This window comes from Daphnia pulicaria, chromosome 3 (assembly GCF_021234035.1).
Source record: "Daphnia pulicaria isolate SC F1-1A chromosome 3, SC_F0-13Bv2, whole genome shotgun sequence".
NCBI lineage: Eukaryota > Metazoa > Arthropoda > Branchiopoda > Diplostraca > Daphniidae > Daphnia > Daphnia pulicaria.
This window is the reverse complement of record NC_060915.1, coordinates 4,300,778-4,433,336: the sequence shown is the minus strand read 5'-3', so window position 1 is coordinate 4,433,336 and position 132,559 is coordinate 4,300,778. Positions and strand designations below refer to the sequence as shown.

At 36.7% G+C, this 132,559-nt stretch overlaps 8 protein-coding genes, 5 long non-coding RNA genes and 1 pseudogene across 13 annotated transcripts; 7 read left to right on the top strand and 7 right to left on the bottom strand.

The window, feature by feature from the left end:
• The first annotated feature begins 17,647 nt into the window (after positions 1-17,647).
• On the top strand, positions 17,648-20,095 carry LOC124328674. Its single transcript, XM_046787471.1, has 10 exons — positions 17,648-17,799; positions 17,856-17,966; positions 18,040-18,123; positions 18,184-18,600; positions 18,667-18,774; positions 18,841-19,076; positions 19,148-19,329; positions 19,394-19,487; positions 19,550-19,629; positions 20,050-20,095. The coding sequence occupies exons 1-10, from the start codon at positions 17,721-17,723 to the stop codon at positions 20,093-20,095; spliced, it is 1,437 nt and encodes a 478-aa protein (XP_046643427.1). The 5' UTR covers positions 17,648-17,720.
• Positions 20,096-20,474: 379 nt separating this feature from the next.
• Positions 20,475-20,836, top strand: LOC124328373. Its single transcript, XR_006916271.1, has 3 exons — positions 20,475-20,503; positions 20,569-20,682; positions 20,747-20,836. It is a non-coding gene; the product is annotated as an uncharacterized LOC124328373 (long non-coding RNA).
• Positions 20,837-20,843: 7 nt separating this feature from the next.
• LOC124328370 lies at positions 20,844-21,409 on the top strand. The gene is made up of 2 exons (XM_046787129.1): positions 20,844-20,902; positions 20,957-21,409. The coding sequence occupies exons 1-2, from the start codon at positions 20,845-20,847 to the stop codon at positions 21,388-21,390; spliced, it is 492 nt and encodes a 163-aa protein (XP_046643085.1). The 5' UTR covers position 20,844; the 3' UTR covers positions 21,391-21,409.
• A 3,731-nt stretch (positions 21,410-25,140) lies between these two features.
• On the bottom strand, positions 25,141-25,829 carry LOC124328371. The gene is made up of 3 exons (XM_046787130.1): positions 25,569-25,829; positions 25,314-25,494; positions 25,141-25,245 (listed from the first exon to the last, which is right to left on the bottom strand). The coding sequence occupies exons 1-3, from the start codon at positions 25,740-25,742 to the stop codon at positions 25,202-25,204; spliced, it is 399 nt and encodes a 132-aa protein (XP_046643086.1). The 5' UTR covers positions 25,743-25,829; the 3' UTR covers positions 25,141-25,201.
• Positions 25,830-25,933: 104 nt separating this feature from the next.
• Positions 25,934-26,658, bottom strand: LOC124328372. Its single transcript, XR_006916270.1, has 4 exons — positions 26,601-26,658; positions 26,444-26,527; positions 26,291-26,383; positions 25,934-26,213 (listed from the first exon to the last, which is right to left on the bottom strand). It is a non-coding gene; the product is annotated as an uncharacterized LOC124328372 (long non-coding RNA).
• A 256-nt stretch (positions 26,659-26,914) lies between these two features.
• On the bottom strand, positions 26,915-27,668 carry LOC124328375. Its single transcript, XR_006916273.1, has 3 exons — positions 27,620-27,668; positions 27,032-27,119; positions 26,915-26,961 (listed from the first exon to the last, which is right to left on the bottom strand). It is a non-coding gene; the product is annotated as an uncharacterized LOC124328375 (long non-coding RNA).
• A 585-nt stretch (positions 27,669-28,253) lies between these two features.
• On the top strand, positions 28,254-29,599 carry LOC124328673 (piggyBac transposable element-derived protein 3-like). The gene is made up of 2 exons (XM_046787470.1): positions 28,254-28,874; positions 28,979-29,599. The coding sequence occupies exons 1-2, from the start codon at positions 28,254-28,256 to the stop codon at positions 29,597-29,599; spliced, it is 1,242 nt and encodes a 413-aa protein (XP_046643426.1).
• A 9,041-nt stretch (positions 29,600-38,640) lies between these two features.
• Positions 38,641-39,206, top strand: LOC124328374. The gene is made up of 2 exons (XR_006916272.1): positions 38,641-38,706; positions 38,826-39,206. It is a non-coding gene; the product is annotated as an uncharacterized LOC124328374 (long non-coding RNA).
• A 4,408-nt stretch (positions 39,207-43,614) lies between these two features.
• On the top strand, positions 43,615-47,968 carry LOC124328672 (annotated as a pseudogene).
• Positions 47,969-65,168: 17,200 nt separating this feature from the next.
• Positions 65,169-66,895, bottom strand: LOC124328391 (alpha-(1,3)-fucosyltransferase C-like). Its single transcript, XM_046787155.1, has 2 exons — positions 66,566-66,895; positions 65,169-66,487 (listed from the first exon to the last, which is right to left on the bottom strand). Exons 1-2 carry the CDS (start codon positions 66,743-66,745, stop codon positions 65,288-65,290), a joined length of 1,380 nt encoding a protein of 459 aa, XP_046643111.1. The 5' UTR covers positions 66,746-66,895; the 3' UTR covers positions 65,169-65,287.
• Positions 66,896-72,560: 5,665 nt separating this feature from the next.
• Positions 72,561-73,793, bottom strand: LOC124328411. The gene has a single exon (XM_046787176.1). It carries the CDS (start codon positions 73,638-73,640, stop codon positions 72,633-72,635), a length of 1,008 nt encoding a protein of 335 aa, XP_046643132.1. The 5' UTR covers positions 73,641-73,793; the 3' UTR covers positions 72,561-72,632.
• A 12,168-nt stretch (positions 73,794-85,961) lies between these two features.
• Positions 85,962-98,085, bottom strand: LOC124328671 (beta-1,4-galactosyltransferase 4-like). Its single transcript, XM_046787469.1, has 4 exons — positions 97,924-98,085; positions 91,628-91,885; positions 89,762-89,951; positions 85,962-86,328 (listed from the first exon to the last, which is right to left on the bottom strand). The coding sequence occupies exons 2-4, from the start codon at positions 91,875-91,877 to the stop codon at positions 85,962-85,964; spliced, it is 807 nt and encodes a 268-aa protein (XP_046643425.1). The 5' UTR covers positions 91,878-91,885; positions 97,924-98,085.
• A 3,961-nt stretch (positions 98,086-102,046) lies between these two features.
• Positions 102,047-102,350, bottom strand: LOC124329538. Its single transcript, XR_006916808.1, has 3 exons — positions 102,316-102,350; positions 102,160-102,244; positions 102,047-102,076 (listed from the first exon to the last, which is right to left on the bottom strand). It is a non-coding gene; the product is annotated as an uncharacterized LOC124329538 (long non-coding RNA).
• A 6,840-nt stretch (positions 102,351-109,190) lies between these two features.
• Positions 109,191-110,102, top strand: LOC124328315. The gene is made up of 2 exons (XM_046787042.1): positions 109,191-109,646; positions 109,731-110,102. Exons 1-2 carry the CDS (start codon positions 109,297-109,299, stop codon positions 109,951-109,953), a joined length of 573 nt encoding a protein of 190 aa, XP_046642998.1. The 5' UTR covers positions 109,191-109,296; the 3' UTR covers positions 109,954-110,102.
• The last annotated feature ends 22,457 nt before the right edge of the window (positions 110,103-132,559 follow it).

Below are 132,559 nucleotides of genomic sequence, written 5' to 3'. Positions count from 1 at the left end.
CTTTTAAGTCGAGTTTTTTTTACAGACGATTGAATTTTCTACTTTCTTGGTTCCTGACTGTCAGTTAGACTCGAGTTTCTGATTTTTCAAATTAGCTTTTTCGTGTCTCCGTGTTTTCTAAATTTTTCTTTACTTCGAAAATGCGAAGGTAAGATTGTAATGATAGGGAACAGGAAATCGTGCGAATAACTTAAAATGATTCAAACATTTTTGTTTTTCAAAAGTCAACGCAAATTGTACCGGTGCCGCGGTATTACCGCGGTACTTTTACCGCTACCGTTATCGCTAACGCTATTTTTGAAAAAAATCACTGCAGTACCGTCACCGTGGTACTTTTTCAAAGTACCGCTTTCAACTCTGTAGAAAGGCATAAGGTTTAAATTGTTCTGGAAGTTATAGGTCTGGTTTCAGTCGGTGCTATCCGAGACTAGCATGTTCCTTAAAATAGCACTAACATGGGAATTGATAACTTAATCCAACTCCTTAGATTGTTATTGCATAAGAATTACTCAGCAAGATTCACTCGAGCAGTCTTCGGCTGTCATCCACAGGAGTGCGAGGGAGAGGTGATAAAAAATAGCTGCTATGATGCAGTACCTACCGAAAGTCTTTGGAAGCCCGAGAGGACCTTATGCAAAAACGCTGTTTTTACAATCCTCTCAGTACTACAGTTTTTAACCACATGCTTTCAAATTTGGTATGTACATAGCTCAGTGTAGTGAAAACACCTCTGATTTTTTTCAGTTTTTTGTTTTAATTTCCTGAAGTACTTTTTGCCGGTTCTAAAAGTCTTTGAAAAGCCGAGAGGACCTTATGCAAATTAGGACACTTTTGCCTTTTTTTGCAGTTGCACGGCTAGGGCTAGGGAAACGCAACTTTATTTTAAAAATCGATCGATTTTCAATTTTTTTATTGATATTTTCTAGGTTTCATTTGAAGTTAAAACACAAATTTTTATAATTCCCCTTTTTTCCGCTCCCATCCCTTTATTTTCTCTCGCGCCACCGAAAAAAAACAAAGGGACTGAAGGACATGCTCCATTTTCTGCGTTTAGAAAGCACACTTAAACAAACAATTTACAAACATTGTGTTATTGACTGGATGTCCGTTTATTTCACCAACCCCCACCAACGTAGAAAAATTACGTTGTTACAATCTTCCCGAAGGCAAAACCCTTTATCACATTTACGTTTTTAGGCTATTTTTATTTTATTATTAAACTTGCTTAAATTGATATTTCTAAAAATCCTTGCTCCTTGAAGTGCATGAAGTTTAAGTTCTTCAAATTTAAAATTATTTTCATGCTTAATGCTTAACCCTTTCCCGTCGCCGAAAAAATTTTTGCCGAATCCAACTGACCGTTGTTGCACATAATCCAGGTGACGTTGAAACATCACTCAGAAAAAAAAACAGTTCTGCCGGTTTTTAATGTACATTTCCGGTCGTTTTGTTGTTTTGTCGCCACAGGAATGGGCAAATATCACCACCGCTGAAAACGGCCGGGTTACCTATGGTGGAAAAAAGGGTCTCGACAGTTACATACAGCAGCCACTTTGTGAATATTTGTCCCGACGGACGGTTGATCACAAACAAATATATCGCTTGCACGGATTTTGAGTTTTGGAGCCGTAGCCATACCAACTGTTCGAACCTTATCATGGTGGCCAAATTTGCACCAATCACTTTGTTTTCGCACCAATCAATTTTCTTATACAACAGTTTTCACCTTCAGACCGCCGGTTAACCGTCGGCCATTAGGTGATAAGTGCGTGCATAAAAAATTTCATGGTGCCCTCTTGCGGCCATTTCTCCCAGGCACTTAGTGCACTAAACAATAAATCGTTTTAACTCATTGACGACCCGCACGAATGGACTCAAACTCTAACCTTCGATAAAACGAGGGACAATTGATATATAGTGAAAAGGCGATTTAATTCTGTAGGTAGGTCATCAAGAAAACAGCTAAAAGAGCGACCGCTTTTGCTGATTTATTTTCTCTCGTGTTTGCGAACTTGCGCCCGCCACACCCTACTGAAAAGCCGTCAAATTTTTTTGTCCCGACGGTAGATAAAGGGTTAACTGGCCATGAAGGACACCCTCGGTCTCGTTTTTCTGACCCTAATTATCGCCTCGTAAATAAATTGAACTACCCAGTGAGCCAGCCTGATTTGATGGGTCCAATAAGTCCTAGTTCCTCTAAATTTTGGCCTGGGAAAAGCCCATTTGGCTGTGTTCTCTAAATGGCTCATTACCCTTGCCTGCAAGTTCTTTTGTGTTCAAATTCTTCCTTCCTCACCTTTTCCGCTCCAGTGATTTTTTTATCTAGGGGAAACCGGGGTTAAATGACATACGGGATAGCTCGCTCTTTCCTGATTTATTTAATGAAAATAAATTGAGCTAATTTTGAGAAAGCAAAGTCAAGGACTTTTATAATTACCAAGTTTTCTCCTAGTTATTGATTGTTTATTGCCAAAAATGTCGATATGCAGTTCTAAAATTAATTTTTGACTTAAAAATGAACTTTTCCAACGGTAGCAATTTTTATCCCGAGTATTTGATAATTAACTATTGGGCCTATTTGGACTTTTGTATAGATAATGTAATGTAAGATAATGTTGTGTAGATAATGTTGGGTAGACAATGTTAAAAAAGGCACTATGTAAATGGGGTTATCAACCACCAAAAAAAGGTGAATGTACGAAATTTTGACTCTTCGCCAATTTTGGGGGTTTTATGTATCATTCGATTTTTTTTCCTAATTTAGTGCAAATATTTTGGGAAAGTTATCCCGAAATTTCTGGGTATGGCCTGACATTTTGAGGGTGCATATTTGGGACATAGATATTAGTTATTATCGTTATTTGAAAAGCGATTCCGAAAACCGGCAAACACATGACAAGTTAAGTTTTTCTCTAATCTAAGTTTCAGCGGTAGAGTTTTTTTAAGTCTATTACAGTTTAAAGTAACCATTAGTATTTGAAAACTACTTAAATTGGTCAAGTAGATCAATTTTCATTTACACTAATATCACATTTTCCAACCTGAGACATTTTCTAGCGTGCTTACGCTTCATCCCCTTGCTTACAAATTATACCGATTTCTGAAAAGTAAGTAGGGTAACGTATAATGTTATTAGTCAAAACACTATCACTGTATTTGTAATGTAATGCACCTATTTATATGGCATCTTTCCATTATATGCTCAAAGCGCCTTCAGTTTCCAATTCAGATGTGATTGAACACACCACAGTATATTTAACGACATATCCTTGAAAGCAATCAAGAATCCTGTGTTATGCATGCTGTCTCAAGGGCGCTACTAACAGTTTAATGACGGGTTCAGCTAGGATTGATCCAAATGTGGTTGATAGATATTGACAATTATGATAAGTCAATAGATGGATAGGTTAACGAGTCGAACTTGCAAGTCGAAGATTGAAAGGTTTGTTCCCATCTCCAGTAAAGTCTTTAATTCGTATGCTGTTGAACCCCAAACGTTTTGTATTGCGATACGAATAAATTTTGGGGGGTTTCAGACCCTCAGGTCTCATTAGCAGAGCTTTTAGGGCGTTTAACCCTGAATTAGTTGGGACGTTTTTTAACAGTAGAGGGTGACAGCTGATAGACAGAAGTAACCAAAATAGAAAACAGGGTGTGTAGGGTTAATGGCCAAAGAAGAACCGCCGGAGGCGTTTTCCATTAAAGTTTTAGAACTCGGTTGAGAAACTGCGTAAAGGCCTGTAGAACTTGAAGGACAGGGATCCTTCGGGGATAATCTTTGCCTAACTATACTGCAGCATTTTATAACACACCTTTGCTTCCCTTCCCAATCAAGGTATGAGAGACGGGCATCTTTCCCAGGCGTAGCAAGCGCCGTGTTAAAAAAAACACACCCATATCCTAGACGCTTCAAAGCAGGTGCCATCAACAAAGGAGGAAAAATTACGGAAAATTAGCTAGCAAATTTTTGCTTATTGAAAAAAAAAGTTTAGAAATTTCAAAACATGCCATGTTCAAAACAGTAATATTAAAACTGCGATTTTATTGGACTAACGTATTGCATGATTTTTCTTTGCATCTAGTTTTTCCATAAGTAATACATAAATTTAAAATAGATCTCACATAATATGCATTTAATGAAGTACCCAGCAGGCATGCAGCAATACTTTCTACTTCTTTAAAGTTTCATTTTAAAAATTAGTCTAAGAACGGTGGGATATTGTAAATTCAAACGTTTTATGGTTTAGATATTTTTCCAAACACATTTTTCGATAGAGGTAAACAAATGAAAAAAAGGCAAATATATTTTTTTTGTATGGCTCAGCGTGACATTGTATTTAAGAATAATGTACAATAAATGGGGTTTGACATAAAGGAGAAAAAGTACAATTTATTTTAATTTTCTAATGAGGTCTTTTAACTTTATCACTGTTACCGAGATTAATTGCAAATAAACAGCTATTCAATTACCTATACAGCTTTGGATAGCAGTGGTAAAAAAGTTCCGCTCAGCAAAAAATCAAGTGACAGCTCGACTTATAAGTGCCATAGTGGGAGGAGAGCGGTATCCTATTATGCTGCATTTTTTATTGGCGAAAAATGGATTTAGACTAATAAAACTTTTTGATTGGTCTGCTTGTCACTTGTTTTGATGTGGTCTGCAGATAAATGGTTCCAAAAAACCTTTTTTTAATGTTTAAAAACAACAATAATAACTATCCCTAAAAATCTAAAACTTCAGCTAATTTTTTTTCCGTCTTTTTTTGAAAATTATACAACTCTTTAGGTTATTTGATTTTGGGAGACGTTAACAAGGGAGGGGCGTGGTTGAAAAGAGGCAATAAACCTTGGATAAAAAAAGACCGCCGCTATTTTCTTAAAGGGATAAATAGCTTCTTTGGTAAAAATTCTCAGTCTTGAACGGGATACATTCCATACAAAATAATGAATCGAGTAAAAAACATCGCGACAATGAGACGTTTTTGTCTTTGGAGTTTTGAGTTCAAAAATGTTAAATCTATCAATTGCAATATCTGGCCCTTGGCTAGAATTTTAGTGTGAGATATTGAATCTACATTTTTCTTTTTTTCATAGCTTCCGCAAAAAAAAATTTACTTAATATTATCTTGATAAATTCATGTATTGTGGATAAGTCTCTTTTAAAAAAGTTTCGAGTTTACTCAAATAATATGACTAAATTGAAAATTTTTCTTCTTGACCGTTCATCGGTTGTAAATTCATACCTCAATATTGTGTAAAAATCCATTTATTTTAAAAATAATTTAATTTTTCATAGAAAAAGCTTTGGGGAAAGTCAACTGAGATGTGTAAATATACCCCATTATTGATGAGAAACAAAATAAATTGGGAAAACATTGCAGTTTGAACGTAAAAAATAAAAAGAGCAATGGTTTCGTTATTATTAGGTGACTTGAAGAAGAAACGGTAAAACAAATTAACAAAAAAAGGCCCTAACTACTTTTATACTCCTGTTATACTATGGAAAAATAGAATAGAGCTGCAATACAACTATAGTTTTATAAATATTTAAATGAAATAATGTTACTATTTATAGTTACTATTTTTATGGTATTACGAAATTTAATTTAATTGTAAGAATTGTAATAGAGCGGATGACATCTATCATAATATTTGATTTGAATTAAAGACGAACGGACATTATCTATACTAAGAATCGCACAAAAAATTTTATAATTGCTTTCAAGATTCGGAAATCAGACACGTTACATGACGAATGATGTAGCCTATTAGCTGTCAATCGAATTTTCTTTTCGTTATGTTTTCTGTTTAATCCTTGCCTTCATTATCCGCCATTTTCTAAAGAGAATCAAGCTGTTTTATTTGAATGTATAATCTTTTAAAAATGAGGTGTATTTTTTACATGAAATGGGGGTTTTGAGGCTTCAATTATGAATAACGTAGAAAAAATTAAAAAGGAATAGAAAAAAACTAATGTGTTATAAGACTATTAGTATAGATTAAGGCTATTGTACATTTTTTTTAGGGCACATAAACTATAATAAGAAAGAGTAGTGCTGACTGCGACTACTTGTATTCATGGTCAGCACTCTTACTTTGTCTCAAATCGATTGGATTATCACTGCCTGCGACAAAATAAGGAAACTTGTAAGAAAATAATAAATTTATCCAATCTTTAAAGTCGCGTATGTTGAATCAGTTTAAAAATATTTATTAATGCAAGACTACTTAATTTTTTGAATTTAACCATTTCACGCTCAAATTCAAAAAACTAAGTGTTAATACATTAAGAAAATAAATTCACATTCAGTAGGGAACTAAATGCCATCGTTTAACACGGAATTTTTAATAATAGGATACAATGTTTTGATAGGATTTTTTGTGTAAAAAATACCCTATGGATGGGTCAGTGGTGTCCAATCAGTTAAACCGGAAGTAGTAACGTGAATAAATGAGAATATCCGATAATAATTGACACTAAAATAAATGAAAATAAATGAAAATCATGAAAGATTTCAATAATGTGGCTGTATGATGTTTACGGCAATAGTAGTAGAAACTTCAACCACGTTTGTTTTTGAAATGAACTGTTTGCCTTTTGTTGTTGATCTCTTTACGCTGGTTAGAATGGGGCTTTTTATAAGTTGTGAAATAAAAATTGAGATTATATTTTGAAAAGCCCTTGCTACAAAGTAGACTTTACAGCCATCTATAGTAAATATACAACAGCTCTAAATTTCTTATTTGATAATATTTACTTAATATGAACACGCGTTTTCATGGAGCTACTTTTCTTGTAGCACACACTTAAGTAGAACTAAGTGGCATGTTTTCATAGCATAAAGGATAGCGTCCTCAACCTACCACACTACCTACCGGCCAAGTAGGTACACTGTAGGGAAGAGCGGGGCAAGTAACGTAATGGGGCTACCTTTACTTAGCGACAAAACCTCTATATTTTTGTATTTTTACGATCCCCAGCTATGATTTCCTCAAAATCGAAAACCCCCAAAACCATCTCTTTGAGTCGTAGACGGCTTGTTAAAAACCATAACAGGTAATATTTTAAAAGCAATTACTCGCTCGCAAGAGGACGAAAAACGATGGGAGCCAACTTATACGGAGATACCACCACCCCTCGATAAGTGTAGACTGACGTTATGAAGGAGACCCCCTCTAGTTATCCTAAAGGCAAAGAAGAGGAAACATTGTTGTTTTCATAAGCGCTAGGTGACTTATAGGATGAAGCCCGGCATGGCCAAAAAACGAAGAAATTTTGGGAAATTTTGTCCAAAATTTCAATCATTAATATCTCGGCTTCTAAGCAGATTATTTTAAAAGTATTAAAACGGTTTGAAAAGATAGGCTATCCTATCATTTTAAACCAATTAGATTATTTTTAGGTGCAGCAGTTGACGAGAAAATTGCTGCACAAAACTGAAAAAAAGTCAAAATTTTGGCTATCCCCTATCATTTTTTTTCAAATATCTCCCAAACTAAAAAAGCTAGACGATTGCGATATTTACCAATCGACTTAAAGAAAACTTTCGCACAAAACCCCTATATTTTTGTATTTTTAGGACCCCCAGCGATGATTTCCGCAAAATCGAAAACCCCCAAAACGATCTCTTTGAGTCGTAGACGGCTTGTTATTCAGCGCATCTTTGAAAAAAATGACTGGAATAGTTTTAGTAATATGGGAACAAATAGTTTTTAGCACTAAAATGGTGTCGTCTATTTCGTTTTCTATTTTATTTTTTAGACCTCCCTAGCTTACTTGAAATTTAGTAAAAATAAGTTTCTATGAGGAAATTCATTCCTCTTTCAGACAATAGTTTTATTTATTTGTAATGACCAAATTGTTCGTTAAGAACTTAATAATAACAAAGACACCTTTTCTGACTTTTTCTCGGGGCAAATTATGTTACTGGGTTAGAGATAGGAGAAAAAAATATTCATCTCCTGGTGTTTTTTTCCCATAAGAATAACATGGGCCATTCTACCCCGTTTACACGAGCAATTTTCCCCTCGACTTGACCAACCCCTCTTCATTTTCAAAGCGCTTTTGGTTTAAAACAAAGCAATTTGTCATAAAATAAAAATACCCTTTTGATAGCTAATTTTTCTTTCTCTTTTTCTTTAGCTTGGTAGGAATAAAAATTCTTGAGAAATTAGGAAGGTGGTTCAAAAACTAAAAAAGCGTCAACTATGTCGACTCTCCTATACAAACTTTAGTCACTTTTAACATGGTGTATTATGTTTTTAGTTATAATCTTTTAATTAGCAATGTAGTTTATATAATGTTAATATTTTTGGAGGTGGGTTGAATGAATAGGCGCGAACCCTTTATTAACATTTCCCTTCCCCTGGAATATGCATCAACTGTCCCAACTTCGCCGATCGAAAGTTGGGCTGTTTGCCGTACATTTCTTGTGATGCTTCCCAAAAAAAGGTCATGATAAGAAAAAAATTATAAAAAATTAGCAGTTAGATATGCTCCATTCCAATTTTTATTAATAGATGAAAATATAGTTTTTCTACGTTTTAGGTACTACGATTTGCTATTTTTAATGGGTAAGGGTTTAAATAGTACAAAAATTAAGTTGGAGCATACATTTTTCTTGAATGATCAGTATTTCTAGTGGTAACCATAGTAACTACTTGTTCTGAGAGTTGAAAATTATGCGTCTCTGTCTTTTTATTCATTTTAAACCTCATATTAAAAAAAATAGCAAATTAGACGCCATGTTGAAAGCGACTAAAGTTCGTACAATGTACTTACTTGGTCGGTAGGAAGGGAAGATGCTTCAGGGTTTGACAATTTTTTTATTTTCTCTCCCATTTCCGTCCATCAATACCTCGTTGATATCTTTTGGTCTCAAAAGAAAATGTAACAATTCTTTTATCTTTAACATATTTTTTGAAATTCATATTCTGTCTCTATTTATATTATATTCTGTTGCTGACCGACAGAACTTGCCCCAACAATGTCGTCTACACAAAAAAATATTTTAAGCCATTTTAATTTTTGGTTTTACGCCTTAACATAGAGTCGATAGAGGACAATATTCTCTATTTCAACTTTTTTTTAAATACTTGTATTATAATTTCAAAAGAAATAATTTTGAATTTTTTTTTCGACAAATGTTAAAACGGGAAAGTCGAAATTTTTTTTAATATTTTATCTTCAGAACGTCTATTTGTATATTGCTGAAATTTATAATATAATTGCGCATGATGATAATGCACACATGGTAAAAAGATTTAATATCTAATTAAATGCATAAATAGAAAAGAGTAACTTGCCTCTGGGCCTTCTAGCCCACTTTCCCCTACTGTACCTACACTCTCATTATTTGTCCACTATACTTTCCCTCTTTTTTTTTGCTTCGAAAAAGTTGCCAAAGAGAACTATCTACCACTTGGTATTAATGCTCTACTTTTTGGTAGAGATTGGCTACCATTTATTATAAGTTGGAGAAAAGCAAAAAAATATTTAATGCAATTAAAGACCTTTTGTACGTGTACCTACCTAGTTAAATATTAAAAACTTACAGAATGGCTGAATTTATAGTCCTGTTTGTTCAATTCATAATAACTGGATTCATAATAAAGAGAAATTAATGTGAAAATAAGATAGAAGACTTTAATGCATGTAGAGGTTTAAGAAAAGTTATGAAAAGGCTTAAGAAAATAAGCCTTCAATGCAGTTTAACCGTTGTTTTCCTAAGCAAGTTCTTTATTTACTACAGCTTCTGTTGCAGGGCTCTGTGTTCCGTGTGTTTAAAGGTAGAACACTCATCGATACTGTATTTCTATTTTTATCACAGTTTTTAGATATTAGACCGTTTACAAGGGAATTGACTGACAGGGAGTCGGGTGCCACGTCGACCCGTATCGAATGACAAGTCGAGAGAGAATCTCATTGTTTCTTATGCGTGCTGATGCGTTGCCAAACTCCGCCTTTTGGACGAATCGCACACCATCAGTTAATTAATATATAAGAATTTGAACTGACTCATTAAAAATAGATTGTTACATTGTTTCTTGAATTGGCTTACATATTATTGGAAATACAATTTTTTTATAAGCGTATAAATGTATAATAGGCTATATAACAAATCAAATATCTTTAAAATATTGTTTAACTAGCTCATGTGAACACAGTAACAGAAAACTACTTATTTTAAACCAGTTTAAACTACTTATTCGTGAGACAATAACTACTTATCAAATAAGATTACTTAAAAATATTTAATTCCTTGAAAAAAAGCTACTGAAATTTTTTATCCCGTGTTGGAAAAATTTGACACGATTATAGGTTCGAAAAATACCGCAAATTCACGATTGGGTATCAACCCCAATAATCAGGAATCTTTAATAACAAAACCGTTTTAATTTTATTCGAAGAATTCATGTTTTTTTTAAGGAATAATAATTTCTGTGCAACATATTTAATTAAATTTTTTTACTTCATTTTTTTTTGTTCAAATTTTTTTAAATGTTTTATTTAATTGTGTTAAATGTTTTTTCGTACTTAAATAAAAGAATGTGTTGCATCTAGACTGGAAGGGAGAGAATTGAATATGATGTTTGGACAAGAAAAATCTATAAGTCCTTAAACCCACCGTAGAATCAGTACGCTTCTTTTGTTACGTATATTCGATATTTACAATGGCGAATCAGAACCCCATTCGATTGTAATCCAGGTGACCCATGTTTAGATACCAACCGAAGGCTTATCTTTTACTTGGGAAACAGCATACTTAAAGAAAAACTTACTTAAGACAAATCATACTAAAAAAACATACTTGAATTATATCGGATTTAAAAACAAACAGAATTTAAGTACGAAAAAAATTAGGTACAAATTTGCCCGACTTTAAGTATCCGGATTAAGTGCTTTAAAGCTGCTATGTTCTAAATTGAAGTTGGGACGACAACTAGAAATTTTTTCGAGATTGCTAATTTTTTGTTGGGTTATTTTAATTCTTCAGTTACTAATTTGTTTATTATTTTTTTCCTTATTTAAGTACAGGAAAATGAAAATGAAAATATAAATTGGACTTTTTCAATAGTTTAAAACTACTCAATTGCTTTGTATAAGTAGCTAAAAATTACTTCATTGCTGTAATTAACCTAAAGTTTTCGAATACTATGGATGAAAACTTAAAATAATGGACTTTTTTAAACTACTTATTTGAAACAACTTTTATTTATGTGAAATAATTGTTTTTCAAAATAAAAAGAAAAAAAAAGAATAAGTACTCAATTTGAAAAATAAGTATGCAAAAACTTCTGATTTTTACACTACTTATGAATTGCGTGGAGAGAGTTTTTCTACTTGGCGCTTTTTTGGTTTTTATGACCCTGTTCCTTTATTGTTGTTCTACTGGGAGCGTTTTTGGTTTTAATGGCCCCACTTATTTTTTTCTCAAGATTTTTCATTCCTATTTTTCTTTAACATAGTTAATAAAAGACCAGTTATCTATTATACTTAAATTGTGTTCCAACTTATCTGTAATTTAGAAATCAGTACTCTGTAGAGGAGAGAGGGGCAAGTAAGGTATTGGGTATCTTGGCACATTTTAATTTACGATAGTTAAAAATTGAGTAGAAATCTTTAAAAATGACCAGTTTTAGGGGTTAAACTTCTTTATCGTAAAAAAAATTTAAACGTCAAAATGGTTTAGTAATGAGAATAATAAGAACTTTCGCGCCCCAAAATCAGATGCCTTAGTCTGCTATTTTTTTCATTTATAAAACTTTATGAATTATATTCGGATAATGAACATTGGAAATAATAATTGTTAAAAATACAACGAAAAGAAATTTAAAACTACAAAAGAATTATAAAAAATAGATAAACGTGTTTTGAATAAAGAAGAGTGACACAAAACTCACAATCTGTTCTGACACTCTGAACGCATAGAAATTGGGACTTTAAATGAGCTTACACTGCACACTTCTGGACCTGACCAACAAAAATCAAGAGCTTAGGTACAGAGCTAAATAATGAAATCCACTTGCATTAACTTACTGAAAATCAGCAATACAAATTTTGGTTGTGGATTCAAGTGATTTCACTGTTCACACTTCAGGTTCTTCCCAACAACAAAAATTAGTCGCAGCGGTCTTGATAAAATTCTTCGACATTAACTTACTTATTAACAGTTTTCACAAAATCTTAAGAACACTTGTTACTTGTAAGGTGCTGACAGCAAACTTCAGGCAATATGCATAGCAAAAAATTCTGAAACAGCAGAAATTTTTGAAGTCAAGCAAAACGTTTAGAAAAACTTGATGGAACTTACTGAAAATCAGTTTAAAACAAAGCTGATGTCGACATTTGTAATGAATATACGTTTGGTTTCAAGTAAGTTCTCATCGATTCTCATTATATACACTTCAGGATCTGAAAATAAAAAAATCAGAATCTATTAAACAATTGGCCTAATTATGGAAACCATTCAATACAACATTACCTGAACACAATGTTCCACATAATAAAAAATACTATGAACGCGAAGTAGAGCAGATGAAGATGAAAGTAGGCTAAGTGAGTTTTCTAGAGGAATGATAAGACGAGCCAGGTAAGAAGGTGCGGAGTGATTTAAACAGCGATAAGTCAGGGTGGCAATACGAAAAGTGATTCTGTCGTTAACAAAGAGCTAATTAACCCTTTATCTACCGTCGGGACAAAAAAAATTGTCGACTTTTCAGTAGGCAGAGAAGAGAAATTAAAACCAGACAAAGTGCCTCACGCTTAAACTGTTTTCTCAATGATCTACTCACAAAATTGAATCGCCTTTTCAACATATGTCAATCGTCCATCGGTAGATCGAAGGTAAGAGTTTCAAACGATTCGTACGAGCCATTCTTGTGTTTTACGAGGTTTTGATGTAGGGACATTTCTGACACGTCAGGCGGCTCCGATCGAAGTCTACACGAGAGCCTTTCATCGCGAACCGTCGGGACTTTTAAGTCTCCGCCAGATATGTCCCTCCAGGCGGCTGCAAGCCCCTAATTCCCCTGGGAATTAGCGATCTGGGTGCCGCGCGACTTAAGTGTCCGCGATGCCTCAAATACAAATAAAAAAAATGGTTCAAGTGAATTTGAAGCCGGTGGTTGGATAGATATTGAAGGGAAGGCGAAAGAGGCGAAGAGAAAGCGCGAAATTTCTTTAGTAGCTTCGACGCAAAAACTTTGGTATCGAAGGGGAGCTTTGTGGAATGAAACGAAGACAAAGAATTGGGAGTGTCCGGTTCGGCGTTGGTTGTAGTTTCATTTCCTCCATGGCAAAGCTCCTTTCCGCCCGACGCTCCTTATTTATTTTTATACCTATCTGGGTGCCGCGCGACTTAAATGTCCGCGATGCCTCAAATACAAAAAAAAGGGTTCAAGTGAATTTGAAGCCGGTGGTTGGATAGATATCGAAGGGAAGGTGAAAGAGGCGAAAAGGAAAGCGCGAAATTTCTTTAGTAGCTTCGACGCAAAAACTTTGGTATGAACGGGGAGCTTTGGGAAATGGAACGAAGACGCAGAATGGGAAGTTGTCCGGTTCGGCGTTATTTGTAGTTTCATTTCCATCGTAGCTGAGAAACTTTCCGTCCAACGGTTCTTTTGAATTGATTTTGAAGTCTTCGAGGCGCTATTAGTGCCCGTGTAATTAAATTTTACACAAAGCCTCTTGTACTTTCTTATCCGTGCGTTGATTACTGCTGTCTCGTGAGGAAACTCCGAAAGGCGGTGAAAGGCGCTGAATAAAAATCAGCTCCGGTAACTCCTGCATGTGCATGCTTTCCCCCTGCATGATAAAATAAGACCGTCATATAAGGCTTAGGACGTAAGGCAATTCGTTATCCTTTTGGCGAATTCACAAAGACTAATCATGCCTTTTTTTTCGATTCTGTATTTTCAGATTGATTAAAAATGGCGAAAAAAAAACGCAAGATATACAAAGTCGAGAGCCGTGAAAAATTCAGCCAAGAAAGCCAACGCCGCCTCTGTATTAAAAAGGCAGCAATTAAAAGAGGCAAATGAACAAGAAGCTGGGAATAAAGAGCCGTCCATCGATACTGATACCGGACATGAGGCTCAAAATAATGTAGAGGAATCGGTTGCCTCCGAGGAGCCGGTTGAGGAGCCTGGTCAGGAGCTGGCGCCTGAAAGGGAGCCGGTTCTTGATCAGGGGCCGGCTGATGAGGAGAAACCAATTGCCGAAAAAGAAAAAGAGACTGCCAAAGAAGAACCTCCGGTTAAAGCTAAGTCAGCGATCAATTTGCGGAAAGTGTCCGTCAGGTTGGAACGACTGGCTTTTAATCCGGATGGTTCGACGAAGGCAAAAAAAAATAAAGCACACGATGCTGATCTTGAAGGTGGTTCTTCGCCACCTGAAAAGAGGAGAAGAATGACCCAGTCAACCGCCAAGGTAGGGTGCTCTTCTGACGGTCAAGTTACCGACGACGAAGTGACTCGTTACTTCGCTCGAAAAAAAATCGGACTGACCAATGCGAAATTGAGACATCGTGGCCCTCGCAGTTCTAAAGGACATCCATACATGGCCCCTAAAAAGGTCAATTCAGATGCGGTGAAGCTTAGAATGCAACAAAAGACCGATGCTAAATTAATCGCACACCATAAAGCCATCAACAAGCATTGGAAGGGAGTGAGCTATTGGACTGATGTGGAAGAAGATTACCAAGAGAATCATGATGAGAATCAGGAGCCACAGTACCGGCAGTATTCCTACGCGTTAACTCCAGAGGAACCTGTCAACACGGAACTGGTGAGCTAGCTCAAACGCTCGTCCTCAAAATGCGCTCTCAGGTTAGTAGGGAAAAACGAGTGCTGCCGCGGTGGCCAATTTGTCGTTCCAGATTTGTTGATTTCGGCGGCCATTTTGTTTTTTCTTAAATAGGCCCGTATATTTTTACTTTATTTTCTTATTAATTATCAATATTTGAGCTTTTTTATGGTGTTTTTCGTGCTTAGCTTTTAAATTAACCCTATGTTTATCTATTTCCAGTCATTTTGTCTTAATATTGTTACCAGATTTCTTTCTCTCTCTTGCCTAGGAACTGTCAAAATGGTTAATTCGTTATTTTAAGATATATTTATCATATTAAGTAACTCAGTTTATTACAGGTGAGATTTCCTTCAGTAACCTTCTTTTTTTCCCATCAAAATACCCCAATTTGTTTGTAAAATATCAATTATGGGGTATGGCTTGGTCAGTTCGCTAAGTTGTTCCTTGCATTTTACATTCTGTTTATAGGTAGTTTGCAGCCATTCAATTTTATTAACCATTATCTATTATTATTTATCCAGGGACCCTTTTTCTGAAGAAATTACCAGTATTATTGGTTCAGTTGGATTTTCTTCATCGTGAACTATGAAGGCTAGAATGAGAACATGTAAGTTGTTTTTCTTTTATTGGAATAGCTTCCATTGTATTTCAATTAATTTAAATGTGTTCTTTGATAGGTTCCTGTGTTAAGCAACCTCATACAGATTCAGATTCAGTTTTATATTCTTAGTTTAGTTAAAATTTTCCTTCGCTCTGAAGCATAGGGTAAAATGGAGTTTTGTTAATTTGAACTTAAATTTGAATTGTTTTAAGTGGATCTCAATTAATTATTATGTTTTGTTTCATATTTTATTTGTAAACAGTCTAAATTTTGCAAATTCAATTTATTTGAAAATACAATTTAATTTTTTAAATTTGGATACTGTTTAGTACTTTTTGCAGACGCATCTTTCTGTTTACATTTTTCAGTTCGGCTGTCCCCACTGTCGGTAAAAGTCTATTTTACCCGACCAACTTCTTACTTTACTTTACTTATCTAATTCACTCTTCTTTACTTAATCTAGAAAAGTAACTAAGCGGGAATGAGCCCGAGCGTAGCGAGGAAATACAGGGGTTTTGGGTGGGTATAATAAAGTATAATAAAGCATCAAACCATACTTCATTATACTTTACTATACTATAACCAAAAACAACTATATTTTTACGGTATGCTCGGGCTTATTCCCGCTTAGTTACTAATCTAGATTAAGTAAAGCAAAGAGAATTAGATAGGTAAAGTAAAAATACCACTTACTTTATTTACTTAAAGGTAATCCAATTGCCGCTATACAAAACGAACTTAACAGCACAACTCTATGTCCCTTATTAAGGAATCAACATGATTTCTTCGTAAAAGCAAATCCCAAATTCTGCAGTTAAGATGGCGAGTTTTTGGTTTCACGAACAATCTGTGATACACTTCTGAGTCGTTATTAGCTACAAAAAGTCTAGTCAAAATACGCCCGTCTAATCCCTGAGATGTTGCACTACCACCGTCAAAAATCAAACTAATTCAGGTGTCGTCTGCTACGGAAATTCTCAGACGTTGCATGCATCACAATTTGAGCCATACTTATACTTTGAATATTAAAATTTTATTTGATAAGTTTTCCACGCAACACATGATAAACTTAAATATGAAAGTAAATTTTTTATCAATGTGCAGTGTTTGGCAATGAATCGCAGTAAAAATGTTTTTTTTGTGGGGGGGAGACCCCCCCAACCCCCCCTTTTTTTAATTTTTATCCAGATTGTCCCCAAAAGCCCACCATTTCAACTTACGCTTTTTACGCTAAATGATTTGTTAACGAAAACAGCCAACAAACATCGAAATTTTTCAGCCATATTATACTTATTATAACCTAACCTAACCTAACCTGACCTAACCTACTATACTTTACTTTATCTTATAAGTATACATGAAACGTCAAAATCATAATAAAGTAAAGTAAAGTAAAGTATCTTCATCATGATATAATATAGTAAAGTTCCATGACCTTTACATGAATAATAAAGTTTAGTAATATAAAGTAACAACTTGATTGCCACTTACAAGTTGTTATTAATACAGTAAAGTTTATAATGATTTAATGCTACTTTCATCGATCGTGGATTTGAACCACCAACCATTACGTTAGAATTCTAGTGCTATGCCACAGCGCTAATCGACACTTCCTCGATACGCAAAATGTTTTAATAACATTTACAGTTATATCATAATAAAGTGAACTGTAATAATTTGAATAAAGCTGTATTTATATGGCACAATGAACTTCATAATAAAGTAGGATAAAATAATATAACGTTAAAATAAAAAGTAAAGCAAATCTTGATTGACCCTTACTTTAAAATAAAAAAAAATTTAATTTATATATTTCACCTGATCTCGGATTTGAACCACTGAGCCATGAATTTGTATTCTAGTGCTATACCACAGTGCTAATCGACATTGCTTCACTATGAAAATAAATAAAATAAATAATATTTCACTATTATGTATTAATTATGAATTTTTGGCAACAGTGTTTTAATAATATTGACAGGATGCCAGTCTCAGTCTGCTACACGGTAGGGAACAGAGAGGTTGTACGTGAAATTTCTCGTATTTAAGTAAAGTGAAGTAAAGTAAAGTGAAGTGAAGTGAAGTAAAGTGTAAATTAAGTGAGTGTGTAGTAATAATTGAGAATTAAGGAAAAAATTAAGTATAATAAAGTAAAAATAAAGTAGAATTAAGTAAGGTTTTGGTCGGCTAAAATAGACTTTAACCCCACTGTCAACTGTAATATATTGCGTGTTTTATTTTAGTTTGTAATTTAATAGTGTTTTAATTTTTTAATTCTAGAGTAGCTATTGAATTCGTTTAATTGGAAATATGGACCGTAAAGGTTGTGATTTAAGAAGCGAAGAACAAAAGGCTCGAGTTAAGAAGTACAATGACAGTCGAAGAAAAGGTTTGTGTTTTATAGACAAATGAAATATTTCAAATGTTAAATTTGCTTTATTTAAGGAATGAAATCTTTCGGACTATTTGCTAGTGGTGCGGATAACTCAGGAGACGGTTCTAAACAGAAAAGTTCTGAACTTGTTGCTCAAAGTAGGAATAAGCGAAAGAGAGATGGTAAACTTGATTGTTTTATTCTTTGTATATCTTATTCCAAAACTACTTTATTGTTCTACTTTGATTGTTTTAGAAAGTTTTTATCGGTGGCCAGATATCCATGATCAACCAGCTGATTCATGTGATTTTGAACCAGATTTCAACCAAACTGTACCCCGTAAGAGCAGTTTTTAAATGTTTGTAGTATTATCATATTAATTTCTTTTCGTGTCCATAGAATTCCTGCAAAGTGCTCTTGAAAGTTTTTCTCTCTTAGAGCAAAATACTGGACTGTCTAGTGAAATCATGAAATCAGCTAATGACCGTCTTGACAAAATGAAGAAGGATAAAAGAGCAGTGAAAAGAAACAAAGAATGTTTAGATGAAGCTTGGTTAGAAATGGAACAAGAGGTCTTCTCTGCATTTGTTTGTTCAAAAGCCTGTTTGAAAAAAGAATGTGAATCCTGCTTTGAGAAACACGAAATCCTGATTAAGTGTTATCACTGTAAAAAGCATTTATGTGCCCGATGTGATTTAGTTCCTCACTTAAATAGTCCTTTTCATCAAAGAACAGTTTTTTTTATTGATTTCACATCAAAACATCTGTTGTCTCATGAATTTATAGATCCCAAAAGTGGAGTTGTTTTTCAGAAAGGTATTATTTATTCTATGGATTGATGACATTTATTTTTAATAATTATATTATTTAAAACATTATCAGAAATAGCTGTTCCTGTTTTTAGTCGAAATTCCTGCAAAAATTGTAATCAGACTGGAACTGTTTCCTCCCTAGCGGGATCTAAACCATTTATTGTGGTCACTATGGATGGTAATCGCCCAAACACTTGCAATTTACATAAATCTGTGGAGGAATAATTTATAATTTTCATTACAGGAAGATTTGATTTGTACGAATCAGTATTTCAGTGTAAAAGTTGTGATTCAATTTACCCTGCAGAAATTCAAGACTACATTGCGTCTGGTTACTTTCCTGGAAACCCCAAAAGAACGAATTTTTTTATTTCTTCTGATCTCTCAGAGTTTTGGTTTCATCTCATGTATTTAACACCTGGTACCTCCGAACAAAAATTTCTTGAAACATTATCTGCCAAATCACTCAAGGCAGGAAGGGTAAGACTGAATCAAAATCTATGTATTTTTATTGATAATTTTTTGAAATTTTTATCATATTGAAATACTAGAATGGTACAATTAATACTCCGCTTTTTAACAAAGCCGTGAAGGCTTATGAATATATCAGTCACTTAGTTGATACCAAAATTTGTAAAATGGAGAAACGGCGATGCAGATCTTGCACTCCATTTCAATTGTCGTGCCATCCTGATGGCGATCACAAGTTAATCAAAAGAAGACGCCTCAATGAGTATTAATTAAAAGGTTATAGTGTTATCATTATAAAAAATATTTTTAAACGTTTTTCTCTTTAGACGAGTTAAAAGGTCATGGTACGGCGATGCCATAATTATGCGGGATGAAGACTTTGATGTCTTAAACAAAAAAATCAACAGTTATAAACCGCAAGTATGGTACTATAGAATATTTATATTTTTTCTCTATACTGTATTCTATTTACGTGATTTCAGGGGAAAAATACAATAGGAGCTCAAAAATGTGGAAACTCGCAGTTTGAGGCTGCCCGAGAAGTTTCGAAACGATTTAAGGGGTTAGAGGTAACCGGCAACGTAATGACGTCCTGTGGGCATGGCGTAATTCAGTGCTCAATTGACATGCACGAAGGGGAAACCTTCCGTCATACCTTTGCATCTCATGTTAAAGTGCACTCACTGAAAAACCAAAAACAGCATAAGAATTTAAATATTACTGAAACCGAAAAGAACACTGAAGATGAATCTGCAAACACCGTTTTTTTTGGACCAAAATTTTTTGTCAACGACGTCGTGTGTCAATACTGGCCATTCGCGATCAAGATGGGAGAGCTATCAGAGGCCTACTCATATCTTACTTCTGATATGGTCCCTTTCCTCTCTCGGCTACACGGCCAAGCGCATAGCTGGCCATGCCAAGTATTGAAATTTATTAGAAAAAGATAATTTTATATTAATTATTTCGTTTGTCGTTACAGATCCTACATTTTGGTCATTGGAGAGATGGATCAGCTGGAACTTTAGGAGAAGAACAGGAACAAGTATTTTCTACTTTTTCAAGCTATAGTAATTCAACAAAAACAATGGGAGCAGCAAGTATGGAGTGGTTTTTATTGTTTTCATTATTTATATATGACAGTTCGAATTATTAATCAGACAGACGAGATTTTTTAACCGGAGCAATGTTTTATTGGAACGGCAGAAAAGAAAAAGGAATGGCTCGTACTCTCACTAGACGAATGCTGATTGTATAACAACTAGTAATGTTATCGATTTAATATTCGTAAATTAACACTTAACATCTTTAGGCTATATATAGAGTTCAGTTTTATCATGAAAGACTGAACAAATTACTATCAGCGAAAAAAATGAAATTGTCTGAATTACCTGTAATTCAAGCTTTGTTGGAAGAAGAGGCCCGTGTTGCACGAGGTAACTGAAAAGTCTGAAGTATATAACGCTTATTTTCTTCATTTCTAAAACTTCTTTGAATTTAGAGAAAGAGAAGATCGTCAAATTAAAGTGGGATTACCTATCGGAGTTAAAAAGTGAACTGGAACGAATTCACTTCCAACACGTAACTTTGCACGACAGAATTTCGAGTGTGGCAGGTAATAAGGTCCTTAAGGTGAAATGTAAGTAATTGTATACTAATTACCCTTTTTGTTTTTATAGTTTCTTGCAAATGGCGAACTAAACTTAGAAGAAAGCAAACTTTATTAAAAGCGAAAGCTGTTACAGTAATGAACGACATAAACGACCTGGATAACGTTATGGTGACCGAGCAAAATTTCTTGGATGGCGTTTTTCCGTGGGATTCTAACCAAAACGGTAATTTAATTCAAATGCGATAAAAAATAAGTTGCTATAACTTCTTCATTTTAGTTTCGTTCAAGGATAACTTCAAATTAGTTGATTGTTGGATGCTGTACAAACGAAACACAGAACAGATTCTTCAATGCAAACTAGAAATGTCACAATTCATCACAACAATCAGTGAAGATATTTTGTCGATGCAACATGAAATAAGAAACTACAACTCGACGGATGAATTCTCTTTCTCTGTAAGCAACTGCCCAATGAATATTTCTGTATTTCAACAATCTGAAATAGTCATCAAAATGCAAGAAGTGAAACGTCTCGAAATGTTATTGTCAGACTCGCTCGCCTTAAAACAATACTTTTATGAAGAAAATTTAGATGATGATGATTTGGTTTTCGAAGATGATTGTACGGATGATTATATTGCTGATGGTGATGGTATTGACAAAGATGATTTATGTGATGAAATTGAATGTTCTTCCGACGATGAATTTTAAATACTTGAGATGATTCGTGTTTTGATTGAACAATCTTTCACAGTATTATTAATAGTTTGAAAAGACAAATTTAAAGCCTACCTATTCAAAAATTGGTTATAAGATATCTTCTTTCTAATGTGAATTTATAGTACATTTTTTGCGGTCATCAACGAATATACGCAAGAAAAATTTTTGCGGTCATCAACGAATACACGCAAGGAGAAGTAAACGTAGAAGCCATGAAATAATAATGTAGCATATTACCAGGTTTATTGTCAAATTTTAAGTTTTGCGCATTATTTAAAATATTGCTTATTTGCTATAAGAATAAAAGCAAACTTTTTAATGTTGATGAAATGTATTTCTAAGAAAATGTGAATTGCGGAAGATGAATAATGTTAAGATAAATGAAGGAACCATCAAACCATAATGTACGAACAGGTATATTAACAAATTCAAATGTTGTGCGTAAAGCACTATCTCACATTACACTTTTCAAAATTACGGACACATCGTATCGTGTATCAAAATTAAATAACATAACTGAATATCTCTCATTATAGGAAGCTTTCGTTTCGGTAAAATTACAAATGAAATGGGTGCATCTCACAGTGACGGAATCGCACTAGTAAAGGTGGCCATAAATAACAGCTTTTTTTTTTTTGCTCATAAATATATAGTGTTGAAAGTAAAGTGTTTCATAAGTAAAATATATCACTAATAATTTGATTGTTTAGTAACTCGAAACAGTACCCATTAATAACTAGTTCTTTAAGTAAAATGTCTCATAAGAACGAAGTTCTTGTGGTTCTTGTATCATAAGAACTTCGTTGCATTGATAAATTGTCTCACTAGTATTTCTGCTCACAAGTAACATCAGGTTAGGTTAGGTTAGGTTAGGTTAGGTTAGGTTAGGTTAGGTTAGGTTAGGTTAGGTTAGGTTAGGTTTGGTTAGGTTAGGTTAGGTTATAAAATTGGTAATTCCCGAATCACAATCACGGCGAAGCCGTGAACATCATATTATTATCATCCACGGCGAAGCCGTGAACGTCAAGTTATTATCAATCACGGCGAAGCCGTGAACATAATTTTATTATTATCCACGGCGAAGCCGTGAAATTAAATTCGGTATCATCCACGGCGAAGCCGTGAAATTTACATTCGGGATCATCACGGCGAAGCCGTGAATATCATACTGGATCATAGGGGGTGTTACTGTTGATGCCTGTTACTAACGAGACGTTGTCGTTATACTACAAAACACTACTGTATCACTTTCCCTTTTCACACGAAATTTTGAAAAAGAATTATGAAACAATTTACTATTGACCATTTGTTGGTATGAAATAAATAAATTATTTTGAAAATTTTGATTTTCTACCGAACGGTATTATTTGAGATACGTTTTACTAGTGATACACTGTATCCATTTTCAATTTTACTAGTGATACAAATTACTATAGTACGATACTTAAGCGCCTTTTTACTACTGCGATTCCGTCATAGTGCTACGCACCGAATGAAATTATGAAACTCAATTCTCTTTTCCGTTTTATCGTTATTTTCACTTATGCGCTGGAGTAAAAACATAAACTAATGCTACTAAAGCTTTCTTACTTTTACTAATGAAATTTTTTAAGTAAAAATGAACATGAATTTTAACAATTATTGATTCCCGTAAAATATAATCTAGTTGGAATACAACATTCGGTCACAATTGAAAAAAATTGTTTATAGAAAAGGGGACGAGGTTCAAGCGCCAGATACATTTTTTTTTTGTGGAGATCATCGAAACGTTATTATGAAATGAATGCTAGCGCACCATATTTGGAAGAAAGTCTTATACATTATCCATGTATGTAAATTCCTATTATTTTTACAATGTTTTTAGAATCATGCTGAATAGAGGGAGTATTTTCACTATTTTGCGTGGAAGCGTATAGCATAAGCGTCAGCGTTAAAAATCGCCTGGCGTATTACAGGTAGATGCATAGAAAATGGACGGTATTTTACTTCAAATTTGGATTCAGCGTTGAATTTCGAGTATAAGGTGCTAATTTCATAATTTTTTTCTGGAATTTGTCGTTTGCGTCAAAAAATTTTTCGCAAAAAAGGTCGCCTAGATCATGTAAGCGAGTTGCTTCGTTTTGGTTCTACCAAAAAATTGGTCGAAAACGAATAACTCTCGCAGGCTACCTATAAAAATGATGAGATTTACACTACGTACTCAACTTTTTACACTAAATTCAATAATGATCTCTAAAACAGTATATTTTATATGCGTGCACTTTAATTCTTACAAAACAATTTTATCACGATCACGCATATAATTCTATGTAGGCTAACGCTAATAACATAACATTATTGCACTTAAAGTCAACTTTTCACGCGGTATCGGAATATGGATTCAAAACAGTGTATGTGCTGCTCAAATCAAACTTAATCAGTTCTTTGTTTTTTACTTTAAAAAACTTCAATCAGGTTAACTAATTTTGACTAATTTTCAAAATAAATGATACTGTACTTTACATATGCAGTATAATTAGGAAAACAGTAAACATGAATCCATAAATGACACAAAGATTTTATTTCGTTTCAAGATTACAATACATTAATTTAAAAAACACGTTGCGCAATGACGACAATATTCATCCGACACAAATATTCACTTTTTCTGTGTACTTGATGGAGGAGAGCAGCTGTCATCTCTGGGCAGTTGGTTTTTCTTTAAAGGTGCATTAACAGATGTTTTCCTTCCTTTTTCTGGTGTACATAAGTATGAAAGTATGGAACAACTGGTATGTTTAATTTTTTTCTTTACAGGTGCACTTTGAACAGTTTCCGTTTCTTTTTCTGATGTACAATGAGAGAGTATGGCACAGCTGGTAGTAAGAGATTGATTGGTATTTTCCCCATTTTCAGGGTATTTGCGCTTTCTAGCAGCGGCAACAGCAGAAAATGCTTTATTTTTAGATCTAGATTTCTCTAAAGGTAAACCTCCATTAATACCTTCCGAACTTTCTGATTGGCAAGTTGGTTTCTGTTTGATACGACGTGTCTCGCTAGGCGAATCCTTCGTTTTCTCAACTGACTTGAGTAAACTCTTAGCAGGAAATGAAAATTTGGTAGAAATATCACAGTTGATATTTGAGTGCGTATTTGCCTTTAAAGAAGGCACGAGGGAATTCGTAGATCTCACTGGGGAAACAATTTTCGGTTGACTTAGAGAGTCAAGTGCCATTGCTTCATCCTCAGAAAATTCAAATATGTCTAGAGGGTTTTCTAACAAAGATAGTGGGTTATCGTTTGCCAAATTTTCATCGTCAGTTACTATGGAGACAAGGGACATTTCTTCGGAAGTTGTGATTTTAGTAATAGGCGTTTCACAAATTGAATCTTGTCCGTGAATGGGATCTTCATTGATTCGGTCCTTCACTAAACTGACTGAAAGATTGGACGAACAAATTTTCTGTGGGGTGTAAGACTGGGATGATGTGACATTATTTGGTGCTGATGGTAAACATGCAGAGCTTTTCGCAATCAAATTTGGAGGGGGAGAACAAGTAACTGGACCTTGAATTGGATTTGATTTTTTGTTCACCGGCTTTTTGGGTTTCACAGATGCTAACTTCTCATTCTTCTTTTTCCTCCTGTAGAAAGATAATAATATAATGAAAGCAATAGTTTTTCATTGAATAAATTCTTACTGTTCTTCCAGCAATTTCAGCCTTTTCACTGTAGCTGCCTTTTTTACAGCAATTGCAACTTCATTTCTTGCAATTTCTGCTGTATTTTTGTCATTTTCATCAATGACTGAATCCATGGTTTTCTAAGTAACATGTTTCTTTTCAGGTTTTTTCCCAGAATAAGGTCCTACATAAAGAAAAAAAAAATATGTGGTTAAACGAGTTTTAATTTAAGTCTTGAAAGGTTCAATTTACCAATCCATGTTTTAGTAGCTGTATCTAATGTCGAGTAAACTTTTTCTCCCAGCTTTGTGGAATACAAGAACCCATCAGCATGTTCTCCAAAAGATTCTAAAAATCTGGTTGGAATTTTTTTGTTCGGTGCTACATAGCATAAGATGGTTTGAACTTTCGCATGAATGCTGAGTTCTTCAGCCTAAAGAAATTCATAATTTTAATGATCAGAGAACGTAACGGTGTAAAACGCTTGTTATTAAAGTCAAAACTTACCAAATCCCGCATCTTTTTTATTTTCCTTTGGGTTGAAGCTGCAGAAAAAGGGCCTCTGATGGTAGGTATCTGTCTATCAGTAAAGGCACCCAAGCATAAGTGCATGGGTTTTTCATTACTTCCCACATTTGAATCTTCATTACTTTCTGACATATCATCTTCATTTTCATCCATATTTTGTTATAAAAACACTCAATTTAAAGAAAGGAATTTTTTAAAGAACAAATTTGTCCACGAGGAAAGCAAAATTGTGACACTGGCTTTAACTTCGTCTGTACAATAAACAATCGATTATCGATACGATATCAATAAACTACAAATGTTAACCGAAACTAGTATTGTATGTAACATAAAAACTAACGACATTTCAGAAATGGATAATAAACTGTAATATTTTTCTTCAACTTATTTCATTCAATTAAAAGAACTATTTCAAACAACTTTTCCTAAAACAGTTTTGAAGATATTTAACTTACAATTTTGTCACATTTAGTTTAAAATATCAAATTAAAGTATAATAAATTCATAACCAATTCTTTTTTTCCATAAAGCCTTCAAACATTTCAACTTGATTCTTGCCATTGTGAACCAAGCATCGTGTGAAACATGAAACAAATCCACAGCTTGACCACAAGTCTCTGAAAACTGAGAAAAACATTCTGAAAAATATAAAAGTAGACCAAAAATGATTTAGAAGAAGATAGGAAACATATTAGATTTACCATTTCTTTTACGATTCTTACTTTTAGCCACAGAAATTAGTCCAGTCTTTTGTTCTAAGAGAGAAAAACTTTCAGGAGCACTTTGCAGGAATTCTAGGGACACGAAAAGAAATTAATATGATAATACTACAAACATTTAAAAACTGCTCTTACGGGGTACAGTTTGGTTTAAATCTGGTTCAAAATCAAATGAATCAGCTGGTTGATCATGGATATCTGGCCACCGATAACAACTTTCTAAAACAATCAAAGTAGAATAATAAAGTAGTTTTGGAATAAGATACACAAAGAATAAAACAATCAAGGTTACCATCTCTCTCAAAATCTCTCTAAAAAACGCAGCATATTACAGTTGACAGTGGGGACAGCCGAACTGAAAAATGTAAACAAGTATAGAAAGATGCGTCTGCAAAAAGTACTAAACAGTATCCAAATTTAAAAAATTAAATTGTATTTTCAAATAAATTGAATTAGCAAAATTTAGACTGTTTACAAATAAAATATGAAACAAAACATAATAATTAATTGAGATCCACTTAAAACAATTCAAATTTAAGTTCAAATTAACAAAACTCCATTTTACCCTATGCTTCAGAGCGAAGGAAAATTTTAACTAAACTAAGCATATAAAACTGAATCTGAATCTGTATGAGGTTGCTTAACACAGGAACCTATCAAAGAACACATTTAAATTAATTGAAATACAATGGAAGCTATTCCAATAAAAGAAAAACAACTTACATGTTCTCATTCTAGCCTTCATAGTTCACGATGAAGAAAATCCAACTGATAACCAATAATACTGGTAATTTCTTCAGAAAAAGGGTCCCTGGATAAATAATAATAGATAATGGTTAATAAAATTGAATGGCTGCAAACTACCTATAGACAGAATGTAAAATGCAAGGAACAACTTAGCGAACTGACCAAGCCATACCCCATAATTGATATTTTACAAACAAATGGGGGTATTTTGATGGGAAAAAAGCAGATTACTGAAGGAAATCTCACCTGTAATAAACTGAGTTACTTAATATGATAAATATATCTTAAAATAACGAATTAACCATTTTGACAGTTCCTAGGCAAGAGAGAGAAAGAAATCTGGTAACAATATTAAGACAAAATGACTGGAAATAGATAAACATAGGGTTAATTTAAAAGCTAAGCACGAAAAACACCATAAAAAAGCTCAAATATTGATAATTAATAAGAAAATAAAGTAAAAATATACGGGCCTATTTAAGAAAAAACAAAATGGCCGCCGAAATCAACAAATCTGGAACGACAAATTGGCCACCGCGGCAGCACTCGTTTTTCCCTACTAACCTGAGAGCGCATTTTGAGGACGAGCGTTTGAGCTAGCTCACCAGTTCCGTGTTGGAACCTGTGGGCCCCGTATATTCTAAGTTCCGGGTGATACTCCTCTGCACATCTTGTGGTCTATGCTTGGCGGATTCCAAACGTTTGATCTTTTGCTAGAAAAGACAAATAAACGGATCCGAGACTCCTGGAATTACGTTGAAAAGGGCAATCCACCATCTAGGAGATTTGGAGGCAGACCAGAAGGGAGGCAGTCTAGCGAAATGCTTCCTGGAGGTTTAGTCGACAGATATGAACTTGTTGCATTCCTCGGAATACAGATCTTGATGGGTATCATCGTTTGCCGGAGCTGTCGATGTATTGGAAAGCCAGCCGGATACTGGTTACGGTCTTGGAATCGTTCATCAAGCAATGACACGTGAGCGTTTTAAATTCATTTCAAAACACTTGGCTTGCGCTGATCATGGTGAATTAGACAAGGATAAACAGTTGAAGGTGCGAAAGGATCCCATCGTTGAAGATCCGATCGTTGGTGGACGTACTCAATAAGCAATTTAATGAGTGTCGCCGGCCTCCCAGGTGGCAAAGTATAGACGAATCCATGGTGAAATTTAAAGGTCGATCCATGCTTCGGCAAACGATGAAGGGAAAACCCATCAAAAGCGGCTTCAAAATCTGGAGTCGATGCTGTAGTAGAGGCTACACCTATAATTTTGAGATCTATCATGGAGCTCGAATTGGTGAAACGCTCAAGGAATCCAATTTTACGATGGTGGAAGGAGTAGTTCTTGATCTTTGCGAGCCCTTGGCAAAGAACGGACATGTAGTAGCCTTTGATCGCTTCTTCACGAGCATCGCCCTCCTGGACGAACTCGACAAAAGGGGGATCAATGCGGTTGGAACGATTCTTAAAACCAGAGTGGGGCAACCCATTTTTACGGTCAACGAATCGAACCTTCCTCAGGACGAATTTGTGGCCAAGTTTGGCGATGAACCAGGAACGGGAAGAAAGGGTGTTTTCATCTGGAAGGACACTAAGCCGTTTCGGGTCGCTTCCAACTTCAACGGCTCAGAGGCTGTCAGGGTGCAAAGGAGGCAGCGCGATGGTTCGTTCAGAACAAAGTCTTGTCCAAAAGCTATAGGCGATTACATCGATAACATGGGCGGTGTAGACACGGCGAACCAGCTGCGTTCCTACTACGAGAGAGACCGCAAATCAAAAAATTGTGGCACCGCCTCTTTCACTCCCTCATGGAAACATGTATGGTGAATAGCTGGATAACTTACTGCGATTTGGTGGAAAGTTCAGAAATTTTTTTGACAGAGTGCCAAGCTTCAATAATTTTCTGTTCAATTTCTTTCCAGACGATGATAAACAAGAAAGGAAAAACCTTCCTGAAGGACAAAAGATATCTCAGTCTTTTGGAATTCAAGCGAAGCGTGACTACTTCTCTTTTACTTTACGGGCTGAATTCTGAGATAGCCCGCAAAGGAGATGCTCCAGAAGCAAGATTAATGAAAGAGATTCCACTTTCGGCAGAGCCCGGTGCCAAAAGAAGGAAAGATAGACTGAGCGTGCCAGATGAAATACGCTACAGTCAGGTAGGAATCCATCATCCTATTTTCGTTGAGAATAGAGGACGATGCGAATGGTGCCAAGCCACGACCGAGAGAAGACCCAATGGTCATACGAAGGAATCTCGACCATTCTCTCAGTGCAGTATGTGCAAAATTTTTCTTTGTCTGTCCAAGAAAAGAAACTGCTTCTTGGAATTTCACGATGATCGGATACTTGATCCAACAAAGGCTGCTGCTGAAACGGTAATTGCTGTCGATCCTGAAGAAGAGATCGCAGTCCAAACTGTCGAAACGGATCCTTTGGGAATTTATCCTTCATCTGATTCCTCTGAAGATTCTGATTTTGACGTGCTAGACAATGGTGTAAATGATGGTGTCCTTTTAGATGAAGACGAATGGCTTGAATAAACTGTTTTATGTTGTATCAATTTGTTTTTTTACTGAGTTTGGGGATCTGAATGAGCGGTCACCAGCACGGGCAAAAGCCTGGATTGATATCAACTGAAATAGGAACGGTCGAAAGAAATGGATTCGAAGCGGATGTTGGATGTAGCTGTTTGGAATAAGCGAAAATGAACCAGAAGTGTCCGGTTCAGTAGTTTATTCCTTCCGCTCCTTTCCTTCCGCCGTTTCAAATGGATTCATTTTGATTCCGTTTTTGGCCGAGAAAAATGAGAAAGAGAAAAGACGAAGAATTTCCGAAGTGTCAGATCATTTTTGTTTTCATCTTTCGCCTTCGACTCTAAGACGTTTAGTGCGAGCCGTCTGACGGGACAAATTTTTTTTAAGTGGCTGCTGTGTGTAACCGTAGGGACATTTTTTTCCTCCCGGTGGACGGCAGTCGCTTTGAAATTTTCCCGTTTTTCGGTGACTGAAGTGCCGGTCGGGACTTCCCTGACGGGACAAAATACAAAAAAGCAAAAAAAAGTATAGTAAACAAAGGAATTTTTTATTTCTTTTTAATTTAGTGGTTTGAGACGTTCTCAGCAATCTGTACTTTAAATTTCAGTCAAGCACGGCCAAAATAACTTTGGCGTCGAAAAAGGGTTAAGGGAGCGTGTAGGCAGATATATCTGCAGATATATCAGATATATCAGTAATGGCAGATATATCTGCCATTTTTGCCGCGAAGTAAGGCAGAGCTTCCGGAGCTCACCAAAAGGAGCAGCGCAGTCAACATTTCCTTAACTGTCGGATCTAATAAGTTTTTATTTTTCGCGTTCTACAGGGAATTCCCTTTCGAATCAGCGGAAATAGAACGGGAATTGTCCGGTTCTATTTCGTTTTTTCCAGCGTGGTAAAGCTGCTTGCCATCCATTGATAGTCGATTTAATGGAAAGAAAGCCGAAAGAAATGAATTTAAAGCGGTGGTTGGATAGATCGAAGAAGCGAAAAATACGATAATAAAGCGTAAAATTTCTTGGTAAGATCGACGGAAAACTTCTACGGTGAGCTTTTTGGAATGGGTGAAAACGAAGAACTGGATGTGTCCTGTTCGGCGTTAGTAGTTAATTCCTACGTGGCAAACCTCCTTTCCGCCAAGAGTGGCGTTTCACAACAAAAACGAACAAGAAGTAAGACCCGAAAACTAACTAGAGTAGGGTCTTCTTCTGAAACGAAAGATCCCGATGGCGAAGTGACACGGTACTTCGAAGGGAAAAATGTCGGTCTCACGAACGCGACTTTGAGGTGTCGTGGTCCTCGCATGCTCAAAGCGAATCCATTCCGGTTTGCAAAAAGGGTTAATTTGGATTCGACCAAGCTTAACATGCAAAAGAGGGCCGATGCCAAAACGTCGCCCACCATAAAGCCGTAAACCAAAATTTGAAGTAATGCAAAGTCTGGGACGACGTTGGGATTCGTTCGCGGTTTCATGATGGTGTACCGAGTTCTCAGCTCTATGAAAGGGCAATTCAGTTTGCACCCCTAGAAGAACCAGACCTCATGTTGGATCAATTCACTCCAATTTCTAATCCCCTCGGAGTTTTCAAGTCGATGTTTGGAGGTGAGTCCACTTTGAACCTTCTTCGGTAGGCAACGAATGACTATATCGCCGAATTCTGGAATAAAGGGAAAAGGCCACCGTCTAGAAAAGTATATGGCAAGCCTGAAGGCAGGTGCATTGGCCCAGCCTCTCCTGCTGGGGGATTTGTCACAGACCACGAAGTTGTAGCCTTCTTCGGCATCTTTTGATCGGTTATCCCCGTCTGCCCCAGCTTTCGATGTTCTGGGAGCAGCATCCAGATACTGGTCTCGGGCTCGGAATAATTCAACAGGCCATTACTCTCGAGCAATTCAAATTCATCTAAAAACACATAGCTTGCGCTAGTTCATGGGATCACGTTGACCCTAATTCCTACGACCCGGACCAGACGACAGAGCACCGGATCCTATTCGAAGGATCCATCCTCTGGTCGACATACTCAATCGTCGTTTTGACGATTGTAGAAAGCCTCCTAGGAGTCAGAGCATAACGACATCGTGGTTTCGTTTAAGGGCAACTCCGTGCTGAGGCAGACGATGAAAATCAAACCGGTCAAGTTAGGCTTTAAAATTTGGAACCGCTGTTTCTTAAAAGGTTATACCTAACAGTTTGATACCATGTAACTAGACTTGGGGAAGGCAAGGAAGATCACGTTATAACGCATATCCGCCCAAGGCAGATCAAGGTTTCGTAGTGGCCTTTTACCGGTGCTTTACGAGCATTGCCATTTTGGACAAGCTCCAAGAGAACGGCGTTAACGCTATTGGAACGATTCTTCCGAGTCGGGTTAACCAGCCCATAATAACGAAGAACGAGTCGAACCTTCGGCCGGACAAATTCTCAGCCAAGTTCGGTGGTGAGCCCGGATTATGTCGAAAGGGAATATTCGTTTGGAGAGACACCAAGGCGTTTCGGGTAGCTTCCAACTATCACGGATCAAATATTGTCAAGGTCTTGAGGAAGCAGCTTAATGGTTTGTTCTGAACGAAGTCTTGTCCAAAAGCTATTGACGATTATGTCAATAACATGGGCGGTTTTGACACGGTGAACTAGCTGCGTTTCTACTACTAGAGATACCATAAAACCAAAAATTATTGGCACCGTTTCTTATACTCTCTCTCTTGGAGACATATCTGGTCAATAGCTGGATATGCTTCAACGATATGGTGAGTTCGCACATGTGGAAATTAGATTTTTATACATGCTATAATTTCCACTTTTTTCTTGACTTAGGTCGAGGATATATGTCTGGCAATTTTCGAAGTTCCGATGACGCTTCTCGAGTTCAAACGGAACGTCACGATGGGTATTTTGACCCATGCCATCAATGAAAACAAGAACCAAGCTGGTCGAGCCGGGTGAATGATGCCAAGCATTCACCGTTCCGCTAAACCAGTCGAAAAGTGGCGGAAACGTCGCCTGAGCGTGAGGGACGACATCCTTTTCAGCTGAGTGGGCCTAAATCTACCCATCTTCGGGGAGGAGAGAGAGAGGTGCGAGTTGTGCCGGGCAACGAAACAGAACAAATTGCAATCAAGACCTTTTTGAAAATGCAAACAATGTAATGTGTTTTTATGTCTCGGGAAGAAGAGAAATTGCTTTGTCCAGTATCATGATTAGATATACTTTCAAGTTGAGTTTGCTCCACTGGAAGACATGGAAGCTGTCTATTCCGCTTCGGAGGAATCAGACGGCCAAGTGTCCATGAGCCTACCAACAATGTGTGTTCTTCTTCATCCGCTGTTTCCGACGATTCACGCGACGGTTATTATTTTGAAGACCGTTATGATCTATTTGGCGATTGATTGGGTTTGATTCCAAAAATAAATTGATGTTTTGTTTGCATGTCCCTGGTCATTTTTACTCGAGAGCGCAGGTACTTGACGGAATTATGACAGACTAAGGATCTGACCGACATATCTAATTCATTATCCTATTCCTTTTCATAAGAAACCGTCGACTGGAAAACCCTCCGGTCGATGGTAAAGACCTCAACGTCAGGCGGGGTGCCCTTCATTCTTCCAGCTGAATGAGAGTCAAACCCACCTGACAGGACACAAGAGGCACAGCAACGGGCAAAAGTTTCTCGTAAAAAATATAGAAAAAAAAGACTCCAGCTGTCTGTCGGGACCAAAATTTGAACAAGTGGTGGTTGCGTGCAGCTGCCGGGACAAATATTTTGTCCCCCTAGACGGCTCAAGTCGAAAAATTGTACCTGTTTAGAGACCATGTCCACCTTGAAGGACATTCTTGTCGGGACAACGGTGGCCAAAACGCGGTTAGGCGTTAGGCTGGAAAAAATTATAAATTCTGAATTTTAAAATCAATAAATTATATTTCGTTCAAGCATTTAATCGAATCCTCGCATCGGTCTCGTGCCGGCTGATAAAAGTTTATTCCTGGCCAGCGCTAAATTCATATTTTTGGAAACTTGGAAAAACTCTCGCACACTTCCTCTTATCTGAACTCTTTTTTTTTTCTCTTATACTATCCTCCTTTGAATCTGGTTACTGACTACTGCTTTTTGTCCTTTAATTAAAACTCGCTCAGCCAGTTTATCATCCACCAGAAGAATCTAATGAACCAACAAAAAATTATTATTTTTTTAAATTATTTGTTTTGGTGATCTAAAAAATAATGGTTTAAAATACCGACAACCAATTTTTAAAAAAAGAGCTTGGAAAGAGGTGTTAAATAACTCAGAAGATTGTTCTCATTCCTCCTTATTTGGGGGTACAGTGCCAGAAAGGCTTGCCCAGACATTGCTTTCGTCAAAGACGGAATCGTCAGCCAAAGCGATACGTTGCCACTTCAGCTCCGTCTTCTCTTTCTTGGATGAGACTATTTTGGATTAGTGGACGTGGTGCTTGAGCTCCACTTGTGGCAAATTAGGTCTAGTGGAACGCTAGGTTGCTCGTCCATGGCAAAAGAAATAATATTTTCTCTTTCAACTCTGCTAAAGTCTTAAGTTCCAATCAATTTGTATTTAGGCAAGTTTTCAGTTTATGAGTCTCGTTTTTTATGGCTATTGAAAAAAAAACTTCTCCTTCATCTCCATTACTGACAAAAGGATCTAAACGTGATCCGCTGTTGAGTCCCGTCACTAACGTAAAACGTAAGATTAGGAGGAAGCTGTGCCCCATTCCCTTCTGAATCAATGAAAGTGGCAATGAAAGGCTTAATCTTGATCTTTTTTTCTGCCATAATGGTTGACGCAGGGTCGGGTAAAGTTGTCTTCTTGACCCTGCAAATTTTTCTCTTGGTTCCATCAATAATTAATTTCTGCTCATATAAAGCGGCAAGACCTAAGATACATTCCTCGCTTATTTCATTGACTTCAATAAAGTACTGCAGAAAATTATCGCCTAAAACTGAGCTTTCAAAAGTTATCAATCCCCTTTGTTGTCAATTTGGTGCTGTTCACTACATCGTATAAATCGACCGGGGCGTCAGAGTTATAATATTTGATTTCGTTTTTAATCCTATAAATAATAATAATAAGAAACATATATATTTGTAAGGCGCCTTTTTCATTGCAAAGTCAAAGGCGCTCTTAAGCTCACTATTTGTGGATGATTCAGTATCTAGGGAAAAACAATTTTGAACATAAAAGTATTGAGTTGGGCTCGAAAGGAAGAAAGAGTTGAGTGAGAGTGAAGAGATAGGGGAGGGCGTTTCAAATTCTAGGTGCACAACAGGAGAAAGCGCGTTCACCCCATCACTCCTTTCTTGCAGGTGCGACGACAAGCTAGAGCATGTCGGTCTCAGACCTTCGGTTCATGAAGACTGACCAGATCAGCCAGAGAGGAGGGAGCCAGGCCGTGCACAATGCGGTAAGGTAATTTAGCGATTTTGAAATCAATGCGGGAGCGGACTGGTAGCCAGTGAAGTGCTTCAGTTGCGGTTTGATGTGCTCCGTTCCCGACGATCGATTGATGAGTCAAACAGCTACATTTTTTACTGACTGCAGTCTATTGAGTTTCTTTTCAGTGAGGCCAACGAGAAAAGAGTTGCCGTTGTCGAGGAGAGATAGGACAAATGCCTAGATAAGGCGGGCAATGGCGTCATGGTCAAAATAATTGCGGAGAAGAGCGATGCGACGCATGTAAAAAAAACCACGACGGAAGAGGTCACTCACATGTTTATCCATCTTGAGGTTATCATCGAATGTGAACCCAAGATTTCTAACTGGTGCTAATGAGATGATCACCTTCTCCCCTAAGTCAATCATCGATGCCAGAACTTCAGCTTTCTCCGCAGACACACAGTTAGTGAATTAGTTTTCGAAACGTTCAGAAACAACTTGTTCTCTACGGTCCAGGCTTGAATGGCTGAAATGCAGCTCGAAAGAAGACATAAGTTTTCTTGCTGGGAACCACCGTGAAGTACTAGACGACGCAAAAACTGGAAGATTTTGTAGAGTTGGATGTCGTCAGAGAAGAAATGGCAGTTAATACCAAATGCACAGATTAGGTTATTTAGTGAACTTCTGTAGAGTTTGAATACAATTGGGCCAAATACAGAACCTTGGGCAACACGATAGCCCAGATGGACATGGGGAGAAACATAGCCATCTATTAGTACTGCTTGTTGGTGACCAGTGACGTAAGACTCCATCCACTCCAACGCCTTCCCTCTAATCCCGAATCATGACTCAAGGCACCGTATTAGGATGCCATTATCAATCGCATCAAATGCAGCGCCGAAGTCAAGGTCATTGTAGACTTGTAGTAGAGCCGTTTCTGTTGAATGCTGGCCACGATAAGCGGATTGGACAGGGCCGAACAGATTATTCACAGATGAACAAGGCTCTGGAAAGCAGGCCGCTTAAAAAATTGGAAGGAAAATATACATTTTTAACTGGACAGAAATTAGCTTTTTGGTTGGGACAGAGAGGCGGTTTCTTCAGCAAGTGTTTTATAAGACCCAATTTCAGCTTGAATGGGAACATAACAGTAGAGACAGATTTTAAAGGGAGGCGATAGGTATGGCAAGAATATCGATAACACATTTCAGCAAGGCTGTCGGAATAGGGTAAAAAAAGCACGGTTTAACGATATTAATAACATCTATAAAAAAGAAAATCTTCATCAACAAAACCTGGTGACAACAGGTCGTTCAGGTGATTCCCTCCGGTATCACGCATGTCAAGATCTGCTCTCAGATCAGCCGGCATCCTGCTGAAGAAAGTTATGAAGTCCTCCGTAAGCTCCTTGAGCAAATCGTGTTCCTGAGGATACTTCTCTGCCTTTACTAGCAGTCCAAGCCAACAGCCCAAAACAGTGCCTTCTGGTCTGAACCACATTCGCTAATAATGGCAATCAATTTCGTTACCTTGGCCTCGTCACAAAGCTGCACCAGACGATCGCGCCAGTACCGAAGAAGTTGCTTATCGATCTCAAGCCGTTTACTTTTCGCCCTCCTCTCTACCATTCGGTTATTCCTTCTGGTCATTACAATTTCCCCAGTGCGCTAGAAGTTTTCAGGACGAATCGTTATATCTCTATTTCTTAGTGACGCATGTTTGTCGAGCAAGCTGGCTAAGCCGACGTTGTTCTGGTCAATTAGACCATCAACTTCGGCTGCCGGATTGGCGATGAGCGGTAGATAGATAAGGTCCAATCTCAAAGCCTTTATGTCGATCTTCTTGACGGATCTGAAAGATATCTTTTTTTCTCGGTCGTACTTGGCGGTGAACTCGAACGAAAATGTTAATGGCCAAATGGTTACTGAAAAGCACCGCAACAATACATCTAACAAGAAGATTTTCAGCCACGCGAGCCCGTACGAAACTTTTAGCTAGTTCTATACTAGAAATAGCTACGAAGTTAGGGGTATATAGCTAGGAATTTTCAGTTCAAAAATTTTAAATTCCACATTGGGAATTTTAGAGTAGTTTTAGCTTTGATTTTCTAGCTAGATTTCTTAGATTGAAGGAAGCTGGAAATTTTGATTTTTTAATTGATAAAAAGAGAATTTTGCTCGCATTCCCATTGTTAACAGGGTCACCCATCTACTTACTACCATAGAATTCTTTGCTGAACTAATTTACCTATTGTCGCTGGTTGTCCTAATCTGAAATCTGAAATCTTTTGATAGATATTTTCGATATAATTATTTGATGGTACTATAATTGTGTCTATAATTCTTCACATAGACTTCTAATTAAAAAACTAATGAAAAGCATGCATAAATCTAAACCATTTTTAATGTAAACAAATATTTTCAAAATTTCAGCTATTGCCCATACACATATAGCATTATACTATGCTTTTTTTTAGGTTGTACATAAAAAAAATCTGTATGCATTTATTTTGTGTCTAGGACCACCCCACATGTCGCTTTTTTAACCTTTTATTTTTTTATATCACGATTTATTCCGATCACATTAAGCGAAACCCTAGATTAAAAATTTAATACTAGAATTAGCTATAAAAGTTAGGAAATATATTAGGAGGGAAAATTTCTAGCTTATTTTAAGGTTAATTATTTCAAGCAAGATCAGAAAACGCCCTAGCTCAGAAAATAAAAGCTGAAATCTGCTAAAAAAAAGTGAAGTGAAACCCTAGATTAAAACTTCCATACTGGAATTAGCCTACAGTTAGGAAATATATTTAGGGGGGAAAATTCTAGCTGGTTTTAAGGTTTATTTTTTTCAAGCAAGATAAGAAAACTACCTAGCTTGGAAAATAAAAGCTGATATCTGCTAAAAAAAAGGGGAATTATTTTGAGGTGACAAATTTCGAGGTATTTGCAGCATGATAAAAGGTTTGATTTTTTAGCCTAGCACCACGTGAGCTGTTATTAGCGGTTATTAGCTAACAGCTAAAATTATAAGCTAAAAGTTTCGTACGGGAAAGATTACTAGGTCCAGCGTGTGTCCATCAGTGTGTGTTGGGCCCTCTGCATGTTAAATCCATCCAACCGACTCGATTAGTGAACTTAATTCATCGGGAACATTGCTACTCTTTTTGTTATCTAAGTGGATATTAAAATCGCCGACAATTATAGTTTTCGTTGTTGAGGAGGCTAACCGCTGCCGAAGTGAATTAAACTCCTCCAGAAACAGCGAAATGCTATTTAGCGGAGGGTGATAGATGACTAAAAGGTCGATGCAGATAGAGTGGACACATAGTAGAGAACCAACGAACTCAAACGACGAAAAGCTTCTACACTCACTGGCAGCCTCAGTCTCAGCAACACCAATCGTGTTCGTATGAATTATGTTAACTCCTCCTCCATTACATTTTTCTGGATGTAGGACGTTCAGGCCCCGGCGTTCAGGCCCCGGCTTTCAGGCCCTGGGCCTGAACGTCCAGATTGGGCCTGAACGTCCAGAATAATAATAGTAATATAGCGAATGATGGGGGGGGGTGCCGGTGCCCTCTCTATGGCTGGGTGTACCGCTAGAGGCGCTGTGAAATTTAATCGGGGATCTATTCTCTCTATCTAAGGTGCTATCAGCCAAATATTTAAATATAAGCCATAGATTTATATATTAAAAAACTGCTTGTTGATTTAAACTTTTAAAGTTCCCGCTTCAGTATTTACAGCAACTATACACAGTGGTGGTGGTAGCGTACTTGTTTTATGGGGGCAAATCGTTCTTTTAAAATTTATATATGCTGGCATCCCGTTCCGGTTTGCGAGGTTCCCGTAGGAAATATCAATTAAAACTTTAAAAAAGCAAAAGTAAAGTAAACATTAAATTCAAATGAATGACATGAATCTGATTCGGTATGGTGAATCAGGAGATCCCTTCGCGCTTCGTTAATCGTCGCACTCTCTTTTTAGCTTAAGTTACAGCAAAATTTATTGTTATCATAAGCAATATCAAATATGAAATAGTATACTAATTAAAATTAATACTTGCTTATAGCAAGGCTTACTAGCGCCATTGTCCTGATAAATAAATATTTAAAATTTTGGACGTTCAGGCCCAACAGCTGGACGTTCAGGCCCACGTAAAAAGTGGGCCTGAAAGCCGGGGCCTGAACGCCGGGGCCTGAACGTCCATGACCCATTTTTCTTTTGCGTTGTGTAGAAAAAGTACCCTAGCGTGAAAGCCAGTCGAAGTTGATAATCTCAATCCAATGCATCTTTGGTCCAAGTTTTCTTTATAGTCAAAACATCTAGATCAAGAGATTTGAAATGCTGCTGAATCCGAGTGGTTTTGTTTAGAATCGATCTTGCATTCTCATAACCAAAAGGCAGGAATCGTTTCATCTCCCTTTCGTGTTTCACTTGTTTCCCAGCATGATAAGCGCCCCGTGTAGGGCAAGTAGACGAGAGGCCAAGCTCACGAATAACACAAAAATGTCATGCGGTAGACTTAAGCTGACAAATGGGGAGTGGAATACATGGACTTACATGGACACTTCAAAATTTATCGAAATTTCTAATGCCTATGGGGGCGACAGTGCAAGTGTGTAGTAAAAAGTACAAATTTTGAAGTGGAAAACTTTGAGGTATAGGGAAGGGTTCTCTGAGTTGATTTTATTGTAAATCAGTGTGTATATACGTAAAGAGTGAAGAATTCTTCATCTTTTGGCACAAAGAAAAAGATTTTAGCTTGATTTTTAGTATTTTTTGTAAATTTTTGAAAACGCCGTATTTAACACGGCGCATATGGGGGGAAAACGGGTGTACCTAATAAAGTGAACGATACCGTAGCGCCATGGGGGTTAATCCTACAACAATTTTGTGTGCGTAAAAAATGTAGATCGTCATTAGATCTACTCAGGAAAAAAAGAAAAAAAATCTAGCCCAAGCCGTTCGGGTAGTATTTGCACTTTTTCTAAGACACGTAGTACCATAAGAATGCACTGAAAAAAGGGGGGTGTACCTAATAGTTTGGTGGGTACTGTATATATATTTTAATTACTATATATATTTGTACTATATATATTGTATTTTGGTATTTATATTCCATTCTGGGTATTCTGCGTTTCCGGGCAGTCACGTGAAAAATGTTCGATTTGTCTATATTTGAAGCATGCGTAATTGTACATGTGCAAGCATGTGTCAATTAACGTTTTAAAATGTTGAATCCAATCGTCAAATTCTGTTGACCCATTCCGTAAAAAGGGGGTACTTGGGCTAACAGCGATATGGTCTATTCCTGTTGATTATGTAAAAGCTTCTGACTGTTATAGTAACTTTTGTCAATTTTACTGGACAATCATTTGCTAAAATTGATTCTTCTGGTTCAACTATGGTGTCGGAAATGTCTTCTTTTATTGGCCCTGGTGTAGTTATGGATTCATGAGCCACTTCTTCTTTTGTGGCCCCATCATTTCTTAGAAAACGATACATCTTGTAAAAATGGCTCTGATAGGATGTTGCTGGCTTCTTTTAACAAAACCTTTTTCTTCTTCTTTCATTTTCGAAAGGGGTGTTAATGTTTCCTAAAACTTGATAGTTCTCAAATGGTTCGTTTCACTGAAATGATCGGGGGTAACTGGCCTCAATTTATTCTTAGTTTTTTGTTTACTTTAGTTTTTTCCCCACACACTCCGATCACTTGATTTATCGAACCTTTATTTCACCCGTAACATTTACTTCAATAAGTCCGTTATCTAGTGGCGCAGTGGTTTCTTCTCTAATGAGTGTATCTTTATTGACTTAAATATTTTCGTTCTCTTGTGGTCCTGGGGGCTCGCCTCTAATACGTGTACTGGCACTAGTCGGAAATTGTTCTTTGACTTGACGTTTGTGATTTTTTTTTACTGGTTTGCTTGGCCCAGCTCCTTCAACGGATTCCTTGTCACCGTACTCAGAAAAACTCTTGAATTAGCTCTAAACCATTGTTCGTCGTCCTCTAGTCTTTCTAGATTTGGATATAGTCGTAACGGTTGAATAGGCGTTCCATCCAAAGCCTTCCCTTTTGTTTTTGACAAGTCTTCTCTTTGTTCCTCAATCGAACGATTGTCTAATACATCTTCTTTTTCTTCCTCCTCCTCTTCCGGAGTGGTTTGAGAATCGTCCAATTCAATCGCTTTAGTTGGTTGGGACAAATTTGGTGGTCTTTTAAACTACTTTGGTGAGAATTTACTAAAAATTGTGCCCATATTTTTCAAAAAACTTGGTGTTCCTAATTTGTCCTTAGAAGTGTCGATAGTTACTCATTCCTTCCGCCATTAATCTTTACTGATTGCTTAATTAAAATCATTAAGCAGATCATGAAGTCTACTCATAAAAATTTACTGTGAGACGATCGGAGGAACGTTATTATTATGACATTGTAGGCAGAGTCGGCTGAATACAAACAAAACTGCTATGAATTTATGCGACAAAATTTTCAGAGTCGGCTTATTACCATCAAAACTGCTATATTTCACACAAAAATAAACAGTCAGAGTCAGTCGAAGACCAACAGAACGTCTATGCGAAATGTGTGTTTTGCTCATTATTCTCGTTTATTAATTATAAGAGGGTTTGTTTTATATTTTTTTCTTTCTTTTTGGCATAATAAATAAGAAAAGGATTTTTTGATTGACTCGTTCAAATTTTACCGAAAGCCAGAAAATACTCGTGATCAATCCTTAATCGACTGACAAGATTCACGCCGTGTTCCTGGAACGATCGCTAAACCTTCGACAGTCAATTCAAATGACGTAAGAATCGTATCTTATTCATTCGGTAACAACAACACAAGAGTTCTAGGATAAAAATACATAAAGGTCGTTGGCTGTTATTATAAAATCCAATAACTATTGAATAATTATTGTAAACCGCACCTGACATGAGTCAGTTGCAAACATGAAAAATAAAGACACGCAAGTTCGGATAGATCGCTGCCACCAATTTAATAGGTTACGCTGCGTGGGCGCATAACACAACTAGCTTAAGAATTAAATGTAAAAGAAGAAGATAATTACTAATAAATTGTATTTACCACATTTTTACACTGATGAGAGGATGAAGGGACAATAAAAAACACGGCTGGTCAATACAGTTGTTGAAGTCGGAATAAGATGATCGGAAAAAGAATCTTGTCTGAGAACTGTGAGAAATTCTTTGTGACATGCTGTTAGTATTCAAATGTGTACTGTCAACTCTCAACTGCTAAATGCGTTTGTTTTCTACTTTACTAGTTCTTTTTGTTACATTTTTAAATGTTGAAGAATGGCTTTCATTTTAGTAACGTCAGCTTTTTGCCCTGGCTTTTCCGTAAATAAGGGGACATTTTAGAAAGGCAGCTGGGTTCTACCGCGGTCTTACTATTTTGTTAGTACCGTACCGCAGTACAGCGACAGAAACTTTCGCTTTGCGGTACCGGTACTATTTTCTTAAAAGTCGCCATCTAGCGGCCAAGTTTCGAAGCTTTAAGTCGAGTTTTTTACAGACGATTGAATTTTCTACTTTCCTAATTTCTTACTGTCAGTTAGACTCGAATTTCTGATTTTTCTAATTAGCTTTTTCGTGTCAATTGTTTTTTCTAAATTTCACTTCACTTGGAAAATGCAAAGGTAAGATTGTAATGATAGGGTACAGACAAACGTGCTAATAGCTTAAAATGATTCAGGCCTTTTTGGTTTTCAAAAGTAACGCAAATTGTACCGGTACCGGCAAAAGGTAACGGTAAAAGTACCGCGGTATTACCGCGGTTATCGCTACCGCATTTTTTGAAAAAAATTTCCACAGTACCCCCACCGCGGTACGTTTTCAAAGTACCACTTTCAACACTGAAGAAAGGCATAAGGTTTAAATTGTTCTGGAAGTTATGGGTCTAGTTTGTGTCGGTTACTAATGGCCTTGACTCTTTTAAATAGCGAAAGTGACTTTTAGAAAGTCAAACATTTTACTAAAAGTCATGTCGCGTTTTGAAGTGTCCTTTTTAGGCATAGCGACATTGGGACGGATTACCGCAAGAACTTTTCCAAAGCGACACTAGAACACGACACTAGAACGTCCGTATTTCACTAGAACGTCTAAATTTTAGTAACGACACTGGGCCGGGAAATTTCTTAAAATCATAACGACACTAGAACGTCTCATGCGTCACTAGACCGTCCATAATTTAGCGGCGCCACTAGGACGGGAAAGCTGCGATACTAGAACGTCCAGATTTAAGTAACGTGACTAAGACGGGAAAACTACAATCTTTTCTGCGACACTATAACATCCAAATTTTAGGGACGACACTAGGACGGGAAAGCTGCGACACTAGAACGTCCAGATTTAAGTAACGTCCCTAGAACGGGACAAGCTCTGAAACGAAGACATGGAAGACCCGTCAAGATTTCGATCGATCGTGCGTGTTGGGTTTCGTTATCTTTTTTGGTTCTTTGTATTAACTGACGTTTATTTTATTGTGAATGGCATTATCATATTTCTCTTAGTGTTCGGAGGATTTTGTGTTATCAATAATTTTTATTTCTTTTCTTTTGAATTAGAGTTTATAGTTGTCGTGTTTTCTGATTTATCACCAATTGTAATGAGTTATGTTTATGGGTAAGAAGCGTTATATGTTGTTTTTTTGAAGTGACGATTTCATATTGGACGACGAGGGCAGTAACGCCCTTAAGTACACCAGCAACGCCCAGGATCCTTACCTGTCGGCCATGAAAGAAGACGACGCCATCCAAGCCTAGGGACGACACTAGGACGGGAAAGCTGCGACACTAGAACGTCCAGATTTAAGTAACGTCCCTAGAACGGGACAAGTTCTGAAACGAAGACATGGAAGACCCGTCAAGATTTCGATCGATCGTGCGTGTTGGGTTTCGTTATCTTTTTTGGTTCTTTGTATTAACTGACGTTTATTTTATTGTGAATGGCATTATCATATTTGTCTTAGTGTTCGGAGGATTTTGTGTTATCAATAATTTTTATTTCTTTTCTTTTGAATTAGAGTTTACAGTTGTCGTGTTTTCTGATTTATCACCAATTGTAATGAGTTATGTTTATGGGTAAGAAGCGTTATATGTTGTTTTTTTGAAGTGACGATTTCATATTGGACGACGAGGGCAGTAACGCCCTTAAGTACACCAGCAACGCCCAGGATCCTTACCTGTCGGCCATGAAAGAAGACGACGCCATCCAAGCCTTCCGCTCGATTATAAAAGGGACCGAGTCCTATCCGCGAAATTCGGATTTCAAGTCAGTTCATATTCCAAACAGTGTCATATCCATCACACGTCCCAGTCTGTAACATTTCCGGAATTTTGAACGCACCACCACCCAGGAAACTAGTGACGGCCAAAATGATGAATTAGCCTACTCGTCTCAGCCGCCTTTCTGCTTGGCTAAATGGCTCCCAGTGATCTCCGATGACGTCGTCGTTCCCATTCACGATTCAGATTCCATGACGATCTACGCCCAGGCGTTAACGGAATCGCTGGCGGACGGCTACGATCCGCGGAACGGTACCAGCGTCATGGAACGCATCCGCAATCGGCGCTATCGATCGGTTCTTGGTTTCGACGTGAGTCAAATATTTCTATTTCTATATGTAACCATCAGCATTTCTGATACACTGTTTGTTTCTTTTCTCCCCCCGCAAGGTGTTTATCGACTTGAACGGCGATGGGCGATGCTGAAGGTAATAACACGGTTGTTTCCCTGTTGCCTTTCCGGGAAAACCATTTAAAATCGGATGAAGGAACACAGAACAGCTACGTCATGCAGCCTGTTGGGCATTTCCAGCACAACAATAGCAGCATTCGTTCACCCAACGATTCCCTCGTGAGTTTTTCACGTTTTTTTTTCTTTCTTAGAGACTTTGTAGCTATTTTGATTCTGGATTTTTATTTTTAAATGGTTTACCGTTGCTTTCTATATAGGTCTTTCTTTATTTGAACTCGAGTTGACCAATCGATTGGATTGGATCCGGTTGCGGTTTCATGTCTGAAAATGTTTCCGAGTAGCGACGCCCGACTAGCGGAGTTTCATCATTTGCACCTTATCCGGCGTTGTTCTCATTGTAACGATCGGCTTCGCTTCCAGGTGCGGATTCTGATTTCTATCCAATATCACACCCAGTGATTTTATTGATTCCCATAAATATTAATTTGATTGATCTTAACCTTCTTGTTTTTTTCTGTCCCTTCTACAAACGATAGATACTACTGTTACGAATACAAATTGGCGTGCTTGCTCTGGAAGGCGGAAAATCGCGAATTCATCATCCCCAATTCCAAGGATATTATCAACGATTGCCCGCAGTCCTCTTCATTGGCGGCGATGACTCGGATCCTCAAGAAACTAGATGTCATTGGGGATGTGGGGTGTAGTGGACTAGAGCGTCAACACTTTGGAAAAAGGCAATGAGGCTCTGGTTTCGAACCCCAGCTGAACCCGTCATAAAACTGTAAGTAGCGCCCTTGAGGCAGCATGCATAACACAGGATTCTTGATTGCTTTCAAGGATATGACGTTAAATATACTGCGGTGTGTTCAATCACATCTAAATTGGAAACTGAAGGCGCTTTGAGCATATAATGGAAAGGCGCCATATAAATACGTACATTACATTATGTCATATCATTACATCTTTTGGCGAAAGCAGCAGGCGCAACAGCAGCAACGAATCCGATCCGGGATCGTCGTCCTCCGGTGGCGTCAAGGAAGATTCACCATCTGTCGACCTGGACGTGAAACGTTTGTACATCCGAACGGGAAGCTACAAGGGAAACATCGTGGCCTCAAGGCCATCTCGTCGACGAAGAACGTCAATTTCAACAAGAACATCTGCAAGGAATTGAAACAGGTAACTTCCATCCGCCACGAGAATGTCGTCTCCTTCATGGGAGTGTCCGTCGACTACGGGAGCGTGTCCATCCTGACGGCCTATTGCGCCCGCGGGAGCTTGGAGGATGTCCTGAAATCGGATTTCATGTTGGACACTTTCTTCATCGCCTCTCTCGTCACTGACTTGATCAAGGTATGTCCATCGTCGCAGCTCAATTTTTGCTTCTTAAATCTAATGATTGCAAATTACTTGATTTTTCGCAGGGAATTTTCTTTATATTCGCGGGGAATAACCTTCCTGCACGACAGTGCAATCGTTTCGCACGGAAATCTCAAATCGTCCAACTGTTTGGTCGATTCACGCTCGGTTTTGCAAATCACTGATTTCGGTCTGCATGAACTCAAAGGTAAATTATTTTTGGATAATTCATTTGTAATAATTACAAATATATTTTTTTAAATTGCAACCTCCAGTCACGAAGCTCGAACGAAAACGACGTGTGACAATAGACGGCTTTTGTGGAGAGCTCCGGAACTGTTGCGCAACCCAAACTCTTTGCCTAAAGGAACCCAGAAAAGTGACGTCTTCTTATTTGGCATCAGCCTCTACGAAATCTTTGGCCGTCAAGGACCTTGGGGAGATTTGTTGGACACCATGTCGACTAAAGGTATTTAAAAAAAAATGAAATTTTACTTTGACTCCAACATCAGTTTGCTGATCCAAGTTATTCCATATTGGCTGGACAGGAATCATCGAAAGAGTCGCCCATCCGGAATGGTTTTTCTTAAATTCTTCAGGCCGTCCGTTTCGCAGTTGGATTGCAAAGAGTATTCATCATTCGCTGCATGCATGCATGACTGCTAGCAAGGAACGCCAGAATTACATCCCAAGGAAATCGAAGCCGGATTGTAAGTTTCTCTATTATAAAAACCTACAGGAAATTCAAATAATACATTCGTCCGTTTTTTGTTTTTTTTTTTTCTTTTACAGGAAGCCCAACATTTTCGACAGCTTCATGACCATAACGAGAAGTATACGCATTACCTGGAAGGTCTCGTGCAGGAACGGACGGATCAACTTGTCGAGGAGAAGAGGAAGACGGAAGCACTTTTACACCGGGTCTTGTCAAAGTAATTATTTTTTGTTGCGACAAATTTCCGCCATTCTAATTTTAAAAAATCTCTTGCAATTTATCAGATCGGTAGTTGAATTGCTGAAAAGAGGAGAGCCCGTCAAGGCGGAGAGTTTCGATTCGGTGACGATCTACTTCAGCGACATCGCGGGATTCATGTCACTGTCGGCGGCCAGCACTCCTCTCCAGGTCGTCGGTCTCCTCAACGAGCCCTATACACTTTGTTTGACTCCATCCTGGAAAATTACGACGCCTACAAAGGGTAGAAGGTTGGCGACGCTTACATGGTGGCCAGCGGATTGCCCATTCGCAAACTAGACCACCACGCAGCTTGCTGGCCCTGCACCTTCTCTCCGAGATACGCAATTTTCACATCCGGCACAAACCCGGAAAAAAACACTCAAACTGCGCATTGGAATTCATTCAGGTATAAATAATAGCAGTGCTGCTCTCTGTGAAATCAGAGTATACGAATTATAAGTAATACGAAAATATTGATTGTAATTTATCAGGTCCGTGCGTTGCCGGTGTGGTCGGCTTAAAAATGCCCAGGTATTGTCTTTTTGGCGACAGGGTCAACACTGCGCCCAGGATGGAATCAACCGGTCAAGCTCTCAGCATTCACATTTCTAGAGCCACCAAAGAGCTTTTAGATAGGTTAGGCGGTTTCATCACTGAAGAGCGTGGAATGACGTCAATTCGAGTAAGTTGTATTCGACTTCAATTGAATTGCAAATGTGATGAGAATGAATTCAAATTATGTGAATGAATTTAATGTGTGGTGAAATCCAGGGTGTAGTATTACCAATGTTAACTATATCCAAATATATCGCATACATAATAATAAAAAAGCTTCATTTTATTCAGCTCGACCTGCAGGTCGGTTTGTGATTGTTATAATTTTCAGAGTAGCTACGCCATCAAGAATGAACTGCAACAGGACCATCCGTGTGTCATTCGGCTATAATGAAGCAGAAATATCTGCGACAACCAGAGTCCAAGACTCTTCCTTATCAACTGGGCGATTCCCAAACTCTTGTTCCCTCTGACGGCCAAATCTCAGGTAATTGAAAAGATCTTGCGCAAGAGAGTGACTAATATTCCTCGTTCAGTTTATTCTTCTTCAATTGCTTTATTACTAAGTTGTCTTTTGCAGACCAACGCATTTTACATCGACTGGACTGCGTTGCGTATAGGACATTGAAACTCCATATCCAATACGTTATACATGGAGTGTTATCATGGAAGGATTACCATAAGGACTTTTCAAAAGCGTCACTATATAGAATGCGACACTAGAACGCCCACATTTGTATTGTCGACAGAGTCTAGCATGTTCCTTAAAATAGTACCTGCATGGGAATTGATAACTTAATCCAACTCCTTAGATTGTTATTTCATAAGACTTACTCAGCAAGATTCACTCGAGCAGTCTTCGGCTGTCATCCACAGGAGTGCAAGGGAGAGCTGATAAAAAATAGCCGTCAGGCGGCCGAATTAAAAAAGGCAAGTAAAATTCTTCCCGGCTATTTAGAATAGTTTCAAAAATAAATTAAAAATTTTAAAATTGCTATAAAATGGGCACACAAATTATAAAATTACTATATATAATTATTAATTCATGTTTTGAGAGCAATTTTAGTGATAATTCATTCTCACTTCCACAATCTCTTTTGAAAGCATGTGGAAACTGGAATATAAAAACCTAAAAAATATCCTTGAAAGCAAGATAGAAAAGGTATAAAATAATACCGTTTAAACACTATAACTGTATTTGCGAGTATTTTCAACAAATACGTCCACTACCATTAACTTCTTTTGTCTATACTAATAAAGATTAGAAATTTCAAAGTCCATACATACAGTAAACCCAAATCCAAATGTAGTTGATAGATACTGACAATTATGATAAGTCAATAGATGGAGAGGTTAGCGAGTTGATCTTGCAAGTCGAAGTTTGAAAGGTTTGTTCCTATCTCCAGTCCAATCTTTAATTCATGTGCTGTTGAACCCCAAACGTTTTTTATTGCGAAACGGATACATTTTTTGTGGTTTCAGACACCAAGGTCTCATTAGCCGAGCTTTTAGGGCGTTTAACCCCGAAATACTTGGGAAGTTTTATAACAGTAGAGTTTGACAGCCGATAGACAGAAATAACCAAAACTGAAAACAGGGTGTGTAGGGTTAAGGCCAAAGAACAACCACCGGAGGCGTTTTCCATTAAAGTTTAAGAACTCTGTAGAGAAACTGCGTAAGGGTCTGTAGAACCTTAAGTACAGGGATCCTTCGGAAATAATCTTTGCCTTACAATACTGCAGCATTTTATAAAAAACCTTTGATTCCCTTCCCAAACAAGTTATGAGAGACGGGCATCTTTCCCGTGCGTAGCAAACTGTGTTTAAAAAACAGCACCCATATCCTAGACGCTTCAAAGAAGGTGCCAACAACAAAGGAAGAACTAAATTACGGAAAATAAGGTAGCACATTTCGGCTTATTGAAAAACAGTTATATTAAAACTTCGAATTTTTTGAACTAACGATTTGCATGATTTTTCTTGGCATCTAGTTTTTCCATAAGTAATACATAAATTTAAAATAGATCTCACATAATATGCAGTTAATGAAGTACCCAGCAGGCATGCAGCAACACATTCTAATTCTTTAACATTTCATTGTGAAAATTGCTCTAAAAACGGTGGGGTTTGGTAAATTCAAACGTTGTATAGTTTAGATATTTTTCCAAACACATTATTCGATAAAGGTAAATAAATTTAAAAAAGGGCAAATATCTTTTTTTTTGTATGGCTCAACGTGACATTGTATTTAAGAACAATGTACAATAAATGGGGTTTGACATAAAGGAGAAAAAATAGAATTTTTTTTTTACTTTTCTAATGAGGTCTTTTAACTTTATCATGATTACAGAGTTTAATTGCAAATAAACAACTATTTAATAACCTATACAGCTTTGGATAGCAGTGGTAAAAAAGTTCCGCTCAGCAAAAGGTCAAGTGACAGCTCGACTTATGCATGCCATAGTGGGAGGAGAGCGGTAGTCTATTATTCTGCATGTTTTATTGGCGCAAATAGATTTTGACTAATAAAACTTTTTGATTGGTATGCTTTTCACTTGTTGTGATGTGGTCTGCAGCTAATTGGTTCCTCTCATAATACCTTTTTAATGTTTAAAACAACAACATTAACTATCCCTAAAAATCTAAAACTTCAGCTAATTTTTTTTTCCTTCATTTTTTGAAAATTATGCAACTCTTTAGGTTATTTGATTTTGGGAGACGTTAACAAGGGAGGGGCGTGGTTGAAAAGAGGCAATAAACCTTGGATAAAAAAAGGCCGCCAATATTTTCGTAAAGGGATAAATAACTTCTTTGGTAAAAATTCTCAGTCTTGAACGGGATACATTCCATACAAAATAATGAATCGAGTAAAAAACATCGTGACAATGGGACGTTTTTGTCATTTGAGTTTCGAGTGCAAAAAATTTTTATACATTTATTTAAATTTTTAATAATCTATCAATTGCAATATCTGGTCCTTGACTCGAATTTTAGCGTGAGATATTGAAGCTACGTTTTTTTTCATAGCAATCGCCCAAAACATCAACTTAATATTATCTTGTTAATTTCATGTATTGTGGATGAGTCCCTTTTTAAAAAATTTCGAGTTTACTCAAATAATATGACTATATTGAAAAAATTTCTTCTTGACCGTTCATCGGTTGTAAATTTATACCTCAATATTGTGTAAAAATCCATTTTTTTTTAATAATTTAGTTTTTGTTTGAAAAAGTTTTGGGGATAGTCGACTTAGATATTTAAGTATTCCTTATTATTGATGAGAAAACAAAATAAAATGGGAAAACAGTTCAACACAGGAAAAAAAGAGCAATGGTTTCATTATTATTGGGTGACTTGAAGAAGAAACAGAAAAAAAATTAACAAAAAAAATGCCCAGACTACTTTTATACGCGTGTAATACTATTGTAATAATAGAATAGAACTGCAATACAACTATAGTTTTATAAATATTTAAATGAAATTATGCAATTTAATTTAATTGTAAGAATTGTAATAGAGCGGATGACATGAATCATAATATGGGATTTGAATTAAAGACGAACGGACATTATCCATACTAAGAATCTCACAAAAAATTTTACAATTGCTTTCAAGATTCGGAAATCAGACACGTTACATGACGAATGATGTAGCCTATCAGCTGTCAATCGAATTTTCTTTTAATTTTTTTTCTGTAAAATCCCTGCATTCATTATCTGCCATTTTTTAAAGAGCATCAACCTGTTTTAGTTGAATGTATAATCTTTTAAAAATGAAGTGTATTTTTTACATGACTCACATTTTTTTTTACATGACATGAGGGTTTTGAGTCTTGAATTATGAATAACTTAAAAAAATTAAAAAGGAATAGAAAAAATAATGTGTTATAAGACTATTTGTATAGATAAAGGCTATTGTAAAATTTTTATTAAAGGGCACATAAACTATAATAAGAAAGAGTAGTGCTGACCGTGACTACTTGTATTCATGGTCACCACTCTTACTTTGTCTCAAATGGATTGGATATTCACTGCCTGCGACAAAATAAGGAAACTTGTAAGAAAATAATAAATGTATCCCGTCTTTAAAGTCCCGTATGTTGAATCAGTTTAAAAATATTTATTAATGCAAGACTACTTAATTTTTTGAATTTAACCATTTCACGCTCAAATTAAAAAAACTTAGTGTTAATATATTTATAAAATTAATTCACACTTAGTAGGGCATTAAAGTTCCATCGTTTTACACGGAATTTTTAATATTGAAGGATACAATGTTTTGATAGGATTTGTTTGTGTAAAAAAATTCCCTATGGATGGGTCAGTGGTGTCCAATCAGTTTAACCGGAAGTAGTAACGTAAGTAAATGAGAATATCCGATAACAATTGACACTAAACTAAATTAAAATAAATGAAAATCACGGAAGATTTCAATAATGTGGCTGTATGATGTTTACGGCAATAGTAGTAGAAACTTCAGCCACGTTTGTTTTTGAAATGAACTGTTTGCCTTTTGTTGTTGATCTCTTTACGCTGGTTAGAATGGGGCTTTTTATAAGTTGTGAAATAAAAATTGAGATTATATTTTGAAATGCGCTTGCTACAAAGTAGACTTTACAGCCATATATAGTAAATATACAACAGCTCTAAATTTCTTATTTGATACTATTTACTTAATATGAACACGCGTTCTCATGGAGCTACTTTTCTTGTAGCAAACACTTAAGTAGAACTAAGTGGCATGTTTTTATAGCATAAAGTATAGCGTCCTTAACCTACTACACTACCTACCGGCCAAGTAGATATACTGTAGGGGAAAGCGGGGCAAGTAAGGTATTGGGGCTACCTTTACTTACCTTTACTTAGCGACAAAACCTCTATATTTTTGTATTTTTACGAACCCCAGCGATGATTTCCGCAATATCGAAAACCCCAAAACGATCCTTTAAGTCGTAGACGGCTTGTTAAAAACCATAACAGGTAATTTTTAAAAAGCAATAACTCGCTCGCAAGAGGATGAAAAACGGTGGGGGCCAGCTTACACGGAGATACCACCATCCCCCCCCCTCGATAAGTGTAGACTGACGCTATGAAGGAGACCCCCTCTAGATACCCTCAAGGCAAAGAGGGTGAAATGTTGTTTTTGAGAGCGCTAGGTGGCTTATAGGATGAAGCCCGGCATGGCCAAAAAACGAAGATATTTCGGGAAATTTTGTCCAAAATTTCAATCATTAATATCTCGGCTTCTAAGCCGATTATTTAAAAAATATTAAAACAATTTGAAAAGATGGGCTATCCCATCATTTTAAACAAATTAGATTATTTTTAGATGCAGCAGTTGACTAGAAAACTGCTGCACAAAAACCAAAAAAAGTCCAAATTTTGGCTACCCCCTCTCAGTTTTTTTCAAATATCTCCCAAACTAAAAAAGCTAGACGATTGCGACTTTTACCAAACGACTAAGCACAAAAAATCCTACAAAACCCATATATTTTTGTATTTTTAGGACCCCCAGTGATGATTTCCGCAAAATCGAAACCCCCCCAAAAGATCTCTTTGAGTCGTAGACAGCTTGTTAATAAGCGCATCTTTAAAAAAATGACGGGGAATAGTTTTAGTAGTATGGGAACAAATAGTTTTTAGCACTAAAATGGTGCCGTCTATTTCGTTTTCTATTTTCTTTTTTAGACCTCCCTAGCTTACTTGAAATTTAGTAAAAATAAGTTTCTCAAAGGAAATTCATTCCACTTTCACACAACAGTTTTATTTATCTGTAATAACCAAATGGTTAGTTAAATACATAATAATATAAAAGGCACCTTTTCTGACTTTTTCTCGGGGCCAATTATGTTACTGGGTAAGAGATAGGAGGAAAAAATGTTCATCTCCTGGTGTTCTTTTTGCCCATAAGAATAACATGGGCCATTCTACCCGGTTTACACGAGAAATTTTCCCCTCGACTCAACCAACCCCCCTTCATTTTCAAAGCGCTTTTGGTTTAAAACAAAGCAATTTGTCATAAAATAAAAATACCCTTTTGATAGCTAATTTTTCTTTCTCTTTTTCTTTAGGTTGGTAGACTAAAAAATCTTGAGAAATTAAGAAGGTGGTTCAAAACTAAAAAAGCGTCAACTATGCCGACTCTCCTAAACAAACTTCAGTCACTTTTAACATGGTGTATTACGTTTTTAGTTTTTATTTTTTAATTAGCAATGTAGTTGATATAATGAAAATATTTTTGGAGGCGGGTTTAAATGATTGAATGTATATGCGTGAAACCCTATATTAACATTTCTCTTCCCCCTGGAATTGGCATCAACTGTCCCAACTTCGCCGATCGAAAGTTCGGCAGTTTTCCGTACATTTCTTGTGATGCTTCCCAAAAAAAGTCCTGATTAGAAAAAATTATAAAATATTAGAAGTTAGACATGCTCCATTCCAATTTTTATTAAAAGATGAAAATATAGTTTTTCTACGTTTTAGGTACTACGATTTGCTATTTTTTAATGTGTAAGGGTTTAAAAAGAACAAAATTTTAGTTGAAGTATTTATTTTCCCTGAATGATCAGTTTTTCTAGTGATAAGCATAGTAACTACTTGTTCAGTGAAATGAAAATTATGCGTCTCTGTCTTTTTATTCTTTTTAAACCCTCATACTTTAAAAAAATAACAAATCAGACGCCATTTTGAAAGCGACTAAAGTTGCTACACTGTACTTACTTGGTCGGAAGGAAGGGAAGATGCTTCAGGGTTTGACAATTTTTTTTATTTTCTCTTCCATTTCCGTCCATCAATACCTAGTTGATATCTTTTGGTCTTAAAAGAAAATGTAACAATTCTTTTATCTTTAACATATTTTTTGAAATTCATATTCTGTCTCTATTTATATTTTATTCTGTTGCTGACCGACAGAACTTGCCCCAACACTGTCGTCTAAAAAAAAACATATTTTAAGCCATTTTAATTTTTGGTTTTACGCCTTAACATAGAGTCGATAGAGGACAATATTCTCTATTTCAACAGTATTTTTTAATACTTGTATTATAATTTCATAAGAAACAATTTGGAGATTTCTTTTCGAAATATGTTAAATCGGGGAAGTCAAAAAGTTTTTTATATTTTTTATCTTCAGACGTCTATTTGTATATTGCTGAAATTTATAATATAATTGCGCACGATGATAATGCACACATGGTAAAAAGATTTAATTTCTAATTAAATACAGTTCTTAATAAATAGAAAAGAGTAACTTGCCTCTGGGCCTTCTAGCCCACTTTCCCCTACTGTACGTACACTCTCATTATTTGTCCACTATACTTTCCCTCTTTTTTTTTGCTTCGAAAAAGTTGCCAAAGAGAACTATCTACCACTTGGTATTAATGCCCTACTTTTTGGTAGAGATTGGCTACCATTTATTATAAGTTGGAGAAAAGCAAAAAAATATTTAATGCAATTAAAGACATTTTGTACGTGTATCATTTACCCAGTTAAATGTTAAAAACTCACAGAATGGCTGTATTAATAGTCCTGTTTGTTCAATTCATAATAACTTAATTCATAATAAAGAGAAATTAATGCGAAAATTAGAAAGAAGACTTTAATGCATGTAAAGGTGAAGAAAGGTTACGGAAAGGCGGTGGAAAGGTTTAAGAAAATTGGCCTTCAATGCGGTTTAACCGTTGTTTTCCTAAGCAATTCCTTTATTTACTACAGCTTCTGTTCCAGGGCTCTTCATTCCGTGTGTTTGAAGATAGAACACTCGTCGATACTGTATTTCTAGTTTTATCACAGTTTTAAGATAATAGACAGTTTAAAAGGGAATTGACTGACAAGGAGTCGGGTGCCACGTCGGCCCGTATCGAATAGAGTGACAAGTCGAAAGCAATAAGTAGAGGAGTCGGCACTCCATACCGAGACAGGGATGCCATGCTCGGTCCGCTTGGCCGAAAAAAGTCCAAAAAATTGAATGAAAAACACCCGCTTTCTCAAAGTTTTAGAGCTGAACGCCAGATTCCTCTCCATCTGGTGGAATAGCTAATGGCAATATGACGTTAGAGAACAATCGATTTCATAAATACCGATTATATGTGGCAACACAGATGCCAAACTTAAATATGTGTAATCTTAATTAATATTGCCATTGGCTATCCCACCAGATAGCGAGCGATCTGGCGTTTTGTGGATGGAATTCTGTAAAACGTTATTTCGTACTTAAATGAAAAAATTTGTGGCATCTAGACTGGAAGGGAGAGAATTGAATATGATGTTTGGACAAGAAAAATCAATAAGTCCTAAAACTCACCATAGAATCAGAATGCTTCTTTTGTTACGTATATTTGATATTTACAATGGCAAATCGGAACACCATTCGATTGTGATCCAGGTGACCCATGTTTAGATACCAACCGAAGGCTAATGCCTGAGGTATATTTATATACGAAGGTCCTTAACAATTAGGGTTTGGGGTCTAGGGGGTAGGGTAGTAGTAGCTAGTAGTGAAATTCAGAGGGTATAATGTCTATTATGTTTTTGCTTATACGTTTCTTCCCTGAATGACCAATCGTCACCAAGTTTTGTACATAATTCTGTCAAAATTTGATACACCGTGTAGGGAGGTTTTCATTTGTTTTTATTACTTTTAAAAAAATTTAATTTGCGTACTTGTTACCTAGCTGGTTGCCGAATCCTAGGGAGTGAATTCGCTTTTGTTTGCATAACTTTCCAACCGTCAGTGCAGTGAGTGCTCAGCAGTGTAAACAAAAAGAAAAAAAAGATTGGATCTTCCCTAGCAAGACAAATTTTCTGCTATCGGAGTGGAGAGGACAAGGGAAGAAGATATGAAGATTTTCTTATCTGTTCTTATTTGATTATTTTTTATTGTTCTTGTTCGATTTCTTCTTTATTGTTCTTTTTGCTTTGTATTTTTCCATTATTACTTTTTCAATTTTTATGTTTTATTATTACTTCTTTTTGTTTACTGTTTTTTGTCTTGATTTTAATACCTTTTTTGATCAAGTAAATTTTATATTCCTCCTTTTTTTAACAGTTAGTCATCAACCAAGAAGTTGAGGAACATTTAAAAAATGTTAGATTATACTCATTTTGAAGCTCTAAGTCATCTCTCTTTTCTTCCCTTGTCCTCTCCACAGTCATCAAGATTTTTTGGTGGTCGTGAAGAGTTACCACCGGTCTTCCACTTCCGTTTACCTCCGAAAGCTTTTTAAGATTAATTTTTAAAAATTGACAAACTAAGTTATCCTTTCCGAATTGAACAAAATTTGAACCCCAAACCATACGAGTGGCAGCCCGGGGTGTCAACCATAAGCCCACCATTGACACATAAATAGAAGGGAGAGCGTGGGCCGGTTGGTGTGTTCACTAAACAATGTAACGAAAGACGAAGTAAAGCTATGGTAATATCGCTAGCGCCGCTACTATCGGTATCAATTTCAGAACCGGTCGTAAAACACTTAGGTTGTGTGCCTTATTAAAGATTTTTTCAGCGATGGTTTAATCTAACTGCTATAAGAGCACATCCATTTCTTTTTAGTTTATATGTAACTAATAATTTTTCTAATTCCATTTTACTATAGTAATAAATGTTTCTATAACTAAATCTAAACATTAAGTCGCACCACTTATAATATTGACAGATTATTAGTCAATTAATTATAAAGAATCAATTATGAAAGATAATAATGGAAAACAGAATTTTCCAAACGTTATAGTATGTAATAAGCTACTATAAACTTGATTTTCTGTCTCTTTAACGTTTACAATAATTACCGAAGGACATTACCGAAGGAATTTTGTCTTTTACTTGGGAAACAGCATATTTAAAGAAAAACTTACTTAAGAAAAAACATACTAAAAAAACATACTTGAATTATATCGGATTTAAACACAAACAGAACTTAAGTACGAAAAAAATTAGGTACAAATTGGCCCGACTTTAACTATCCGGATTAAGTGCTTTAAAGCTACTATGTACTCAATCGAAGTTGGGACGACAACTAGAAATTTTTTCGAGATTCAAAATTTTTTGTTTGATTATTTTACTTCTGCAGTTACTAATTGACATTTTAAATTTTTTTTCCGTATTGAAGTACGGGAAAATCAAAATTAAGATATAAATTTGACTTTTTAAATAGTTTAAACTAATTGCTTTATATAAATAGTTAAAAACTACTTCATTGCTGTAATTAACCTAAAGTTTTCGAATACTATGGATAAACACTTAAAATAAGTAACTTTTTTAAAACTTCTTATTTGATTACAACATTCATTTATGTGAACTAATTGTTTTTTTCAAAACAAAAAGTGAAAAAAAGAATAAGTACACAATTTGAAAATTAAGCATGCGAAAACTTCTAATTTTTACACTACTTCTGAATTGCGTGGTGAGAGTTGTTTTACTTTTTGGTTTTGCGCATTTTTGGTTTTGATGACCCCACTTCTTTATTTCCCAAGATTGTTCATTCCTATTTTTCTTTAACATACTTAAAAAAAGGCCAATTACACTTATTTATTTATTAGGGGAGAGTTGTACTAGTTGGCGCTTTTTTAGTTTTTGAGCCCCCACTTCTTTATTTCTCAATATTTTTTTATCCCCGATGGGCTTAAAAAAAGAGGAAAAAATTTAACTATCAAAAGCGTATTTTTAGTTTATAACAATTTTCTTTGTTTAATACCTAAAGCACTTTCAAAATGAAGGAGGGTGGGTCGAGTCGGGGGGCAACATGCTCATGTACGCGGGGTAGGACGGCCCATGTTATTCTTATGGGCTAAAAGAACACCTGGCGATGGCGTCATCAACTAAATTTTCCGAAAAATTTTCCCCTCAGTCTCTAAGCCAGCCACACGAGTTGCCCCGAGAAAAGGTTTCTTTATTATTATTGCGTTTTCAAGCAATGATTTTGTTGATAAAAATAAATAAAAATTTGTTTCTGAAAGAAGAAAGAATTTCTTTCAGAAACTTATTTTTTATAAATTTTAAGTTAATTAGGGAAATCCACAAAAGGAAAAATAATTTGAAATGGATGACACGATTTAAGGGCCAAAAAATAGAAATCTTTAAAATATTACCAGTTTTGCGGGTTCAAATTCTCCTTTGTTAAAAAAAATTTTAATCGTCAAAATGGTTTAGTAATGGGAATAATAAGAATTTTCGCACCCAAAAATCGGATGCCTTAGTCTGCTATATTTTTTAATATATAGACTTTTATCAATTATATTCGGATAATGAACATTGGAAATAATAATTGTTAAAAATACAACGAAAAGAAATTTAAAAATACAAAAGAATTTAAAAAAAAGGTAAACGTGTTTTGAATAAAGAAGGCTGACAAAAAACTGTTGCTGACTCCCTGAACATATAGAAATTGGGACTTCAAATGAGCTTACACTGCACACTTCTGGACATGGCCAACAAAAATCAAGAGTTTAGCCACAAAGCCTAATAATGAAATCCACTTGCATTTACTTACTGACAAACAGCAATACAAATTTTGGTTGTGGATTCAAGTGATTTCACACTACACACTTCAGGTTCTGCCAAAAAAAAAAATTTGTCGCCGTGGTCTTAATGAAATTCTCTGACATTAACTTACTTATTAACAGTTTTCACAGACTCTTATGGAAACTTGTTACGAGTAAGCTGCTGACAGCAGTTTTCTGGCAATATGCATAGCAAAAAATTCTGAAACAACAGAAATTTTTAAAGTCAGGCCAAATGTTTAGAAAAACTTGGTGGAACTTACTGAAAATCAGTTTAAAACAAAGCTGATGTCGACATTTGTAATGAATAAACATTTAGTTTCAAGTAAGTTCTCATCGATCTCACTATATACATTTCAGGATCTGACAATCAAAAATTAAGAATCTATTAAACAAATGGCCTAACTATGGAAACCATTTAATACAACATTAAATGAAAACAATCTTTAAAATTAAGCTATTAAACTTGGAAAGCTTGGAATAAGGAGGCCAGGTGGAACTAAATTAACCACCATGCTCATCAAAACCTTCTTCATCTTTTAATGTTAGAGGAAATATTATTATAAATTCATATTGACTTATTTATTGAAATAAAATATTTAAATTAATTAGCAGACTTGCAATGGTTTTACCATATTCACCTACCATTGTGGTAAACAGTTATTCTATGTCTGTCTACCACCTTGTAAACAAATTTTAAACATCTACTATTTTAAATTAGTATCCATTTCTACCTTTTTTCTAATTTTTTGTTCTACCATTTCAAGTAGACAAAAATAAGGGAAAATGTAGGAAACAAAAATTGAGAGTGTAGCGCAACCAAGTGTTTCTCTACCAGAGTCAGAAATTACATATGTGGTAGTATTTCAATCTGGCCATAGCCATATCCATCAGCTATGGATAGTTTAGGAATCTTCTTTTTGCGTTAACTGTTGACGCAAGTAGTCATTACCTGTATGACATCTAAAATTGTGTTAATTTGCACATTGAATTGCTGACTGACATTTCTTCATACCTTACTTCTGCATTACTTCAATAGTTTTGCTTTAGCTCTCTAAAAATAGGTCGTGTAAAAGATGACAATTGTCGTGTTTTTACACGAGAGATGAGTCCGTAAATATCATACGACCTGTTTTTGTCGTGAAAATACGAGACTGTTCCAAATCTTAGGAACCTTAAAGAAAAGTTTGTGAAATTATAGCGATAATTATACCCGAAACTCAATTAAACACAAAATATGTGTATTTTCTTTCACTTAAACTCTGCGATCTTTCTCGAGTACAACAATGGAACCAAAAGAAAAAGAAGTCCTAAAGATCGACTTGGAAAGAACCAAAACCTGTCCGTTCTTCAGTTCGTCGTCTTCTCCCCAAGTTGCCGGATTTTCCATTATGAAAAGAGACTTTTTTCGCGGTACACAAGAAAAAATTATTATAACGAGGGTAGTTTTCCGAATGCTGTGTCCGTTGAATAATAGCAACTAATCCTCTTTAAGGGAAAAGTAAAATCTTTTTCTCGTGGGTAAAAACCACCCATAACCCCCCCACCTTCATCACCCATTTCAACTTTTCATTTTCCAAAAGATTATGCAAAGTCGTTTTCTACTTATTGCATCTTCCCAACTTGACTGGGATCAATCCCACGAACTATAAGCTATGCTTTCGTAGTTTCAATATCTATAAACTGAGCTAACTGTTTTTTACTTCAAAGATTAAAAACAAAAATCATAACATATTAGAAAATACGACAATTTGAATTTACAATTATTTTGGTAAATGAATGATAGGCGAATGTATAACTAAGCCGCTTGTTAACAAGCAAGAAGCATAGATATCATACGGGTTATAGCCCATATATAGCAGTCAAAATAATTTTTTGACTACAGCATTACATTTCGTTATTACCTAATTACTGAATTTAGACTTTGCCGTTTATTGCAAAGGGCAATGAATGCAACGGATAGCTGCCATGTTCTTCCAATGATAGTTAAGTTGGTGTAAATAGCCCACTTTCCCTTTTCGTGTTGTCTTATTCGTGTTGTTTTATTCGTGTATTAGTTTTCGCCATGCACAATGTTCCCTGTATATTGCCCTTATCCTGGTCTCTAATCCCTCCCATGTACCTCTGGTTCCAACACCATCCGTGAGTGGCGCCACGGGAACAAGAAATGTACATATGTGTTGTATCTATATTGCCATGAAACTGTACAATACATTCGAGCGACACTCCTGCAGGAGGTAACGCTCAGTTAAAAAATTAAAAAAAAAAAAAAAAAAATAGTTAAGTTGGAGGTGGGAGAACACCTGCTATTAAAAATTAAGAATGTGGTAGGAGAGGCCAAAATGGGGGGAGGGGGTGAACAGAGGATCAGAAGCATGCCGCCTTCTAAGGTGGAGTAAGAGTACGAGGAATGATGTAAGACTTCTTTCGTCTTCGTTCGTTTTTTGTCTAATTTAATTTGAGGTATAACAAATTCAGTAAAAGGAAATCAGAAATGAATCATATAAATGTCATGATTTTACGCAGTTTTTTTTGCATAAGAAATATGGGAGAAGTTGGTGATGAATAAGCAGAAATATCATGATATATTCTTTAAAAAAATTCAGTAATTTATCATATATTCTAAGTTTTTAATCATTTACTTTTATTGATATTTTTTAATAAGATACTTCCATAAAATAATGTGAAAATCAATGCAATCTCATGATTTCAAGGCAGATTCTTTAGATGAGAAATATGAAAAAATCGGTGGTTATTAGGCAGAAATATCTGGATATTTTCTTATGATAAATCAGTTTTTAACCATTCATTTAAATTTTAAATCATTTTATCATTAACATTAAAATTATACAAAATATGAATACTATCTCCTCTTTAAGCCTGTTTAGTTTGTTTTATATTTACAAAATTTTCAATAAGAGATATTCAATAATTTACTAAGACCACTTAGATTGGGGAGCACTTACCACTCAATTTCGGGTAAATTTGACGTAGATAAAGTTGCATATGACAGTAGTAAAATTATTTTTGTTCGAGTTTTTTCATGTTTTTAGTCCACTACCATACTTATTTAACCCTTTTTAATGATATTCCGTTGATGGCTTGCATAATTGGGTTATTTTTTTTTAATTTTTAGTTTTTATTGGCAGTCAACGGTTTTCCCCGTTAGCAATACAGGGGCCAAGAGACCCCGGCAGTGTGAGCAATCTGGGGTCAGCTGTCCATTATTTTTTTTTAAATCGGAAAATAGCTTATCTTGATATTAGTTGATCTGTAAAAATACCAGTGAAAGGGTGAAATATTCTAATTTTTTTAAAAACTTGTTGGAACTTAATGCGTTACAAATTAAGAGAACTAGAGCTAAAATTGAAAAAAAATGCGCCAGTGACCCCAATCTCCCCCATGACATTAAAGATTGTTTTATTTTTAAACATTTTATGGCTTAAAAATCAATACATTTATGACGAAATGTCAACCGGAAATCAGAAATCAGAAATACGTCATTAAGATTTAGTTGTGAAAATATAAAATCTATAAAATAATGAAATTTCACAATCAAATAATTCACTGTTTGTAATCGTCAATTTCTCTGATGTTTTGCATTGATTTTTTTTGTAAAATAATTTGAAATCATTTCTCATCACCCCTATGACATCAAAAGTTTTTCATTTACATTCTTTTTTAGTTAAGATTGTTTAGATAACAAATCTTTAGATTAGATTTATCACTCAAATATAGTTTACAAATGAGCAATAAGTCATTAAGATATAGGTGTGGAAAATTCTTACCTTAATTTTTTTCTTTATACCTTTCGGATAAATGTATCCAATACTCATAAAAATCACATGATGTTTTTATGATCATAAGATAAGCTGGGATAACTATTTTTACTAATGCTAAAATGAAACTAATCGATGCAGAAATTGCCACAGTAAAAGCTGATTAATCCTCTGCCATATCACCGTTTAATTTAAGATCCATTTCTTGTATATTGGGCATCGATTCAATCGTCTGATTATCGGCCATGATGACCCATATTTTAGAAAGCCGCGTCAACAAATCATTGTCGGAGGTATAAGGGGGTAGGGAGTAAAAACATGAGAAAATTGAGCAAATAAGATGGCTCAACCTCTACCATAGGTTTATCCCAGAGGAATTTAGTTTACTAAATAACCGAAGGTTTAGAGGTTTTTATGGCAGCATAGGCTCCTCCCCCATCGGTCGACCTTAAAAGCTTTATTGGGATTTTTCTCGACCAATCAGAATCGAGGAAATCCGAAAAACACGATTTAGGGTATATTTAAGGTTTAGATTTTAACTATAAGGCATGGCAAAGTTAGGTATAGAGCTTACTAGATACTTCTGAACCTAAAAATAGAAACTATCCAACTCTTTTAACCTTTTCGATGCATTTAAAAAGTGAAGTAGCGGCCATTTACTTTTTGACGGCTGTGATTTTCCCAGATCTGATAACAGATGGCGCTACACTAAGTAAATATCAAACCCCTCAAAAAGCCATAGTAAGAATCGGTTAAAATAGAGCGGCCTTTTTAAACGTTAGGTCAATCCCACCCACATCTTAAATTACAAAGTTACATCTAAACTTTAACTAACTCTAAATTCCGAAGGCGCCCAAGGGGCTTTATACCATCCGCCAAAAAACAGTAATTAGACGGGTTTTGAGCTACACTTTCAGAAACTTGCAGCCATGACTGTATGGAACCTAATACTGATAAAAATTACATGATGTTTTTATGATCATAATATAAGCTGGGATTAGTTTTTTAACGCGCTAAGTGAATTTTAGTGAAAATACTATTTGACTAGTATATTTTTTTAAATTATTCCTAAAAAGTCCTAAAATCCAGTTTTTATCTAACTAAACTAATCACTATATAATTTGCTATCCCAAAAACCATCATGAATAACATCAGTTGATTGTGCAGTGGTTAGCAGGTTAGTATATTAGACGCCAAATTAAGGTTCTAGTCCTGTACTGATCTAATTCTTTTTTTTCAATTTATATATTTAAAATACTATCAAATCTCAATTAAAAACAATGAAATTCTCTTTGATATTTGAGTGATAATTCATTAACATTTTAGTGAAAAAAAGAGAAATAAAGCGAGATTACACTAAAATCTTAGTCAGATATCATAATATTTTGCTGATTTTAAACTCAGGAATGTCCCAAATTCTCATCAAATATCTTTTAAAACTTGACATTTTGCTTTGAATCTCACCAAAATAATATGGCAAAATAAATGAGATATCAGGTAATTTTCATTTAATTCTTGATTAGATTTAATGAGAGGTTTCCATCAGGCCGGTTTTCGGCTACAAATTTTTCATCTTTTTCACGACTTTGTATCGTACCTTACCTTACCTTACTTAACCTAATTTATATATCTTTCGGAAATGTAATAAATGACTTTACTGGAGAAAACTTGATGAAGAAAGAAGATTTGCACACTATTTGAAAAACAATTATGATTTTATTTTTTGAACTATAGTACTCTATGACGATATAACTAGATATCCATGACGAACAAATAAAGGAATTGATGAGGGAAGTAGGCCTACCTTAATAAAAGTAGGCTACTTAAGGTGAAGGTACTTCTGAACTGTGGTACTTGTGACAAATATTTACAAATAAAAGTTCTTGCGACGAAGATTCTTCAAAAAGATAATGATTACATGACCCGCATGACCACGTAAGAATAGATCAAAATTTATTTTGTAAAAGAAAAGAATTTCCTATTGAAATTATAGTTTTAGAAAAACATTTTTTTGTTGGGGAAGTTAAAAGAAGACAAAATATAACGGAATACACAACACGATTTGAAAGTCCAGGAAATATATTTGTTTGTTATTTCCAAACGACTAAGACTATTTCAATTATTTGTAATGATTGAGATGCCCATTATTGAAGACCATAACTTTTATTTTAACTCAATCCCTTATCAAGAGCAAAAAAACCCGGGGTAGACTACTTATTTATTTTATTCTTATTTTATTCAATTTCTATAGGGTACTTTACAACTACATGATCAAATGACGCTTACCCAGACCCCTACTTGACCCAGTACCCCCTAAAGTCTTATTGTCCGACATGAATTTAAAACTACACCCACGATTGGTTGTAGATTGATTGACTCAAATTTATGGTTTAAGTCACACTCTTTAAACAGCTCTGGGGAAAAGCTTCAAAAAACACTATTTTAGAAAAAATAAATTTTTTGAATCATTTTGACAGCCCCCATTGTCTACCCACCATTTTTTTATGTCATTATAGGTTTTGGGTGGTAAAGTATCATCGTGAGCCATACGACATAAGTCACACAAACCGTAATTATCATAAGAGATAACTTCATAGTATTTTTTCCATTCAAAGTATCTAGTATAAAGATAGTCATTCCTATCCAACAGTAATATGTAATCAGCAAGCTCTTTGGGTGACCCAAAATCCCGCACATTAATATAGGAATGTTTTGGCGCAAATCGGCTGTAATTAGCGCCCCCCATTACAATTGGCACGGTGTCGTACATTAATGGCCTATAAAACTTTTCTGTCACGTAATCTTTACACCAGGAGTTTTCTAATGCCAAGTAAAATTTGTAGTCAGTCCGGAGCATTTCGTTGCAACGGAATTGCGTAGAAATTCCAGGGCAATTACGATTGTTGCAGCCACCAAAAATATCGATAGTTATAAATTGACTTAGTTGCCGAACGTATTCTTCGCGGCGGATTGGTGTTGAACAATGACTCACAAACCAAGCCACTAATTTTGTTTTCTTTTTTATGGCGTTTTTTAATTGAGAACTTATTGGAAGTTTTACCAGATCTGGTATTGAATTTAAAAATGTATTCTTCTGATGAGACCAATCGTCGAGAGATCGTGCTCTAATTCCAATGCCGTTGTAATGATTGTTAAATGATTTCATCGTAATGTAGCCGTACTCTCCACGGTGAACTATGTCAGAATCCCATCGGTAAGTCATTGTCCAATTAAAATAACCATAACGCACACGTTGGTCATCAAATATATCTGGCAATGGGTGTGAAATAGGGGTCTCAAGCTGAGCAAAGACAAAACGTTGATGCTTTTGGCGGTTGATTGGAAAATTATTCATTGTTTGAATATAAAATACTACCACATCGCTTTGATTTATCAATGACACATCTCCTGTGAACAGGCAAGACGTTACAGGACACTGGGCGTTTGTGAATGGAGTACTAATACCTGCTGGCATAGCAGGTCCACCATTCCACCAACGTTCTACATTATCCCACATAAGAATTATTTTTATTTTTGAACTTTCACTTGATATATCTCCAACTTGTGCTTCTATAGAATCTCTTTTGGACAAGTTGTCTATTATTACCAATTTTTGCAAGTAATTTTCATTTGAATTCTGTTGGCAAGAGATTTAAAAAAATAGTTTTTTTACATTGGATTAGATTTCAAAACTTTAATTATAATTTTAACTCACCTTTAAGTTATCCGAATCAGGCAAATACAATTTAAGAAACCTGCCATTTGATTTATTTTCTAGTTGTTCATCACTAAGCGTAATATAGTAATAAAAAAATAAGTAAAGAACAGCAACAACAGAGAAACATCCGAAAATTGTGTTCTTTGGTGTTACATTAGCATGATGATGTTGGGCCATAACAATATATATCAATTAGCCCCTGTAAGAACAACTGTGATATTTTATTTTTTGATCTTGAATTTGGTATATTAACACTTAACTTGAAAGAATATAAGACACAGTATAGTTTAGCTGGTAGGGCGAAAGCAGGTGTCTGGTTTCAGCCACCTAAAATGGTTCTGAATTTAACTAACGGGAACACTACAAAGACTTATTATAAGAATAGGAAAATTATGATGGCAATATACGGAATAGTAGATGCACTTTTCAACAAGAGTCATTTGGAATTTCTTCGACGTATGTCTGTTTTTAACAGCACTACCCAGAGAATCGTAAAACTATTTCTTATTTATTTTTTATGCAACAATTAAAGCTATGGTGGGGGGAGTTATTCTTTGTCCCTCCCCTTTAAAAAATTATTAAATGGCAGCAAGGTCGGGTAACCGCATAAAAATTATATGTGATCAAAATGCCTTTTCATTTTGGTAATTTGTCGTTCTTTTATAATTCAATAAATACCCTATATGATACATTTTCAATTTTTGTTCCCTACTTGTTTCCCTTCTATTTGTCTACTTTGAACGGTAGCACATAAAGGAGAAAAAAGGTAGGAAATCTATTCTTCTTTTAAATAGTGGGTGGTTAAAATTTATCTACTATGTTGTTGAACCGAGACAGAGAAGGACTCTCTTACATAATGGTAGGCGGAAATGGTAGAACTATTGCTTATTAAAGAGGATTTCTACTTATACACTCAAAGTTTTTTGTCCCTACTTTTACTTTACTTTCCAATAATTTTTGGGAAGCCAAATGAACAGTCCATACTTTTTGGTTGTACTATCTAACTTATTGACGTAACTTTTATTATTACCATTTGAAAAAGTTCGCGAAAAGTTAGAAAAAAAGGTGTTTACCCGTACGCGACAGATAGCTTAAAAGTGATTTTTTATTTTTTTCCCCGTTTCCCAAGCTTACGTTAGCTTACATTAGCTTATATTTCATATAGTAGCCCAAGAGTTAGATTTGTTTTGCTTAAAGTAGCTAGATTTTTTTATTCCGTCGATAATAATTGTCTTTCAAGCTTTATTAAGCTGAAAATTACTTATATTTTACTAAGCAAACTTAAACTCAGGTCATACTTTTTTAGTAAGCTTGAACTTACTTTTACTTACTTTTACTTTTTTTTTCTCGGTTTTGATTCACCCGGATTCACCTTAAAGTTACTCGAAATAATAAAAGTAATGAAAATAAAAGCTTGGACAAGTTTTCGTTTTATCATCTAGGGAAGAAATAAGCTGAAAACAGCTAATATTTTATTTTTTATTTTTTGCCACGTAATTCTTATGTTAATGTAAGCTTATTCTATGCTATGATTAGAAAAGTAACGATTTTATAAGGTAAAAACAGCCGAAAACAGCTAATATTTCTTCCAATTAATAATCAGCATGCGTCAATCAATATGTACATCATTTGCTCTGTTAATATAGATTCTATAATGTAAATTATTATTTTTACCGATAAATTGACTATTTTATAGTCTAATTTCTTACGGATGTACCCTGCGCTTTTTTTCTATAAATAAAAAATAAAATATGTATATAAATTGCAAGTATTTTTCATAAACACATGCAAGCCATATCAACTAAAGGCTAAATATACATCGAGTAATATATTAAATAAAAACAATGGTTAAAGTAATTTTAATAAGTGATAACAATGCATTAAAAAGATTAAGGGAAATAGAAAAAGAAAAAGAAGATAAAAACATATTTGGTGTAATTTCGATAGTATTCATAATTGAAAATTTGATCTTAACAAATAATGCCAGATCAGGACCAACGGTGACCATCAACAAGGAACGCAGCAACCCCTCATCACATCAGCAATTAGATAGGTGACCCAGTACGAAGAAATATAAAAGTTAGCTCAGTTAAGCTTAGAGAAAGTTGCGCGCGCGCCATTTCTTTATACCCCTTTTTTTCTCGGATAGATGAGAATAAGCTGACTCAAGCTTCAGCAAAAACGGCAATTCTTAGCTCACCAAGGGAACAGCTATGTTTAGCTTATATAATTCATGGTTCTGTGTGTTGCAAAGTTAAGCTTACTAAAACTTTAGTAAAAAACGAAATTTTTGCGTTTTTTCTAAGCTTAAAAAAGAACTTTTAAACTATCTGTCGCGTACGAAATAGCTTATCTACTATTCGTCTACCATTAATGAAAGGGTAATTTGTACTACCTTTTGTCTACCTTGTCCATTCTCTGCAATTGTCTCTTTTACTTTAAATTTTATCAGAACGAATCAAAACGCGAAATAATTTTTGGTTAAATAAAGCTGAAGGGCTTTAAATGTATTAGGATGTCTAGCTAACTAATTTTCAAAGAAATCCTATTTACAATTGATGAAAGATAAAGAAAAGATAAACATAGAAACAAAAAACTGTCAACCTAAACGGACTAAAATATCCAGCTAGATTGAGATGGGTAATGCACACTATCACAGTATCAACTTAAAGATGGGCAGTCTTTGTAAACATATAATATTAAAATACAACGAATCAGGTCCGAAGTAAATGAATCGTCAGAATTTCAAGGCAGAAATGGCAGTGTCTTGCTGACAATAAACTAAGACATAGTTGGGTGATGCATATGAACTTCAGCAATGGATCCGGAATGTGAGGATAAAAGCTACACTTTCAATTTCTGTCCCCAAATTTTCCTCTACTTGTTTTACCAAATAATTGCTAAAGGAAACCATCTACCATTTGGTAGTGATGCCCTACTATTTGGAAGAGATTGGCTAACATTTCTTTAAAGTACGGAAAAAGTAGCTAAATTTCCCCTGCTACCATTCGTAAAAGTAGACAAAAGGTAGATCAAATACTCAATGCTTTATTACAACCTATCTTAAACATCTTCAGACAAACCTTTGTGTTAATTTTGGGTAACTCATTCAGAGAAAGGGTTTTCTCAAGATTGTTTTATTTTGTTTTCATTATTTTGTTCTTTTCTTTTAACTGATATTTTTCTTACGTATGTATGTGTTCTTACCGAACATATTTATGTAAAGCTTAACGTAGCCTCCGGATCTTGAGACAATGCATTGTCTTAACTTTTTTAAAGCAAGAGACAAAGCATTGCCTCAAGATTTAAAAAAAGTTGTTTTTTTCTTTTGCATAAATAATAACTGATGGATTCTTTATTTATTTTTAAAATTTATGCAGTGTTTTATTTTATTATCTGGAAACCGCTATCACTTTTTTCGAATTTTTCAAATTTTTCGCTATTCAGACAAAGACAGTTCTCAAGAAAAAATAAATAAACTTTGTATTCAGCATAATTATTTTTTACTTGCATTATTCTTCTTTAATTTATTTTTCATTACCACTTTTAAGCAGTTATAGAGCCGCTACTGCCTTTTTACTAATTAATTTCCGGGTAATTCATGGTATAATTTTTGTTCTTCCAATGTCTTAGTAGTCAACGTGTTACTATATATCCTGATATTTTTCCAATTTTTCATTGGTTTTGTATCTTGAGACAATTCTTTGTCTTAATTAATTTTTTTAAATTTTATCTACCGCAACATATTAATACAATTATTTTATTTTGATTTAGTTTTCTTGAAACATTTATGTATTTAAGTACATTATACAGTATAATGTACTAAAATTACTGACGCTGCCCAATGTATCAAAATACTATTAAAATCTTGAGAAAATGCTTTGTCTTAAATTCCAAATAACACTAAATATGACCTCTAATTTGAACTTCATTAGATTAAATAATTGTTTCAGTCATGAGGATAATACAAATAACCCGGACATGAAATTTATATTAAAAAATCTTTTTCTAATGATTTTTCAAGGGTATGGTTAAGACAGGGACATTAAGGGAGAGATTGATCAACTCTTTCCATCAGACGACATCCATAAGCCCATGGCATCAGAAACAGCTACTGTTTCCCTTACTGCCTCTTGTGGGTGTGCGACGAACAAATTACGACTATGAAATAACTACTACTAGATAACTACAACTAGACTATTAACTACTACGAGATTGAAATGCCGGGAAACGAAAGACTTTTTAGATTGCACTAGTGTTTCGAGAACAAAATTTTAGATTCAAATCTGGTTGTTGTGTCATGGTTGGGTCATCATGATTGCGTCATCACGACGATGCAATAGACATCTGGTGGTATTTGCGACTGACGAATTACAGCGTGTGCGCATTGTGACAGACACAAGCTCCTCCCCCAAAAGGTTTGTGACAATCACAGGCTACTCCCCCAAAAGCTTATTCTTTTATTATATATGGACTAGTAACTTTAAGACCGTCCAGGGCCGGTCCTTAGTTAGCCTAGTGTAAATTAGGCCCATTATGTAAATTCCCTTGCCCGTGCTGATTCCCTTGCCAGTGCTGTTTTCCTTGCCCGTGGATCCCTTGCTCGCGAGCAATCTCCTTTGTTTCAGCTTTTAGTCGACTTTTTGGTCAAGCCGCCGAGCGAGGTCAGTCGTAGCCCCGGGCGATGGCGACCCTTTCGCAGGTAGTAGCCCGTCAGCCAATCACAGTGTGCGCTCAGACCTACAGAAAAACACACAGACAGATACACACACAAACTCCTCCCCCTTTTAGCCCTTTTCGCTTTATTAGTAAGGAACTAGTAACTTTTAAGCCCGTCCAGGGCTGGTCGTTAGTTGTCCCATTGTAAATTAGGCCCGTTATGCAAATTACCTTTTCCGTGCTGTTTCCCTTTCCCGTGGATCCCTTGCCCGTTCAGTTTCTCTTGCCCGTGGATTCCTTGCACGCGAGCAATATCCTTTGTTGGAGCTTTTAGGCGGCCTTTTGGTTAAGCCGTCGATTGAGGTCAGTCGTTGCCCCGGGCGATGGCGTCCCTTTTCGCAGGTAGAAGCCCGTCTGCCAATCACAGCGTGCGCTCACACCTAGAGACATACAAACATACAGATACTCACACAAACTCCTCCCCCTTTTAGCCCTTTTCGCTGTATTAGTAAGGGACTAGTAACTTTTAAAATGTATTTTCTTATTAATTATCAATATTTGAGCCTTTTAATGGTGTTTTTCGTGCTTAGCTTTTAAATTAATCCTATGTACATCGATTTCCAGTAATTTTGTCTTAATTTTGTTACCAGTTTTCTTTCTCTCTCTTTCCTAGTAACTGTCAAAATGGTAAATTCGTGATTTTAAGGTATATTTATCATATTAATTAACTGAGTTTATTACAGGTGAGATTTTCTTCAGTAACGTGATTTTTTACCATAAAAATACCCCCATTTTCTTTGTAAAAAATTATTTATGGGGTATGGCTTGGTCAGTTCGCTAAGTAACACAATGAAATTCTTCGTGCTTTCGGCATTTATAATTCACTGAATGGGTACTACAAACATAAAAAGCACAAAAGAATAAACACAACATCTTTGGAAAGTAGCATGCACCTACAACGATATTTCTTGGCCTATGGAGGTTATAATTCACTGAATGTCTAAAATAAATGTAACAAACACACAAACCAACGTACCAGCGTTTAGCAAGGTGAAATAGATAGCGGCCTGTGAAGCCTATAGCTTCACTATAGCACGCGATGTGCTAAAGCCTGCTTTATCGAAATTAATTCCGTCAGATTTATTACGAAACGCGAAAGCGATTAAATAAATATGCAATATTTTAAGTGGGAGGGAAAATATTAAATAGAATAGACCGTTAAGTATTTTCCGCACTTTTAAGTAACTAATTATCTTACTGGCTTTAAGTGGTTTACTGCTGCTGTGGATATAATATTAGCAAAGATTAAAATAAAAATTGAAAATAATTAGTTTGCTGCAGCTTTATTGTTTAAAGTAAAATAATCTAGCCCTCATGCAGTTTTGAACAACAGTAACATTTATTTTCAAGGCATAATTACATGTGAAAGATTGCTGTTATACCACGCTATCTCGTATCCCAAAGAACCTGCCAATGGAAATTTGGTAAAATTTCCCACAGACCATGGATTGTATTCAGAATCAAAACGTACCATGCCCATTTTTTCAATCGTTCTCAAAAGTTTGGCCCAATAAACATGCACTTTGAGTGAAGCATATATGTCTAAGTGTATTTCCATGCCCAATTGACGGACATAAGACAACATTCCAGACTCAATAACCTCCGGCAAAGCAAGCCATTCAGAATACTCGATGTCAATTTTTAAGTAGTCGATAATCTTTCTGCCGTGGCGGTGGGACAGTTCATCGTAGATTGAAGAAAGACTACGGTACGTCCAATTATTATGATGATCAATTTCGTCCCTGTCACCCAATCCCCAATTATAGAAGTGGACGTTACCAGGAATGTGGTCGTGATGATCCATTCCCATGGACGGATCGAAGGCAAATACCTCACAGCCATAACGTGACATTTTTTCATCGAAAGACCATTCGTTATCTATGCCAAATGAGTAAACAATACATTTTCCAGGTTTAGGTGCTATTTTGGGATCGATACAGACGGCTTTTTGTCCTGCCAATCCCGATGGATTAAACCCCATCTCACCACCAAAATCATGTGATAAGTGACACGATGAGTGATTAGTCCACATGAAGTATTGAACGAGTTGAGCACCTGTTACTGTAATGTCATCTAAGAGCATATCCCAATCAATAGATGAATCACATTCCGTATTCCGTTGATTATAAGTGGAATTATTTTTAGGCATTAAATTGCCAATTAAGGCTTTTCTATATGATTGAATCATTTTCCTCGATTTGTTAGTGAGTTGTTCGTAACCTTGTCCCATGTTGGCTGACCATGAAGGAATAATAGTGAAAAAGATGAACCCGAATATTGAAATAAATACAGCAAGCAGAATACTTTTCTTTGCTCTGTAAAAGAGCTTTACAGAGAAGTTAAAAAACGACATTTTATGGTTGAGACTTTGTTTACACAACGAAATTAATGTAAAGGTAAGATTGATTGATAGTTTTATCAATTTAACCCAAGAAATTTCATTTGAAAATTATACTTTAACTTGTTACACAGCAGGTGGCGCTTCGGAAGTGAATTGGGAAGAGAACTCAATGAGAACTGAAAAGAAACTATGTAATACGTAAGGACAAATATTGGCCAGAAAATGAAATGCCTTTGGCTATTGTACACTTGCTCTCCAATAAAACAGCATATTAGGGAAGAGTGGTGATAAAGTTGGCGGGTTTTTTTTTCTTATTTTTGAGCCATTTCTTTATTTCCGAAGATTTTTAATAGCTACTATATTTCCCCTCACTTAAAATATCACAAAGTACTTAAATTTATTTAGCCTACTTGATAATTTTAAGTAACTTTATGTTAATTAATTTAGAAAGTTTTATTTTTCTGTTTTAATTATTTTACACTGAAAAAATCTTTCTTCAAATTTAGTAGCACTAGCACTATAATAGGAAAACTTTCAATACAGTATTTCTTTCAAATGTGTATTATCCAATTATTGAACACTGTTTAAAGGTTGCAAATTATTGGTATTTTTTGTATCAATGAAAATGGAGACTAGGTACCAAAATTTTGATAACAGTGATTATAAGTCACCGAAAACAGAAATTGAAGCTATAATACCTCAAGTCTGATTTCGAAAATAATAATTGCATGATTTTCAAAATTTTATTTCTTCGCTTGGCTTGGAAATTATAGATTTTTTAAAACATTTAACCGTCATGAGTTTCTATAATTATTATGTATAGGGGAGAGTTGGCATAGTTGGCGCGATTTTTCTTTTCTGGGTGACCGTTTTCTTATCTCCCAATACGAGTAACCTGAGCCCCTTTAAAATCCGGGGAACTTTGGTCCAGCGTAAAGTCGGACTTTTTTGCTATTCGCTTTTCTGTAGCTTAATCATCTGCCCGTAATAGATTTTATCGTGGTAAATCTGCCCAGTCAGTAGATTCCCTACCTTACTTGAAGATTGCGTCATCACGGCGACGCTATAGACATCTGGTGTTGATTTTTGGGGGCATGTCTGGGCAGCGACTCGACTGACCAATCACGTGAGTGTTCGCAATGTGACATGAATAACCTCCTCCCCCAAATGTCCGTGACATGAATAAGCTCCTCCTCCAAAATGTCCGTGACATGAATAAGCTCCTCCCCCAAAAGCTTGTTCTTTTATTATATATGGATGAGAACACCTGATGGCCTTAAAATTAAAAATAGAAAATTAGTTTTCCAACATGGGGTAGTATTCTAGCCTTGTCTTGAATTCTGGTCTTACACTTACTAAAATGTCTTATACAATTTCCTCACTTAAGCTAGAAAAAATTGAAGTTCGCGACTTCAATAAAACCATATTCCAGATTAAATGTTCTTTCTTTTATTTCTTAACTTTGTATAAGTTCAAATTATAAGATCTAATTTTTTAAAGTATAGAATATTTTTTTTTCTTAGTGGGCGGGACTTACCGCAGCCGGTAAAAATATTTGTTTCAGGACATTTTTCATACTAATCGATGCTGTTTATTTTATTGTAGGAAATGTTAAAGTCTGCTAGAATTTTGTTTGAATGGTACAAGACTTTTATTGTACAATTTGAACTTTTTCTAGTGTTTTTTGTTCCAGTGAACAAATAAGTTGCATTATGTCCCTAGCAGCAAAAGACAAAGCTGCCAAGTGACAAATGTATTTACATGACAAATATATTTAGTTGAAGAATGTATCACAAGATAGGCAACTACAATTGTTTTTCTAATTACTGTAATTTTAACTTTATTATTGTTTTTAATTGGTCTAGAACCGTGTTGTTCTTATTTTCTTGAAGCTGGATACAAATAAAGTGATCACAGCATATTAATTGTTAATACAAATATTGCAGAATGCAATCGAAGGGTGAAACAGAAAGGTATTGTATCATTACGTTAAATAACTTTGTTGGAAGGTGGTGACTCACATAAATGACACTAACGCCATTGCATTTCAAAATGCTTAACGTTCTGAGACCAGGTCATTAGTACATCATTTTTTAAGAATCTTCGTCAAAAGTACTTTTATTTTGTAATAGGGGAGAGTGGGGCGATCAGGCGTTCGGGTCGGTTCTCTCAATTGATTTCTTGATGGGTTAGAATTGCAATAAAATATTGAAAAAATCAGGAGATGTAGATGTTAGTAATTCGCATCTTCAAATTTTCAAATTTCAAATTTTTGTAGTAATTACATCAAATTTTCATGGTATTATGCCAAATGGTTTAGGAGTGACAAATAAAATAAAAATTTCGTCTTAAAATTGGGTCTTCTTGAGTTTTTATGTCATTCAACGGTTTTCCCATAAGAAATACAGGGACCCCGCTGATGTCATCGTATCTGGAGAGTGTATGCTCTCTTTTTTAAAAATCGGCAATAGCTTATTCTTAATTAATTTAGATCGGAATTAGAAAATTACCAATCAGGAATTTTTCAGTTTTTTTAAGATTTGATGGATCAACATACGTTGGGAAAGAAGGAAATGGGAGCTAAGAGGAAAAAAGTGAGCCAGAGTACATGTTACAATTACCACAATTAATAAGTACCTTCACCTTAAGTAATTTTGTCATTAATCCTTTTTTTGGTCACATATACCTCCAAATTCACAACAAGTTCTTTACCTTATTTGTCACAGCTTACAGATACCTCCAAGTTAAAAAAACTCACGTTTTTGTCACGAGTTATAACAAATCATAGACAAAAAAACAGGACGGAATATGGCCCGGAAATTGAATTTTTCAATAAATACACCCAAAGAACCAAAGTTTTATTTTTAAAAATTGTGTTTATTTCTTACATAAAACAAAAATTTAAGTCTAGGGGCGAAAAAATGTATGCTCAAACCGAAGCTTGCATTTTTATAAAATGAATTATCATAATTTCATATTAAATTACACTGAAGTTGTCATATTTCTTTGTACTAGTAAACGTAGTCTCTAAAATAATACATTCATTAGCACATATATTCACAAAAATTAGATAAAAAGTAGAAAAAAAAACATGGAAACCCTTTTCAACTCTGAGAGGATAGCGCCACCTTATGGGGTAGTAGGTTGGATCGAAAGGAGATCTTTCCTAGAAAAGTTATATTTGTTTTTTATTTCTATGTATAAAGGAGATTAAAAATATGGAGGTAAATAATAATGTAATAAATGAAATGTACTTACGACGGAGGTGTAAAGCGCAGTTGCGCACTGACTGAAGGAGTACATATCGCTTACTGTGTGTATTTTCTGTAAGCCCTCACCCTACATGCTCTTCTCCTCTTTTAATAACCGTATACAATTTCCCACCGGCTTGAATATCCTCTCATGAGTCATGATCGTTTTGTCCCGCCATTTTGGAATTACTCCATTCCAAAATGGCCGCGCGGGAATACATATATAAACTCCCGTCGCACCCTTCAAGAGTCAGACTAGTCATCTCACTCGTCCTCTACCTAAGGCAACAGTTGTAAGTTAAACTCTCTCTCTCTCTCTCTCTCAGTTTGTATTCTGTGCTATGTAGCAAATAAACTAGTTCGGCCTAATTGTTGAAACGTTCTTCGAAGTAAGCGCGCCTTTTCGAGCCCCCCAAAAGTGCCTTACATTTGGTGAACGTGCCAACCCGAATAGATTAAATGTAAGAAATGCACAAAATACCAAACTTTTTTCGTAAGCTTAAGACACAAGAAGGCGACTCTGTAGTTTCCCCGACTAAACAAATCTTGACCCCCGAAGAATTAGAAAAACTAAAAAATAAGATTAAAACAGAAATATCAATAGTTTGTTAAACAGAACCACCCGACCAAAAGAAAGAGACCCAAATGAAATAGAAACTCTAGAGAACGACATAAAAAGTTTAAAAGCCAAATACGCAGAATTGATAGACCCAACAGTTACCATATATAAAAGAAAGAAGCAAGTAGTTGAACAATCTGACCAAGCAAGCTCACAGGGCCCTGACAAGCCCAATCCACCTAAAGTTGCCCCAGCGAAATCACCGGTAGTAACCTTGTTCGATTCAATCGACGAAATTGACGAAGGAGCAACAGCCCTACCAACTCGAGTGGAAAAACGAATAACAGAGTGCACAAAGTGTCACGCCCCCATCCTACTGTCGGAAACAACTGACAAAAGGCAGTGTAGACAGTGTAACACACACAGAGACACACGCGACGCGGAAGAACAGAAACCGAACACCAACCAACCCCTGAAGGAAGACCAGCCAAAAGAAAATATAAGATGAGTCGACCCAAAAGAAGAAGTACCATCGCAACCTCCCAGCCGAGTACACCTACCACCCACGCAACACCTTGCCCAACCTCATCAGCAAGTAGCAAGAATCGGAGCACAAGCTCCCACACTTGGGAACATTTTAAAAGACGACGACGTCGACGAAATGGCCATAACAAACGCAGCCGTAACTGCTTGGCAAGGAGCGGTAGATAGGCAAGCCGAAATTCTAGAAAACGGACTAGTATTCATAAATGCACAGAACGTAAAGAAAGAAATACCAGCTTTCACCGAAGAAATTGAAAGCAAAATGGCAATCGAAGAATGGTTTAAAATAGCCGAACGCATAGCAACACACGCAGCATGGACAGACGAGCAAAAGCTACGTTTTTTCCAAGAACGAATGAGTAAATCAGCCGCAAACTTTAACGACTCTCTAATAGCAGCCAAAAAAGCTACTTATGCAGTATGGAAACAGGCACTACTAGACGGCCTAACAGATTATACAACAAAAGCAAGGAAGAAGGAAAAACTGAAGACCCTCAAGCAAAAAGAAACAGAACGAGTCAGAGATTTTAAAATCAGAATCGACGACACCAACAGAATTGCATACGGCGTAAACGCAGCAACAAGTCGTCACGAAGACGTAGTAGCACTGCGTAATGAAACATTGAAAGACGTATTGCTTAACGGAGTAAAACCACAAATAGCAGATCTAGTCTGGAATAGGCCCAACCTGAACGAAAAACATATCCAGAAACTGTAGAATCGGCCGAAGAATGTGAAAAAGTTGTAGAAATGAAAAAAATAACGGAAAATAAAGACTTGTCCACTGCCGTCATGTTAGCAGCAAAGGAAAGTCAGGAAATGTCGGAAGAAGTCAACAACTTGAAACTACTACTTCAAAAGTTGGAGACTATGTCAGTCAAGCAACAGAAAGCCGAAAACTAAAAAAAAAAAAAAAAACACATCAACAGCTTGTAGTTGTAGTATGTATAATGGTAGTAATAGAAAAGCTGCATCAAAGAAGATAGTTAGAAACAAAAATCGCAAAGTAATGGAAATGCAAGAAAATAATATATAAAAAAACATGAAGAAACCAAGTGAAAAGAAGAAGAAAATTCCAGATAAGAAAAAACCATTAGCCAATAAATCTGTATTCTCAGACTAGCCAGAAACATTAAATTTTGCTGAAAAATGCTCACCACTAAGAAAAAGACACGGAAAAGTAATCCGTAGTTAAAGGGCCCGAGGAAAAGGAAGAAGAAGAAGAAAAAAATTTAAAAATCTTCCCATTTATTTAACGAAGTACCTGATCAGCCCACCAATCTTACGCTATCCGAATCTTTTCGCGAGAGATTCATATTCATAATGATGCAACAAGAATTACGGTGTAGTATCAGTTTAAATAAGCCAAACGCACACAAATTGGCGCGAAATAATTTTTTTTTCTTCGCCATTGCTTATAACTTTGTGACATTTCAGATAAATGTCGAGAAATTTAAAAGAAAAGCTTACGCAATTATGCAAGCGTTATAGCTAATTCCCCGTAGAGAAACGGAAGAAAAATCAAGCATTGAGAAACTACAAGCCGTTAAGAAATTTATGAAGAAATAAAAGAAAAATTGCAAAATTTGCTAGATGGGCTTTATGCCTGCAAGTTTGTGATATTGTCATGGACTAAAAAAAAACCCTGGAAAACAAAACGAATAGCGGACGGAACTTACAGAATCCCAGATCCCTACGACAAACTGAAAACGCAACCTGAGCAGCCGCCAGCGAATAACGCGTTATCAAACATAAACTTCGCAGATGAACAGGAAAATTAAAAGTACTGTTAATGCGCGCGCAAAATATGAAAAATTACAAAGAACAATAAAGAATCAGAAACGTCGATTAAGGACAATGCAATCGATGACAGCCCCTGATACAGCAGCGACCAAGTACATCTTTCAGCTAACGACGTCTTCAATGACAACCATTAAATCAATGAGCTTGACAAAAGTTTAATCGACACACAAACTGACAGACTACTGGTACAGGAATCCGTAAAGAAAAAAAAGGGAGAAAGAAAACGGCACGGATTCAACGTAGATTTTATTGGAAATGATTGGTAAATAAATCAAACAAAATCGTTCGTAGATACGAGATCAGCATCAAAGAAAAGCAGAGGAGCAATCCAAAACCACTTTTACCCGATCCCTTCCCCCAGATGATGTCTAACAAACTTGGTTACAGACTCATGGGTCCGTTAACGGAATCGAAAAAAGTGATAAAATTATGTACATCAGTACTTTAATGCCCACTTGGGATGGCCGCCAAGTGATTGCTAAATAAATGTGATGTCATGAATGTAACTGCCGTGCAGGATCCCAGTGTGTTCTCCCTTCTATTCTACCTCTTGCTCTCCCTCTTATTCTCCCTCTCATTCTCCCTCTTATTCTCCCTCTCATTCTCCCTCTTATTCCCCCTCTCATTTCTCCCCCTCAGTTTCCCTCTTGTACTCCCGTTTAAGACTGGACGCCGTAATACCAGACTTTAGACTAGTCGGCGTTACTCTTTCTTGTAAGGAAGAGTACGTATCCGTATGCATCAGTTCTTTTCTATCGGAGGAGAACCACGGACAGCCGCTACATGAAGACAAGACGATCTCCACGCAAAGCATCACGAGAACAATTTATTAATGCATTTATACTCGCTAACAGTAATGATGTGTGCTTTCTCGTTGATCTTGTCGTAAGTTTTCAAATGTTATGAAAATGTGCAAGAAATTTGGAATAGACACGAGGGCATGCCTTTTTAAAGGAAGGAAGTATGTAATGCGCAGTCGCGCACTGACTGAAGGAGTACATATCGCTTACTGTGTGTATCTTCTGTAAGCCCTCACCCTTCATGCTCTTCTCCTCTTTTAATAACCGTATACAATTTCCCCACCCGCTTAAATATCCACTCATGAGTCATGATCGTTTTGTCCCGCCAATTACTCCATTCCAAAATGGCCGCGCGGGAATACATAAATAAACTCCCGTCGCACCCTCCAAGAGTCAGACTAGTCATCTCACTCGTCCTCTACCTAAGGCAACAGTTGTAAGTTAAACATATTAAACAAAATGTAGCAAATAAACTAGTTTGGCCTAAATGTTTGAACTGTTCTTCGAAGTAAGCGCGCCTTTTCGAGCCCCCAAAAAGCGCCTTACAGAGGTACTAATGGTCTCAAATGAAAAGTAGGCTACGTATGACAATTTATTTTTCTAAGGAACTTGTGACGGAGGTTCTTAAAAAATTGGTACTAGTCACATGTACAGTACCCACCAAACTATTTTTTGTAAATTTTTTAAAACGCCGTATTTAACACGACGTATATGGGGAAAAACGGGGTGTACCTAATAAAGTGAACGATACCGTAGCGCCGTGGGGGTTAATCCTACGACAACTTCATGTGTATAAAAAATGTAGATCATCATTAGATCTACTCAGGGAAAAAAGGAAAAAAATCTAGCCTAAGCGGTTCAAGAGTTATTGCATTTTTTAAAAACACGTAGTGCCATAAGAATGCACTGAAAAAAGGGGGGTGTACCTAATAGTTTGGTGGGTACTGTACTCAACCCTCCATGGCAAACAAAATGCTGGCTATTCAAGAAAAGTCTTAAATCTTAGCTTTGGTGACCCAATGAAATTTCAAAAGTTCAATTTAAAAGCATCTAAAAAGTAAAAAAAAAATATGTATTCCAACAAACCATAACACATAACTAATATGATAATTCATTTACTGTAATTGTTTTATTACTTTGCAAAACTTTGTTTTATAGTAGGGGAGAGTGGGGAGATCTGGCGTATGGGTCGCTTGGCTCATTTGATTTCTTGATGGGTAAGAATTGCAAAAAATATTGGAAAAACCAGGATATGTAGATGAAAGTAATGAGCATCTTAAAACAAAATTTCATGGTATAACGACGAACGGTTTAGAAAATTAAAATTTTAAAATTTTTTTCTTAAAATTGGGCCGTCCTACCTTGACTTTCGAATCGGTTATCGGCTTTCCCGATTACTTTCAAATTATGGCAAAAATACTCTACATTAACTCTTCTTTAAGCCCGTTTAGTTTTTTTTTAAATATTCAAAATAGTTTAAATAAGAGATATTAAATAATATACTAAGACCCCTTTGTTTGGGACGAATTTGCCACACAACATCGGGGCTATTTGGCTTATACAAAGTTGCATATGACAGTAGAAAAATTATTAATGTTCAAGTTTTTTCGGGTTTTTAGTCAACTACCATACCTATTTAACTTTTTTTTATGATATTCCGTTGGTGGGTTGAAAAATTGGGTACCCTGCTAGCACGCTTACATCTCAACAACGTATTCCTGCTATTTATATCGACGATTGGATATACATTCTGGTCATCCATGGTACGTTGAAGGTCCGTCCTAAAGTCATATCTTTCTACGTATATTTTTTACGTATAGATGTTATTCCAACCAAAAAGTAGAAGACATGCCAAAAAGTCGCGCGCAGTTTACGCCGATACGCACCACTGCGGCCGATAACAGAACGAAAATTTTTATTACGCTTGACAGATGACGCCCAATCCTTTGTTCGAGAAGCAGACGGTTCTCGAACAAAGGATTGTACCTACGTTAAGTATCAAACGTAATAAAAATCTTAGTTCTGCTATCGGCCGCAGTGGTGCGCATCGGCGTAAACTGCGCACGGCTTTTTACTCCACTACTACTTTTAGGTTGGAATATCATCTATATAGGATATCCATTTTGGACGTAATTTGGACGTCAAAACCACATAAAATGTACGCTAGATTTACAACGAAGATAAAAGATTTGTCTCTCATTTGTATCATACCTTTAACCTTTAGCATCGCAATCTACCGCTCTAACCACTAGACCAGCCACTTCTTGTAAAAAGTAAACAATTTTATAATCGCAACATGGCCTCTCCGACCTAAGACAAGGCTGTGTCTGAAACTTTTTCGTGTAACAGACAAAGCCATGTCTTAAGTTATTGTCTTTTAAATCACATTGCACCCTTTTATTTTTTATTAATTTAATTGATCCCTTTTCAATTCACAGCATAAAATTTTCAAAACGTTAATATTCCCTTTTAGAATTTTCTAACAAATTTTCTGTTTCTATGGTATGGGTTACATGAAAAAGTTTCAGACACAGCCTTGTCTTAAGTCGGAAAGCATGTTGAGGGTTGCACATTTTGAGAAATTTATCTTTAAAGTTAGCATTTCTTTTAAAAACTGAAACCTTAGCGTAAAGCAATTAGTAAGTTTACTTCAAATCTAAGAATCTTTCATTTAAAAAATACTTAAGACAAATCAACGTCTTAAGATTTTATCTATTCTTGCGAAAGCACTATAGGCTCAGGTTGTATTCTGTTTTACACAGTATGTAAATTGCAACTCAGATGGCACGCGTATTTTTTGGTGATTATACAAATCTTTACTATCTAAGAATTTTTAAATTAACTAAGCGATAATTCATAAGGAATCGCAATCAGAAGCATCAAAATTAACTATAAAAAGTCCCAAAGTAGAAAAAGTTATGTAGCTAAACAAGAAAAATCTTTGTTATTTTTGTAATTAAAGTTTTATTAAATCAAGAATTATTTCTTTTTTAGTCAAACGATCTTTAGAGTTAAATGTTAGAAGCCAAAAAAGAAATTAAAAAATTCAGACAAAGCCTTTTCAGAAAATTTACCTTGTTCTTTCGATTCGTTCGTTCGGTTGACGGTTCTCTATGGGAACCCAAAACTATAAGAGCACAAAACCGCCACTTTTTCAATACAAAATTTTTTTCAAAAAATCAATATAAAAATCAGAAAAAAATATAAAAATTACTAAATCCAATATAAAAACTGGTAAAAAGTCGTAGACGGCTTGTTAAAATAATATAAGATGAAAAAATAATACTTAATTACTGTGATTTACGCTTATTTTACGTATCTGCAGTAACCTAATTCGCAAAACACTAGTGCGATAATCTACAAGGACTTAGACTAGAAAGATTGAGTTTCCCGTTGTAGATGGTAGTTCACAACACACCCACAACAGGCAGCAGCGTACTCGTAGCAATCTCTGTATCGGGGCCTTATGGAAAAAGTCTTATGGAGCTGACTGAGCTCCCCCTTAATTGCTTTATCAGTACTAAAACGGGAGATTCTTGCGCGATAAGCGTATATTAGAGCATTTTATTAAATCGCATAATAAAAAAAAGAGGGAACGCTTACATAACGCTACTTAATGCGCTTCGCTCTAATTATTATTATTTTTTATTTAATGCGCAGGAAAACGACTGCTGCTGACTTCGGCGACTGGTAGGACGAGTAACGCTAGCCCGTCAGTTTTTTTAGCGCTTATCGCTGGTCCGTCCGCTATTTTAGCACTGTCACCCGTCCGCTGTTTTGGGCGGCTCATTATAAGCGAAAAAGAATCCATTCAAATGTTTTGTGCTAGATCTAGCGCTATCTAAGCGCGCGTGGCGCTAGCGATTGGTTTGCGATAAACCTGCGCGCGATGCGCTATATTTAGCGCAATTTATTTCATTGTATTATTTACGAAACGCGCAAGTGCTTCTTTAATTTAAATAAATGGTTGCGACAGAGAAAACGATTGCGGCGACTGGAAAAGTGGCGCACACCCGTCGATTATTTTAGCGCTTGTCTCGAGTCCGTTTATAACTTACGAAACGCGCAAGCGTTAAAATAAATGTTAAGCGCTTCTTGCACGATATGCACTCAATTCAAGCGAATTATTTAATCATAAAAAAGCGCAAGCGCTTAATAGCTAGGCCTACTTAATGCGAATTGCTCTAAATTAAATTTTTTTACCGTTTTTTTATTTAATGCAAAGGGAAACACGAAAACGACTGCGCTGACTGGTCAGACAGTAATTCGAACCCGCCCGCTATTTCCGCTGGTCCTTCCGCTGTTTTTGGCGAATCATTACGCGAAAAATAATTCATTCAAATGTTTCGCGCTAGATCTAGCGCTATCGAAGCGATCGTGGGACTATAGCTAATATGTTTTCGATAAACTTGCACGCGATGCGCTATATTTAGAACAATTTATTTCATTTTATTATTTACGAACCGCGCAAGCGGTTCTTTGATTTTAATAAAATGTTGCGAAAAGGAAAACGATTGTGGTGAATGGACGAGATGCGCCCCATACATGATATTAGCGCTTGTCACGAGTCCGTTCGCTATCTTAGCGCTAATCTTCGCCGGTCCACTGTTTTTTACGGCTCGCTGGATCTAGCGCTATCTAAGCGGGTATGGCGCTAAAGGTTTACCTGTGATAAACTACGATTTGCTAAATTTAGCGCAGTTCCTTTTATAATATATTTTACGAACAACGTGCTAGAGAAACTTTTAGCTAAAGAGTATAGGCAACGTTGCCAAGCTAGATTAAATTTTTTACCCCTCCCCCAACACTGTTGGCTCAAGGTAGGTAACTAACAAAAATAAAAATAAATAGCATGACGATTAAAACTTTTGTAAATAATACAAAAAAGAACGTCAACATCAACAACGCCAAACTATAAGAATAACAACAACGCTGATTTTTTCATGTTTAACGCTGATTGCACAAGGAATACCTTAAGTCAAAATTTCGACTTAATAATAGGAACCTGATTTGTCATTTAAGACATTTTCAACTGGCTTACGACTATCCATTTTTATGAGTTATCGTTTGTTCCCCCTTCCGATTTTTCACATACCGTGATTTAAAATAAGGTCGTTGAGATAGCCTGTCATTTTCCTCCTCCTGCTCAAATCCTTTAAATCGTGGTGTTTGGAAAAGTCGTCAACTACGGCAACTACTAACGCTCCAAAAAATACTTGATGTAAAACTTAGATCTAATAACTCCTAGTCGAAAATCATTATCGTCCGACAAAAAATTTTTTGCGAATTTTTTAACCTGTTTTCCCATAAGCTTCTCTTAGCCACTCTCAGCTGTGAGGAAACTTCAGGTAGTTACTGTATTGAACGAAGATTTTGATTAATATTTTTTTATGTCTACATAAATATGTGTATAAAGGGGTTTAAATTTTATAAACAGTCTTCGATACTGGAGACTTATTAATCCATCTGTTTGAAAGCGCCATTTCCCTTCCTGAATTAGACGCCAACGCTCTGGATTAGGTTTTTCTTCGGTATGGTATAAGGTTCGGTAACGTGCGAAAGAAGTGAGATTTGGTAGACCATCAAAAGGACGTGTTACAGTTAGATTGTGAAAACTTAAACGTTGAAACAAATCATCGTCCTCTCCACCCCATCCCCAGAATAAATTTGAAAAGCCGTTTACTTTTCGGAAATCCTTGATTGAAAATGCGGTAACACCTCCGAAATATCCATCTGGAGTAGATCTATTGGAACGGTTACAATTCAAAGTAATGAAACTATATATTCTTATTATCTTTGCTTTAGAGGTAAAAAATTTTTTATTGATCATAAAAATAAGTATTAAATTCTTAAAACCCTTTTTAGCAGTTATAGAGTAAAACACGTATAAGCGGTATATAGAGAGGACAGTGGAGCTGGGTGGAGCCTAGGAAAGTTGGTGCTCCTTGTTTTCGTTTTCGTGCGATAGAGGGACTACATTTCAATAAATATTTGTTAAGGACTGATTTATATGTATTTGAACGTTCGTTGTTGTGACTTTGGGACTGTTGGGACGACACAAAATTTGTTTGGATTCATCCATCCGTTGCATCATCCCTTGGGAATGTTCCCCCCATTTTTTTTCTGTTATCGCCTGACCTTGATCGTTTTCATCTAGTAATAACTTATTGAGAGGAGGTTGCACACTTAAATTTCCATCCATGAGTCAACTGATCGACGAATAAAAGCCCAAGGTCTTACGCGAAAATTTTTACAAAGGAATTTCTAGGTATACCCCTGACACTATCAATAGGCACCCCTCCCCTGTGGATTATTCAACTTTTTTAAAGTTTAGACAACACATGGAAAAAGCAAACAAACTGCACACTTTTGGGGATACACTTGAAAAGTGTGGGTTTAGTGAGGATGCAATTTTTTACTGTGTAGTAGTTGGAGTTACAGGGAAAAGATGAATGATTCCCACTTATGACACAAATCGCATAAAAAACATTAAATTTTCGTCCCGAAAATTGTTATGTTTTATTACAAGCGATGGGCATCGATTTAATTTACTTCTAATCGGCTATGTTGATCACGTCATTCTTGCAGGTTATTAAGGGGGTAAAATACAGAAGAAAAAACATTTCAAGCTTTACTGAAAAAAATCTTGCCGATTATTAGCCTAACAATCCTTGAATAAAGGGAATCCAAATTGGGTAATGTTATTACAAAAAATACGAGAGTGTAGGGTAGGAGAGACTTGACATAGTTGACGTGGAAATTATTTTTTTTTTGGGGGGGGGAGGGTTACCGTTTTCTTATTACCCAATATAACAAACCCAAGATAGTCTTAAAATTAAGTGGAACTTAGCTTTATAAATTTTTTTTAATGTTAATAAAAAAAACCTGTATTACAACTTAAATTCAATTTTTAAACCAAAAAATTAGAAAAAACTAGATGCCTCTCTTGTGGGGAATGTTGCTGCATATGAGAGGGCATGTTGGTCAATGCTAACCTTATAGACCAATATGACTAGTGAAAAAATTACATTTAACATTAGGAAATATATTTCAAAATAACATTTGGAAAAATCATGTGACTTTAATTCTTGATAGCTCCGATGAAGCAGAAAGAAAAAAATCTTTATAGGAACCTTGTGAAAAGAAATCAAAGTTTATTAAAAATCATTAAAATTATATCATGATATAAAAACAAAGAAACGTAGATTAGCTGTCAGAGGTCTTGATATCTTTTCAAAACCCAGAGAAAAAGACTTGGAGTTCTTTTCCAATTACTTTGTTTACACTTCTACAATGAGGGAAATTACACTTGGCAGTGATAGCAATCTAAATAGTGCACTGGTTTTTCTTAAACAATTTTGACGTAGCCTAGCAATGGGTTCTGCGTTTAATAGTTATTTAGAGCAAAAAAAATAATTTAACGGTAAGGAAGAATGGGGCAATCTGACGTTCGGTTGGCTCAATTCATTTTTTGGTTTTGAATTAAAATAAAATATTGAAAAAATCAGGAGATGTATATGTTAGTAATGCGCATCCTAAAATAAAATATCGTGGAATTACCACAAACGGTTTAGGAATGAAAAAAAATTAATATTTGTCTTAAAATTGGGTCGTCCTATCTTAACTTTCGAATCAATTATCGGCTTCCCGATTACTTCAAAATGATAAAAATATCGAAAACATTCTTTATTTATATCTTATTATATCTTCTTCAAGCCTGTTTAGTTGGTTTTATATTTCAAATATTTCAAATAATAGATATTCAATAAAATGCTAAGACCCCTCTTTCTCGGTCGGATTGGCAATACAACGCCTGGATTTGGCGTATATTGTTTCCTATGTATTAAGTCCCATTTGAATCGAGAAACATGCCTTTGATACACAGGAAAATGGAATAAAGCAAAGGAGTGGATTGGGGAGGGGGCGAAAAGCAGACATACGGCAATCGGAAACGCAGAAAAAAATTCTTGAAAAAAGGGTTGAAATTGGGTATCACAAAAGTCGTGATATCCCAGACATCTTTCAGAGTTTTTAAAAATTCTTTTAGAATGTTGAAGAGGGATGAAAGAGCTACATTTTGTTTGAATTTATTTTTCCCTACAAGCTCAATATACGGCTAAAATCGATATAGCTGGAGGTGAAGGATATGGATTTTCTTTATATTTAACGAATTTCAATCCCGATTATCTCGGGACAAAAAAAATATTGACTTTATTCCATTGGAATTGCCTTGCGATTATGAACAGAACAGTTCTTGTCCGGATTTTTAGAGTCCCTTTCCAAATTATGATGCGAAAACTACCGCCAGAAAAGGAGGTATTCCGGTCCAGTGGGTGATTGCTTGTTAAAAGCTAAAATGTTATATTTTATTTCCTTACTGAAAAAAGGAATAAATTTCGAACAGTTTATTGGTAAAGCTACTTGTTCACTGTTAAAAATGATCCCGAAAATCAAATAAAAATTTAACCCATAAATCGGAAATAAGTGTTTTTGGCCCAAACATCCATTAAAAAATAATGTAAAGCAATTTTTAGCATTCACAATTAAAAAAGAACAAGAGTGTGATTTTTATGCATAATATAGATTTCTAAATATGGTAAAATTATCAATCTAAAAAAACTCCCTACTTCAAAATTGTTATAAGATGAGAAGATGTTAAGAGCAGCCAATCAGAAGACGCTATGTCTGTAACTTTGGAGACCCGAATTCAAAACCCGGTGGCTTCCTATCTTTTTTCTGGGATTAACGGCTTTAATCGTATGCTTTTTTGGGAATAAAATGTATACCGTATTGGCATTAAAGACTCCCGATTATCGGGGTCCATGCCCACTGGGGGATTTTCAAAATTTTTGACCCTAAGATCGGACCAAATTTTAAAAATGAAGGGGTGAAAAATATAAGTATTTCTCAAATACCCTAGCAATTTTATCTGTTACTCGACCTACCCCCTTCATTTTTTAAAGCGTTTTGGAGTTTCAAAAAAGAAATGTTTTCATAAACCCAAACAGAATTTTGATAGCTAATTTTCCTCTTTTTTAATCCTAGTAGGAATTAAAAATATTGGAAAAAAATAATGGCTCAAAAACGTATAACGCGCAAACTATTAATCAACAAAATATGTCAAGTCTCTCCTACTTAAAAAAAATAAATGTAATTAAATAAACAATATTTATTTACTTGTATTCAAAGATGTCAATGGTAAAAGCCATTTGACGAGGTTTCCCGTCTTCTGGACATCCGTATAGGTTGGCATCGTTTTCTGGTAACATATCAATGTCGTGAAATATGAAACATTTGAAATTGCTTTGTAACTGAGCTTCTTCAAACCCAATGTTCATTAACATCCCTCTATTGAATGGCGAGCCATCTTTAGTGTAAAAGAAAAGAGAAAAGTATTTAACATATCGAATGATCCAATTTGAGAAATAAAGCTCGGCAGTGGAATAAGATGGCGTAGAGTGGACTACCTAGATTTTACGAGATGATGATAGAGAACGATAAAAAAGAGTGTAGGGGAGACTGGGTTGAGGGCTAAGTTGGCCCCCACCATTTTTCGTCCTCTTGCGAAACAGGGATTGCATTTAAAAATTACTGAAATAGTCTTAGAAGTATAGGAAACATTAAATAACAGAATTTTTATGACACTTAAATCATGTCGTCCATTTTGTTTTTTTGTTTTTCTTTTGTAGACTTCCCTTGTTAATAAAAATTGAAAATAAGTTTCTAACAGAAAATTATTTCCTCTTTCAAATTTTTTTTAAAATATTAACAAAACAACTTTTTCTCGAGGCAAATTCTCTTGCTGGGTTGGAGATAGGAGGAAAAAAGTTCCGTAAAATTTAGTTTATGACTTCATCGCCAGGTATTCTTTAAGCCCATAATAATAACATGGGCCATTCTACCCCGTTACAGGAGCAATTTTCTCTACGACTCTTGACACCCTCCCATTCAAAGTTTTTTGGTTTTAAACAAAGAGAAAATACGGATTGGATATCTAATTTTATTCTCTTTTTTAAGCCTGGCGGGGATAAAAAATATTGAGCAATGAAGAAGTGGGGGCTCAAAAACACAAAAAGCACAAACTATGCCTACTTTCTCCTAGTCCTAGTAGCCTGAGAACAACAAATAAAATAGTTTTTTGGTCAAATTGTTTCGTCCATTTCGTTTTCTTTTTTATCTTTAAAACTTCTCTATTTAACTTAAAATTTAGTAAAATTTTAGTTAATGACGCCATCGCCAGGTGGTTATTTAGCCCATAAGAATAACATGGGTATTTCTATCCCAATAACATGACAATTTTTTTCCCGTTACTGATTCCAACCCCCTTAATTTTCAAAGCGATTTTTAAGCTCGATTAAGCTGATTGTTTTTCAGATTTTTCCTATATCGGGGAGGGTAGGTTTAAAATGGATTCCTAAGTTTGGGAACACTCTATAGTGCTCCATGCAAAGTAGGGTACTTGAAAGGGGAACAACTAAAAAACAGGTAGAGCTAGAAAGACGAGGAAAAATCTGAAATGATGAACTTTGCAAGCTCAATAGAAGTCTTCATTTTCAGATTTTTTGCGTCATATAGTTCTTCGCAGTTGGGAATTGAAAACTGAATTAATGTTTTTGCCCTTTCTCCCCCCCCCATTTCCACCCCGCGCGCCTTTTTCTCTGTTGAACAGAGAAATTGCGACCTTATGAGGGGGCGACAACCCGGCGTGGGTGAAAAGAGGGGGGAAGAACTGGCCAAAAAATTAATTCAGTTTTCAATTCCTAAATACCTTTAAAGTACCCTACTTTGCATGGAGCACTATAGAGTGTTCCCAAACTTAGGGATCCATTTTAAACCTATCCTTCCCATTATAGGAAAAATCTGAAAAAATCAGCTTAATGCTACCCATAATGGCTACGGCCAAAAAAAATTCGTCGCGATCCGACAAAAATTGGATTTTTCGGATCGCAGAGAAAAAAAGCCAAACTCCATAAGGTTCTCTCACGCGCGCGCGCGCGTTTCCAAACTACGGGTAGCTACTGTAATTTATTTGTAAATAATTACCAGTCTGCTCCACGACAAATATGGAATATTCCAGTTGCTGTCGCTGAAGAAACAAATGAATATAAGATAGAAAAATAATCAAATGAACTTTTCTGTTGCGGTAAGGGATAACGATGGCAACTTTGTTCCTTGATCGACAATATTTGGGCTTGTAGCTTCCTCCAATTTCTAATCCATTTTCTTTCAAACGTAGCTCGATGTCATGTTCGTTTGTAACACCAAGGGATTTCGTAGATTGAGGGATATCCATCCAACCAACTAAACAATTAACAATTAAATGCACATTAAATTTTGAAAAATTATCAAGTAAAATAGTAAAACAGGTTGCAAAAAAACCTATGCAGGCAAAACTAGGGAATTTTGAAAAGTTCATTTTTACTGCTAGATATTTGAATCTAGCGTAACGGAATGTAAGGTTTCTGGCTTATTAAAAAAAATTTCTTTGAAGTGGGTTTAAAGTTTTTATGGAAAGTTGGGTTTTCAGACAATGTGACAGACAATATCGCTTTGATATATTGTCTTTCGTTTTAGACATCAAATGAATATATCTAGGATGGGCCAGCAGAATGACTTGCCACACTTCCAAGAGGGTCCTGGGGGAGATTTTTCTACCCCTACCCCAACGTCGTCTGCTTTTCGTTTGATCTCAATTTCATTTTCAATGCCTTTGTTAGCAAACAACAGACAAAAACCACCAAAAAAACCACCAAGATTGACCTGGTTTAGGCACCTCCTGGTTTAATAAGCTTCAATGTGCACCACCCCTTATTTTAAATGAGTACCCGTTTTAACTCTCAAGGTATGGATAAGTGTGGGTAAAATTGTTACTGTATAGGTCTACCTCTCCGACAATTGGTTTTCAAATTATGTGTTTTGAAATGGTAGAGGCCCTGCTAGCACGCTTACATCTCAACAACGTATTCCTGCTATCCATTTTTGACGATTAGATATACATTTTGGTCATCCATGGTACAGTATCCTACAATTAATTTAAACAGCGTTTTTTTTTTAGCCACCTATCCATATTTCGGGAAACTGTTTTGGCCTAAATTCGGGAGGCAAGGAACAAAGCAAATGGTAGGAAATGGGAAGAATAAATTAAGGAGTTATAGGCTCAAATAGCCCTTGGCCATGTCTCCACCCAGTCCCCCCCCCCAAAAAAAAATATGAATAAAACCAGACAGGCTGTCTGGAATTGTCATGGCGTGAAAAAAAATGGACAACGAATTATTCCCGCTTTATATGCAAGATTTCGGCAGCTTTTAGGTTTTCTCGTCACTTTTCCAAAAATTGACAACAAGCCTAAGGCTATTCCAGTCATTACTTTCTTCCCATCTTTCGCTTTGTTTCTAGCCCCCTAAATTTATGTAAAAAAGCCAAAAACAAGTTCTTGATATATGGATACTGTACGTTGAATGTCCGTCCTAATGTCACATCTTTCTACGTAGATTTTTAACGTATATATGATATCCATTTTGGACGTAATTTGGACGTCCGAAACAAGTAAGATGTACAGTATCTTCCATAAAAATCCGACCACTCTTTTAAAAAATAAATGCCGCCTATCGTTTCGCGGTGGAACTAAGTTCCCAAACAGTGAAGAAACCAGACAGTTAGGGTGGGGAGTAGTTTTCCGATAGATTTCCAAAGGCTTAATTGTCATGGCAACGAACAGCCTTTAAGGCGTTTAACTCTTAATCTCATGGCCTATACTAAGGAGAGGTTGGGTCACGTTGCCGCAAGCCATCGACATAAAATTTCAATGAGAATTCCCTTTTCGCTCAACCTGAGTGAAAAGGAGGAAGGGCCGGTTGCTATGCCAACTGACAAATATAATAATCAAGCGGCAATTTCTATAGTTATAGTAACTGAAAAATTTAATTAGATAGATAATATCTGTTGCAGCTTAATTGCCGAGAACACAGGATGATTGAATATGTCCTGAAAAACATTATGCGACGACCGCACTTTTTTCACCAGCATTCATTTTTCAAATAATTCTGACGAAATATTGAGACTTTATAATATTTATGTCAGCCTATTCCCTTAAATGCTTAAAAAAAATCCAACTAACGAGCGCGAATTAATCAAAGACGTGTTATGTTGTTAAGTTGCTATAGCAACCACCCCTCCTCCTTTTCGTCCTGTTTGAGAGAAAACGGCAGTCTAGTTGAAAATTGTTTTCGATGACTTGCGGCAACGTTACCTAACCTCTTCTCAATAAGGTTGAGTTCATGCCTTAAGGGCTGTCTCGTAACTATGACAATTAAGCCCTAGAAAATCTTCGAAAAACCGCGAAAAACTACCCCCACCCTAACTGTCTGGTTTCTTCACTGTTTGGGAACTTAGTTTGACCGCGAAACGATAGGCAGCATTTCTTTTTTAAAAGGGTGATCGGATTTTTATGGATGATACTGTACGCTAGATTTACAACGAATGTTAAAGAATTGCCTGTCCATCGTATCGATCCTTCAACCTTTCGCATCGTTATCCACCGCTCTATCCACTAGCCCAGCCGCTGTATAACAAATCTAAACAATTTTATGATCCATACCTTATAACTTAGAAATTGTAAAATAAAACAAATTAACATCTAATTACATTCACACTAAATAAGGAACAGGATTTAGGAATAAAAATAAAAATATATAAATAAATAAACATTTTGTACATTTAAATTTTACTGTTTCATTGTTACTTAGCTGAAAACATAAATTTATGGAAATTTCTAATCTTAAAATGGTGAATTAAGGCTAGTTTTCATGAGTTCTATCAACTGATAGAAAAATTTTAGCTTTAATTCTGGTGTTTTTCCATTGGCCGTCCATTTGTTGTACTAAAATGAACTTAAACAAAACTATACGCATATTTGTATCCAATGGACGTCCAAACTAGGTCCGTCCGTTTATCGTCCACTGTGGTCATCTAATGGACGTAATTTGTAACCAGGGAAAGTAGATCCAGTTTATGTGAAAATATTACGTCTATTAGACAGTTAAAATTCATACAAAGTAGACAAGATCACAACATCGAAGAAAGACGTGAAAAGTACGTAGAATCGTCGTACTTTTTCTACGAAAAAGACGCGACGAAGAATGGATAAACATACGTCGCATAGACGGATATTAAACCAGCCGTACTAGCAGGGGGATTGATTATGGCCAACTTCTTGTCAGTTCATTTCCTTGAATGTTGCCAATAGGGTTGCGTAACGGTTGCGATATCGCAGTTAAATTAGAATTTGATGTTAAGAGAAAGAAGTAAAGAATGTCAGAAATGATAAAGAAACGACCAAATAAGGTAGTGGAGAGTGGGGCTATAGGGCCTGGAGGCAAGTCTCTCTTTTCACGTAATTTAGAACTGTTTTCAATTTTACAAATTATAGATTTCACTTATGTGTGTATTAATATCATGCGCACTAACATTAAAAATTTCAACGATATATGACTAGCAATTCTAAAGATAAATAATAAAAGCACTTTTTGACTTTCCTTATGTAAGATTCTTCGAAAAGGATTTTTCAAAATAATTTATGTATTTTGGAATAAGAATGAAAATATTTAAAAACAATGGTGAATTAGAGATTTTTGTTCTCTATCGACGTTTTTTAGAGGCGTAAACCAAAAATTTATTAAAGTGGTTTAAAATATATTTGATTGTAGAAGACCTTACTGGGGCAAGATCTGCTTGTCACCGTAGGGCTAGTTGGCTTTTTGGCTCAAATTACTTATGAAAATAAAAAAAAACTAATAAGGGAAATATATTTATCAAAGTGAACCTGAAAAAATGGATCGTTTTTATAATGATTTATTTCATCAAAATTGAAATTTCAAATCATCCCATGGTATTATGGCTGTTTTCTCAAAAGAAATAAAGAGCAACTAGCTCCTTTTAGGGGCATATTGTGACATTCTTGATTTTTTGTAATACTTTTAATAACGTATAAATGGTAACTAACAAAAATTTAAAAAAAAATGTTGAAGGAAAAAGAAATTTTGTTCTTATTTTTAATACCGAAAGACATAGAAAAGGTATTGATGGGAGGAAATGGGAGAAAATATTAAAACATTAGACCAACCCAGACCACTTTCCCCTAATTAGAATGGTTTATACAGTAACTACCTCAAGTTTGGGAACGCGCGAGCGCGCGTGGGAGAACCTTGTGCAGATCGTTTTTTCTCGGCGTTCCCAAAAATCCAATTTTTGTCGGAACTCGACGAATTTTCGTTTTGCTTAAGCCATTATGGGTAGCATTAATCTATTTTTTTATAGATTTTCATGATCAATGGAAGGGTAGAATTTAAATAGATCCCTAGGTTTGGGAACGTCCCCTAGGGCTCCAATTAAATTAGGGTATTTCAAAGGGGGATAACTATAGAACGGGTAAAGCATGGAAGACTAAGAAAACTCTGAAATGGAGAGTTTCACAAGCTCAAAAACAGTCTTCATTTTCAGATTTTCTTGTCATATTAAAAATAGATTTTAAAACTAAATGTCTTAGATAGTCCCTGCCCTGCAGTGGCGTCAGAGCCATTTATGGTAGTTTAAACTAGCAAAATTGTAGAAATAATGAAAGCGTAGTTGTGAACAATATTTTGGTACACATACAGTACCCACCAAGCTATTAGGTACACCCCCCTTTTTTCATTGCATTCTTCTGGCACTACGTGTCTTAGAAAAAGTGCAAATACTACCCGAACGGCTTGGGCTAGATTTTTTTTTCTTTTTTTCCTGAGTAGATCAAATGACGATCAACATTTTTTTCACACACAAAATTGTCGTAGGATTAACCCCCAGGGTGCTACGGTATCGTACACTTAATTAGGTACACCCGTTTTCCCTAATATGCGCCGTGTTAAATACGGCGTTTTCAAAAATATACCAAAAATACTAAATATCAAGCTAAAACCTTTTTCTTTGTGCCAAAAGATACAAAATTCTTCACTCTTTAAGCATTTAAAGAACGCTTTACAATAAAACCAACTCATAGAACCCTTCCCTATACCTCAAAATTTTCCACTTCGAAATTTGTACTTTTTACTACACACTTGCACTGTCGCCACCAGAGGAATTACAAATTTCGACAAATTTTGAAGTGGAAAACTTTGAGGTATAGGGAAGGGTTCTCTGAGTTGATTTTATTGTAAATAATTCTGTATATTTGTATAGAGTGAAGAATTCTGCATCTTTTGGAACCAAGAAAAAGATTTTAGCTTGATATTTAGTATTTTTGGTATATTTTTGAAAACGCCGTATTTAACACGGCGCATATTAGGGAAAAATACGGCGTTTTCAAAAATATACCAAAAATACTAAATATCAAGCTAAAACCTTTTTCTTTGTGCCAAAAGATACAAAATTCTTCACTCTTTAAGCATTTAAAGAACGCTTTACAATAAAAACAACTCATAGAACCCTTCCCTATACCTCAAAGTTTTCCACTTCAAAATTTGTACTTTTTACTACACACTTGCACTGTCGCCACAAGAGGAATTACAAATTTCGACAAATTTTGAAGTGGAAAACTTTGAGGTATAGGGAAGGGTTCTCTGAGTTGATTTTATTGTAAATAATTCTGTATATTTGTATAGAGTGAAGAATTCTGCATCTTTTGGAACCAAGAAAAAGATTTTAGCTTGATATTAAGTATTTTTTGTATATTTTTGAAAACGCCGTATTTAACACGGCGCATATTAGGTAAAACGAGTGTACCTAATAAATTGAACGATACCGTAGCACCCTGGGGGTTAATCCTACGAAAATTTTGTGTGTGAAAAAATGTAGATCGTCATTAGATCTACTCAGGAAAAAAAGAAAAAAATTCTAGCCCAAGCCGTTCGGGTAGTATTTGCACTGTTTCTGAGACACGTAGTGCCATAAGAATGCACTAAAAAAAGGGGGTGTACCTAATAGCTTGGTGGGTACTGTAAAAATAATCGGTAGCATCAGTGATGTTATGTTGTGCGATATTTGCTACGTTTTATGATTTCCGTTAAGTTAGTTTGGGTGTCAAATTTGCAACGTAATTAAGCTAACAATTCAATAAATTCATTATTAGACAAAATACGATAACGTAAATTTTATAATTACGTTATTCAAAGTAATGTTAACGTAGAGTAAATTATCGAAGTTAAGCAATTAATTTTTTTAGGAAATAAGTGTAAAAATATGATTTATAGCGTGTAACAACTGTCGGTATTACCCTATTATAGTATAGTGTTTTTTTAACAGTTTTTCCGTTATTTCGCGTTATATAAGTTCTAAATTAACATATACTGAAACAGTTATTGCCTTACCTAGTAATGGAGAAATTATGGGACAATCTGTTGTACGTAGAAAATATTGATTAAAAAAGTCTATCGAAAATATTTTTAAAAATATTAAAGATAGAGAGAAGACAGTAATTTGTATTCGACATTTAAAGAACTTTCGAAGGATTTTTGACCAACGTCCTGTAATTCTGGTGTCCATAGCTGTACTACACTGGCTCAGTATTCGTTAAGTATACCTGTGAATTTTAAAATTGGTCCCTTAGATTAAAACAGAGAAAAATGGGGCTGGAAAGACCAATGGGGCTGTTTGGTACGATTTATTTTTGAAACACTTAGAATTAAATTTTGGGGATGAAATAATTCCGAATAGTAGCCAACCATAGACAACTTTCAACTTGCCCCGAAATTAGGATGTCTTAGTCATTTTTTAAATATTTAGCTATTTTTTATAAAGAAAAATACGGCATAAAAAAGACAAAATAATAGTACTTTAGAATCTTTTTTTTAATTAATTCGTTAATTTAAATTCCAAAACTTTTTTAATTACTTAGATTTTTTATACTTTTGATTGCTTCTTAGACCTTTGATTTTTTTAAGATGCACAATAATACCATCTTTATCCCTGAGGTATTAAGTTTACTAAATAACCGAAGATTTAGAGGTCTTTATAGCAGCATAGACTCCTCCTTCATCGGTCGACCTGAAAAGCTTTATTGTGATTTTTTTAACCAATAGGAATCGTGGAAAGTGAAAATGGGCAGTTATGACGAAATAATAATATTTCCAAGCTATTCCAATCTAAACCTGGTATATTTACATTATTTCAAATGTAACTAAAGAAGGTTTGCATCGTTTTTATGATTTAAACATGAACCCATGTTACATTATTATCTTTTATTGGCATTTAAAAAAGTAAAAAAAATCGGCCATTTTGAATTTTTTATAGCATTTCAAATTTCAAACGTAGATTGCACCACTTGTTAAGTAAACTAGACTGAATTTTAAGTTTCAAAAGTGGAAACAAGCTTTGGAATTTTGAATATTTTGAGACTACTTTCGGCACTCTGGCTATGATGAGTCAGAGAAAGGGGATGGGAAAGCTTGATATAAGCGGCATTGGAGGGTACTGCTAACCGGTAATTTAGCTGATAGTTTTTTACTGCGTATGTATACCCAATTAAATGTTAAAAGCTTACGGAATATCCAAAACAAGTCCCAGTTTGTTCCATTCATAATATTCTATTGCACAATAAAAAGAAATTAATATGAAAAGGTATAAACAAATTTGGTCTCCAGTACGGTTTGAACATTAGAGCTATAGAACTCCAAGATAGTACACGAACAACTTAACCATCGATTAACACAATTTATTTGAATTTGAACTGAAAAATTGCAAGAAAAGGTTGTTACATTGTCTCTTGAATTAATTTACATATTATTTGAAATTAAAAACCTTTTTGTTATAAGCATACAGTCATCCGTGAAAGTGTCTTGAGCAGGCAAATGGCTCTCTATGTTTTAAGTTTAATTTGACGGAAGGGATACTACGGTGCATACCGTACCCCATCTACGAAAGAAAAAGAGAAAAGGGCGTAAAATATTGGGGGTACGGTATGCACTGTAGTATCAAATCCGTTCAAAAATTCAAAGCTCATCTCTCTGACCACTTGACCACCTGTTCATTCAATATAGGGACAAAGGTTTGAGAGTAATGGAAATTGAGATTTTTTTTTAGCTTTTTCGTCCACTGTGTACCTAATATGGTTATACTGTGATGCACATTCTGTGTATGTACCAAATGGTATCACAACAAAATCATACCCCCGGGTATATTACTTTGACGTACAATCAGTATATTAATGAATATACGCTGGTGGATCTATGATGAATATTCTTTATTTGATCCCATCCTAGATCCGAATAATTTTATACCTACGCTATACTACCGCCCCCCCCCAATGGCGACCTGGATCTATTCATCCCATATTTACCTACATCTTACATTAAGTGGATGGGCCGTGTTAGTAGGGCTGAATCAATAATTTCCGTTTCGCCTCTAATCTTAAACTTCGTCTCATTTATTATTCTTAAAGCTCAAACGCACTGATCATAATAAACTAATAAACAAAGTAAGCAGACGACAGTACGTAGTACGACACACATACAACGTAGTATCTTTCATAAAAATCCGAATGTTTCCGTCACTTTTGTTATTTTTAAAAAATATTTTGGCATTCTATGCTTAATTTTAAAACATGAACTTTGTAAAGTAATCAATTCTACACATTATGTAAAATTTTGGAAGTTAAAAAAATAATTTACATTAAATTAAGCTATTTGAAAAAAAATCGTTTTCGGATTTTTTTAAAAGATACACTACGTACGACACACATAGGGGGGTGGGTGGAGGGTGGGTAGGCTCCCCCCCCAGTAGAAAAAACGAAGCCTTTCCGTCGTATCCCCCCTCCAAAAAAACCCAACCCCCTTCCCAACCAACCCCCCGCAAAAAAGAGCCCCCTCCCACCCACCACCCAAAAAAACCGACCCCCTTCCCAGTTCCTACCAACCCCCTGCCAAAAAATCGACCCCTTTCCCCAATCCAAACCGAAAAAACGAAAAAAATGTTTTATTCGACAGGGCTCACGATCCGCTGAACGGATGATGATTTAATTTCCTGCAACAAAACCAATAGCATTATTTTCTTAAAATGTTTCAATTGTAAATTCGGTTATTATTTACCGATTTCTGAATCTTGCCAGGGCATTGTTTTGTTTGAAGACAAATTTAAATCTTTGGACATAGGGCAATGTGTTGTTAACTTTGACAAGACACATCCAACCAGGCCAGCTGGAATTAATCGAGTTAATGCTGCCTCCCTGCATCTTCGGGCTACATGATGGCGAGCATTCAAATGTGCTGTGCTGGAATAATTTGATGAGCACGCTCAACTGGATATGAAGATGGAGTGGATGGGCAGGCCCGATTGCATGAGCTGAATTGACTGGATATTTGGATAAGCAGGCTCTATTGGATGAGCAGGCTCGACTGGATGACCTGGATTGACTGGATGAGAAGCTCGAGTGCATGCACAAACTCGACTGGATGACCTATATCGAACGGATGACCTGGATTGATTGGATGAGTAGGCTCAAGTGCACGTGAAGGATGGACTTTATATTGATAGGAAGCAGGTACAAGATCCGGAATCTGACGAACATGAACCCTTGGATTGGCCATCCCTTCATCGGCCACCCTTCGGGTTCCTATAGAAAGAGGATACGCGTTGGCTGGAAGGCTTGCGAGACTATGAAAATATCATTAAAGACTGGGAATAAATGGTACAAAAATGAATTTTCTTACGAAAACTTCCTCATGCTCGCCAGTAGCTACATAAGATTTCGGTAAAGAATCCAAAAAGAATTCGATTGAAATTGAATTAGTGCGTTGTTCATGTTGCAATTCTAGTCATTCGTTCTTGGAAATCAAGTTGCATTTTAGTGAATGCTTTACGAATTGTTTGCCCCTCTATTAATTGCTTTAATTTGTTGCAGTGGCATTTTCAAATACCTTGTTAAATTCTAAAACAATGGATTTACCAATCCATTGGTCAAGAAATTTTGTGTTTATCTTTTGATTGATGGACTCAAAATTTTTATTTGTAGATATGTCCTTTGATGCAAAACACGTTGAGGCCATCAATTTAAATCCAGCATGAAGCATGAATTGTTTCGCCGTCTTGTTGAGTTAGAACACTGATACACGAATCATGGGGGTTTTCCATTTGAATAGGCTTGTACAAATCTGTGACGAATGGCTACAAAATAAAAAGAAAATAAGTAATTAGAAAAGATTAAAAAAATCTTAAATTATTATGGAAGTATTCATAACTGTATTAGTGACAGCGAAAGATTTTGTGAATAGGCTTTGGGGTTCAATACTTTATTTTAAGTTGAAAGAATTGCATCAACTGAGTAAATAATGACCAGAGCAACACAAGCATGTAGGGAATATACTAATCCACAATTCCAGCTTCCCAGAATGCTCAGAATGTAGGGTTTTTATTAGTTTAATAAAGTATGTGTCTCTGGCAAGTCGACAGAATATAAAGTAACATCCTATGTAACTATCTCTGAGATCAGAATCTATAGCAGGCCAATATAAGTTAAAACAATTTTTCCTACATAATAAAAATAACGATTGTTAATTTTAAAAATTTTCGTATGTGTTCTCTCTTATTTGACATGACTAAAGTATTTTTACCTGAAGTTGCAGACTAGCAACTGGGTTCGTACTTCAAGAGCAACTTCAAAAAATGGTATTACATAGCATAGTGCCCATCTCCAATCTAAGAAAAGAAATGAAATTCAATTCATTAACGACATTTTTTACACGTAAACCAACATAGGCTTACCTGACATTTTTGTGTGTGCTAGGATTTTTCCGTTAGAAGAAAATGTCGGTCAATTACTTAGTCTGCTATCTGCCGATTAGTAAATCGAACGCCCGCCGCTAGATGTCGAGAAAAGCTAACTTTCTTTAACGATATGCGCTAGTTCTTCTAAATATAGTCTAATAAATACACCAAATTATAACGACAGATAAACTCTATATTATTTTCATTCCGTTATTACGGAAAAAAACCGCTTGATAGACGTCGTCGTCGTTGTGTCTTGTGCGCGTGGTTCTCAAGGAGCTGCAAGGAACTTAGAATTTTTATTCTTTCGTAGTTGATGCGTGTGTAAACTTATGCTGTTTCTGAGTCAGCGTGAAAGGTTTAGGGTAGAGTTTTATTTTCATTCATTTGAGCGGTAGCCTGCGGGAGTTAGTTTTTTGCGACATAATTTTTCCCTCCCTGTTAAAGGTATAAGATTTTCGTCGATTTTTCTTTGAAAAAATTGGTCGTTGAAATGGTAACTCCATCATGCTACTGCCCAGATTAATGAAAATAGCACCATATTCCCAACTTTTCACGCTGACTCCAAATAGGAAGTCAGAAACTGCATAATTTTACACACGCATCCATAGTCAACTATACGACAGGATAAAAATTCTATGTTCCAGCTTTATGACAAACACGCACACAAGAAACGACGACGACGACGTCTATCAAGTGGTTTTCTCCGTTATTACAGAACGATAGGGAAATTATTTGTCGTTAGAGATTGGTGTTTTTGACTTAATAAATAAAATAAAAACTAATAAATATAGCTCTGTATATAGCGATGTTTGTTGAAGGTGCTATTTTGGGCGAGGGTTTATAGGAGCTACGAACCGCGTCTCGTATCTCGTTTAATGGGTGCCATGGGCATTGCATTTTACTCTTTTGGTTGCAGACTCGAGTCACCATGTCACACAATAGCTATCATAATGATATTAATATAGGGCTTAGGCTAGTTTTCTATCTTTCTCCGTCGTTATATCCTTTCAGCCCCTTATACGCATTTTGAATACATCCAGTCGCCGCTCCAACTCCAACTCCAACGTTCTCCCTCTCTCACGAATATAATAAGAGTTAGTGAAGACGAGGCGAAAGGGACAACACAATACACATCCAAAAGCGTTAGAGGAAATTGCGGAAATATGGTTTGACACAGAAGGAGAGAATAATAAGATAAAATTTTGAGGGAGAAGAGAAAAAGCCGAAAAAGCCTCGGCCGTCAAAATTGCGCAACATGGAAGCTGCATAGAAGTCGTACAGAGACTAGAAACGAAAGTTTAGTGATCATCAGCTAGAGAAAAATTTAGGTCTCAGACTCTCTGCTCTCAACCGACGAGCGTGTCCAATGCGGATACATGCGGATCTTCTTCTACTGTGTCCACATTATCTCAGCGCTTGAAATTCTCCACACAGACTTCGGGGAAGACTCAGTCGTCGATTTTAATAGCGCTAACCAGGTCAGGACCACGAATGAAGTACAACCTGGTCCTTCTGACCGGTACTTCCAGTCTCTTTGCCGCCCGTGGTCGCCTCAGACTCTCTAGTGCAGCAATTTTGTATACAGTGGTTTTATTCTCGTCACTCCTTGACCAACACCATCGTATGTTAACTCTCCGTCCCTGTTGGATCAACTGTTGATTCTGTTCCTACACTTTTTTCTTCCATCTGTTTCCCGAAGGGTTTTAAGGCGAAAAACTTCCCTGTTTGTTATATAATAAAACGATTTTTTTTTGTTCATATACTGACCGGATGGGACGCTAACAGGTGTCCCTCCTCCACCACTCCCGAATGCAAAATTGCAGAGAGTACAGAGTTTACAGCGAGAATTGTGAGGGAAAGAAAAGAAAAGGCCTTAAATGGATCTGGAGAGCACACCTTACCGCATTGATCTACAATGCATTCGAGTGCTAATGATAAACGCAGTCGATTGTCCAATAATCCGGTAAAGTTTATGCAATGTTTTAACTGTTTCTTTCAAACTAACATCGCATTTGCGATGGTACAAGATTTTTAATCAGAAATGATTGACTTCTATCTACATTCATTTTTATTGCAATGGGTAGACGAGTGGGGAAGTTGTCAGGGGACTTGAAAATAAAAGCTAGGCGAAACAAATGGCGGTCATCACATGTAGTATATTTACGAGTCCATTCACATGCAAGTATCTTAGCTGGACTATTAGCTGGACAACCTTTTTTACTTGATTCAGAGACGGCCAGAGTGGATGTATCGCTGGTGATACTGTTCTGATCCAACGTATCCATGTACCGAAAGCCTATGCCTTCGGCATTCCCAGCTGCCATAGCCGCACCTAGAGCCGTCGTTTCCGTCAGTGGGTCTCACTGTTAAAGAATTCGCGAATACTTTTTTTATATTTTGGGATGGACATACTGTCAATTAGTCATGAACGTACCTATGCGAATCCGGAGAATGTCAGTGTAGAACTAGACCAAAAGATTCTTTTGCGTCGTTCCACCATCGACACGCAGGTACGTCATATGAGCACCAGCGGCGCGAATCCTCACTTCCACTCACTTCAACAATGCCCTTTGTTTGATAGCACACAGATTCCAAATTAGCATGAGCCAAATTTGCCCAGGTAGTAAGGTGGGTCAATCCGTAAACAACTCTTCTTCATAAAAAAAAATAGTTGAATAACGGGGGGGGGGGTTAAGGCCCATAAACGAGAGAACAAAATAGAATCTACCAGTGTTAGTCAAGGAAGAGACAGATTTCTCGCATTCCTGAAAGTCAGAAACTAAATTAAGAGCCAGACCGGCGATTTGGCGACAGTTGTTGATCTTTCCATGACACAGCAGTACGGTTTCTTATTCTATTTTGGAGAGGCCACGTTTGTTATCAATTCGTGTTCTGATTGAACTGGCTAGAACTAGAAATCCAAAAATGACATCAAAAGAAATTTCATGATGGTGGAAAATCAAAAGCTAACCACCATGCCTGTGTTGTACAGTAGAAATCCTCCAGCACCATAGTTTGTCCAGGTTCAAGGCATAACTTGCAAATTAGAGCCGAATGATGGTTTCCTAGAGACACTTAATAGTAAAGGGAAACTATTAATTAAAGATGCTCAAAACAACTGCGCCATTGCATTCAACTTATGCCTGAAATAGTAGTCCCGCCTAATGGTGTGTAATTATAAAGAGGCCACACATTAGTTGGATGAACTTTTATTAATCTGCGGAAGAACAGATACTGGAATATTGAAGAATCTGAAAATAGAGAGAAAAAAATTATTGAATGGTTAATAATTTAATAGTGTTTGATTTGTTTTACCTGATAAAATAAGGATCCCAGTTTAAGGTTACCAGATTCATCAGCATAGTATGTGGCACATTAGTTACGTTAGTGAGATACAGGTCACCCTTGAATCCACCGGTGAGATTCTAATGGATAAACAAAGGCAGTTTACAGTATAATCATCCACTTTTGTTGGCAAACTGTCAAGTGTACCCCAATAGGCCAAGTGTTGACAGTTCCAAGCAACCAAACCGTTTAAAAAGCAAAACCTACTACAGGAACGTTTTCCTACCACCGAGTTTATGTGACTTAAAATAAGTAGTAGGAGAGAATAGTAAGGGTTGGCACCAATTTTTTTATTTTCTCTCCCATTTCCCTCCACCAATACCTTTTTGATACCTTTTGGTCTAAAAAAAACGAGCAAAAATTCTTTTATCTTGAAGGTATTTTTTGAAAATTGTATTAAATACAATTCCAGCGTCTATAAAGTTATAAAACGAAAATGACGCAACATGCCCCTACAACGGGGCCCTTTGTCCACCCTGTAATTCTAATGGGAGGACAGCAGATACGGGGGTTGATTTGAAACCTCGATTTTGATCAAATATAACAAAATAACAACGATTTATTTTTTAAGGGTTGTTTTTATATAATTGCCTTGGTTAGTTTTTACTATCCACAAGTAATTTGAGCTAATTCAAAAATTCAGTTATTCTCAGCAATGGCAATTTTCCATAAGCCAACTAGCCCTACGGTGAAAGGCAGAAATAGCCCCAACAAGGTCGTCTACACAATAATATATTTTAAGCCACTATAATCTATTATTCTGTTTACGCCTTTACATACAGTCGATAGAGGATAAAATTCTCTATTTCACTGCTATTTTTAGATATGTTTATTATTATTCTAAAAGGCATTATCTGAAAATTTTTTCGAAAAATCTTACACTAGAAAAGTCAAAAGGTGTTTTTACTTTTTATCTTCAGAACGGTTTGTCACATATTGTTATAAATTTTCAATATTAGTGCGCATGATAATGATGCACACGTGGTCAAAAGCTCAATTAATTTAATTGAACACAGAGCTAAATAATTGGAAAAGAGTGACCTGCCTCCAGGCCTTTTAGCTCCACTCTCTCTTAATCTGAAGTCCAAAAAGTTATTTTTTCCGCCTTGCAATTTTGCCAGCATCACTTCCACCGTATTTTTTGTGAAAGCGGTGAATTCTAACTTGTGAATAACATAAAATAACACAATAACAGGACATTTTTGTTAGTGAAGCTAAATCAATAAAAATGCAGCAGACAGAATCTTTTTTGGGTGTGAAATGCAAAACAAACGAACGGCGATACCCGTACATATTCGAGGTATCGAGATCATTATCAATCGATTTTCCGAGTATGCTGCTCAAATGTCTCGACCATAAATAAATACATTTTACTTCTTAATTCAAATGTCTCAGTTATTTCCACTGGTCCAAATGTCGGGCAATCCAACTGTCTTTCGTTCCAGATGTCGGCAATATTTGTATTAATAAATAAAAGTAATTTTTAATTTGAGTTCAAATGTCTCAACATTTTGAAAAAACAATCCAAATGTCCAAAAAACTATTTGAGTCCAAATGTCGGGTAATCCAATTGTCTTTCGTTCCAGATGGCGGCTTTGCTCATCTTATTTTTTAGTATTCAGAAAGTTTGAAATGTTTAAAAAATTTAAATTAAAAAAGTTATTGGGCCTTAAAATCGTTTCGTCTTTTCCGATATATTTTCCTTCTTTCAACTTCCCTAGAATCAATGAAGCCGTCTTAAGTTTTCGCAGTCCCGACATTGGGTTCTTTGCGTTATTCTTATCTGAAACAGCAAAAAAATTCGTAAAAATATCTTTAAAAAAACTTGAAAAAACCTCCGTTTCAGAATTTTTTAATACTTTTTTATTGAAATCTTAACAAAGGCACCTTTTAACAGAACGATTTGCCGTTTTAGGAGAAAAATTGGGAAAGAGAAGAAAATTCGGAAAATGTTTTTCATGAAGCCATCACTAGGTGTTCTCTTAACCCGAAGAATACGTTGGTCATCATATCTCGCTAACATGAGCAATATGTCATGCCAATCGACCCAATCCCCTTAATTTTTAAAGCGCTTTTGGGTTTTAACAAAGAGTTTGATCATGAACTCAAAAAGCTATTGTTAGCTAATTGTTGTCTTTTTTGGAGCCTAGCGGAGATGAAAAATGTTGAAAATTAAAGAAATTGGGCTTCAATAACAAACGCACTAAAAAACAACAAAAAAAATCAAATATTTCATCGTGAAATCATCAAACGTTCCATGGATTAGGTATGATAGAAGGTTAAGTATGTAATGTTTCTTTAATTACGTTTTTCTGTAAGTACAATTTGCCATAAAAAGCATATTGGTAAAGCACGTTATTACCTTAGTGCTAACTAGCCTAAAGAAATAAAAAAAGAATTGAAAACATTTGAATATCCTGTACCCACCAAAGGTATTAAATCTCTCAATATTTTGTCTTTATAACCCATGTGAGAAAGATGGTGCCTCGAACGGAAATTTTTTTAGTAGACTTAAATTGCATCTTCAAGTTTCATTTTTTTGTCGGAAAGACAGATTAGTACATTAATTTTTTATTAAAAAAAAGTTTAAGAGTTTTGTAGGGAGACGTATCAGTTTTAAATGTTGGTTATTTTTAAAAATATTTCGCATGGTGGTCCCAACCAGTGGCATAGCCTTAGAATATGGGGGAATTTTCAAACAAAGGATTCCCTCCTGTTACGCCAACCTCATACCCTAAGGCTATGCAGTGGGTTGGTAATTTTTCGTTTTTAAGTTAATTTTACGCCACATATTTTAAACTGTAACAAAATCTCTCCGTTTTATCCTCGTGATTCTATCCAAAGGAAAACATTTCCTATTCTGAGGGTTTTTAGTGTTAGCATTGTTGACAGGAGTTGGGAACTATTTCCAAAAACAAGGAACATTTTATATTATTTGTCAACATGTATGTAAAAAACTAGGTTATTACTTAAAAAATCGGGCTTTTGGCAAAGATCGTGTCAGTCGATAGGATTCAGTGGAACAAAAAATTTGCCCAATCGTTGTAATTTTTTTTAAGTGATTAAACGAAGAAAAGTTTTCACACGGGGATTTACAACCTGAAGTGGCCTAGGGCACCTCTTTGACTTGAAATAACCACATTCTTACTGTTTGAAAATTGATGGCCAGGGGTACGCATTATTCTGTTGGTTGCTCCTACACGCAAAAATGATCCTGTCTTTTCTACTCTTACACTACTTTTCTTGAGTTAACTTGAAACTATTAATACAACATAGTGAAATTTGGAGAACTCCTCCGTTGATAAGTAATTGTGTTAAGTAAAATCCTAAAAAGTAGGGGGAATTACCCAAGGTTAAGCAAGTATTAACATTGGTGAATCCAAGTAGCCCTGCTGAAGAGATTATCCTGGTTTTATAGCTGCAGCCAATCAGAGAATTTTTATTGTTTAATCTTCAGTGAAAATACAGCTTTTACATTAATCGATTATGTGTTTCTTTGGAGGGTTATCTTTGTATATAAAGCAGACTTGTTCACCATCTACAGACATCACTCAGCTGTGAGTTGTTTTAAAGACAAGCTGTTCTTAGCAATTTCAATTTGTTCATTTTCCCAAATTAAGTTCAATACATACGAAATGCGCTTGGTAATTATTTCGATTGTTTTTGGAGTGTTGTGTGTTCTTAAAACGCTGGCAGAATCTCCCCAAAACGAGAAAGAGCGTTTGTTTGTAGCCAGCACGGGTATAAGTTTCACTACCTTTACTCTGATAAAAACCACTACAACTTTAACTTCAACCACGACCATGACTACGACCTGTACAACATCAACTGCCGCTTTAGCTACTTGCACAACTGGACGTCGACGTCGGGGTCTCTTTTTCGATGAAAAAGAAGTAAATAGTCGTCACCGACGTGCTGGGCTCTTCTACAACGACAATGAAGTTGAAAACAAAGATGGTTCGGTTTTCCTTCCTTCCGATAAAAAGTAAGCACATTTCATAAGTACAATTAAATTTAAAAATATACTGAATTCTATTAACCTTATTACTTTTGACCACTTTGGAACTAGCCCAACAGAAGAAATTGTCAGTACCCGTGCCGAAAATACGTCAATCATTCCTTTAGATATTGAGGCTGGTTTTTCTGTTCCTCAAGGAACTCCCAATCGTTTTTTGTTGGCATTTGGAACTTCAACTTTCACCAGCATTGTTATATCTACTTCAACTTTCAGTCTAACTGCCATTTGCTTAAGTACAACCGGATTCCCTCTTTGCGGAGGAGCAGGAAAATAAAAATGAAGAAAAATAATTAAATAATGGCGAACTCATACTCTGTCTTAATTGAAGATTTCTCCTAATAGAGAAAGCTACCTATCATAGGAAATTGTTGATTATTTACAATTTGTATTTCCTTATTTCTGGAATAAACATGTAAGCAATAACTTAGTTATAACCCATATAACTACAAACACGGATTATTCAATTTACCTACTATAGTTTAACTGGGCAATGTTAAACATTGATTCCCTTGTTTCGCAGACGTCTAAAAATATTTTTTTAATAATTAAGATATTCATAGTTTCATTAAATAAATGACGCCATATCTTTTCCCATAAAGAAAAGTGTTTTTGCGCCATTCTAAGCATTTATTTTTAATTTTTGAAAAAAGATGGTTTAACAATGCGCTTATGAAAGAAAACGCGAGTGTACTAAATCTACATTTTTGGCATTGAATTTCATTCTATCACTCTAATGGCATTTGTCATTACTTGGTAACGCTGTCAATTATTGTACATTTTTCTATTATCAAATACTAATTTAATAAATTTTAAATTTTAAAAATCAATTGTCTCCTATTCTACCATTCAATTCCCTAGGAATAAAGCTATATAAAAAAATCTTAAAAGAATAAAAATAATAATAATAATGTATTGTTATTGATATTAAACAGCGCCTTTTCCATTATATGATCAAAGAAGCCATGAGTTCCAACAAGAGAATTCAGTAACAAAAGACAATTGAAAGTGATGTGTTGTTAGTTTACAACGAAACTGTATCAGAGGAAAAGAGGTGGAATAGGGGTAGATTGCCAGCAGAGGAAGGTCAATTGGGATAAAGTTCCAAATACGAGAGGAAGCAACAAAAAAAGATCGGATGCCATACGTTTTGGTGCGTGATTGAGAAAAATGAAGAAGAAGTAAAAATGAAGCGCGAAGTTCTCAACAGCTGACTATTTAAAAAACCTTGTCAATTTTCGGACAAAGAATTTCCGAAAAACAGAAATCGCTTTTCGGGTATTTTTATTACCGAAAAAAGCGGCAGTAAATATTACCACTAATCGGTAATTTAGGCTTTAGTTTTTTGCAGCGTATACATACCCAATGAAATGTTAAAAGCTTAATGAATAGCTGTATTAAAGCTACCTTCATAATATTCTAATGCCAAATAAAGGGAAATTAAGTAAACAAGACAAAAAAAAATTGTCGCCATTTTGGTATGAACCTAAACCTATACAACCGCAAGCTATTACACTTACCACTACTCCGTCGATTGACACAATTAGCGTGAATTTGAACGCACAAATTGCAAGAAAAGGTTACTACAATGTCTATTGAATTGTTTTTCATATTTTTTGAAATTAAAACCTTTTTACTACAAGCATATAATCAGAATACTTGATTCCTTAAAATATTTTCACTGGCCCATTGGACAGAATTGCCCCATATTTTCGTAATTGTATTATATATAGTTGTTTTCGAACATTTCTATAGGAACAGCTTCAATTTATAAGTAGGCCTAATCAGCCGAATATAAAATGATGAAAATACCCAAAGCCGGTACCTATCAACGAAAGAAGTATTTCTTCAAAATAACTAACGATTTATCATTTTCGATTGATTTAAATCACCGTTTTCCAGATATCGGTACCATAAGTCTCACTTTTCAGTGATTTCTAACTAACGATAATCGGTAACCGTTTTAACAGTGAGGGATGACGAAATGTTATTGCATCAATCAGGCACTGAAAGGCACAGACCGATCACCCTCAGCGACACTTAGCTCTACTAGTTCTTTTCTTGGCAGAATAAATCTCCTCATTGTCCCACGGGTTTTCGGGCTGACAGTGATTGTTGTTTAGATCAATGGAGCATGGCGATTAAACTCACTGCAGATAGACCATCGTTATCTTGTAGCAAAGCACTCTCAATGTCATCAGAATGACATGTAAAAATTGGAAGAGAGGACAAGTCAGATATAAATGAATTAAAGTCAATTATTTTAGTCTTTTGGCCTGGCCTCCATTGTATTTTTTGCCAGAGAGGTAGATAGACAATCACTACATCATCACAATCAATCACAGACAATCATAGCAAATCACTGAACAGCACGATGATCACTAATTACAACTGTTTCATCAAAGATACAACAGTTCAAAAATATGAATTATTGGTTAAATTCTGCAAATGAAAACACAAGATTCACTTGTGTCTCCCACTATGAGTTGAAACGCTTACATATTGTTGAAGATCGAAAGAGTCTGTTAGGGAGATGGAAGAGCAACCGACATGGCTTGACTTGTCATCGAGGTGGAAGTTAAAGTCTCCAACAATAAATACTCGGCCGGGGACCGGTACTAAAGATTCTAATTGAAATGCAAATACAAAACTAAACTGATTTAACTTGTTGGGTGTGGTACGATACATTACGGGAAGCACAATGCCACATGGTTTCACAGACAATTAGTCAGAGAGAAACTCGAATGGTTTACCTACGAAATCAAGAGAGAGGAAGCGACATCTCACTGCGTTACGGTAGATGACTGCCTCTCTTTCACCTCTCCTGTCCGTTTGCGGTATGTGATGCCCAAGTAACCAGCCAGACCAGTTCCAAGTAAAATTTCGTCACCACCTTCATCTGGTAGCCAGCATTCTGTAATGGCCACTAAGTCAAGATTGTTCCTAATAATATGATGTTTAACCATTTGTGATCTGCTAAGCAATGATCTGGCGTTCAAAAGTGAACAATGAATAAACTGATTGGCTCTGTAGCTCCCTTTTGCTGACTTTTTACCTCTTCCTCGAAGTTTAGTTGATGGTGTCCTAGCAATTCCATGAAATGGGAATGCAAACAGAAAAGCTTTAGGAAGAAAGAGTGGATTAAGAAAAGAGTGGATTGCCATGAGAAGCTGCTGTCTAGACATCGTCTTAGGCGACATGACTTTCATCAATGAGTTTCAATCAATGAACAGAACCGTTAACCAGAGTGGCTAGATAGTCAGATGCATATAATGCAAACAACAATTTTGCAATTTTTAAAATAAAGACTGAATAAAGTCGAGAGCTCTTTTTCGGTGGCGCCACTGAGAGAGCAATCAAGCAAACTAAAAAAAGTTCATACTTACGACGTTTTCACGTAGACTTTTTTGAGCACTCTGAAAAATTATCAAGTTTGGAGCTGGATTTCTCAAAATCACACTTGGAGTGCCTCGAAATCTGGCAATGAACAATTAATTTGCTCAACCAGTGGAACAGTATGACAGATGTTCAAAGCGTCTGTGAAGAAAAACATTTTCGTCTGCTTCTACTTGCTGCAAAAAATGTCGAATCTGGAATTGCTTTTTGTCCTCTCTGTCTGTCTGTCTGTGTGTATGTAACGCTCCATAGCTCGGGTGTTTCACGACAGATTTCGGACTTTTTGGTCTTAAAAATTAGACAAAAAATATGCGGTGCGACTAGAACAAAAATAATTTCATTTACTTAATTAGTTCTCCTGTAATTAATGAAAAACAGCTAAAATAATTGCTTAACGACTAGTGACATCTGGTGGTTGAACTACAACTTTTTCACTTTAGGTCAAAATTAATCACCACCAGATGTCCATAGCATCGTCGTCGATGACGAAATAATTAATGACCCAACCTTGACGCAAGAACCAGATTTGCATTTATGTTTTTGCAGTTATTTGACTAAAAGATGATTATTTTTAAATTAAATTATTGAACTTTATGTGTAAAAATATGAAAATATGAATTGAACAAACTAAACGTAAATAACTTGCAAGGATATTGAACTTTGACAGAAAAATCCCGTTTTAAGACCAAAAAATTTATGTGAAAAAAAGTGTGAATCGTGAATAAATCCGACTTAACAATAGGCCCTGAATTTGTCATTTAAGACAGTTTTCAACTGTACATATTTGATCGCTCAAATTTCATCACTCATAGACTTCAGTACATTTGTTAGAGAGAGAGAGAGAGAGAACGAGCTTTCACTCACTGGTTCCAACATTCAGAGGGAACATTTGGTCCTTCGAACCGGAGACAGCAATCTTGTGTTTCCAGTCACTTTTTGGTCGTTCAAGTCAACACGTCCAGTTCATCTAGTCAACAACTCTTTGTTGGCCTAGTCATCTTCAAGTCCAGTCGCTCTCTGCTGTCAGCAGTTCATCTAGTCAACAACTCTTTGTTGGCCCAGTCATCTTCAAGTCCAGTCGCTCTCTGCAGTCAGCAGTTTATCTAGTCAACAAGTCTTTGTTGGCCCAGTCATCTTCAAGTCCAGTCGCTCTCTAGTCAGCAGTTCATCTAGTCAACAACTCTTGTTGGCCTAGTCATCTTTAAGTCCGGTCATTTATCTTGCCAACGCTGTCATTGGTCCCTCTTCCAGCTTCTTAGTTCTTTACAGCCTGCTCTTCTTCAACTCGTCATCAGTCACTCGTGAGCTTCCCTCATGACCGAGCAAGTCAGTCGACCAGCACCAGAGGAAGAAGAAGAGGAAGAAGCCACGCTTACAACCGTTCGGACGGCAGCATGGATCAAGGAAGCAAGAACTAAAAGGAGGACACTCCGTCAACAAATTACTACGACCGGGAGACGGATTGAGACTCTAGTTCAGTCTAGGAGCTCCAGAGGAGCTATATTGGGCCTTATTCGACACTTCGATGAACTTCTACTCCGAGCGTCCCATTTGCAGACAGAGTTGACATCAGTGGAAGACGACGAGGAGGCTGAGCGTCAAGATAACCTGCATCTCACATATGTCACTCGAGTTGGCGAGACCACCGAATATTCCCGGTCCTACTTGGCCAGCAGGGAAGGAGAAGCCGCGTCCGTGGTTGGTTTAGGTGGCAATGTTCCAGCGGCTCCTGCCGTCTCACCGTCGCGAGCAAGCTTGCCTGGAGGAGATAGCAAACACCCAGAGGAGGTGTGACGATGCCCGGGAACAAGCGAACCGAGTCTGGGAAGAATGTGAAGCAGCACAAGCGGCCCTGAGACAGCTAAGCGGTCGACCATCAGAACCAGACCAACACTCTTCCGTCAGCCAACAATTACCAAATGCAAATCCCTTGGCCGACGAGTGGCTCGCACGGCAACGGCGCATCAACAACATCAGCAACCTCAACAACAACAACGACAATCAAGAAACACCTGACAATTGGATTGACCAATACAGCGCCGGCCTGCTACCTCCCATCTTCAACAAACTTTCTGCTTGTTCTGCTGTCTCGGCGGAACTCGCATCTTACCACGGGAAATCTTTGGAGTGGTTCGAATTGATCGACCTCTTTCGTGCTCTCGTTCACGACACGCCCAAATCGCCCGGGGAGAAATTGGCCCTCTTGAAGCGATACCTGAAAGACGAATGCCTCGACGTCGTGTACGGTTTAGGTGGCGGCGAGACGGCCTATATTCAATCGTTGGTACGCCTAAAGGAGACTTATGGACGACGCGACGTTATGAGAGCCGCACATCTTCAAGCTCTCGACCGACTGGAGCTGAAAGGAGAAGCTGGAGCGTTTAAACGATTTGCCGAAAAGGTCCGTTCCCACCTGTTCGATCTTAACCGGATTGAAGAGACGTCCACAGCCGACGTGATCGAGAAGATCTGTCTGAAAATGAACCTTCAAGACCGACTCGCATGGAACGAGGAGCGTCACGGCCGACTGGAGCGGAGGAGCCTGAACGACTTTGGGACCTGGCTCTGTTCGAGGGCGTCGGCATACCAAAATGCGTACAGTATCGCTGCCGGTTAAGCTAATTCATGGGCTTCCGTGAATAAAGGTTTCACACCGCGTCGAACAAGAACTCATTAAGCGTCTACAAAGACGCAAGAAGGTAGTTCCAGCACGCAATCTAGCAAACTCTTTTGCTTTAAATGCGAGAAGAGTCATCGGCTAGCAGACTGCGAGGACTTCAAGGCGCTTCCCATTGGAGAGAAGATACATTTCTGCATGGGAAGACGACTCTGCTCTAGTTGTTTTAGTTGCAAACATTCTGTTCGTGAATGTCCGACTGACCGGCCATGCAAACACGCCGACTGTCGTTTCACCCATCACCCGTTGCTGCACTACTCGGAGAAGTTGCCCGTCAAAACCGCTCATCCATCTACACCCCGAGCGGAGAGGAATCATCGAGTGGCGCTTGGGATGCTGCGATTACAGATTCAAGGAAACGATGGAAGTTGGTGTTTTGCCAACATCTTCGCCGACGAGGGAAGTGACACTACTCTAGTGCGTAGCGCATTCGCTACGGCACTCAAGCTTCGAGGCTCTCTGCAAGTACTGACCTTTGATGGCGCCGTAGGCGTGATGACCAGTTATCCATCCGAGTTGATCCACTTCCAGGTACGCGCCAAATCCGGCGAGATCGTCACTCTCGAAGGGTCTACCATGCAGAAGGTTGCCAGCCCAGCTCCGACGACCGACTGGAGCAAAGAGAAGATACGGTGACCACATCTACGAGATCTGCCGGTAGGAGAGGTTGGAGGCAAAGTCGACGTCCTCATCGGGACGGACCATCTTCATCTACTTGCTGCCCGTGAATCGAGAGAAGGTGAAGATTACGAGCCGATCGAGTCCAGAACTCGTCTCGGGTGGATTATTCGAGGCGTTACAAACAGAGACGCTCATGCTCTGGCCGTCCGTAGTTTCATCATTTCCGGCCGGACACAATTGGATCAGTTAACTTACAAGATGCGTCGCTTCTGCGACACGGAAGCATTCGGAACGGAATACAAACAAGGCTGTCTATCTCCCGACAACCAGAGAGCGATGGCGCTCGTGAAGGGGAAGACCATAAAATTAGCTGTAGGTTAAGAGGTCCCTATCATTTGGAGGGAAGGAGAGCCGGACCTTCCGAACAATCGGGCCATGGCCGTCAATTGTTATCAGAGCCTGCTGCGGAGATTTCAACATCAACCGTAATTCGAGCGGGATTGTAAAGCTGCCATGCAGAAAACCTGGACCAAGGGTATGCGTCTCGTGTGGAAGATCCAGCCGATGCTAAGTACTTTCTTGCTCACCATGGCGTCTACAAAAGGACGAAGCTGAGAGTTGTGTTTGTTGCTGCCGCCCAATTTAGAGGGAAGATCCTCAACGATGCCATCATAGGAGGTCCGGCGATACAGCCAGCGCTCGCGGCCGTTATCACCCGATTCCGGCAAGAAGAATGTGCCTGGGCCTCAGACATTGAGGCGATGTTTAGTCGCTTTCGTCTAGATGCGGAGGATGCAAAATTCTTCTGTTTCCTGGGGTGAGAAAAATCATCCGGCGACATGGTGACATACAAGATGGATAGGTTGCCTTTCGGAGCGAGTTGCTCTCCATTCGTCGCCATTCATACGATCCAGCAGATCGTAGAAGACGCGGGAGTAGCAGAGAATGTAGATGTCGCCGTCTGGGAGCGAATGTACGTGGACGATTATCTGAGCTCCGCACCAACCATCCCGAAAGCAGTATAGGAAGCATCCACCGTAAGAAATATGCTGGCGGAGGCGGATTTGAATCTCCAACGTTGGGTGTCAAACTCACAAGATTTCCTGCAGCAAATGGCCGCCAGCGTCGGGCCGAGTTCAACAAATATCCATCCGTTGGGGAGCAGCACGGAGGAGAAGGTCCTAGGCGTCTTCTGGGATACCGATTCAGACACTCTAGGTTTCAAGGTTGCCGAAATGCCCGACGTCAAGTTCACCAGGATGGAGTTGGCCAGCAGAGTAGCTGGCGTCTTCGACCCTTTAGGCACTGCGTTGCCGATCATCGTAAAGGCAAAAATCCGTCTCAGAGCGCTGGGAAAGAGTAGACTTCAATTGACGGACGTGGTTGGTGAAGAAGACGCCAGTTGGTGGTTTCTTTGGTTCAAGGAGCTACAACGTCTCAATAAAGTCGCGATGCCCCGCTGCCTGTTTCCAGACCGTAAGACTCTCGAGTCATCGGAGCTTCACACCTTCTGTGACGCGTCGGAAGAAGCGTATGCGGCCGTTATTTGCATCCGAAATGTTTACTCCAGCGGCCAAGTGTCCGGCAGGTGAAGGCGACCAACAAGCTTGCCCCCAAGAAGACCATATCGGTGCCCAAACTCGAGCTGAACGCAGCGTTGTTAGGTGCCAGAGTTACTCAAGCCGTTCAGCAAGCGCTACCGGACCATATTCATCGTCAGCGACTTTGGACATATTCTAGCACGGTGCGGAATTGGATCCGCGCCACAGCAGCTAACTATCAAGTCTTTGTCAGTAATCGTGTCGGGGAGATCCAAACAATAACTGACGAGGCCGAATGGATATTTGTGCCTGGACGACTAAACCCTGCCGATGCCGCCATGCGATCTGCTTTAGATGGAGAAATTCTCCCAACTATTTGGCTGGACGGGCCAGATTTCCTCCCACAACCCGAAGAAAAATGGCCAGTCGATCTCCCGTGGATGAAAGTAAAAGAAGAAATGCGGTCGGCTCGGGTAAATTTCGTGACTCAGGACGAGAAACCAGATTGGTCGAAGATCCAGATCGACCCCAGTGATATTCCGCAGCTGTGTTAATTAGATGAAAAGTTCCTGAGTCTCGTGCTACAGTGCCAAGAAGAGTCATTTTCACAAGAATTACATCGACTCCGGAAGAAGAAGCCGCTTTATTCCACCTCATCTCTTCTTGCACTCGCGCCAATCTTAGGTGAAGACGGTCTACTCCGTCTAGGCAGACGTGCCGGTCGGGCACGCCTACCTTATGATCAGCTACATCCGCCGTTTCTTCCGGGCCGTCATCCGCTCACGGAGAAAATTGTCATCGCGTTTCATAAGAACCTGAACCATGTCGGAACGGATTTCCTTTAAAGTTACATTCGCCAACACTTCTGGGTGACCAAAGGCCGAGAAGTGATAAAGAAAATTCGGCGTGATTGTGTGACATGTCGGCGCAACCGCGCACAACCTGGTGAGCAGATGATGGCAGATCTGACAGAATACCGTCTCGACTTTGGGTCCATCCCTTTTACTCGAGCTGCTGTTGATCTGTTCGGCCCAATAGAAATCGGATTATACCGGAACAAAACCGCCAAGCGCTGGGGTGTGTTGCACACCTGCCTCGTCACCCGTGCAGTTTTCTTGGAATTGGTGCCGTCATTATCATCTTCCGATTTTCTTCTGTCCCTCAGAAAAATTATCGCGATTTATCGGAGTCCTGAAGTTCTGCATTCTGACAACGGGACTAATTGTGTTGGCGCAGAACGAGAGCTGCGCGAAGCAGCTGACGCATTATATGCATCCGAGAAGCTGCCAAAATTCATGCAAGCCTCTCGCATCAAATGGAAATTTCAACCTCCGCGGACCCCACTTTTCGGTGGAGCTCACGAGTCGTTAATCAAGTCTACGAAGAGAGCGCTCTACAATTCCCTAGAACAGGAGAAAGGCGCGTTTCGTCATCCCACGGAAGATCTTTTACGTACTCTGCTCTACGAAGTAGCCGGTTTCTTGAATACCCGGCCATACGAGCGGGATTAATTTCAGTCGATAATTTATGAGAAGTGCGCCCGTTAAAATAAATTTAGGGTGATGCGCGCCAATCAGCGCAAAATATTATTTTTAGCATTTGTTCGTAAATTTTATGATGATATTAATCGTGCTTTATTTAGCTTATCACGCGCAAGTTATTCAGATCATTAGTGCAATGCGCGCTTAGTAGAGCTAGATCTAGCGCAATATTTTCGAATTAATTATTGGCGCGGAGTAAGCCGCCTAAAACAGTTTAGACAGGTGGTTCTTCGCTCAGAAACGGACATAAGCGCTAAAAAAGTCAAATAATTCGTGCTAGATCTAGCGCTATGTCCAACATATGCTCACCGACTCAAGACATATCTTTGTCTTCATTTTTTCAAAGTAACAGACAAAGCATTGTCTTAAGATTTGTCTGTTTTAAATACCATATTATTCCTCCCGCTAGTGATTGGTAGCTGTATTTAAAGTTGACATATTCATATTTTTGTCATTATATGTTAAGTTAAATTTTTTTTCCGGCCTTACCAAGAGGTCTGATTCTTTCTTTTGTTTAGACAAACCATTGTCTTAAGATTTGTCTGTTTTAAATACGATATTATTCCTCCCGCTAGTGATTGGTAGCTGTATTTAAAGTTTACTTATTCATATTTTTGTCATTATATGTTAAGTTGAAGGTTTTTTCGGCCTTACCAGGAGGGCTGATTCTCTCTTTTTTTAGACAAAGCATTGTCTTAAGATCTTTCTGTTTTAAATACCATATTATTCCTTGCTCTAGTGATTTGTAGCTGTTCTTAAAGTTGACTTATTAATGTTTTTGTCATTGTATGTTAAGTTGAAGGTTTTTTCGACCTTAACCAAAAGAGCTGATTCTGTTTTTCTTTTTCTTCAGGCATAGCAAAGTCTACAGTTTTTTTCAATAGTTATTTAAAATTAAATTTAAAAAGTATTTAGCAATTTCATCATGAAATTTTACAATGAATAAATTTAAAATATTAGAAACTGAAAATAACGTGGGATTATGAACAAAGCAACGAACGATGTTTTATCAGATATTTATTGTCTTAAAACATTGCATTGTCTGAAAATTATTTTTAATTGGTAAAGGACGAAAAAACCTGGAACCTATACCCTAAAGTTTTCCACTTAAAAATTTGTCGAAATTTCTAATGCCTATGGGGGCGACAGTGCAAGTGTATAGTAAAAAGTACAAATTTTGAAGTGGAAAACTTTAGGGTATAGGAAAGGGTTCTCTGAGTTGATTTTATTGTAAATCATTCTTTATATTCGTATAGAGTGAAGAATTGTGCTTCTTTTGGCACAAAGAAAACAAATTTAGCTTTACTTTTAGTATTTTTTGTAAATTTTTGAAAACGCCGTATTTAAAACGGCGCATATGGAGGAAAACGGGTGTACCTAATAAACTGAACGATACCGTAGCGCCGTGGGGGTTAATCCTACGACAACTTCCTGTGTAGAAAAAATGTAGATCATCATTAGATCTACTCAGGGCCAAAAGGAAAAAATCTAGCCCAAGTGATTCAAGAGTTATTGCATTTTTTCTCGGACACGTACTGCCATAAGAATGCACTGAAAATAGGGGGGTGTACCTAATAGTTTGGTGGGTACTGTACTGTTCATGTGTGTGTCACCCGATAAGCTTCCTTGCTTATAAGGTAACTTTCCCTTTCATGCCCTTCATGTATCAATTCTAATTCTTCCTGTCCATCTCAGGTACCTCACACGTATACTCTGTACACATCAACATCTGACCCTGTACATATTTCATCGCTCACATTTCATCATTCAACGACTTCAATACATTTGTAAGAGAGAGAGAGAGAGAGAACGAGCTTTCACTCACTGGTTCCAACATTCACAGGGAACATAGCTACCTTCAATCTAAGATTTCAAGCTAGAAAAAAAAGCTAAAACTACCCTAAAATTCGAAATATAGAATTTAAAAATTTTAGTCTGAAAATTTCTAGTTAAATACCCCTAACTTCGTAGCTATTTCTAGTACGGAACTTTTGTACGGGTATAAAAAGAAGAGGGGCTTACAAAGTATCAAGTATTGAATCGTAATTGATTATAAGAATAAGATAGAAAAGCAAGCTTATCAGTTCGCCGCGAAGGGATAGTCGTAAGCCAGTTGAAAACTGTCTTAAGGAAAAATTCAGGGCCTATTGTTAAGTCGGTTTTTTTGCTAAATGCCTTCCTAATTTTTCCTAATTTTTCTGTAAATTCTATTTTTTTTCTCTGAAATTTTGTGAAAAAAAGATTCTATAGCGAATTTTTTATTTGTCTGAGTCATGGTTAACAAAGGGCATGAGTCAAAACAATATTTTTATTCTAAAAAAAGTAAATCTATAATAAGACTAGAACCATGGCCCTCTTCATTATCATGCCAGCGTTATAACCAAAGATCTATTTTTCGTCTATTAATGCAATCCATTATCAAATGAAACTGATTGTTGTGGGTCAGTGTCGTGTTGTTTTATTGGAAAATTTTCATCGCGATATTTCGTCAGTTCTGAACCTAGACTACACATACCCTAACCCATTCACGCCGATGTTCACGGTTAACGATAATGATGGGAGAAACTTGAACCAGCCATCTTCGCCACACGAATCTAAAGTCATAGTCACTAAAACGACAACTAATTCGGTTGACCAACCTTTTTGCAAGAGCAAAATGGTTTCCGACGATATATATTTGCAGGATAGAGGGTTTTCACGCATAGCCTACGGCGGTAAATTTGCACGAAAGCGGTGCACTTTTATCAAATCAAAGATTGCGTCACCACGGCGATGGTATGGACATCTGGTGGTGATTTATTTTCACCTAAAGTTAAAAAGTTGTAGTCGCAACCGCCAGATATCACTAGTCATTAAGCTGTTATTTAGCAATTTTTCATTAATTACGGGAGAACTAATTAAGTAAATGAAATCATTTTTGTTCTGGTCGCACCGCATATTTTTTGTGTAATTTTTATGACCAAAAAGTCCGAAATCTGTCGTGAACACCCGAGTTATGGAGTGGGACATACATACATACATACAGACAAAGTGACATGGCTTTTTTTTTCTGCGTATGCGATTATTAGCTTCGCCCTTCGGTCTCGCAATAAAACATATTCAATCTCGAAATATTTCGTCCCAGAAATCCAAACCCCATATTTGGGGTTAGGAAAAATCAAACAAAACGCTAATTTATGTTTAAGTTTCTCTCTTCTCTCTCAATAAAACAATACTAGCCCATAGGGAAAAGCTCCAACTGTTATGCGGGAGACCCGAGTTTCACACCAGTTTTACATCTAGAGGTTGGTCGTCATATTTTCGGTGTCGTTAATACCAATACTCGGACATACATAAGTGAGTACCTTAAATGAAAAATAAAAGTAAAAGGTAAACTCACCTTTTTTTACACTTTAACAGCTCTTTATCTTATCCTTTTCCCTGTTAGCACTCTTTCTTCTCGGCATCGTATTCTTGCTGTTTTGACGATTGGATATCCATTTTTGTCATCCATTGTAGAGCATGGTAAAAAAAATCCGAGCGAGCTCAAAAACACCTATTAGTCGTGCTTGAACTTTGTTCGGCTATTTAGTCAAAACGCCATCTGGTGGCACCACTTCTGGCTGCACCTCTTCACAGTCTCTGCTTTTAGTCACAGTTTTTAAAGTTTTCCTTCATCTTTCGTTTTTGTGTTTGTGTGGACTTGACTGAACTTGTGGTCGTGCATTCGCTGAACAAAGTTTCAATTTTTTGTGTGCTGTGTGAGTTGTTCTATGAGTGTAAGTCTTTCTCCCTGAAGCTGCCATGACCATTGTTTACAGTCGGTCTGAGATATTTGCATGTCGCCCGCGGCAATGCCCTAAGTTATCTCTATTTCTTCACAGCTATCGACTTCTTCGGATTCGTTGTCTCCTGAATTGACTTCGTACATCTCGTTCAAGGAAACGTAAGCGTCGAGTTGGCACTCGTTTCTGTCTGATCAATACTGGCTCAATAGTCAACAAAACTCGAGTCGTTCACCACCGTTTTCAGAGATCATTCTCCTGATGTCGTTGCAATTACGGAAACCTGGCTCACTCATGTCAATGGGGACCAGATTCTTTCGACGATGGTTCCTGGTTGATTTTTGTTCATCCAAGTACCTCAACCTAGCTCCCGGCGCGGTGGTGGCGTCACTGTCGTCTTCAAGTCAACTATTGCTGCCACTCTTGTTGTTGACTCGCAAGCTTACGATTCATTTGAGTACATGGACGTTCGTATCAAGTTTGGCACTCGAACCCTAATCCTGTTAGTTGTCTACCGTCCACCGAGATGCTCGGAAAGTGATTTCCTCCGTGATTTCTCTTGTGTCCTAGAGATACTATTAGTTACCCGCGATGACGTGCTGATTGTTGGCGATTTCAATCTTCACGTTGATGATGAATACGGCCAGTATGGTCGTTCGTTCATGTCTCTCATTGACTCATGTGGTCTTCAACAGCACGTTGTTGGCCCCACCCATGAGCGCAGTGCCACGCACAAGCGCCACACTCTTGATCTCGTCCTGTCTCGTCAGCGCAATCATCTTGTCTCCAAAGTGTGTGTTGGTCCCCGCGTTATCAGCGATCACCATCCAGTGTTGTGTGTCCTCGACCTTCATCCTCTTCGGTGGCTCACCAAAAAGCTTCTGACTCGCTCGCTGAAATCTATCGATTGGCATAAATTTGCTACTGCGATCGCCAACCTGCCTCTTCTCAATGCGCCTTCCGACAACCTCGACGGACTTGTTGAGCAATACAATATTGGTTTACGTGCAGTGCTTGATCTTCATGCTCCTGTCCGGACCCGAACTGTAACTCTTCGGCCTGTCAACCGCTGGATGACGACTAAGATTCTCCACACTAAGACGAAGCTTCGTCATTTTGAGCGCTTTTGGCGTTCTCGGCAACTGGCGATTGATTTTGAAATTTTCCAGACTCATCTGCTCGCCTACTCGGAGATGCTCAAGGCTGCTCAAACTCTTTTTTTCTCCACCGAAGTCCGTCAGTGTCGAGGTGACATGCGCGCATTATATCGTCTCGTCGGCGACCTCATGGGTTCAACGACCAAGCCATCACTTCCCACTCGCTCGAGTGACCAAGAAGTTGCAAACGACCTGAACCAGTTTTTCTGCTCCAAGGTCTCTGCTCTCACATCGCGCTTTCACTACGACACTGAATATCCTCGTTGCTCACCGCGACCAGCTACCAGCTCCTTCATCTCCACTCATGGATACGACATGCAGCTGCTCCGCTTTGTCCTGGTTTTTAGCGACGATGTTACTAAACTCATCAACTCTTCCAAACGACGTCCTGCAGCCTTGATCCTCTTCCCACACATCTGGTGAAAAAATGTGTCCACCTTCTCGCCGGTCCGATCTCTCTCATCATCAACTTATCCATCACTACTGGCTGCTTTCCTTCCACCTTGAAGCATGTTGTCATCACACCCCTCATCAAGAAGCCTAGACTCGACCCTGAGGATATCGCCAACCATCGACCGATTGCTGGACTCTCCTTTCTTTCGAAGTTGATTGAACGTGTAGTCCACAGCCAACTATCTTCTCATCTTGGGGCTTTAAACCTTCTTCCTGATCGTCAGTCTGCCTATCGCACAAATTACTCCACTGAGACTGCACTTCTTGGACTCTACAATGACCTTCTCTGTACTGTCGATGCCGATCAGGCCATTGCCGTCTGCTTCCTTGATCTGACAGCTGCCTTTGATACTATCGATCACACCATTCTTCTCGACTCTCTTTCAACTCGTTGTGGCGTTGTTGCTGATGCCCTACTCTGGTTTACATCTTACCTTTCTGGTCGCACCCAGTGTGTTCTTGTTGGTGACTGCTTCTCCTCCAGTGTTCCAGTTCCTTTTGGTGTTCCTCAAGGCTCCGCCAATGGTGCAATCCTTTTTATTCTTCTGGTTTCTGCCCTTCCCGACCAAACCGCAACCGATGGTGTCATTATTGATCAGTATTCTGATGACACAAATGGCCGAATCACCTTCCAACTACACTCTAAAACCAACCACTCTGACCAACGGGCTGCTATTGCAAACCTTAGTCACTGGACTTGTCACACTGATCGATGGCTTTTTGATCAACACGTCATCCTCAACCTTTCCAAACCAACCAAAGTGTCTCTTCTTCTACGCCGTCTCACCTAATCAAGACCACAAACTTGCCCCTCTACCGTTGGAAATGGGCTCCGGCATTCTTCAACCGTCTGCTGAAGTCAAACACCTTGGCGTCACTTTTGATTCTCAACTTTCGATGTCCTCCCATATTCGCAATATTTGTCGGTCCTCCTTCTTTCACTTGTGGCGTATTGGCGAAGTTCGGCGCTTTCTTGATCCTCTTACTACTAAGTGCCTTGTTCAGTCTCTTGTCCTCTCTCGCGTTGACTATGCATGTTCTCTCTTCGCTGGTCTTCCTGGCACTTTGCTCTCTAAGCTGCAGCGCGTGATAAACGCTTCCGCTCGTCTCATTCTTCGTGTAAGGAAGAGAGACAGCATTCACTCCCATCTGCGCTCCCTTAATTGGCTCTGTGTCAACGACAGAATCACTTTTCGTATTGCCACCCTGACCTATCGCTGTTTAAATGGCTCCGCACCTTCATACCTGACTCGTCTAATCATTCCTCATGAAAACTCACGCAGCCTACGCTCATCTTCATCTTCTCTACTTCGCGTTCCTCGCACTCGCCATGTTAATCTTGGTGACAGATCTTTTGCAAAGGTCGCTCCTTCCATCTGGAACCGACTCCCTCTTGCTGTTCGTAATGCCACCACACTCCCCAAGTTTCGTTCTCTTTTATTCAAGCACCTTTTCGATTAATGTGTCTTATGCTTTTTCTGTGACTCTTACCCTGACTATACTTTCCGCGTCATTAGAACTTTATTTGGATAATGCGCGTTATAAATAAATCAAATCATCAAATCAAATCAAATCAATTCCAAATTTGGGAGTTAAGAACAAAGCGAAAGGTGGGAAGAAATAAAAAAGGAGTAATAGGCTCACTTTGCCACTTGTCATGTTTTGATTAAATTGTGATTAGTTACTGAAATCTCCGCGTTATTTTGAATAAAAATAGACTTATTCTTAGTATTTTTAACAGGAAAATTTGAAATTTCGTTTACAGTTAGATCTTCTGGTATTTCAATAATAGTATCGGTTGTACCAGAATATTTTTTAATTATACTAATTTGCCCCGCACTAGTATGATTAGACTGAACGGTTCCTGGTGATTTAATTACTGAAGGAACAGAAATAATCGGCTCAATTTCTTTTGGCGGAATGGAACGGTCAAACGCAAGCTTTTTAATCGAGGAAATAATCGATTCAACTTTAGATCTTTTCGGCGACTGAGAAAAAAACTAGCGATTTTTTCCGCAATTGCTTTTGAAGCTCCCTTATTTAAGTTTGGTTTAAACAATTTTTCAGGATCAGGAATACTTTTTAGTTGGACATAATTCTTATTTGATCGAGTAGGTCTATTAATAACACGAGTGTCTATTGTTTTGCGCTTCTGGACGGTAGATGCGAGCGGAATGGAAGTAATTGGGACAGAAAGAGGAAGTTTAGTTGGAAGAATAGGTACAGTTTTATCATTAGAACTATCGTTTAAAATCTTCCAAGTTTTTACGAAAAATACTTTTATTCTTAGGCCTAGCACCGTACGATGACATTGTAAGTGCGTTCGAAAATGGCTGCCACCAGATGTAAAGGTCGACACAACGGAATCATTGTGTTTTCTATACGAAGAATTTAAATACTATGAGGCGACTTTACTAACAATGTCAAAGTAAAGTGTCTAAGACCAACGGGAATAATTAAGGCTAAACAATGTATTGATAACGAACAGATCATACAAAAAGGTGAACTAATAATATTAAATAGTGAGACGAGAAATAAGTGAGGTAATACTACTGGTATGGAGAAAATGTGGTAGCGGGCTGAGCGGTTAGGCTTGTCGAGACACGGCAAGTTTCGAGGTACAGTTTGAAATGGCACTTAGCTTAAATAACAGGAACTGAGCACAAGGGGAAAATACTATACCAAAAAGGAGAGTGCGACTGGAACACAATGGTAGTGTGAATGCCGTGGGAGAATGAAGTCCAGAATAACATTTACATACAGTTTTTATACTAATTCTTGTTGCACGGATAGCATAGGCCTAGAGAGGATAGTATAGGGAAACGTGAGCAGACACGTTAAGACATGGTCAGAGCGGAGACGGACGAAAAGGAAGTTTGTTATTGAAAAGCGTGGAAGGAAAAGGAAAATATATTTATATAGTGTCATGAAAGATAAAAGTACGCCTTAAGTTAATATAGCAAAAAAGGTAAAGGGAATAGTAAAAAGGGAAAGGGATGGGGCGAGTTGGCGGCAGAGATGGGGCGAGTTGGTGGCAGATTCAAATGGTAGCAGCCCCCTCTGGTATGAGATGGAGTATAGCGGAAGTGACATCTAGTAGTCGACGTTAGAGATTGTCTTGTAGAAATGGAAAGTAACAGAAAAACGGGAGTCGGCCGAGCGTTCTTTTACATCGCTCCCGGCCCTGTGAGATTACGTCACGGAATCTAAACAGCAAACGAATCGTATTCGGAATGATTCTGATCATCATCCAAATAGTAAGATCCTTTGAAGTGGTCAAATTTTTCTTTCAAATATTGCAGCAGTCTTGAGGCTCCGCAACAATTTGTAGCTATGCAAATGGCCACGCCGAAAATAAGGGCACAAATTAGAGCGACGATAAGAAGGAAGAGACGGAAGTTCCCTAAAGCTGTGTTGGTTTTTTTCAATCACCGTAACAATGATGTTGGATGCACCAATGGTAGTATGTTATGAAGATCCTTTTGCAGTATGTTCGTTGATTGAGGCCGTCAGATCGACTATGATATCCATTGGGCTGGTCAGTTAGTCAGCATACGCAGGATTTGAACGTTGATGATATTCGAAGAAAGTAACATCAGTATAGCGAAAAGCGTCTGCCAAATCACGTTGAAGAATGACGAGAGATGTATCAACAGGCTCCCAAGTATTATTGCGGAAGGCTTGAAGACGATCATTAAAATTCACTGTCCCGCTAGTCCAATAGCAAGGAGTGAAATTTGTCAGTTCCCATTCGGTCCAGCTGACAGTGAAATTTTTGAAGCGAGGCAGTGCGCCACAAATAGTGATTTCAGTAGTAAAGTTACTCCAGCCTGAAGTTGAGTTCACGCCACTCAGACAGAGGGATTACAATGATGAATCTGATATTGAAAGTATTGAGGAAAATAACACTGTTGATCCCGAAGAGACTGAACCTGCTCTTGATTTCAATCCCCCTTTAATTAATATACCTAGTAATGATATTTCAGTTGAGCTAAACGACGACGTAGATATTCCTGTTTTTAATCAGGACGAAATAGAATTTGACAACCCACCCGTAAACACACCTCACCCTCGTCCCTTATCTCCCATCGTCGCAATTGTTAAAAATAACGAAAATATTCCAAACCCTATTGAACATCCGCGTTTACGACCGAGGTCGGCTATCAAGCCGAAATCGCGTTTAATTGCGGAAGTTTAGAAAAAAAGGTTATTAGAAATATATATTCAGTATATTTCCTCCACAAAAAAAAATTGAAATCAATATGCATACTTTTGAAAGTATGAAGTGAAAAAAAACACATTCAAACAATTTACATTCAGCGCGAGACCAGCTCGTTATGGAGAAGAGCACTATTGAAGAAAACCAGTAAATTTTATACTGTTTATTGAAAATACTAGTATGAAATAAATGAAAAAAAACTGTTCTTTATATGCATACATGTTTTAAACCTTCAATTACAAAAAAAAAGAAAACCAAACAAACAAACAAACGAAAAAGGAAACAGTAGAAAAGAAGAATTATTAAAGAAAAAACAAAAGGTATTAATCATTTTAATAAAACAAAACAAGAAAGAATTGCAACAAACAAATAGAAATGCATACTTGCCATTTACAATGAAATGCATAACGATACCTGCACAAAAAAAAAAAAAAAAAAAAAAACACCATACTATCCTTACAAACACCTATATTCGCATATCACTTTCACACAAATCACGTCAATGAACTTGGATTCATTTTTCCATTTGTAATCTTTTGGGTGGATATATATATATCCATGCACCTTTTTCCGCATCTTTTGGCACACTCCTCCGCTCGTCGAAAGCTGAAAAGCTACTGATTTCGATATGTCCCATCGTTCTATTGTTTAATTCCTTCACCCTCCCTTCCACCGATAAGTTCGTGGTCAAAAAAATGTTCAACTCCCCAGACACTTCGCCTTTTTACCTTCTCTATTTTTCTCCTCCGTATTTTGGTGAAAACATTTTTTGGGGAAAGGATACAGCCAGGTGCCCTCAATATAGTGTTAATTATACCTCTCACTTTTTCCCTATGATGAAATATGTCCCGTTCTTGTCGCCTTGTTCGTTTCGCCGCCTTGTTCGTTTCGCCGCCTCTCTCTTTTTTCGCCGTCTCTCTCTTTTTTCCCCTTAATCTTATTATTATTAACTTACTTTTATTATTACTTATTTCTATACTTAAAATGCATTCGCTTATGCTACATATGTTAAGCATACCCAGGTGGCACACAGACTATGTTTCAGACCTGTAACAGGGTTGTTTTATCGGCCTGTTTGTGGTCGGTAATGAGCGCATATAAGTTAGCTGTTACAGCCTTGTAATACAGACTATGTAAAACATGTCTGTTACAGATATGTTTTTCAAATTATAATTAAGAAATAAAATAAGCTGGTCTGGGGTTTGAACCATCGACCTCAGAAAATACAATTCAGTTCGCTATCCACTACACCATGCTTGTAATGTCAACGTGGTATAATATCATGAATACCGTTCATGTTCTAGTTAAATTGATAGTTTGACTTAGGATTTCTTTCTAAAACTGCTGATTATTATTCTAAGTCGCATAGTTTAGTATTATAACAATTATTTTAGAAAAATGTAAATATATATTAGTAAATATAAATAAGCCATGTAGTTCAGGTTTGTTCCAGCTCTGTGAATCAGTTTCTTGAAATTAAGAAAATTCCAAATGTATCTTAATATAGCCCTTTGAATCTTGGAATAACTGTAGTTAACCCATAAAAAAAGGAAGAAAGCTAGTATTATGCCGATTTGAGATTATGCAACGATAACTTTAAAAACATTATTTACATGGCTGTTTACAATACAAAACCAGACTTTGATCAAAGTCACCATACCTGGGGTACAGACTCAGAAAAGATGATTACTGACTTATGTCTTACAAGGGAAATACAGACCCGTACCAGACCTGGAGTAGAGACACAGAACAGAAAAATATTGTACTTGGTAATACAGAGTAAAAACATGCATGTGACATACCTGTAATACAGAGGAAAAACAGAATGTCTTTCTACAGAGTAAAAACAGACTAGTGACAAACATGGGAAACAGAGCTAAATCAGAAACAATTTTCTCAAGTAAAAAACAGATCCGGAACATATATGTAGTACAGTTTAAAACCAGAATTATGTATTACAGAAAGATAACAGATCTGTCCCAGATCTGTAAAACAAACTATTACCAAATCCTGTAAAACATAGGAATTCCAGAAAAATTTCCTGTAAAACAAAGCTGTAACAAACCTGATACGGATCTGTTTCACAAGTATGTGAAACAGATCGGTTACAGGAGTCTGTAACAGCTCTGTGTGCTACCTGGGTAGACTTATTATATTTAATACCATATATTTCATGTACATGTATACAAATACTTTCAGATAATGCTGCTCTTCATCTTTATCAGCCTGGTCGTCTCGACAGCTCATAGTTTCGAAACAACTATTTGTGACTGCTTCAAACCGACCTTTTCCGACGGCATTTGTCCCAGGTAGCACACAGAGCTGTTACAGACTCCTGTAACCGATCTGTTTCACATACTTGTGAAACAGATCCGTATCAGGCTTGTTACATTTCTGTTTTACAGGAAATTTGTCTGGAACAGTGTCTCCTATCTTTTTAAAAAGATAGTATCTTTTTTAAAATAACACCTCTTTTAATGAAATTTGGCGGAAAGTCTACTAGCTTGGCGCTAAATTTTTATTGTTTACGCCGATAGATTTTCCGCCAAATTTCTTTAAAAGAGGCGTTATTTTAAAAAAGATACCATCTTTTTAAAAAGATAGGAGACACTGGTCTGGAATTGCTCTGTTTTACAGAATTTGGTAAAAGTTTGTTTCACAGATCTAGAACAGATCTGTTATCTTTCTGTAATACATAAATCTGGTTTTTAACTGTACTACAGACCTGTTACAGATCTGTTTTTTACTTGAGAAAATTGTTTCTGATTTAGCTCTGTTTCCCATGTTTGTCACTTGTCTGTTTTTACTCTGTAGAAAGACATTCTGTTTTTCTTCTGTATTACAGGTATGTCACATACATGTTTTTACTCTGTATTACTGAGTACAATATGTTTCTGTTCAGTGTCTGTACTCCAGGTCTGGTACGGGTCTGTATTTCCCTTGTAAGACATAAGTCAGTAATCATCTGTTCTGAGTCTGTACCCCAGGTATGGTACAGGTCTGTATTTTCTATGTAAAACTGAGTTCAATGATTATCTGTTCTGTGTTTGTACCCCAGGTATGGTACAGGTCTGTATTTTCTATGTAAAACTGAGTTCAGTGATTATCTGTTCTGTGTTTGTGCCCCAGGTATGTACGGGTCTGTATTTCCCTTGTAACACCTATAAGTCAGTAATCATGTTATCTGTGTCTGTATCCCAAGTAATCTAATGGCTATGAGTTTAGTTTAGTAGGCCTACTCGAACAACAACAAATAGTTGTTTATCCACCGGACGGAGAAGTATCACCTAAATAGGTATAATAAAGACTTGTAATTGGTGTGGGGCCAATCTTGGCCTTGTTACTATCGGGAGAGACCAGTGGTAGTCATATGTAGCAATCAGTTTCGTGAGAGAGACATGTCAGACTGTTTGTTGAATGTACAAGTGTAAAACTGTGAAATATAGATCATAATGAAATATATCTACAGACTATTATCGAAATACGGTGTAGTGGCTAGCGTACTTACTTGAGA

Bases quoted from the DNA above. Each gene is read 5' to 3' on its own strand.
- LOC124328674 (XM_046787471.1), top strand. From the start codon at position 17,721: ATGGACCGTAAAGGTTGTGATTTAAGAAGCGAAGAACAAAAGGCTCGA. The intron at 18,124-18,183 runs GTAAGAGCAGTT...TCGTGTCCATAG, and splicing joins TTTCAACCAAACTGTACCCC to AATTCCTGCAAAGTGCTCTT. The intron at 18,601-18,666 runs GTATTATTTATT...AAACATTATCAG, and splicing joins TGGAGTTGTTTTTCAGAAAG to AAATAGCTGTTCCTGTTTTT.
- LOC124328315 (XM_046787042.1), top strand. From the start codon at position 109,297: ATGCGCTTGGTAATTATTTCGATTGTTTTTGGAGTGTTGTGTGTTCTT. The intron at 109,647-109,730 runs GTAAGCACATTT...CTTTGGAACTAG, and splicing joins TTCCTTCCTTCCGATAAAAA to CCCAACAGAAGAAATTGTCA.
- LOC124328673 (XM_046787470.1), top strand. From the start codon at position 28,254: ATGAAGGGAAAACCCATCAAAAGCGGCTTCAAAATCTGGAGTCGATGC. The intron at 28,875-28,978 runs GTATGGTGAATA...ATTTCTTTCCAG, and splicing joins TCACTCCCTCATGGAAACAT to ACGATGATAAACAAGAAAGG.
- LOC124328671 (XM_046787469.1), bottom strand. From the start codon at position 91,877: ATGGATATCCCTCAATCTACGAAATCCCTTGGTGTTACAAACGAACAT. The intron at 89,952-91,627 runs GTAATTATTTAC...TTTACACTAAAG, and splicing joins ATTTGTCGTGGAGCAGACTG to ATGGCTCGCCATTCAATAGA. The intron at 86,329-89,761 runs GTAAATAAATAT...CCGTTCCAATAG, and splicing joins ATTGACATCTTTGAATACAA to ATCTACTCCAGATGGATATT.
- LOC124328391 (XM_046787155.1), bottom strand. From the start codon at position 66,745: ATGGCCCAACATCATCATGCTAATGTAACACCAAAGAACACAATTTTC. The intron at 66,488-66,565 runs GTGAGTTAAAAT...TCTTGCCAACAG, and splicing joins CTGATTCGGATAACTTAAAG to AATTCAAATGAAAATTACTT.
- LOC124328370 (XM_046787129.1), top strand. From the start codon at position 20,845: ATGGTGACCGAGCAAAATTTCTTGGATGGCGTTTTTCCGTGGGATTCT. The intron at 20,903-20,956 runs GTAATTTAATTC...TCTTCATTTTAG, and splicing joins GTGGGATTCTAACCAAAACG to TTTCGTTCAAGGATAACTTC.
- LOC124328411 (XM_046787176.1), bottom strand. From the start codon at position 73,640: ATGTCGTTTTTTAACTTCTCTGTAAAGCTCTTTTACAGAGCAAAGAAA.
- LOC124328371 (XM_046787130.1), bottom strand. From the start codon at position 25,742: ATGGATGAAAATGAAGATGATATGTCAGAAAGTAATGAAGATTCAAAT. The intron at 25,495-25,568 runs GTAAGTTTTGAC...GAATTTCTTTAG, and splicing joins TAAAAAAGATGCGGGATTTG to GCTGAAGAACTCAGCATTCA. The intron at 25,246-25,313 runs GTAAATTGAACC...TTCTTTATGTAG, and splicing joins AGCTACTAAAACATGGATTG to GACCTTATTCTGGGAAAAAA.